General features: G+C 39.8%; 2 protein-coding genes and 1 long non-coding RNA gene across 3 annotated transcripts; 1 reads left to right on the plus strand and 2 right to left on the minus strand.

Moving 5' to 3' along the window:
• The first annotated feature begins 2,577 nt into the window (after positions 1-2,577).
• On the plus strand, positions 2,578-7,050 carry LOC124189869 (nuclear RNA export factor 1-like). Its single transcript, XM_046582351.1, has 14 exons — positions 2,578-2,724; positions 2,807-2,920; positions 3,018-3,192; positions 3,274-3,364; positions 3,433-3,516; positions 3,580-3,684; positions 3,751-3,892; positions 3,950-4,253; positions 5,754-5,790; positions 5,850-6,097; positions 6,167-6,335; positions 6,395-6,578; positions 6,646-6,802; positions 6,868-7,050. Exons 2-14 carry the CDS (start codon positions 2,830-2,832, stop codon positions 6,965-6,967), a joined length of 1,887 nt encoding a protein of 628 aa, XP_046438307.1. The 5' UTR covers positions 2,578-2,724; positions 2,807-2,829; the 3' UTR covers positions 6,968-7,050.
• A 2,226-nt stretch (positions 7,051-9,276) lies between these two features.
• On the minus strand, positions 9,277-21,300 carry LOC124189812. Its single transcript, XM_046582285.1, has 3 exons — positions 18,613-21,300; positions 12,471-12,631; positions 9,277-12,195 (listed from the first exon to the last, which is right to left on the minus strand). The coding sequence occupies exons 1-3, from the start codon at positions 20,018-20,020 to the stop codon at positions 12,136-12,138; spliced, it is 1,629 nt and encodes a 542-aa protein (XP_046438241.1). The 5' UTR covers positions 20,021-21,300; the 3' UTR covers positions 9,277-12,135.
• Positions 21,301-61,399: 40,099 nt separating this feature from the next.
• Positions 61,400-63,780, minus strand: LOC124191577. Its single transcript, XR_006873483.1, has 4 exons — positions 63,372-63,780; positions 62,649-63,308; positions 61,664-62,572; positions 61,400-61,583 (listed from the first exon to the last, which is right to left on the minus strand). It is a non-coding gene; the product is annotated as an uncharacterized LOC124191577 (long non-coding RNA).
• Positions 63,781-113,167: the final 49,387 nt, after the last annotated feature.

The raw sequence follows: 113,167 nt of genomic DNA on the forward strand, positions 1-113,167 counted from the left end.
CCCTACGTGTGAAGAACAAAGTGCATCTGGATCACCAGCGAATGTCATCAAAGTACAACTAAATAAGAGACATCCCTCTAGCATCAATCTTAAAGAATATTTTGGTGGAGATATCGAAATTGAACCTCATGCGCTGGTTCTGTCAATAGAAAAATATCTCATTGTTCGTGACTATGGACGTGTAAGAAGAGACGACTTTGATGATTGTTTAGAATGAAACTTACTTGAAGCTAGAAACATGGTAAAGCTATAACCAATCATTCTCAATCAGTCAAGTTACTAAACTTTCATTCCATACTTCATACTCAGGTTGAAATGAATCTGCAGCGAGGACAAGGAGCATTCGGAATGAATTCGGCATGAATTGAAAATTTTTGTCAACAATAAAGTTGCTGACTACAACGAAACCATTTTCGAACCAGGTACAAAAACCAGTAAGAGAGTGTTAACGTTTAAAAGACTTACTTGATTTCATATGATAATATGATTATTTCTTCTTCGGATGTTGAAGGATCACGGGCGGATGACGTTTGGAATAAAATCCATACAGTCTTCTACAGTCCAGTTATAAATGGTAAGGAAAGCGTAAGACCACCCCCAGGGACAAGCGCAAATCGTAGTGAGAACAACGACAGAATCGAGAAAAACTACAGAATAAAAAAAAACAAATGGCTGAAACGTGGATTAGTAAGTTTTGCTGAGTTTTTAGGTTACCACTAACGGTGATTAACATCTTGTCTTAACTCTACTCCTCATAGCGGGGATCGCTCCTAAAGTTTGTTTAACTGGGAACCGTTTCTCTCAATGCGACTACCGGAGTCCGTGACAATCCAAGATTATTCTGTGGAGGTTCTAAATCTTCTACGAGTAATAAATGGAATCAGCCGTTATTGGGGATCGTTGTACGATCTCGATAGTTACGATATCTCTATAGATATCTCAACTAGTGATAAGTTTGTTCACCACCAACTAACCCACAAGGTTAATCAGCACCTCAAGGTATATTCTTCATATTTTATCACTATTTGAAATTTTAAGTAACTTTTTTTTCTTGTGAATTCATGATTTTCGAATGGTTACCACCGGGAAATTACCGTCGTGGATCTTTCAATTGGCTTATTCGTGCAAATTTTTGTTCCCGATGGAGACTAGAGCACTTTTATTTCACATCGCAACATTCGACCGTAAGCGTGCTTTGCAGCAACTCAAGGTCTTCAGTCCTGATTCGGTGGGAGCTAGGATCGCTCATATTACTGATGGCTTTCTTCCAACAAATCAAATAACCGTGAATCGCGATTTGATTTTGGACGAAAAAAAAGTTGCATTTGACAGGATTATCAAAAATGATAATCCTGCAGTTCTAGAAGTCAAGTTTAAAAACGTATTGAGTAGTTATTTTCTACTGAATTACCATGATTATTTAATTTATTTGTGTTATTTTCAGGAGGGACATGGGATTGGGCCTGCCAAAGAGTTTTTTTTTCAATTTTATCGAAAGAAATTCAAAGGTTCGATCTGAAACTATGGCGAGGAGAAGAGAACTCTGGTTTGGAAGATGTCGAAGTTGCCTACGTTCGCAGTGCCAATGGCCTTTTTCCGTTGGCAATTCCATGCGACGTTCAAGTCAACCAGATCACTCCGTCAGAGTTCCAATACTTCCATCTTTTAGGCAAAGTGCTTGCCAAATCTGTCATAGATTCCAGCATGGACTACTCAATATTAAGGACGGGATTCTTTGCTATGTCGCTGTGTTAAAAGCTAGTCGGGTTGGGCATTTTCATGAAAACATTAATAAAAAACATCAATAAATTCAGTTTTTTTTTGCTGATTTCAACTATGGATATAAATCTTAGTGAAATAAACTAATCATTAAGATATTATAAATTTACTTTCAGGAGTAGGGATAAAAGGACAAAACACCGGTGCCATCTAGCAACCAAACACCCTAAGCTCTTAAGAATATACGCTATAAGGTAAAAGATAGTTAGGCAGCTATGTCAGAGGACTAGAGATAAGAGAGTGGTCTCTCTTTCTCTCGGTATGCATGCATGGGCATCTGCTTGCAAATTAACAAGAGCTTAGGAGGTTTGGTATCTAGATGGCACCGGTGTTTTGCCCTATTTCAAATTTTCCGTTAAGGAATTGGAAATATCTCTATAAAAATAAATGTTAGGTATAGGAACTTATGGTAATTCTATGGTAATTTTTAAATTCTGATTCTGATTCTCCCACAAAAAAATCTACATGGCCGACATAGGAAACGCCGAAAAGACCCGTCCTTAATGAGTAATCCATGATTCCAGACAGGTATGTAATAATAATTGGTATGATTCCACGTAAGGTCAACGCTAACTTTAGCGGCAATATGTATGCTGTACTCTGGACGTCCGCACTTTCCCTCCTCCCCCTCTCCCCTCTTCGACCCAACCGGGGGATCTCACTTTGAAACACCCCCTCAAAAAGCTGTGACGACGCCTTACGGCCAATTCCTACAAGGTGACGGTATCATCTCCTCATAGACCATGCTATTACCTATAAGAGAAACTTCAGTTCAGAAGGATTTGAAATGAATTTACATCTAGTGCTGCCTCTGGTGGCTTCCAGAGCGGACTCCGCATTTTAGCCCACTGTAAGCAGAGTAGCAGACGACGTTTAGCTTTAATACAAACTACAGTGTCTTCTCCTTTACTCCTACTTCGTGCCTTAATGAAAATTTGAAATCTAGTAGGTTTAATATTGTGAAAAATAATGATTTTCAGCTGTAAAATAGTGCAAGTAACTTTAAAATATAACTTGGACTTGGCAGGTACGTAAAAAAGTTTATTGAAAATGTCGAAAGGATTTCATCGTGGAAAGAATAACAGCTCTAGAAGAACAGATAGATTTATAGAAGATATCCAAAATGAAAGGGTCTACTTCAGTATGTATACTATCAAGTGTTAAATGTGTTATAAAAATTAAATTCTAAATTCACTAGTCATGTGTACCATGTATGTTTCTGGTTGTGAATTTTGTAGATCATGATACCCGTGAAACTTCAGACAAACAAAAATTCAGACCAAGTTTCAAAAGTGGAAGAATTGATCGCAACCGTTCCAGACCAGTGGATAGCTCCAAATTACAAAGGATTATTGAACAAGATGTAGACATGGCTGGAAGTAGTTCTTCACATGGAGACTCACACCTCAGAAAGTAATGAATTTGTCATTTTGAAATCAATTGAATAATTTCTTTATTTTTGTTTCTCATTCTTATTTAAATTGTGTTATTAAGTTTCTCACATTCTAAACCTGGAGAAAGAAAAAAGAATCATGCAAAGCCACAGCAGAATTCTAAAGGAGGCTCTTCTTGGAGTAAAGTTACGGTCTGGAGCAATTTAGAATTTTGTGTTTAAAGATTTCTTATTTTAATGTAACAATTTGTTGTTCTTAGATTCCTCATGGAAAGAAATTTGAAAAAGATTTCATTCTGAAAACCTTGCTGAATGCTTGTAAAGCATCTTTCATTCCAATTTATGTGAGATAAATTATTATCAATAACTTAGATAGCTTAAATAACAAGATATGGTTTTTCATTTAGTATCATTTTGAAGGCAACAATGCAGTCTTCTTCATTGAAGACTCAACTGCAGCTGAAGTATTATCCACACTAAATAAGCAAATCACATTGAATGATGGTTTCAAGGTGTTATATCTTACTGGAACAAATGCTGTTGAAATAACTGTATGATACTAATCAAGAAAATTTTAGTTGATTATTTTCGTTAAAAGGAGCCCAGCACCTAACCTACCAATAAATGAAGAGTTAAAGGGAAAAATCAAGCAAGTGATGAGCCGCCGTTATGATCCACAGATGAAGATGCTTAATCTTTCTCAGTTTCACTTGGATGAAGGTAGAATTATCATATAATATGCAACCTTTCCTCATTCCATGAACTTTTTTTGTATAGAATTATGCACAGATTTTTACACACCTCTTAGTCGAGAAAATTTCATGCAGACAGTGGTGCAAATAATTGGGGATCATATACCAGATGTCCAAGTTATAGATTTATCCAACAACAAAATTTACAGTGTGGATCAAATGAAGCCTTTAGTTACAAAAGCAGTCTTCCTTAAGTCCTTGAATTTGGGCAACAACAAGCTTGGCCAAATTACTTCGCTGGATCGTTTACAGGGATTGAAGTTGGAAGAACTAGTTCTCAATCGGAACCCTCTTTGTGATCGCTTCAATGAACAGAGCACCTATATAAGGTAATGCTATCGAAATTGCTACACATGGCGATATTTATTTTATTTTGGTATAAAATATATCATTTTTGGAATAAGTTTTGAGAACTAGAATAAGATTTAAACTTGAAAAATCTCAATATGCAGCGATGTTGAAAGGGACATTTAGAATAATATTACGCGTAAAAGTATGATATGAATTCGACTAGTTGTCCTCTTTTGTCTTAATGTTTATTTCATATAATTCAAATTGATCAGCTCAATAACTGCCTTATTAGTGTCAACTTCATCTGACATCTTTTTACCCCAGTCTTAACTAAAAAAAAAAAAACTAAAAAATCCCATAATAATTTTCATAAGATGTGCCCCCCAATATTCAAAGTTTTACTCCCCATTCTGTGAAAAGACCGCTTTTATTTCAACTCAGTTTGTGGATCATTTAAAACTCCTGTGTTGGTGGAAATATTTTCAAAATGGAAACATCTTTACTTGGATGAGAAGTCGAATGATGTGTCATCTTAACTTCACGCATACATCATCAATTCAACATCCATCATCAATGCTGTATTCTACATTGCTTTGTTACTTCTGCCAACTGTTACGGGACTTCATTCAGCTACTTCTCGCCTGACATCAACCAATCGCCTTTTCCACAACAACAAATACGGATTCGGACATTGCTTCCTAAAATTCGTTCTCTTAAGCATGTGATTGTGCCGCAGCTGAAGCAACGGACGAAACCATGTGAAAGTCGGTGTAGATATGTTGTTCAACAAATCGTCCCACTACGGATTCATCTCACCGAGCCGTCACTGAATACGTTTGTCCACAACGTTCACCCTCAAAGACAGGGCATGTGTGAGGTCGTGGCGAAAATTCGGCTGAGTGGAGCCTCTAATCTTCATCGACGAAAAGAAAACGGAGTGCCTTATCAACTAACCGGCCAAGGTTCATTCACATTGCAGTTCATCAGAAGATCCAAATCGTCTTCGTCTCTTATCGTTCTCTACAGAAATAATTCGTGTTTTGCTATGCCCGGCTTCGAAGATGTTCCGGGTCTTCAATCCACAGATCTCTTTCCACAAATCTTCACATCACAAATCAACCAAAAACAAACCCATACAAGAAAAAAAAAATCCAGACCAAAATTTCCCATCACATTTTGTTTATTTAAATGTCCTTCGATTAAAAATATTGCAATCGTAAATTGATCCGATAACTCAACCCTTTAATTTTAGTCGAATTCAATCATGTATGAAATTATATTTTCATTCTCTAACTTTGAGTCTTTTTAAGCTGATGTAATACGATGGTCCCCTTTCGTCACATCGCTTCTATTTGAACTAAAATTTATATCTAACTGGTTCTCGTTCTCTAGTCACTTATTCCCCCCCCCCCCTTGTAATGTTGAAGGTGTTGCAAATTTCACAATTTTAGTTTTATGTTCTTGCTTATCTGTTTAATCTTTATATTTTTATGGCCACGGTCAACCTAATCGCAACGCAATCGTGGCTTATATTTCAGCGCCGTAAGGAAACGTTTTCCCAAGTTGGTCAAATTGGCAAGTTTGTTGAAATAATAACTTTTAGTATTTCAGATTAACAACTTATCGTTTTCTAGGATGGCGTGGAGTTACCGCCAGTAATCTCCTTCGACATTGGAGCAGAGGACGTTGCTTTACCACCATCTAGTGGCAGCTGGTTTGTTTCCGACGAAGCACGCCAGATAGTCCTTGTTTTCTTGGAACAGTACCTATCGGTGTATGATTCAGATGATCGCCAACCACTTTTAAATGCATACCATGACTCGGCTATTATGTCATTGACATGTTCTTATCCTCCGGGACAGACAGCGAATGCACCCTCAAGGTATTTATTAGAACTGTTATCAATTTATTTATAGTTCATTTTAACGTTCATTTTAACGTTCGTTTAAAGGTTGGACTCTTACATGAAAGACAGTCGCAATCTGAAACGAATAGATGATCCGCAACGTCGTTTTCGATTACTTCAACAAGGCAAAGTCGATATAGTTTCGTTTTTATCAAAATTACCAAAGACTTTGCATGATCCAAGCAGTCTTGTAGTGGACGTTCCTGTTACATCGGTATGATAACTTATTTTATTGATAAACTGTATTTCCAAAATATGTATGTGTTACATTAGAGTCACCTGATTGTCATGTCTGTGACGGGTGTTTTTCGGGAACGAGCGGAAAGGCATTCTCTGATACGTTGGTTTCAACGGATATTCATCATCATTCCGAGCACTGGAGGGGGTTTTTGCATCGTTAATGAGCAAATTCATATTTCGTGTGCTACTCCCGAGCAAATTAAAGCGGCTTTCAAAGGTAGGATTTCTTTGCACTAAATGATTTGTCTGGTAACATGATTATCAATTCTATCTTGTTCTAACAGAACCAGTCGCTGTTCCTGCAGGACTTTCCACTCAAGCGTCATCTGTTTCCGTTGGTGAAACTACAGCAAGTTCTACTCTTGTTGATCCAGTCGTTCAGCAGCAAATGGTGGCATCATTTTCCGAACAATCGGGAATGAATACGACTTGGTCATTAAAGTATTTATTTTTCCCGCTGTTTACATAAATCAAAATTAGAGATCATGTTTTCATATTATTTGTAGGTGTTTAGAAGAAAATGGTTGGGTTTTCGATCGTGCTGCCTTTGTTTTCACCGAGCTCAAAGCCGCCAACCAGATCCCGCCAGAAGCGTTCATCAAATAGTACGGGGATTGGGATGTCGGTGATATTGTCTTGGATATTCTTACGAATTGTTGGCATTCAATAAAAAAATGTTTGCAGTTCAATGATACAAACTTGATTTGAAATTCGTCAACTTATTTGTGCGAACCAATTTCGTAATGCGAAGATATAGAGATTATAGAGTTTAGAATACCTTCGTCGTTTCTGCACAAATCAATAATGAAATCAACTAGTTAGTTAATTAGCTATACAAAATATTGTCCATGTTATACAAAACTGAGACACGCGACACTAATCCTCATTTATGCAAAAATTTATCAAGCGTGTAATAGTTTTGTTGGTTTTGTTATTACCTTATCTTCGGTGTAGCTGTTGTAGCTAGCTAGCTATACTTGTTTTCTGTTACTAGCAGCTTTGCGTAATCTTTGATAGCCAATAGCAGTTTTTAACATTTACGCTTCCGTCCGCTTTCGTCTTCATTTATAATGGCCAAATGCCCTCATTTTGTGACCCGGGCAAATTGTTGAATCAGGTTTAACATTCAGGACTTCCATCCGAATCCATTCACGTGGAAAACTGTAATTCTGCTGTTGATTCATGTGGTAAAACTCCTTTTTTCCCGTTAGCAAAATCCGACATAATGGAAATGCATCGACATTTTATTTAATAAAATGATAAAAGCACAAAACCCCACAAAATCTGGAAATAGAATTCAGCTAAACCTGTTTACCTATATATGCTGCAGGTTGACATATTTTTTATCGTGGCAATTTTTTAACAAATATTTTTTAATCAAAATGTCTAAAAATGCATCAGCAAGAACATTATATGGCTGAGAAAAAATCAATATGATAAACAAATATACAACGTTAAGAATAGATTATGTTCATTCTGAAGTCCTCTGGGTTCTGATCTTATGAAGAAGTTGGGTGTGGGTGGCCCACAATTAACCTATATTAACTTGCACACGAGGATACTGACATTTATTATGTTTTTTTTTTTTTTCAATGCATTCGATAGATTATAATCAAGTAATAAATGATTCGTCTGACGCCAACGACTTTGCCTTTCCATTTTCCCCATTGTTTGACAAACAACATCCACGCACTTGACTAGGTAACTCATCTCTTTGAGTTTCTTTTCCTATTTATAATCGAAGTGCATCATTAATACACTGCGAACGTCATTCTTGATACTCAATAATAATGGAGCTATTTCCGTTCGTCGTTTCACTTTAACGGAGCGTTAGTTGTATCACGTGAATCACGTGTAGACCTATAACTTTATATCTGAGATTACAGTAGATGCTTTATTTCCTTCATTCAATGAAAGAAGAGCGCAGCAGCTTTCTCTCACCTGTAGCTACGGTCATTCGCTTTTATACTATGACATTCTTTGATACTATGATTCCGGTTAAACAATAAATAGGCGTAGCCCTCTATACATATCTCCACTGTTTCATACATCAGAAAATTTTTATCCAAATTTTTTTATAATCGGCATTCATTCAGTATGATAACATCAAAGATAAAATTCTTTCCAGTATGTCAATGATTCGAAAACCATCTTGTAGGAATTATTAGTAATCCCGCTTTCCCAATTTATTCCGTACGTGTATTTATAATTTCCAAAATTGGCTGTTATAGCAGTTTATTAAGCACATTCGCAGAAGTTTTTGAGGCAGGACGTCCCTTTTCCGATCTAGGTTGTACATGTCAATCTGTAACAACTTAATCAAATGCATTTCTTAATAAGATTTATTTTGTTTATTTGTTTTGGCTTTTATGTTACGGTTTTATTTTTTATTTTTTTGTTTGGTTTTGTTTTTTGCAGCTTTATTTACCGTACTTTATGTTGGATTTTCGTCTACACAGTCTACACAGTACCGTATCCGTACCGTTTAGAAAAAAAAGCCAGTATATAGTTTCTGGCTGTAATAAAAATCAATTTTAAAAAATTCCGCGCTTTTTTCGAACTTATTGAAGCATTGCTTTTGTGAAAGAGATCTTATTAGCCCCAGTAAGAATACTTTCCCGGATCTGAAGGAGTCGGTCGATACGGTTGTATGCGCACGTTTCTGAACTTCACAAATTTATATTTTATTTCGTGAAAAAATTCATTGGAGCTAGATTTAAAAGGAAAAATATGTATATCATATCCCGTTTGGGGTTATTTTGTCAGTAGATCCGAGTAGAGCAGCTCTCACACGCTTCATCTGAGACAGTTGGATAATATTCTCTAGATGCGCTTATAGCTTATTGATAGAATGGTCTGTGTAAGTAGGCCTGTATACGGTAAGCAATGTGTCTTTCAAGTTTGCGCTCTGTTCATGAGGATCTGACTGTTACTTGTATTGACCGCAATATATGATGACATCGAGAAGAATTTCGGAAAGGATGACGACATTTTGCAGAACGGTTGAAAATCCAAGGCAACAGAGATAGGACAGAAGATGTTGCGGCTAACAGATCAAGTTTAAAAGAAAAAAAAGCTACGTGTTATGTATATATTTGCAATGGTTACCCCAAACTGCTTCAACACTGATAAGAACATGCAACATGACTCAGTCCACCATTATTGTTAAGTCAAATCTTTTGGATATTTTAGTCTGAATCAATTTGAGGGGTTACATCAGTGAGAAAGTGTCGTCTGCTGAGTTCAAATTAACTTGGTTCTCAATCCGTTGCTTGTAGTCTAGTAAATACCTTCATCATATTTATCTCTATTATAATGAATTGCGTGAATCGTGGAGCAGCGAACTTCCGATTAGCAAAGTTAAAAGAAAAAAAACTGATAGCGTAAAATTGTTTTTCACTGGAGATCACAACCATATATTTATATATTTATTTATATGCATATATATATGGGAAATAAAAGAAGATAGAGGACAAAAGGGGAATTCACACTGAAAACAGAGTTCCGGAATATTTGAGTACTGCATGGAACGATTGAAATGGGTAAGTAAACTCAACCAATTCCATTTAAGAATTGGTTGGCATATTTTGTTGACTTTGAGTGATAAGGAATGAATAGAGGTGAAAAGCATAACCAATATATATTTATATATATATATTTAGAATTATATATATGTAGAACGAGTATCAGAATTGGTGGTGTTTTACATACAATATGTTTTTATCGTCTGTGTTGTAAGAAATGATCGAGTGATGACTAAATCATGTACTTCTTATACAGCTACATATAAGAAGAATCATATGTTGTTCCTCTAAAAATGCGTCCAGCAAGCTGCTCAAATTGGCGAAAGGAAAACATTCAACACTCTTCTAAGTACACAATTGCTGATTCAACAACGGTATTTAATTGAACCTTTTTGAAAATCTGTTATGGACGGCTAACGTGTGTTTCATGGTGCCACAAGTCGAGACTTGACATCTGCCTTGGGTCAAAAGCTTTGATTCTCCCAGATGAAAAGATCTGAAACCGAAGTAATATTGCCCGAGTTTTCGCCACGACAGGGAGAGATAGCCAAATTTCGAACAATATCTCTAAGTTTAAGTTTTTCATCTGTTTTCTTTCATCAGCCAAAAAAGGAAAGCGAGTTTTGATGGCTGCATGTATATAGGTTCAATCAGGGCTCATTCCTTTGCCGAGTCAGCAATTTTTCTGAAAGAAGAGACGAAGAAATCTACCATGGTTTCCGACCATATCTTTATGGAATATAAGTCGTCCATGATTTGTTGGTGTCACTTTTTCTTTATAAATCGAATTTCTATATGGTTGAAGAGGATCTACAATGAAATCAAAAAGCTGTCTCGACGCACCAGAAATATGTTGGATAATAATAATCATAATAATAAAGAAATCAAGAACGTTATTGGAAATGCTGGTGAACGGATTGTCAGCGTCTGTAAACGAAACGTTTCAACGGACTCTAATCGAAGTCGGATTATGAGAGACGAATAATGAAAACACGAGGAGCAAAAAACTGACATTATTTTGTGAATAAACTAAGACAACGAACGAAAAGAACATGAACGAAGCGGAGATTGTCAGCAAGATGTATAGATATCACGCTTTTTACTTTTTTTTTTCTTTTTTATTTGAATTTTTCATTTTCACTTCTGCCTCTTGTTCTTTCCCCCCTTTTTTTTATTTGACTAACGTGGCGTGAGAGAAATTCAATGAAGTTTATCTTCTGGAATGAAAATAGATTCTTGAAAATAAGAACAAGTATACCACGTGAAGCAATGTGCGATCTCTTGTTTTGTTGCTCTTGGTAAATTCGATATACAGAATAATAATAGAAGAGGAAAATGGTGCTAGAGAGTGACGAAAAGGGATCGGCCATTGGATCGGGTCTAAGGCGTAAAAAGCGTAAGTATTGCCCCAAAATTATTAACGATTCAGAATGTATTGGAAGAAGGACGACGTGAACAGGCGGAAAGGGCGATCCCATCGCAGCCCCGCGGCTCCCACCAGGCGTGCAGGGATCGGATAACCAAACCTAATGTTTACGGGCTCAGATCTTGCCCCAATTGCAATTAAACAACGCTTGGAATATAAACAGATGTTTCAAAAGGCCTACGTAAATGTTGTTTTTTTTTCTCTTTCTCTCTTTTTATTTTATTTCTTGAATTCTTTCCGTCAACTTGCCAATCTCTCCGGTGTCTAAAACGAAATCCACGAAGGGATCGAGATCTTCTAAGTATAACTGGTACTTGTCTGCTTTTATTGAGTTTACATAACGTGAGTTGGCCATAGTTTTGTTTTGTTTTTGTTTTTGTTCATTCCCTGAGTCAGACATGATTCAGCGTTCCTTTCCGTGCATTTTATTCACTCCTAATCCGGTCCTATCTTCATTATGCAGTGCCGTGTTTTAGATGACGTGAGACGTGTCAGTGTGTAGAGTGTGTCTATAGTTGTGTATACGTATGTCTCTCTTTTTTCTCCTTAAAGGTGTGTGTGTGTGTGTGTGTGTTAGATGTGGATTCGTAAGAGGGATATGAGAACATGAGGGAATGATAGGACAGTTTTCCTAAACACATCTTCCGATTTTGTTTTTTGTTTTTTTGTTTTGTACATATAGAATATTTAGAATATCTTTTTCGTTTAGTGAAGAGATATAGTTTTATGTGTCCAGTGGTGTGTAGAGAAAAAGTAAAAGACGAATGGTGCAGTAGTTAGCTCGGATCAAACCAGAGAAACACCGATAGACTCACTTCCACAATTTAGCGACCCCTCACCCATCGTAAGAGAGCGTCAGCCACCAGATCCAAATGTGCTTTCATCTACAACGAAACAAAGACACAACACATTAGTATTTAAGACTACCAATGCATTCAATGTATCGATATCAAATTTGAAATTTAATGGAGCTTCGCTATAAGAATCTGTTTTTACTCCCATGACATGTTTAAATTTGCATTCACATATGATTTTTTGGACTGACACCCACAAACCCATACCAATGAGATTGCATATATTAATTTGGGTTACATAATGGCTAATGACCCAACTGATCTTGTATATCAAATAAAAGAAACTGAGACTGTTTTTTGCATACCGTTTTGTAGAACATGCAAGCTTGGCCATCTTCATCCTCGCCGCCAGGGCAGTCGATGAAACCATCACAAAGAACGTGATCGTCGATGCATCGGTAGCGCCCGACGATATCCGGCGTTGGACATGCAAAGCGCTCCATTCCGTCTTCGGCAGGTGGGCACTCTACTCGGCAACCAGGCAAAAATTTAAAAAAATAAATTATGGTTTTAATTCAAATAATTAGTCATCATCAAATTCTATATGTTTTCTTTTAAAAAATAAATATCTCTATACAATTGGGTGAAAGGCCATGATTTCAATTTTCCGGTTGTATTATGAGGAAGCGCAGCAAGTGAGTGGCCCATTGTTTCATTGCGCTTGCCTTGTCTTGAATCTTGTAAGACATTCTTGTTATTCTAGGACAATTCAACAGTAGACAAACAGACTTATAGGCAGAACCATTGTTTGTCTTATGTAGGCTGTCTGGTCTATGTAAAGTAAGTCTAATTAGCTCTGATTCACCAATCTAGTATAAATACCATATTCTTTTCATTTGCGACATATTCAACCAGATGAAAAACAAATGAAGACGCAATCCGACGCAATCCTTGGAACCAGACAGCAGGGAATTCGGATCAAAGTCAAAACATTTGTTGTGTTGTTGATTTCTCTTGATGTTGGCTTGTGTAACCCGAAATATGATTGCAGTAATCATGAGATATGTTTTATTCGAGTTATCCCCCTGGGTACAGTGTTTTGTTGTGTTTCTTTTGTTGTGTTTTCTAGGACAATTTCGTTTTGAAGCAACCCTTGTGTGGGTTGCGTGGCATTCAGAATTTTTTACGGTCATCCGCCATTACGTAACTCCACGTTTCGTCCGTGATAGAGTTTTCGTTGTCAACGGAACAAACTATGTTGAAAACAAACAAACGAACACTGCAACCGAAAGTCGCAGTGGTGCCATATAAAAGGCGCTACCGGTACTTAACAAATTGCAATCTGATATGATGTAGTAATAAGTCATAAAAGGATCGACAGATCGTACTACAGGCAAATAGATAAGGTTCACCTCCTTCACTTACAAGTAAGTGGTGACCTGCTGAGATTGCAGAACAATCTACACGTGGATTTTGGAATGACTAAAAGAATCAAAGAATTATCATCCTAGTGCTGTGCTGACTATTAACGTTTCTTCGATTTGTAGCCCCATTGTTTCCCATGACTTATTCACCGTCAATGACCTAATTGCCCATGAGTGGGCCAATTGCAGGGTAAACAAATGCAAGCGAGCTTGTCGTATTTGACTCAAAAGGAGGACAGACATTTCCACTCGTGTGTATATACACACAGGCTTTATCGAAGGCAGGTAGCCATCTTGAATTTGATGATAGAGTTAATGAGTTGACTCTGCGTCTGCGTGTATATAGACTCGGGTAGAGCTGGGCTGAAGAGAGAGATCTCTTGCATTGAACTTCTAAATATAGAGAATCAGAAGAAGAGGAAGAAGCGATTCAACGTCTATAATACGGGCGATCTCTGACATTTCAAACGTGTTTCTACAGTGTGTAGCCAGAGTCAAACATCTATATAACAGACAAAAGAAAAAGAAAAAGTAAAAAAAAGAAAATAAAATAAAAGTAGAGGCGTGTGTGTGTCTAAGCCAGGCAGCGGAAGAGCGAGCTAGTGCTGTGCTGCGCGCGCGCGCTTGTTACAGGGAGCGGGAGAGAGCGGGAGAGAGCGGGAGAGAGAAAGAGAGAGAGAGAGATGACGACGCAAGATTCAACCAACAGTTTGTATTGATCTTGGTTGGCGCGGTGTCCCCCCTCTTGGGGCTTTGTAGCCCCTCTCTCTCTCTCTCTCTCTCTCTTTTTCTCTCTTGCTTCCCAGTTTTCCGTCCGCCCACGGTTATTTTTATCTTGCACACAGAGAGAAAGAGAGAGAGAGAGAGAGCTCTATATACCGTTATATACGTATACGTCTATATACCGACGACTAGGCTCTTCCATGTTCTCTTCTTTGCCCTTCCGAGCTCCGCCCGACCTTTTTCCTATGTCGCCAACGCAGCCAACGCTCCTGCTTTGACCTTGGTCTTTCTCTCCCAACAAATTTGGGAGAAGACAAACAACAAACATTACGCCGAAACAGACTCCCCGCTAATCTCCCGCAACAGCGGCTAAATGATGAACGGCCCACGCTCACGATTCATACAAGACAAGGGCACAAGGCGAAGAATCGACATTTCAAGACCAACAGCTCATCAAATAGCAATTAGGCTATTCAAAATAAATGAAATCATCAGTCGGTGGAAATTTCGATTGTTTCGATGATGAATGACGAGATGAATGATTTGCTATTTGTTGATTGACGTCGATCATCGACTCGAACCTCGTCGTCAATTCGATCCAATCCAAACCGAAAGGGAATAATATCATTCTGGAAATTCGCATTTGAATGCGGTCGGTGACGACAAGGGGGCCGGGCGGTAAGAGCTACGGGAGTACCTCGAACCAGTCAACATCCATAGACCCAAGACTTGCTGGGGTAGTGGCGGGTGGGCAATTTGATTTAAATATTGATCGCCCTACCCATGACGCACATCCCTGCCCCCTTAAGCTTTCACGCATACGACAAAAACGCTGCTGCCCTCCTTTTCCGTCGCTCCTATCGCAGCTATACGCGGCTCCGATTGCCTGCCGTTGTGCCCCCTCTACATCTTCTCTTCTCGGTACATCACAGTCTCAGCAGCTCAAAGTGATCGCCATTTCAACTCCCACCCAGTGACTTTTCTATACAACCCCCCAATTCTCGTCGAGAAAACATTTTGAACGACACGTCTTGATCTCGTCTGTTTATAGTTTTTCTTCTTGTCAACACAAATCGTGACATCGGGGACCTGCTGATAAATCTCGAGCGACATTGGCGGCTGTACGTCTAACTCGTTTGAATGAAATGCGAAAATGACGCAATCGTTTGATCTGAGACAAGTATATGTATAACGGCCACTGCGTGACGGTTATTCCATGACGCCGACTAATGTCAAACTCCTCGGCCGTTTCAATGGCATAGCAGAGGCGGAGGCCAGCGGAGACCGTTATGATATGAATAGAAAGTGTTAGAGCGCAGTGCACCTTGAGGGAGTACTACTTTGCTAGAGTTCGATTTGCTGTTGGAATATCAGAAAATGGGTCAGTCCATTGAGGACGTGTTGACAAATGGCGAAGAGGTCAACATGATTCTCCAATGGACTCAACTTGTATAGTTTCAACGCCGGCTAGCTGATGCAAGCGAAGTAAGTTGTCGAATTGACATTGGGGGCACTGAAACTTGGTCTCAATGGTTGGCAGGTTATTAGTGTAGATCTCTCTCTCTCTCTCTCTCTCTATGCGTGCCATCTTACGTTGAGACCTATATGGAAGGCGTATTCATTGGGTGGGAAGAAATAAGCCATATTGGAGTATCAGACTGTGTTCTGCTGCTATAGGCTGAAGCACTCAAAGGAGCAACATTTATATAGCCGCCGTTCGATGAGGCAGGAGCTGTGTGGCTAAACGAGACAGCCGAGTGACGAGTGTTGAAGAGAGTGAGTGAGAGAAGAGAGAGAGAGAGCTGTGAAAAAGCCAGAATGGCAATAACGAGAATGTGGAAAACAACCGGGACGGGGGGTTAACGGAAGAGAAGCGAAATGCCAATGACGTCAGCGGCAACTGGCTGCCTTCCAAGCACACACACACACACACTTTGGCTATGTGTGTGTGTGTCTGCAGTATACTCCCTTCTAACTGCGTGTGTGTGTGTTATAGCCTCTCGCGGTAGTTCTCGCTCTCTCTCTCTCTCTGCAACTTGTTACTACTCCCAACTTTGCAAAGTTCAAACAGTTGCCGCTGGAGTGAGACGAGCTTATAGCGATTGCATTTTCCATTTCCATTTGAAAAAAAAAAAAAAAAAGAAAAAAAAAAAAAAAGAAAAAAAGGAACTTGGCTCGCCGATTATCGATCATTTAACGCACTCGACATCTACGAGCGAACCCAGCAGGATCGGGGATAATAATCAGACGCAATTCACTTTCAATGTCCTCGCTCCTTCTCCTCCCTTCTCCTACATGGCTCTCTGGCAATAACGTTATTATTGGGCTCGGCGATATCGATCCCGTTTGACTGTTGAATCGCTAGTAGACGGGGGACGCCCAATGTCCAAAGTCATGTCAGCCTGTCGACGGACCAAGTGTTTCACTAAATGTGTCCGTTTTTCCGCGCTCAACACGCCAAGCTGTATACATACCTAGTTTCTAGGGAAACCACATTTCCACCCACTTTCCCAACTCTTCTCCCGCAACTGTAGAGAGAGCGAAAAAAAAAACATAACGTGTAATGTGTCATATTTTCAAACCTACTGTATGTTAGAGCTGCGTAGTCTACTACATGAATAAAAAACTAGAGTGTTAAACTTAGCCGGGAGAGTAATAGAACTGGTAACGAAGTTTTGTCCTTGTGCGCTGTGTGTGCTGTGCCGAGTGAGAGAGAGAGACGAGAGCAGAGAGAGAGAGAGAGAGAGAGAGCGATCCACGCACAGTTCATATTATGGATTGACGTCATCCGATCGAGAAAGGGAGTGGGGAACGACGGAGAGGGAGAAGGAGACATGCAGCAGGGAACTGCGAGGGAACAGCGGGGTGGGTGGGGTGGGCGGGGGCAGAAGAAAAGAAACAAATCGAAGGAGAAACAAACGAGAAACGAGAGAGAAATAAAAACGATCGCTGCTGCTGCTGCTGCTAGCTATAGAGCTAGAGCTGTAGCAGTATATAGCAGCGGGCTATGGGCTTCTCCCCTTGCTCCTGTCGTCGTCGACGTCGATGTATTTACGGCGCAACTATTGAAACAACCGCGCCGGGGATCGTTCAGCATTTTCGGCGCCCCAGCGTCATCGCGTCTTTGTAGTGTAGAGCGAAAGATGATTTCTTTTTTATCTTTTTTTTTTCTCCTCCTCCTATATATATATGCTTTGACGAGTAGTTATCAAACAGCCATTACAGGTGCAGTTCTCTGCAAACAAACACTTGCTATTGATTCGGTTGGTTTGGTATTTTCAAAAAATTTCAACCGCCCAGCAGCAGATATTATTTTTTTCAGATTTTTCCGTTTGAGTCTATGCGATGTTGCTTTGATGTGCGTTGTCGGCCGTTAACAGATGGCAATCAACAGTTAACAAATGATCGGCGATCGTGTAAACGGCGAGCCAGCTCGCCGATAGTCTATCAGTCTAATGAACTGCGCCGTGTTTTTCTCTCTAAGCTGTTTTCTACAGAGGAAAGGGAGGGGGGGGGGGACTTTGGCAATGGTTTGATCGGTCGACGTGGGCGTTACAAACGTCTGACACGTCCGCCATTCATTCAAACGCCAGTGGAAATGAATTGCGCAATCGACGCAATGGACGAAAGAAAATGCAGCCGAGTGCGTCAAATGCTGTGCGGAGGTCTATAGGGTGTGGGTGGCATGTTGGTGGGTGTGTCTTACTTGGATGTGGAAATAACACTCAAACGTTGCTGCTGCTGCTGCTCCTGGCTGTTGCACACATCAGCACGCGACGACTTAACTTTCCCCATCTATTTCCTGGAGTTGGCGTTTCATGTGACGTGTATAGGCAACAGCAACAACACGATAAGAACAAGGATAAGAAAGAACCAAGACGAAGGAGAAATTCATTCTTAGACTTGAGTCTCTTATATTCCTTTTGACTCAATTGTAGACTTGATTTCAAGTTGAAAGGGAAGCAAGGGGGGAAAGGGGGGTTGAACAAAAGTGAACAAAAGTAACATTCAAGCTCAAATCAGAAAAGGGAGAAGAACAGAGAACCCCAAGATAATCAGGTCGCTTTGCTTTTAGCGCCATTACATCTTTGTGTTGCGGGGCCAATCTGCCATCTTGATTGACTAGCAGATTCTATTGGCAGGCAATCAGCGCTCGAAAATTTCCATTGCCGTCAAAAATAACTCCCACACGAACGAGAGCATCACCCCCCATCCCCCCTCTATCTTGCCCAAAACTCTTGGCCCCCGACCCTTTGAAGTGCCGCAGCGTTTTAATGGACCCCCGCAGCATATGGAGCCGCAGGAGCGCGTCGGCTGCTTTTGTTGTTATGTCTTGTTTAGTTGTTTATTATTGGCTTACCGATAATTGGGACGTCGTACTGGCGGTTTTCTCTCGGCGAACGCAACAGGAACTGGGTGGCCAGATTGCGGTTCATCCGATTGACGTCGGGCGTCGGCGACGAACCTCCAGAAGGCCGGCCATTGTGTTCGTGCTGCTGCAGGGCCGCTCCGTCCAGGGCCGAAGCTCCCGTCGCCGCACCTGAAAACGGGCGATGCGACGATGAGGAATCTTGCGAGTGCTGCTGCTGCTGCTGCTGCTTGCGGGAGCCCTTGGCTTTATTGCCTTTGCCACCGGGCACCTGTCCGGCGTTGGCGGCCTCGCTCTTCTCTTTGCGGTTATTGGCTGCATTGCGGTTCCTGTTGTTCTCCCTGTCGGATTTCTTCATGTCGGAGGTCGAGCGCTTGGGCCAGAGCGGCAGGAGTAGCAAATTGTCTTGGCTCTCGTCAGGCTGCGTCTGGTTGCTCTGCTGGACGTACTGGAGGCGATTCAATGGGTGGTGGCCACCGCCGCCGTTGCCGCCGTTGCCGCCTAGTTTGCCGGGCGGGACGTCGGCGTCGTCGTCGAATGGCGTCAGGACCTGTTGGCTGTGCAGCGAGGACTTTGGGCCGTGGCTGCCACCATTGAGCGGCAGCAAATTCCTGGGCGAAAAAGATGGCGGCTGATGGTGTTGGTGCTGCCAGCCCGTCGTCGCTATCAGCCGATTAGGCAGCGGATGAAGCCTCAACTTGTGCTGCCACGTCGAGAGAGCGGCGATTTCCGCCGGTCCCAATCCGTGGAGGCGGGCCAGCTGTGCTTCGTGCCAGTTGAGTTGTTGGACGCCGCTCTTGCTCCCGTCTACCTGGTCGACGCTCGACGGGGCCACCAGCTCGTTGTCACGCCAAGAGACCGGCTTAGCCACGGCGACAGCCTCGCTTGTCATCACATCATTCGATCCGGCCGCAGTCATCTCTTCCGGCTCGTCGCTCGAGCTCATCGGCTCCCATTGCTGACGAAGAAGCGGCTCAATCCATGTGGCCGACGACGACGACGACGACGACGACGATGGCTGAGATGACGAGGCCTTGCTGTGAGGGACGTACGGATGATCATCGTTCTCCTCCGACTGGATCCAGCCGGCCGACTGACTCCGGCGGACGCTGCGTGGAGCCGAGCGCTCCTTTTCCGGATGTTGCTGCCACGTCTGATGTGGCTGAACATTTGCCGGCGAGAGCATCGATTTGACCCCGGCACCCGGCTGCTGGACGGCGGCACTCTCTTTGGCGACTAGAACAGATCCAACCTCACACAAACACAGGGCCAGCAAAGCCACCAGGGCCGCACTGCTTCTCGTTGTTGCGTCGCGACGCGATCGCATGGCTGCTGGGCGCAACATTGACGGGCGGCTGCTGCTGCTGCTGCTGCTGCTATTACACACGGGCGGATGCATGGCGCTCCTCTCCTCCACTGGCGGCTGGCTGCTCAACTCAACGCCAGATATCGACGCCCAGTTAATTACGGAGCGGCGAAATAAATGAATGAAATGAATGAAATCTGAAATGGATCGGCTGATCGCTGTCGAACTTTTTATGGAATGGTCCTTTTCTTTTCTGAAAATTCGATTCTTTTTGATAGAGACGCGAACTGTAGATTGGATGAAACGGGCAAGAAAAGATCGGAGGGGGGTCTAAATATACGAGATGAAACTCACTCGCTTGTTATTTAGTCCAGTCGTCGCTGTGTGCAATTAAGCTATCGACACTTGACGAATGCTGATGATGCGGAAAGAGCGAAGCAGTGAGAGCGATAGCTTGCAGCCGTGCTGATGCGTCTTGCATTCTCCTCCGGCCATTCTATACACGAGCAATGCCAAATGCAACTGTCTGTCTGTCTGTCTGTTCGATTTCCAACGATAGCCTCTCTCTCTCTCTCTCTCTCTATCTCTTTCACGCTCAGAACATAATGCTTCTTCCCGTCTCTTTACTTTGCAACAGCCGCTGATTTTCTTGCCTTTCTTGACGCCCACTCTCTCGAGTCTCGTTCCGGCCGAAACGCTGCTGATGGAGAAAATTCGCAATGGGCTTCGCTGGCACACGCAGCTGCTGAACAGTTTTCTCCTTTCGCTGTGTGTAAGGGGGGTGGACCGGAGCAGTCGGTGGCTGTGCGTGCTGCGTCTGGCGTTTGACCGAAACAACGAAAGTGCAAAGTTAGAAATACGGCGTCGTCTCGGGCGCTTCAATGATTCACTAAATCAATGGACGGACGGATGGATGGATGGATGGATGGATGGTTGTTTTGGTTAATTGGTTGGATGGATGGATAAATGAATGACGGATGGACAGACGGTTGATAGGTGCTGGGCAATAGATTATCGGGTGGTTCACACAAGCCACGCGCTATGATGAACGTTGCTGAGATCTGTTTTCGGTCGTACGAGTTTCGACCAGCCAACGAGAAGTGGAATGCGTCACAAGTGGATGGTGGCGAGCGATTCCATGGATATATCCAGTGGAGCACAGATTGGGCTGAACCAGAGTACAAGTCTTTTCGACTTTTCGAAAGAGGAAACAAACACAAATGCGAATAATTCTTCCTCTTCTTCTTGGGGCCTTTCGGGGCGACGAGTTAAAAAAAAGAAAAAGTCAAAAAGGAAGAAGGCGTCTCGTTGCGCACACCTCTCCTCTTGGGCGACAAATTGCTACTGTCGAACGTCAAATTCTGGTGACGTCTTTAGACGGAGGGAGAAAAAGGGCAGGCCCCGCGCCGAGCGCCCCAACCGCCCCCGCAACTCTGTGGGTATACGTCCGGCGCAAGCGCTTTCTTCTTCTTCTTCTACTCTGCTCCGCGGCTCCCTTTTCTTCCTCACTACACACACTTGCTGTGCTGTGTGCATGGCTTGGCTCCCCCTCACTTTCCCATTTCTCTCTCTCTCTCTCTCTCTCTCTCTCTCTCTCTTTCTCTGCGGCTCTCTCCATCAATCAATTGATCTATAGAGACTCTATTCCGCGTCTACCTTATATACTTTTCGATCTATTTTTCATCGGGTTTATTTATAGTCTGAGCTTTTGACAATTTGAATTTCCTATAAGCGAACGTCTCGCTCCGCTTTACATTTCGCATTGATTTTTACATTCTTCTTCTTCCTTTAATTTCTCTCAACAGGTCACTGGGAATCCATTTTCTTTCTTTCTTTTTTGGTTTGCTTTGCAAAGGTTATTGTTCTCAGCGCCGCGGCCAATTTCACGAAACAACTCGAACGCGGTGCATATAGCTCTAAGGTATAGTGACAAGGAGTACACGGAAATGGGGGTGGGGGGGGGGGGGGTAAAAATGAAAATAAATAACAACAGGGAAGCAAAAGAAATGGGCACATTCCAGAGCCAATTAAGAACGCAGTCGTACGAGCTCGCGAGGAAATGTTGGGATTCTTTTCAAATTCCTTGCCCAACCTTTCTCTCTTTTTTCTCTTTTTTCTCTTTTTTCGGTACAGAAGTATATAGCCTATCTATACCATACCTTCTTCGCTCATTCCCTCCTTCTCGGGGATTCCTAAACACACGCGAAATGTGGCCGACAACAGTATGCGAGCTGTTTTCGGTTACGTATAAGAGGAGAGTATAGTTCTTTGTCGCCAAAGTTCCACCGGATGACCGGAAGGTGAAAACCAATCCAATAAACAAGACTAAATTATCTATTTAGTCCCAGCACGTATAGAGACCAGAAGGATCACGTAGCCTATTGAAGCAACGATAATTTACCAATTTAGGCAAAATCGCACCACTTTTCGCACAAAGACTTTAATAAGGTATACGTATATACTCCTCCCGTGTCTGCCCCCTTATGTAATCACTGCGATCATTTCGTTCTGATATATCTAAGTAGATTTGTCCAACAAGAACCAAAAATTTAAGAGTGTGACTTCAGCAATCAAAAAGTATGTCTGACTGTTATGTACTGTATTTATATTACCACCCCGAAAGCAAATATATGAATAGGCTTACATGACCTACTAACCTTGAGCGCCAGACTGCACCCACCGCTCCAGGAGTATAGGTCTAGTCCGGTTATGATTCTCGGCAACTAGAGACATCTGAGAACTAATGTAATAAGCTAGGCGATGAAAAGGAAGAACGGAAGGATATAGATTGTTTCGTTTCTATTTTTTGGTTATTTTCATATTCAAAAGATGATTTCTCTTTTATTGGCGGACTGTTAAACTGAGATCGGTTTGATCAAAGGACCTGCTGCTGTTAGGACATTTTTAGATAGTCTATACTAGTTTTCTTTTGTCGTTGGACATCGAGTCAGGTTATAAATAGCCATATAGCACGACTGCATGCAGACTGTATCGACCAGTTCCCTGCTGCTGTTGATGCTTATTCTATATGACATATTTCGGTGCAGGTAAGACACTCGATAAATCTAAGAGAAAATCCACTTAAACTTAAACAACTTATATCTAAAAGTAGAAAAAAAAAATCATAAAATGCCGCAAAAAGTTACTAAAAGGACTCAAATCCGATCAGTTACCAGACCGGCGTAAATTTTCGATTGGAAAAAATGATGACTTACAAGGCATAGAGCAATATACGGATTTGATTCAATAAATGAGCTGAAAAACTATTCGAAAGCGAACCATGTGTCTATATGTATACGTCTCGTAATACCTTCACTGCCGTTTGAAAGTGACATTTGCGGACATTTGTTCTTGAATTTTTTGCATTTTTTGAACCTTTTGTTGATGTTTGAAAAGTGTTCACGTGTTGGTGTACACATGCATATCAACACGTATGGGTGCGGTGTTTTTTTTTGTATTTTTACAGTAGAAAAGAGTACATGGCGGGGTTCAACAACTGTACATCTCTTGCATATACAGTATCTGACGATTTTGTAGGCGGTTTTCGTGAAGTTTCCGCACAACAGCAAGCAGCAGACGGCAGCAGATGTTCAATTTTATGAATGCATCATTTCATGCATTAAATCTACCATCTGCATTAGCAGTTGCAACCACCAGCCTCTGGTGGAAGTCGGAACCTGGAGCGCAAACGTGTCAACTACAGTGGAGATTTGACGTCACAGAATTGCACACTAGCTGATGTGTATATAGACGTCATAGGTGCAGTCAGCAGGGCCTCCTATAAATGGTCGGAATATATTAACACTAAGGTATAAAAACGATGGCTGAAGCTGATTTCATTCATGCATTTGATCGTAATTGACTGTTCAGATATAAAATATAATACACTGTATACAGGCTGCAAGTGGTGAGGAGGACTTCCAGGTCTCAGGTCTGCCAATTGCCAAGGATGACCTTTAATTTCACTTTTGGTTGGAAATAAGAGCACATCAATGTGTGTGTTCAGTTAGATATTGAAGGTTTTAAAAGTTGTCTCTAAGGCACGGTATCTCTCTACATCCACTTAGATAAAATAAGTAGTTATTATTTATTTATCATTTCATTCCAGCCAAAAAGTAATGGAAAAGTTTTTTTTTATTTCAAATATCATCACTAAATATTTTATATAGACCGCAGGAATCCTAATAGATGTTCGTCTTCTATCCTGCACTCCCCCACGCAGGATCCTTATATCATTTCCCTCAATTTTATTGCGACACAAGAAGAACAACATTAAGAAATTGAGACGATTCTAATATCGGAATATTGGGAAGTTTCAAGTTTGTGTATACGTTGAGTGCTGAGTTTGTCTATTGCCTGGCGCAGGAAAACAAATCCAGAGGCCTACTAGACTCAACTCAACTAAAAAAAAAACAACAACAATAAAACAAACAAAAACCAACAACAACAAAAAACCGTCTCTTTAAAATAATAAATTTTTAGCGCAAACTAAAACATTTGCGCAAAAAGTGTATTACTTTTGCAAGATCTATGGAACATTATTGATTGTGAAACTATGTGGGCTTGGCTTTTATACTGTTACGTGTTTAATAGGCTATACTTATGTGCACGTTATTACTATAACACTACAGCTAAACAGCTAACTTGTCCTGCGTTGCTAATAGGTCCCGCATAAGGTAGCACCGGTAGCACTGCAATAAAAATATTTTTTTTTTTATTAAATAAATTTCAGTAAATTTTATTTTAATAGATTAAATAATGAATTTTGTAAAAAAAATATCCTATCGTGCTAATATCTCAAATTGTCTTGAAGAGATAACGTGCCTCTGACGTGCCCAGACAACGAAATTTAAATAAAGACAACGATATTTAAATACAACAACTATAGCACCTTCATCGAAAGTAAATTTCTTTAATATATTCCAAATTAATTAAGCGAAATTTAAATTTTAGCATTTTTTCAAACCTTTCCTGGAAAAGTTTATGTCGATAACTCAAAGCATCTAGGAAGATTTCGTGATAATAAACTTATACTTTATAAAACTAGCTACCATCTAGCTCGCGTTTCTGGGTACAGGCATGGTATTTCTTCAATTAAAGTCTAAACTAATTATACGGTAAATAATTGTTTAATATTATCTGCTTCAAATCTATAACTCCCAAGACAAATATGCGATGCACAACCTTTCATATAACGACATCTCCATGCATTTCCAAATACTCAATGAGGGTTCGGTTCGCGAACACAAAATATTGCAAGGACTGTATATTTTGTTCCTTACGTTTTTACAAATTTCGTTTAAATGGCCTTGTGGGTGTAAGGACCTGACACGACGACTAAGTAGCAAGGACACTAAATTGAATCCTGTATAAACTGGGCCACTTGAACAAAAAAAAATAATTTAACAATATGCGTTGCGTTTTCACTTCAAGGATTTGATAACAAGTACTTTTTGCGTAGGCCTATGTTACTGTTATTCAACAGCAACTATTTAACATTGATGTACATAAGTAAATTAGACCTAAATCAGGAAAATTTTTCGAGCAGATTATTAAAATTCATTCCAAAAGCAACGCGCCAAATTTTGGAACAGAGTTTAAGCCGCATTTTTTTATTGAGTTTGGGATGAGGAACGATGAATGGATATTTGACCTGATGATTTCTCTGCTGTGGTGTCGGAAACGGTTTCAACTGGTGGCGTATAATGATTGAAACAAAGTTGTAATAACAGGGGGGGGGAGGAGGGCAAGGGCAATATATCAACACCCACGCACACAGTCCATCTAGAATTCTAGACCTACTTTATTCTTAGTGCGACTTTGCTCGCCAACACCCTCTGGCCGCGATGCAAGTAAACGCATCACGACCACGCCCACGCTAAAATTTCGTTTCGTTGCGTGGGCGTATCTGAGCGTCTTGATCATAGGATCATGGAAAACTTTCTCTCAGAAAGAAAATCATTCAATGTACAGGTTCAAGTTTTCTGTGATGGGTCATGCGTGGTGTGTTGAAATCCACATCATTGATCGGTATCTTGCCGACTCTTATTGCAAAACCTGTGTAGTATCAAACAATCGCCCACTTACAAGTTTATTATCGTGGGCCAGAAGCTAACAATAACAATCGTTTGAACGTTTCAAGGGACAAATATTAAAAGATTCTTCTCGCTGATTCGCTGTAATGGTAAAAGTAGCACATTCAATTGTTAGAAATAAGGGCGACATGGTGTATAGGTGTATGTATAGTTGAGTTCTTAAGTAGGTGTAAGTTACTTCTATCAATATGTTTCAAATTCTTTGCTCTATAGTGCTATATAAATGTCTTTTCTTGAAAACTCGAAAACTTTGACTAATGTTGCAAACGCTCACTCTGTATCCAACTATGTATATATAAAAACGCTTTGAATTTTCCGTATTACATGTGCTGGTCTTGAATCGACCCAAAAAAATGCGTCCGCCTACGCATTACCCGGTGTGGGAAAAACACAAAGTTTCGATACGTTCAATAAACACACAGGAAAAGGAGAAACAGAACATTTGAAAGATGGCTTTTATAATTAGTTATTTACATTATTAATTATAGCCCATTTTTCTCCTTTGTAAGTTCTCATTGAAACCCCGGTATCGCACTGAAAGAATGAAGTGATATAGTTGCATAATCAGTGAAATATAGTTGGAATAATAGCATCCGCTATACTCATGGCTAAATAAATTTGTAGTTAATTCTCGTTAATAAAAATATCGCGTGAATGCAAACGATTGCATGGTAAAAACACATCATTTTGTCAATCGTATGAATTCAATCGTCAGCTTAATTGATACGCTTAGACTTTTATATTGATTTGATTTGCATCTAGTCCTATATACTACCTGCCTGCTCTGTTTACGTATATCGGTACAAAACTATATACATCGCCATTAGTTCATTACATCTAATGTGGAATAAACAATTGTTTCGTGACAGACAGAGTGCAATTATGCGTATAATTTCAAACATAATCAATTATGAACTAAGGAGAAAAAATAACCGATATCGATGCCGGGTTCTGTAATGTGCGCTAGAGATCGATAATCTCGGCTGCCCTTCCACATCGATCGTCTGTAGAAACGAGTCTACATCATGTTATATACAGCAACTTGAGAACAATGAGCCGCATCAAAGGGCACAAAGCCAATGATTCCGTGGTGAAGAATCCAAGAATAAGAAGATAGCAGAGGATAGGTCCGTGGGTATACTCGGAAGTCGGAGAAAAAGTGAATGTAACACAAATATCACAGCTACTTTGGATGTGCTATAGCAGAAAAGCAGAGGTAGGCAGATGACTAATGAATATATGCCTCCACTGGCTGAACATTCATACCGGTACGTGCAACTTAAATGTTTGAAGTTTTGACGTCGGAAAGGACGTATATTATATATTATAAGATACTTTTATACAGTCTATAGAGCAAGGCTTTTTTTTTTCAACTAGCCGCGCACACAGTCTCCATCGCCAGTTCACGAGAAAACTCAATTTGACCTATTGAACTATCTCTTTGAACAGCTTTGAGACCAGAAATCAATTGATTATCAACATAGCTACTATATGTCAACTTCTTTTGATTTGAAAGCCATGTAAATTATGTAAATAGAGTTGTGAATTTCGGATCTATTGACATAATTCATTCTTTAAAAAAATACTTGTAAAATGTTCCGAAAACATATAGCCTACTCGCAGTATATTTATTTATGATCAATATAGCCTATATGTAAAGACCCCAGCAGCAGTGAGCCCCCTCCTCCATATTCGTTTCCTGAATTTAATAAAATAAAGCAAAAAAAAAAAAAAAATTAGGGTTGAACAGAATCAGTATAAAATTATATACCCACTACTACACGAGTAGGCAAAGTGCATTCTTCAGGACACTTTTATAGCTACTAACAAAGCAAGCATGTAATTTTTTTTAATTATTCAAACTGTGAACATGGATCTATTTATACATGTATACGCAGCATGGCTGTGCACCTTCGAGGCGCGAGAAGAAAGGGGGAGAATGGGACGAATGGGAGGAAGGAGGGCGTACGAAAAAAAGGGGAACCACGTTTCCTCTTCTCCCCCATTCGTCCCATTCTCCCTCTTCTCCCCGTTCTCGCGCTACAAAGGTACACAGCCATGCTGCGTTGCCAGATAAAACGGAAAAAGAAAACAGATCCCGAAGAACCCCATAGACGCTCGGCTTGGGTCTGATAATCTTGAGCATGGTTGCTTTTTTCAGTAGGGAGATGTTTACGGCAACGAGCGTGAATGAAACTGGCTGATCTCGTATTCTTTTAATGAGTCTCAACATTTCTTTATGAACCACTCAGCGTCTAAAACATAAACCGAGAGTCATAACAGAAAACACTTAATAAGAGTTGCCTTTGTCTTATCTTCAAAAATAGACAATTTTAAGATTTTATTATTGCTTAACCTTTATCATTGTGACAAATCCTCAATCCAGACTCATTTCCTTTGTCATTTTTGTTTTTTGTCACTTTTTTTCTCTGCACCTTAAAATGTCATTTTATTCAGACACTATTGTCATTACTCGCGTTCGTTATATAATCGGGTCGTTCAATAAGTGGACCACCACTGTACTGTTAAAAGGGAATTTCATGGCCCCAATGTTTTACCTAAATGGATGTATTTGTTACAAAGTATAAAACATGGTCATGGTTTATAGGGCTGTTTGAAATCTTTTTAAACATTTGTTTAGATCGCGCAACGCAGCAATCGACGATAAATTCTGTCTGCTTTAAGAGCCAGCCTGGCCGCCTCGGTTTTTCTGACTTCATTTGACCTTGGACTGGTCCAACTTCGTCCGATAAATAATTTTTGTTTCTACCATCAAAGCAAAGTCAATGGTTTTGCTTTCCAGCAAATTACTTTAACATTCATTTTCCCGCTTTCCAATGTATGGTCTAGGGTTTTCCCAGTATTGCGCTATCCGTGATGGCCGCATTAAACATTATACTACCCACTGCTTCGTGCAATGGCTCCGTCCCTGAGACGCGGGATGGCCTTACAAAGAGTAAGACGCGAACACACAAACTTTGGTCAAATACTAAACAAGAGAAATAGCAAGAATTATGACACTACTTAGTAGGCGGGTGTTGTGGCGGACGGAGGATATACTGGCTGGCTGGAATGCACTGCACACTGCTCTCTCTGGGTGTTGCTGCCGTTGGCCAGTCCTTACATGCTGCTCGCGGGATCTTTTCTCTTCTGGACCGGATTCAGAAGAAGAAAGTATTGATATTGTACGCTCAACACATGTCGGCTTAATAGCAAAATGTTTATTAATAATACCTTTCTTGATGAGAAGAGAGAAAAACACGTAAAGAACAAGTAGTTCGGAGATACAGTAAAGTAGATCGAACACAGACAAGTAAGGTAGCAACGTTGAAGAGAGTTTGTTTCTAGGGAGAGAGTAATATGCTTTGTGTCCGTTAGGTGGCGGAGCATGGAGTATCTTAACATCCCCCCTCAAACGAAAGGTAGGTTGAAGGAATTACTCGTTAGAAAAAGAGTCCTGGATCCCAATGCGTGAGCGAAGAAACATTAATTGAGGAGTCGGTAAAGATTTTGTAAAAATATTCGCGAGCTGGTGTGGTGACATAAACCGATCTCACCTTCCTCCTGTTTCTCGCGGATGAAATTACTCGTTAGAAAAAGAGTCCTGGATCCCAATGCGTGAGCGAAGAAACATTAATTGAGGAGTCGGTAAAGATTTTGTAAAAATATTCGCGAGCTGGTGTGGTGACATAAACCGATCTCACCTTCCTCCTGTTTCTCGCGGATCATGAAATGATCATGAAATGATCATGAAACGAATCTGGATGTGTTTAGTGCGGCTGTGGTGAATAGGATTGTGAACCAGGCGAATAGAGCTCTGATTATCACATATTGAACGAACATGGTTGTTAAGGAAGGAATCAATTTGAATTAAAAGCCGGCGGAGCCATATTGCTTCCTTCGTAGCATCGGTGGCCGCGACATATTCGGCTTCAGTGGTGGAGGTGACTGTGCAGGTTTGACGATGACTTCCCCACGCCACCGCGCCACCTAAATGAAGAAATAGAAAACCAGAGGTTGATCTGCGAGAATCAAGGCATTCTGCGTAGTCTGCATCGGTAAAACCAACGAGCTGGGCCCACCCTTTGCTGGAAAAAAGAATTCCGTGATTGAAAGTGCCTGGCAGATACGAGAAAATCCGCTTAACAGCTGACCAGTGAGCCTTGCCACGATTTTGGGAAAAACGGGCAGCCTGGCCTACAGCGTAGGCTATCAGGACGAGTACACATCATTAAGTAGATCAAGGAACCGATGGCTTCTTTGTAGGGTACCCCAGCCATCAAGGAAATGCCTTCAGGGGTGGTTGGTGACATCGAGGTTGTCAGATGAGATTGAGGACCAGCACGGGTCTTCACAGGAAAACAGGTGGACATCTTGAAGCGGCGAAGAATACCAGCAATGTATTGTGGCTGGGACAAGAGTAGTTGACGTTTTTCCCGATTGCGATCGATTTGGAGACCAAGAAAACAGTCTGCCTGATGAGAAGTCATCTTGAATTGCGTGGATAAATACGCCATAATCGATTCAGTGAGTGTTGATGAATTGGTGCATAGGAGGCTGTCATCAACCCATATCCCTAGTATGATGAACTCGTTGTCGCTAGATCGTGTGTAAACACATGGATCAGCTGTTGTGCTGGTGAGTCCATACTTGGTGATGAATGCGTTGAACTCGATGTTCCAGAGACGAGAGGATTGTTTTAGACCATACAATCCTTTGTGGAGCCTGCAGACCCGTTTCTCTTTCTCAGGTGTAGTAAAGCCTTCGGGTTGGCGGAAATAAAGTTCTTCGGTCACGTCGCCATACAAGAAAGCTGTTTTACATCGAATTGTGTCACTGAAAGATCGCGATTGGCGGCCATAGATAGGATGACGCGAAGTGAGTCAAGTTTAATGACAAGAGAATATATTTCGTCGTATTCGATCCCGGGTCTCTGAGAGAACCCTTTTGCTACGAAACGAGCCTTGTACCTTTCGATGGATCCGTCGAGAGATCGTTTGATTACATAAGTCCATCGGCTGCCAATGGCTACCCTGCCAGGGGGTAGCTCTTCTAAGGACAAGGTGTGGTTGTCAATTAGTGATTGCATTTCTTCTGACATAGCTTTCTTCCATGACTCAGCGTTGATGTCTGAAATGGCGCGGGAATAAGACTCTGGTTCTTTTTGATCATCGAATAGGATAGTGGAGTGAAGACTGGCAGCTTCCGCCCAGCAATGCTTCGGTTGGGGAATGGAGTGTTCCATGTCCGGATTGTCAGAGGAGGATGCCAGGCTCAACTCGTCAAAACTTACATCACGACTAATCTTTATTCTCCTTGTGGCTGGGTCCCATAGACGATACGCTTTAGTCGTGTCATAATAGCCAATGAACATGCAACGAGTGCTCTTGACGTCCAGCTTCTTTCTGTCACAATTGGGAATATGGATGTTAGCAGTACATCCGAAAATCCTCAGAGGACCTAGATGTGGCTTTTTCTTAAACCATAGTTCGTATGGAGTGACGTGACTGTCCGTTGATGGAGTCCGATTGAGAGTGTAGGTAGCGCAGTTGTAAGATTCGGCCCATAAATTCAGTGGAACGTTCTGCATGTAGGTACAGCTTCTTTCGGCCTCGCCAATTGTTCGGTGGTCGCGCTCAGATACACTATTGAGTTGAGGTGTATGTGCTGGACTGGTTTCGTCTCGAATGTTCTTGCTTGTCAGCCAATTTTCAAATTCGGAGTTAGTAAATTCCCCACCTCCATCTGATCTGAGTGTCCGTACGAGAACCTTGATTTCATTCCGAATTTTGCAGACGAATAACTTGAATTTTTCAAATACCTCTGATTTCAATTTAAGAAAGTATATTGCTCTGTAACCGCTGTAATCGTCTTTGAAAGCGACGTAGTACTTGGATCCTGGTGGCGTTTCCTCTTGCATTGGACCACATACGTCTGCATGAATGAGTTCCCCTAGTTCAGTGGCTTTGGTTCGAGCGGACGTGAGCGGAAGTCTGTGCGCCTTTCCAAGAGAGCATCCTAAGCATAGGGTTGTAGGTGGCTGTGAGTCTTCAAAATCCATGCCGTTGACAATTCCGGCTTTCATCATTCTGATGACGAGAAACTTGTGTGAGACAAGCGTGGATGCCATGTAGATAACGAAACCTTTTTTACGAATGCTTTTAAAGCAGTCGACTGAGGTTCCTGTGATGATATCGCTGTGGCGCTGATGTTCAACTTGTAAAGAGTTTTTCCTTCTCCATTTCCACTCAGGATTGTAGTACCATTCGATTTAAAGAGGACTGTTTGTTTGAGAAACTCCAAGTTTAAACCTCGATCAGTTGCTGAGGCGATAGAAAGGAGGTTTGTTCCTAAGTCGGGTACATAAAGAACGTTGTTTAAAACTTCGGTCTGTGTTGTCCCATCAACTATTGTGACGACGTGAATGTCTCCTTGGCTGAGGGCATAAAGTGTGACACCACCGATGCCGCTGAGTGCCCGTGACAGTTCTGGAATGCTTGTAAAATTATGCATGAGGGATTTGTTGTGGTACATATGATGAGTTGCTCCCGAGTCCGCGTACCACCTGTTCCGATCAAGTGAGGTAGTGTCGTCTGCCGCCATGGCAAAATCGTCCTGTTTGGGTCGAGACAGAGTAGCTCTGCTTTTGTTGATTTTTAGCATCAAGGCGTCATCTGAAGTCTTTTTTCTACATGTTGATGGACCGTGATTAAAGTTGTGGCAGTAAGAGCATTGTTCTTCTATGATGCCTGCTTCAGCATTGATTCTGTGTGAGCAAGTGCTTTGATCGTGGTTTGATTTCCCACAAAAGTTGCATGCAGTACGGATACGCTTGTCACTACGTTCGTTTCCACGATCTAGAGTTCTTCTTTCTGGTTTTGAAACATTAGGGCGTTTTGCTGCTCCAACTAGAGCTTCTGCTTGTCTTGGTTGATTGAGGACTTCAGTCGAGTTCAATTCACGATGTTGCTCGTTCATAAACTTCGTGATTAGATGCGGCATAGTTTTTTCAGTTTCTGCTAAATTGTCCCAAATAGTCATGAAGTGTCTGTAGCTTGAGGGTAAAGTCGATACTATCTTCGTCATGATCTGGGATTGACTCATGGATTGATTCAAGTCATCCAGTTGTTGAGCCATCCCCTCAATAGCAGTAATATGTTGCATGATGGTATGACCTTTAAAATACTGTAGCTTGAAGGACGTGGGTGCTAGCTGAGGCATTCTGCATGTGCTGTGCAGCTAGTTTTGTCCATATTGCGAATGCAGATCTGCAGTTTACGATGCCTGCTGCTCTTTGGGGCTGATTGTGGTCATCAAGATCAGTCTCGCATTAGTGTCTTTCTTTTTCCAAAGATTAATGGCTTTTTGATTGGTAACATTCCCTTGAGCAACTGTGGCTACGGGCAGCAAATCTCTACCCAGTAGATAGCAAATTATGTTTTCTTTAAGTAAACAGTCTAATAAAACTCTGTGATTTTAAATTAGTGTTACCTCGACAATGTCAAGTAGTTCATGCTGTTCGAGTACAAGCCAGCATTTTATATTTCCAAAGTTGGAAGTTTGTTCCATTGAATTGCTCGATGTGACTTAGTTCAGACTTTGACATGATTGAGCCAGATTTAAACGTTCTGGGCCCATAACCTATTGATATTGTACACTCAACACATGTCGGCTTAATAGCAAAGTGTTTTTTAATAATACCTTTCTTGATGAGAAGAGAGAAAAACACGTAAAGAACAAAGTAGTTCGGATATATAGTGAAGTAGATCGAACACAGACAAGTAAGGTAGCAACGTTGAATAGAGAGTATGCTTTGTGTCCGTTAGGTGGCGGAGCATGGAGAATCTTAACAGAAAGTGTGGCACGTTATGGCATTTTTCGAGTATATATAGCTGTTTGCACTACAGTGGGAGGCTAGATTTGAGGGGGAAAGCGGAAAGCAGAAGTAGGAAGCTTCGGGAAGACTTATAACGGTTGGGCTCACTACATTTGCGGTAGTTCGACATCGCGTCTTTTTCTTCTTGTCCGTGAGGCGACATGAATTTTGACAGGCTCGTGGCTCCTTGTCTGTCATATGGTAGTGTGACGGGATAGCAATTACTTAGATTAAATTAAAACAGTACTTTGTCGATGTACGGTGGCGAAGAAAGAAACATAATTTTGTTGTCTCCATGTCTGGATATAATTAGGCCAACGAAATGATCTGCTATCCATGCTGTCCATCTCAGAAAAAGTTATTGTTCCAAACAGAGACTGCACAGCAGCGGCAATCAACTTAAATTTAAGTATTTAAGGAAGATAATAACACTAAAAAATTTCAGTGTCCTCTTTTTCCCACTTAAACCTTATTATCTCTACTTAACGCACTATTTCCCCACTTAAAACCAACAATTTGTGTTACTTAATCATTTTAAGTGAGAAAATGACTGATTAAGTAAGAAAAACATTAAGTGGTTTGAAAAATTTTAAGACTTTAATTAAGGAAACTTCAGTTTAAGTGAGATACAGCCATTAAGTAGTTGATTTTTAAAGTGTTTAAGTGATTGCATGGGACCTATGATGAAATTCATTTGAAATAATATATTGTCGCATCAGCGCTTAATGAGAATATGGTAGTAATAAAGAACAATGTAAATAAAACCATCAATTTCAAATGACTGCAAACGAACTTAAAAAACGAGTGCTGTTTCCGCTGCAAAAATTTGAGCAAAAGTTTGTTTTGGTCTAAGGATATAGGAAAACCTATCTTCTTCGAAATAACTTGGTTTCCATAAACTCCATTTTCATAATATATCCTCTTCCAATATCCATAATAATGAATATTAAAATATTGGGTAAATGAAGGGATTTTTTGGTCCCGTCAAACTATTGTGGCGGTGAATTTTGTCTGTTTTTTTCGGTGCCGATTTCTCAAATATTCAGGAGAAATCAAAGAAATTCCCGCTTCCTTAGCTACAATACCTACAAAATTATACTTTTGTCACACTACAATCCACAAAATCTTGTGACATATCCCCGTTTTTCCATACGCGTTAGAGATTGGTCACCCATCCCTAGTCCGTTTCCGTGATAATTAGTTGCTTGTTGCTCTCGATCGCTTTGGTTGTGGAACGTCCCATGACAATTCACTTGTTCAATAGTATTTGACACACTTTCTAAGATCCATTTTTCGAGCTGATTCAATTCTTGTCTCTTAACGCCACGCGTCCCCTGATGACTACTAGGCGATGTGTAACCCGGGCGAATTCTTACTTTTTTAGAAGCAGTACAATTTCAGTTGGTGCTACGGCATCCAGTGCTTTTTCTCGTTTTGACGCGATATCCTCCACTCGTTTTGGGACTTCTTGAATAAATTGTTTGGTTTTATATTTGGACCTCATTTAACGATACATTCTTTGAACGGTAGCTGGCAATAGTCCTAAAAAAAGATGTCTATTCTTACCCTTTTCGGACATTCTGTGGCCAATACGGGGATACAAAAAGAGGAAGTCGTGAAAGTAGTTAATAAAAGACTCTTCCCTTCCCTGGACTCTTGAGCGGAGCCTCGTCTCCAGATGCACCTAATAATTTACTGGTTTAAATGCGCGGAGGAGTTATTGGCGCAAGGCATCAAATGTTTCTGGCAGTTGTAGTCGCGTTATCAAGCAACAATACACCATATTTCAGCTACCCCCTCAAAATACACCCCAATATGCCTTAAACGTTGGTCTGGACCCTAATGCCGCTTTTTGTTCAATTCTAAAAAAATATTGACTACATTTTAGTGGCTGATCAACAGAAAATTTGTGGATATCGTAGTACGGCTGCTGTGTATCTATGTAGCGAGGTTGAACACAATTTTGTGCTGACGCTGGGGTTGTCTCTAATGTGTTAAAAGCTTCTAAACAAGGTTTGCCCTTCTCCCTTGGTCACGACATACCCCTTTAGTCTCGCGATTTGCCATACTTTTAAAATAGTTAAGATCTCTAAAAGAGATCTAATAAGGTCTTAAAAGAGATAACACAAGGTATAATTCATAAGCATGGTTGGAATTACCGCGTTCAACCAAATACCGCAATATTACCGTGGTGCTACGGAATTACCTCTGGGATCTACCACGATTCTCTTTTTTAGTACTGCACCGCAGTAACGCGGTAGAAATCACCTGGTGATGGTGACTTGTCGAACAATTTTTAGAAAGTCCTGACACTAATCCTGATTTGCTGAACACTTCAAAAATTACTAAGCAATCTAGACGCTTAAATTATCCCGAACAATTCTTTACTTTCTACAAAAGTAGGATTAACCCAGGAAATTCCCTTTAACACTGTATGGTTGGTGAATGTCAATCAAAACCAAAAAATCTCTCTACTATTGACGATTCGTGAGGCAATCTCAAGAAACACTTAAAGTAAGCAAGATAGTATTACTTATTGTGAGTCTGTGACTGTGACACTGGAAATAATTATACTTATACTTTCACGATGTTTTAGAAATGCCAAGCCAGTTATATAGAATAGTTTTTTCGGCACTCCAAATAAAGAGATTGATCCCACATCTATTGAAAAATCATTCAGTGGAACTGCAACACCACATAAATATATCCTACTCAACTGAAACAGGGTTGAATTCTATTCGTTGCTTGAAGTACGCATATTTAAAGTACTTATTTTCATTCTCTACTTAAATATTGGGATTCTAACTCATACTTGTAGTTTTTTTTGACGTTGAAGTACACTTAAATATAAGCGAAATTTGTCTGTTTTTCAAGCCAACAATCTTTTGGAAATGAATTACGATTTAACAAGTAGCGATGACGACAAAATTTGGCGCGATGAAAAGCACACTAAGTAAAAAGAAGAATGGTACCTATTTATTCGGATATGTTTAGAATAGATAAAGTATATAGTATGAAGCGTTTTTTAATGACCAACAATTTATTAAAACATTTTATTTTGACAGGGAGTCACTACAATTTATAGAAGGTAAAGTAGTTTTCATGGAAATAATTGTGATTGGCGTATAGATTAACGTATAGAATGCATCAAAATTACGCGACCACGAACATACACTTAAACGTTTTTCAGGCGGATAAGAAAGTCTCAGTTGGATACCCACCCTAACTGTTTTGATGAATAAGGTGGAGTCTCTTAGAAGAAAGACTGGCACTTTCCATTACAAAGCATTGATTTCATGGACTTTCTCCGCATTAAACGTTTAACCTGTGTTTGGCTGCAACGGTGCATCCGAAATATAAACTAAGCTGGAGGTAAATTCGTACTATATAGATAAGATAAGATAAGATATGATATTTTTGGTATTTTTCCTGTCTCTTCTACCTGGCTTCAAAAATCTTTAAAAACGTATCTCTACCTAAAGGGTGGGGCAAAAAATCACTAATAGATACCAGATAAGACACACGATACTCACTTTTTTCGTCGTGGTCATTAAAAAAAACACGTGTGCGTCAACAATGCATTTGAAGAAGAACGGTTTTTGTTTGCGTAAAGAGGATGGTTTTGCGCCATAAAGTGGAGAACATTTTGCCGAGTAATTTGCCGAATACAATCATGTTCTTGGAGATTGGGACATTAAGCGATCAATGGTGATTTACTTTGGTAATTTTACGAAGCTTACGTTAGCTAGCTACAGTATCATTTCAAATTTTAGGTGGTCATGGTGAAACAGATGGATGAAGCAGCATGGTGGCTAATACATTTGGCAACAATAGGATTCCCGGCTGGGATGACGATGAGCAGTTTGCCCATTGAAGATTCCGTTCCAAATCTTCCCATGCAATCATCAATCAGTGAAAATCCACAAGTTCTTGAAGATATGGTCTAAATAGAAGTTTCTATTTCCGCGAATGATGATAAAGAAAACGAAGATGATCCACTCTTGCTGTTACTTAAAGAAATGGGTGTTAAAAATGCAATGATGGAGACTGCTGTGCAAGATGTCGCCTGAGCAGAATCTTTAAATTCTGTCCAAGAACCATTGCGTTTGGAAAAATAGGAAAAAAATGAATATTTTAACTGTTGGGAAACCGTTCACTTTTGCGTTTTTCTTGATGTGAAAAAGACGAATAAAATTTGGAAAGTTTAATGGCAAATGTGGTAATGTGGTAAATACTTTAAGATATTAACATACACTTGTTCAAAAGAGGGCTACTTAGCGCTACTTATACGATGCGTAACGGAAAGCGCAACTTATAAGTTGAGGAACGCTTCTCACGAAGTAACCGATAGTAACCTTCGCAACCGCCGATTATTGTTAGATGGGCAGCTTGTTCAACGGTTTTTGACAAAAAAAAAATTATGTTTGGGACTGGGGTTGAACCTTTGACTTTAAAAGCAAACACGCTGTGCATTAACCACTACACCGCTACATATGACTATAATTTTACTAACTCTACTTTGGTTTTCCATTAACTACAGAAATGCAGATGCACCTTAGCCCTCTCGTCTTTGTAAAACATGTACAGCATATAGATTTCTAAAATGCCAACTTAGAATGCTTTCCCGCGTATTTTCCCAGACAAAACTACTTTACTGTTTTTCTTCGACCGTTTCCCAGCGCATACACTTGTTTCATGTATGAAAAAGATAGTAGTTATGCACTATACTATCCAAACAGAAATCAATTCAAACAAATTTTATTACTTATTCATGTGTACATTTAAACATGTTTAAAAACAAATGAAAAGTAACTTATGTTTTTTTATTGTATGCCTTAATGCATGAGACACCACTCTTGATTTTCATCTCCAAGATTTGGTTTACCCTGAGGTCTTCGCGGGAACACTTGGATTTTAGCAGTAACACTGGTTATTGGCCACTTTTCAATAAATTCGGACAGATTTGAACCAAGATAAATACCGTAGTCAGAGGAGAGGTAGGGTTTCACAAATGCAGGTTGTAAACCAAGAAATTTTCGACCAACGATTACTGAGCGTGAATAATTTATATCATCATGCAAGAAATCTGTACATACTATAATGTCACCATTAGACATTGCACACACATTGTCTGGTTTTCGGTTAATTAATTCAAATAAAAAAAAACTAAATTTTTGGGACATTTTCCGCCTTTGTGATGATACTGAATGGGGGTACATGCATTTTACCTTCTTTTAGCTTCCAACAGAAGCCGAACTTTTTTGTAAATTATTACGCCCGAAGCAGTTGTTGGAAGCTGATATTTCATTTTTTCTACTAGCCTGTTACGAATCTGTTCTATTGGCAAATTTCCGCTTCTTAATGCCCTACGAAAATAAATTAGAAAACTTTCGTATTGAAATGCGCTTATTTTCTCCACGCCGCATTTGTACTTGGGTTATGTGAGTAATTTGGTGGCTCACAAAACGACAAGGGATATCCCTTTCTGATAGTCCTATGGCATACATATTTAACAAGCGATCCACGATTCAAGTAGACCGAAATCCCGGAGCGGCTTTCCAGATCTAAATCCGGAAAAGGCATTAAAAATATAAAAAAATATAGGAATGTTTGTCTTTGCACGCCGGATTTACCTGCGTTTGCAGAATGACAAAATTCCCACCCGTTCAGGAGTTATTTAGCTCTAAAGTTTGGGTTTTTTGAATTTTGTCAGAAAGTGGGGGGGCTTTAACATCCATTTTCGGAAAAGCGGGGGAGCTAGGGAAAAAACAAATTTTTTAAAAAGGTTTATTGCATACTCAACCATCGAAATCCAAAAGGAATTTTCTTTCCGGATTTTATTGGTTGAGATATGACTGATTTAGTGAAAGGATAATTTAGCTGGTTTCCCTCCCTGGCTTGCAGCCATTTTTTCGTACGGTCCGCTGCGCTCCTGGTGGAAGCCAGCAGAAGGTCTTATATATCGGCCTTCACATTAGACCCATTGCATTTATACAGGCCTTCATATATAGTGAACCCAGATTTCTTATTGGCCGATGTATAAGACCTTCTGCTGGCTTCCACCAGGAGCGCAGCGGACCGTACGAAAAAATGGCTGCAAGCCAGGGAGGGAAACCAGTTAAATTATCCTTTCACTAAATCAGTCATATCTCAACCAATAAAATCCGGAAAGAGAATTCCTTTTGGATTTCGGTGGTTGAGTATGCAATAAACCTTTTTAAAAAATTTGTTTTTTCCCTAGCTCCCCCGCTTTTCCGAAAATGGATGTCAAAGCCCCCCCACTTTCTGACAAAATTCAAAAAACCCAAACTTTAGAGCTAAATAACTCCTAAACGGGTGGGAATTTTGTAAATCTGCAAACGCAGGTAAATCCGGCGTGCGAAGACAAACATTCCTATATTTTTTTTTATATTTTTAAGGCCTTTTCCGGATTTAGATCTGGAAAGCCGCTCCGGGATTTCGGTCTACTTGAATCGTGGATCGCTTGTTAAAATCTGTTGAGCCTTAATAATATCCGATTGAGGAACTGGTTGAGACTCAAAAGATCCCAAGAGTAACATTGAAAATTGAAGCATCATGACGTGGTCAAGGTCAGAACCAGGTAGAATCCCTTCAAATACTGCGAAAAGGTGGTAGTACAGAAATTGCCTCTTAACATGCATTTTATAGTTGCAACAACCACTCAAGTTCTCCACGTACCTGTCAGAATCTTTTACCTTCCAAGATTTGTAAACAGAGTTTCGAGTATTAACCTCAGCTAATTCCGTCTTGTTTAATTTCCCTTCACTTGGCACGGAAGCAAACCCAACTAATCTACGACGAAAGGCTCCTTCTTTCATTGTATGCATGGGGTCTATGACCCCATATAAATCCTGTTACCATGGGGATATTAAGGCGAACGAAAGGACTAATAAGATTGGGATCAAGATTGTCATCATCAGAAAAATAATTCACTTGATAGCTTAGGAAATCAACGTTATTTCGCAGGGAAGCATTAACACTTCGCATTACGATTACTTTACTATCGCCGAATTTTTCACCCTTTTGGATACAACGATCGCAAGCCCAGTATCCCGAGTGCCCTTTAGACTGCTTCAGATAAGAGCGCATTGGGGAGTCGGAAATAACGCAACGAAGGGGGGCAGAGAAGATGTTGGAAACGAACGACGTCCCCAACGGCCGATGACGAGATCCGGTCGAACCACCAGGATTCCGGCCCATTTACGGGAATACGATCTTTGGGGCCCCCGATAGGTGGCCCCTTGTCACCCGCCTGATTGTGCTATTTCGTAAGGCACTTTACCCCCTGGTGTTAATGTAATATTCTGGAGGGGGTCGGGCCTGTACTGTGTTAATTCATCTATCTAACGAGTCAGTCGAATACAATCAACGTTTCACAAATCTCTATACTAGTGTCATCATCTTCACCTTTACAACTTAAATTCGGTAAGGTAAATTAGACACGATTCCTTCCGAACAAAAGAATCGTTTGCTTTGCAAACTAGATTCTTCAGTTTCAGGAGAAAGACGAATAAATTCGTCGATTGTTGGGTTTAGAAAACTAACAATATCATTGGGCTTGCCCTTGCCACAATAAAATCCAATAATAAAGGGAGCTGGCTCTTCAAGTTCTCTTGTACCTTCATTAGATTTCGAGTTCGGTCGAATGGAATGAATTCTCCCAAGTATAGGAGTAAGGGAAGCAGCATCTTTGGCCCGAAATGGTTTTGATTCATCAATAAAGACATCTACTTCATAGTGAGGCAAATCACGTTCCAGAACTGGGCTACGATTTTCACTTAATAATAGTTTTTGGGCTAAGTTTGCTGTAAAAAGTGGGTCAAATGCTTCAATCTGGCAATAATAAAAAATTAATTGTATTATTAGGAGCAATAATATTTTAGGCGATACAATAAAACGTACTCTTTTCACGATCGCCTTGGGCAGTAGATGTGGTTCATCAACATATACGTTGAAAAATTGAAACAAATCAGCGTCGAGGTATACGATTCCAGGAGATGTTTCGCTAAGAGCGCTTTCTAAACCGAAATGTAAATATTTTCCATCGCCGACCGGACTTGCTGGAGGCAGTTTTGTGGATGGTTGTTGTTGGTCAAGTGATGGCCAATCAAATCCATAAATTTTCATTAATTCTTTGCCTGTATTTGGTAATGTGGAATAGTTTGCTTCTGGTTCATATAGTTTCAATAGCATCAAGATATATGTCATGTCGCTATGATTTTGATTTGTATAAACTGCAAAATGTTGCAATGAGGCAAGCAGAGGCAGATTTCGTTTTTGATACGACTCAGTATCATTGATTGGACTTAAATCGTTTTCCCCAGTTTCAGAGTCAGTTTCAGAGTCTTGTACATCGTCGTCAATGGTTTGCTCGCAAACCTTTTGAATATAATTGAATGTGAGAATTTAATACGGGTTCAAAATAATATGCAAGTTGCATCTTACTGAGTCTGTCCAATCTAGTATTGGTGTGTTCTGGTGGGATTCTACTTCATTTTCATCTTCAGGAAGAGTCAACTGCAACAGATTGATGGTGAGATGCTAAATAAGTGACTAGATAACGTGTACTGATTGACTCACCAATTCTGCAGCACTCTGGGTGACATTCCTGTCAGAAATTGCTTTATAGAGACCATATTTTTCACTAAATCCTTGCAATTTTTAATTATATTCCAATTTTTTGTAGGAACTTTTTTTGATACCCAGAGAGCCATGAATTCATTGGCCTTCCGTTTGATTTTAGATTGGTATCTTGGCCCTAAATCTTTTAAAGGCCGTTTTCTGTGTCGGCATGAATATCCACCAGCAATTAAAATATTTTCAATTTCCGAATCAGTATACATCCTGACTAATAAATAAATAACATTATTTTGGAGTATTAAAGGTATTTCAGAAATAATTTATTGCTTGAGTCTTTTACCTAAATTTTTGCAATTGAAAAAGAAAAACAAGTTGTTTTGTTTACGAAAAATACTTTACCAATCGATTACGTATCGACTACTTGTAACAAAACAATTTGATAATTACATTATTTGCTCTTGGAAGATATTTAGGGATGAACGACAAAAATGTGCACGCATTGCTGCTAGCTATTGCCCATATTGCATATTCACACCAGCACACGCCGATTCTCTTCATCATCACAAGTCACATCTTCCTGTCTTTTAAAAATATTGTAACACCTCGTGCATGGAAAATGGCATAAAATTATTCTCAGTCCCAAGTACTTTCAATTTAATTTTTTTGGCTATGCTTTTAATTTTGCCGAATATTTTATTCTTGTAGTATGGATTAGATGTTAATTTTCGTGAACATCCTGAATGGCAAGGAAGATACGATGGAGCATTAATAGGCCAACAAGTATCAATGTTGGATACCAATCTTACATATCATGTTATAATTGTTTCTTATCAACCGGATCGTGATGGCTCATTGGGACCTTGGGTGCTGATTGTTCCAATTGATTGGCTTGATTTAACGTCTAAACATGTTCTTTATCCTCATCCAACTTTTCATCTCCATGGTACCTTCCCCCAGGAATGGAGTGAAATGTCTTTTTGTAGGAGACGCTTTCCCACAACAAAATTCGTTGAATACATGATTGCTGATTTCGTGACGGAAACCGCTGGTGAGTAGTAAATAATATAATTTACTGAAGACTTACAAGTTAACAACTACTCATGGCTTGGTTTTTAGTGACGTTTGAAGAAGCTAAAAGAGAAGCGAAGATTGAACTTGAAAAGATTACACAGCAAGCAGAGCAGCTAGAAAGTTTTCAAGATTCAAATCAATATGATATGAATGAAAAACACTCCAGGCAAGGTACTCTGGAATCTAGAACAATATTTTTTATGTCAATGCTAATTTTTAATTCCATTAGCATACTATCAACCCAGTGTTGTTGCAAGTTTCGAGGTTCGAAAAAGCACTTATCTTGAAAGAACGGGACAAGACATCGAGAAAAAATTTTCAATTGCAATACATGAGAAAACCACTGGAATCGGCAACGTCGCTATGGAAATCAGCAGGGATCGTCAAGTAAATTAGTGTTTGGTATTCAATGTTTTGTTTTTCGCATTTAATTTCACACTTAATGTTCCCCTTTTAAAGGTTTTCAGCCATCGATTGCGTCGGGATCTTCCCGACAAAGTACAGGCAGATGGGCAGAAACTCCACACTCTTCTACTTCATATGTGATGCCGGCAGGTGTACGACAACTAGAAAATACTGCGCCCCCATCAAGAGATTCATTGCGTGCTTCGTCTATTGCAATTGTCTCGGTTACAGATTCTCTGAGTCGTTGTCTACCATTTTCTAATACCTTAGCCAACACAGTGTGTGAAGTTCCAACTCAGCAGCCATCATCATCTGCCACTGCCAGAATGTTACCTCGAGTTACCTCGAGTGTTAGCAAGTGCCCAGTCTAGTAAAATTATTATTTTTTTTTCTTTACTATTTTTAAATAAATATATAGCTTGTTCTATATGACCAACTAACGGCAATAAAAGTATACAGGCTCCTGGCTCAAAAAGAAACGTAGTAGAAAAAGCAAGTGAATCAGCTGATTTGTCCGGTAAGCTGAAACCAAAGCTGTGTGTCAATTTTTTCTGATGTTTTAATTTATGTCTACAGAAAACCAGTATAGAAGAAAAGTAATCAAATTCTTCGAAGAAGTTGTTGCTGTTATAAACAAAAGTAATCGCGCCCATCAGACTAACGATTTCTCTATAGAAACCACTATTCTCGAGCATTTTCATCATTTTGAAAAAGTGTTGACATCAAATGTCAAACTTCCCCTTCAGCACTACAGCAAAATAGAAGATCTGAATTCGGCATTGGCAAACAACGATCTGTCCATTGCCATGGTGAGTTTTGCGAGTTTTTGAGAATTGTTGGAATGTATTTTTAAAATTCAGAGCTAACATTGTATTATTTGCTTTTTAATATTGCGCCTTTTACTCCAAGATCCTAAAAACAATGTCATCGCGAGACCAAATTTCCAAAATGTTGATGAGTAAACTGTTTACCAACACTCTTTGCACAAAAATTCAATGGAAAAGAGGGAGCCGTTCACATATGACGTCACGGACTTTTTGACGATTTTACACCCCCCTCCCCCCTTCGTCACAATTCATCACAGTAGGTATACCCCCCCCCCCTCTAATATGACGTCACAAAGTCAGATACCCCCCCTCCCTTTTTAAAAATTGTTTGAGCCACTAAAAATTCTTTATTTTCTGTATTTTCTGTATTTTCTGTAGTTTTTAATACAGAACACAATGTTGTTCATTATTTTCTTAATTGGTCAAGCAAACGAGGTGCTGACAATCACTTTGCTCTTACGATCCGGAAAAACTAAAAGAAATTTAGGAAGTTGCCAACATATCCCACTTGTGACGTCCCACTGTGAATACCCCCCCTACCCCCCCTCGTCACAATTCGTCATACAAGGTGCACCCCCCTCCCCCCTCGGCTTGTGACGTCATATGTGAACGGCCCCAAGGGGGAACGACAAGCGTCCGAGATTTGGTCATCTCACGAATCTCGTTGCAGTTATGGGTGTTAAGTGATTGACTTAAGAACACATGAAATCATCTGACATCGGAATACCTTTTTTTTACAGTTATCATCAACATTGTCCGAGAAATCAATAAAGTCCCTAAAGTGGATTTTAAGGATTTAATAGTTACTATCCAAACCGCTCGTCAAATGTTGTCGTTCAAATTGAAGAACAAGACTACAAGTCAACTAAAACTCCTAGAAGATGATGTAGTTGGTAATAGCAAAACCGATCGGAAAACTCAACTCGCTGTAGACAGCAGAATGGCGGAGTTATACAATGCAATCCTGCATTTTGAACTCAACTGATGGTTGCGATGAAACAATATGCATATGGCACAGCTTTTATATCTCAATGTTATTGTTTTTTGCTAAACTTAAATAAGATTTTCATTCATAGGTTTTCGATGTGCTAATATTTGTTGATAAACCTACACCTACCTATTCGTCTTATGTAACCAGAGAAGAGGATGCAGCGTTTTATGTTTAGCGTTATATTATTTATTATTTTGACGTTTTAATAGGCTACTGTGCAGGTGAAAAGAAATAAAATTCCAATATGATTTCTTAACAATTGTATTTGTCTATTTGATGTGATGTTATACGTACAGTCATGCGTGAAAGTTTCTTGAACAGGCAAATGGCTCTCTATGTTTTCAGTTTAATTTGACGGAAGGGATACTACGGTGCCTACCGTACCCCCAGTATTTTACGCCTTTTTCTCTTTTTCCTTCCATTCTTCTCTTCCTTTATCTAAGAAAGAAAAAGAGAAAAAGGCGCAAAATACTGGGGGTACGGTAGGCACCGTAGTATCCCTTCCGTCAAATTAAACTGAAAACATAGAGAGCCATTTGCCTGTTCAAGAAACTTTCACGCATGACTGTATATGTATATATTCAGCTCTACGTGTAGCCATGAGTGAAGCATCCGTTATAGACGGAATAAGTCTTCGCAGATAAACGAATCAAAATAAGGATTTTGTTATGGGAAACTTCATAAATTCTTTGTAAATGACGGGTTCTGAAAACGGATTATAAATGAAACATCTAACAATCTTTAAACTATAAAAAGGTACAAACCAGTGCAGAAAGGATGAACTTTTTCCAAGTTTTAAAAATTCGTTTCTAACACTAAATTCATTTCAAAAATGCATTTTGGTCGTAATTTTCACAAGAAAAATTCTACTCGGGCGATGAAAACATGGAATCTCATTAAGAATGGATTAGAAGACATGATGCCCTTCTACGTTGAATACTCTGACTGGCTAGACAATTAACTACGTCAAATATTCGAAATTCTGTTCTGACTGTGTGCCTCATAAGCTACTATTAGTAATAAAAGACGGCGTTAAATTATTGTTTCAGGCTAGATATTGAAACATATTTTGAGGGGAAAAAGAAAACGATTAAGCATTTTGAAGCCATTGTCGGTTTTGAAAGCTTCAAATTTGAGAAAAAGGAAATGAAAATATTAGCATCTGCTCTGCGGATACGAGTGACAAGGTAAAATTACCCTTAATGCGGAGTTGTTGCATTGCCCCAAATCTGTATAATGTTAGTGTTAAGAGGAAAGAAAAGGCAAAATAGGCTTGCAAAAATCCTTTGTTTTTTCCCACTCTTGATATTTCCAATCACGATGATTTGGGGCTATGCGAAAACTCTGAAGTTGTAAATTGTTTTGTATAGCATGCGCGAGTGGGTGTGGGGGTAAAAAACTACTAAAGAAACACAATTTACAAAAATTACAAAAATATAATTTCAACATCGAGCTGCATTGATATTTTGCGTAAAGAATAATTACAGCGATATTACAAAATTTCCCGCCACATATTTTCCCGCCACATATTCGCAGGTCACATATTTATGGAAACGGGAATACCTTACGGACACGGGATTGGGAGTTTTACTGCATAACAAAAACCAGGCACACTCTGTTCTATGAAGCCAAATCTTCTAAACTGAAATTCTACTCGCTATCATTTGTCATTTTTATTCGACTGTCACGTCAACCACGAAGGACCGATCAGTCGCATCACTTATGTTCGCTGGAACTCTCCGTTCATCGACGTTTCCCGTCTGTTTAGTTGTTGTGTCTTGTTTTTCTAGATTGCAGGGAAAAATCTATCGCGAAACGCGATATATAAATTCATCTTTGTGCATGATGTCTAAAAAGCAAAGTTTGAAAACGCATTGCTTAGACAAGTGTTTCTTCATTCTGCACTTTCATTGTCTTTTTTCCATACCTTTTCTTATTATTTATTACTTCTTCTTAGTGAACCTAATTGCTGAGACTTGCGTCTATTTTCTAACAAACATCTTTTCGAACTGGTTGGCTGGCATCCGTCAATTCTTTCTCTCTCGACTTGTCCCTTTATTTTATACAAGATTGCTTACACCGACTCCCTTTTAATCAAGCCTCTTCTCGATCTTCTTGGCAAAACGAAAACAATAACGATGCATACTGATAGGAGAGTAGAAATCAGATAGCTTGTTGTGAAGTGGATTGCCAGTAACGCCCCAACGTTTTCTAGCGTGAATTATATAAACTTCCAACGACATGGCAGCATAGGGATTTCGCACAGTGTGAGCCTCGTCCAAAATGATTCTTTCGAATTTGATCTCTAGCAAACCCGACAAGCTCACAAAAAGAGCCCCAGGAAACTCGTTGCCAATTCTATCTATTACTCGTTCAATTGTTTAAATATAGTATAAGGATAAAAGATTTAGCTTTTTTATAAACGTTAATGGTAGTTTATTTGATAAGTCGTGAAACTACGTCGTACTTATGTCAGTTTAACAAGAATCGGTTCGATCAGGCATAGTCATGACAGCTTTTGTGACGGCGGCGATGAATTTCTTGTTCACACTGACCAACGTTTCATAGAAACCAAAAGAAAAAGTCACGAAAGGTAAAAAATCGTTTAATTGGTAATAATTAAATAGTTTAATGGGAACCGGTATCTGCCAAAAATGTTTTTTTTACGGTTGCTTATGCACTACCTTGAGTCTTACTTTAACATTTATTTTCTCCCCAGTTCTACAATTTGACATTGGAGTGGTGAAACGAACACACAACATAAAACAATACCTTTCAATAAAATCGCTACTTGACAGAATTTCTTGAGAATCGATGAACATTCAACAAAACGAGCACAAACCTTAAATATAGTGGGGATACTAACCTTTGACCAATGTAAATCCAACTTCGAATATTAAAGGACAACAATGGTAGTTCCTTTAGATCTTTTAATCGCGGCTGTGCTGTTAAAGGATTCTCTCAGTGGGGAGAAAACGAGCTAGTTTCTTGTTACAAAGGGACAACGAAATAAGGGTTTCCCAATGGTTTTGTCCATGCCTATTTTTAATCGGTCGTTAAGACTTCAATGATTTTTAATAACATTATTTGGGGCTATAGTTTTGGACATAAGGTACGGCATCATGAGAAAGAGGAGCCATGATCTAATTCAAATGTTGACATAAAATTCTAAAATTTTTGCGATAATATCTGAAACCCCATTCGTTTTCAACATGTCATTTTAAGAAAAAAACAATAAAAAAAAACAGGTTGATGTGACAATTTTCTTGGATCTGGCCAGACTCGATACAACGTCACTGAAATAGTTTTTGGCTAATAATGCTAAAATTCCGCAATAAAATCTATAAATGCTGTACATCAATCGATTCGCCTTCAAATTCTACGACGATTGATGTACCGACATTGCGAGATAACGAAATATTTTTTTTTCCAAATTTGTTGTACCAATTCGCGTCTGCTGTCTCAAATTCGCATTTTTCTTCCATTTCCTGGTATTGAAATATTTCGATAAATTTTCAAAATATTGACAAAACCTTATTTACTATTGTAGAACTTTTCACCCTCTATCTTTTGGTACAATTATTAAAGGGATTCACCCACTTTTACTCTAAATATTCTTTATGCCGCAATGTTGTTTAACAGCCAACACGGAGCCGAAATTTTTTGGCCGTAAGCCAATTCTTAAAATTCAATTAATGATATCTCGTTTAATTATAAATATTATATTACGTTCTTTTGCTTAATTGCGTATCCCCCCTAAATTTTAAATTCAATAAATTATATTTTGCAATAAACCTCAAATTTTTTTGTATTTTAATTAAAAGAAAAAAGTGGTGTTAACTTGGGTGATCTCGAAAAAAAAGGATGAAATATTTAACATCTACCTGCGAAAAATCCATTTAATTGCAGTCTCTTGATGTGACAAAAACGTGAAAACAAAACAAAGCGAAAAACAAAAGCATGAGGAAGGTTGGCAAAATTTTCTTATACATTGGTTTGGGACAATTTACCAACGATCGATGATAGTTTTTGAAAAATTTTTGCTTAGCAGTTATTTTTTTTAAATGCTGCATTTCAACAAATCTAAAAGTGGGAACAAACTTTTGCTTCCGCTTTACCTGTTCAATTGAAATCTTTCTCAGCAATTGAAGTTGAATCATGGAGGGAGAGGACATAGCCATTGGAAGCATTAGAGGAGGAAAATCATTTTTATGGGTATTTTCTATTCTTTCGCACAGGAGTTTTGATCTTCAGTTCTTCATATAGCTTGTGAATTGCGATGGATATTTTACTGAATTTTTTCAGATCGGAAATTGCAGATGCCATAACTTCGGCTGAAAATGACATCAGAGAAGGATCGACAGTAGATCTTAATTGTCAAAGGTCGTGCGTATAATTTATGTTGATTATGTATTGGGATTGTTGAAGCTTTTTCTGTTACCTTATTTTCTTTGAAGAATCCTAAGATATAAGAAACAAAAAAATCAAAATTTAACTCTGATAATAAATTTGTTCACATTTGACATATCCTTTCACTTAAAGCAAACCCATATATGTTTTAAATACTCAACGACATTATTTGTTTTATCCCAAGGCTCAGTCTTGCAGAATATTATTAAACTTCATAACATTTGAATTGTGTTGTAATATTCGTACATCACGCGCGTTTTCATCACCGATGACGCGATAGCGATAGTTTTTTTAAACTGCAGACTGCTTAAAAGTAGCATCAAGTGACAGCTGAAAATGGATGAGCACTAATGGTGTATTCGCCCATCCAAGTTTGTTTAAATACCACAGCTCAGCTGGAAAACCAGGATATTGTTGATATAGTTTTTCTGCTTTTGAAAAAAAATATGCAATAAAAATATTTAAGAATTTTTTTTTGAAATTTTGCAACGTTGGAAAAAGTATCGGCGACTATCGGCGATTATCGCATCGATACTTTTTTGAAACTTCATCGTTCGTTAGTCGGCAGTAAAAAAACACCAGTATCGTTATCGCAATCGGAAATAATTTTTTTTTCGATATTAACAACCCTGTGTACGAATAAAAATATTCGCAATGACAAAAAGTACCGGATTACTGTTTTAACGGTTGCCACCTGTTTCGGCACTTTTTTTCGGCACTTCGATTTCGTCGTTTTCGGCACTGTTTTTGTCGTTTTCGGCACTGTGTTTGTCTTTTTCGGCACCGCCGCCAGATTTAGTTCCAGGCGTCATGTTTTTGGGAGGGTTGCCAGGCGTGTGTGTGTTTTTCCGTTTCGGCACTATTGTATTTGTTGTATTTATTATTAGATTTATTTATTGGATTTTAATAAAATTTTGTCAAAATTTTAACACCACATTTTGAAACTCTTTTCCTTTTCCAATTCTGCGTATAGTCTGGTACCACGGGTACGGCACGCTAAAAATTTAAAATTTTTCTGGATTCGAACTCTGGACCCTGGAGTGCTGATGCTTTAAACCACTCAACTAACTAGACAATTCAATCTGATAAAGTTGGTTAGACTAGCCCAAGACTAGCGATGACTCGGGATGTTAGTTTTCGGATTCTGTTCCAGTTTTAGTTTCCGTTTCGGCATCGTCGCAAAATTTGTATTCCACCAGGTGTCGTGTAAACACAAATAAACACACACCGTGCCAACCTTACACACACCACATTTTAAAAAAAATAAGAAAGCAGAACGGCACACCCTAGAAGGCTCTACCCCCCAAAAAGCTATTATCTAAAACCAGTCAGAGCGCCCCTAGTGGCCTGACGGTACAATAGCGCGGATAGAAAATTGACATGAATAAATCGAGTGATTTAATCACATGATTATTGTCCAAAAAACTTCCATACGGGTGGAACAGAATTGGTGCCGAAACGGTGTTTTTGGTGCCGAAACAAACAATAGTTTTCATGTTCGAGGACGTATGGCGGACGTATGGTTTGCATGGGGTTCCGAAACGGTTGAAGTTGGTGCCGAAACGATCGAAATTGGTGCCGAAACGGTCAAATTTGGTGCCGAAATGGACAATATTTTTTCATAATCGAGGAAGTGTGGTTTGCATGGGGTGCCGAAAACGACGAAATCGAAGTGCCGAAAAAAAGTGCCGAAACTGGTGGACACCGTTTTAACCCGAGTCAAACCTTTCAGTTGATTTGAAAACACTATGATTACTGTTTTAACTACCGTTTCATAACCAGATTAATAAAAAAAACTAATTTGCTAAAAAATGATGAGCTTTTTCCATCACATAATTTCTTTAACACATCTTATGATGATAACAAAAAATAATTAAAAATATATGTCTGATTCTAAAAAAATATCTCTTTATGTGGAATTGCACTGATGATAAGGAAAAACAAAATATTGCAAATATTTATACTCTTTACATGTGACAGATCTCAACTGATGTACATCACTTAATTACTACCGTTAAAGTAATATTTATGATCTATGATTTTGATGAGCCCCCGAACTAAAAAAAAAACACATAAAATGTCAAGCCTTATGTATATTTTGTTTCGATGTCATTCACCAGCCGTCGTTCGCCGCTTTCGGTCGTTAGTCAAGATATCATTTACTTATGAGTCGTGAAGCTAAGACATTTTCCAACGATGATTTGATAAAAGTCAGCAAGTCACTGCGTAAGGTGGTTCACTTCCGATTTCTTAAACATCAAATGGTCTAGCTTTAACTGATCAGGCCACTTTTAATTAGCATACCCAAATAAATGTCAATAACATCTATTCTAAATGTCGTGAAAATCCCGTTGGATCGCCGTAGCATAGCAGAAATAGTGTTTCTTAACACTGGAACACAATTGGGCACAAGCGCAGACTCTGAAAACACTGTCGCTGTCGTCACTACAGACTAGACAACAGTGCCCACCACCAAGGTACTATCATAAAATTATCTACCGAAAGTTAATTAGGAAAATAAAAATATAAAAGTTACAATGGGGTTAGGATATATTGTAAGGACCCATAAGGCCCGACTACGCCATTTGAAATTTATTGATATTTTTGCTATTAAGCCTTTTGAGCACCTTCGGGATTAAGAAAATTTTACGTAATCAGAAAAAGTTAGTTGTTTTTCTCTCAAAAGAATGTTTCGTTCGTTCCTTTGACATAGCCATTGTGATTGCGAAAATATTAACCCAGCAACGAAGAACCCAGAAACGTTATTTCCCATACTATAGATTTTTGGAAAGCTACAACGGTTTAGCAAAGCTGAAATTTGTGCAACTAGTGCGACTAACAGTGGGCCCCGTAGCGGGGGATGGCGCTTGGCAGTACTGCTGCTGCAAATTTTGCTTGACACAGATGAAGATTGGTGGATGTGGACCTTTTTGATTAGTATGCCAGAAAACATGACTAGCAGACCAAGCAAAAAGGTTGGTCCATTATCGCCTTGGTCTATACGCCAACCAAACTTGTAACAAAGTACCACCGAGCTTCACTGCAGTGCGCATTAGTTGAGAATTCGAACAATTTTTGGATCGGTTTGACAACTTTGACTTGCGGAATCTTTTATAAAAGCTCTTTAGACCTTACTCCAACTAAAAGTAGGCGTCAAACAAAGTTTTTTTAGCCTTTATTACCGTATGCACGTGGTTCCCTACTGCGGTTTAGTTATAACGGTTCTGTAGAGCAAAAATTCATGCTTTTCGACTAATGCACAAGGATTTTTTTCCATTTCTTTACTGTTCTAAAGTTTCACACACCGTATTTTTCCCGTGTAACTAGGCAGGTATAATTTTTGAACACAATTTTCACTTGTATATTAAGTGTAAAAATTTACGTATCCTTTGATTTTTTCTGTCGAAAATTTATCCTCCCATAATCTGGTAACACTGCTCCACCTAATTTTTTTTGTACTGGCGCTTTTCACCCCCTTTGCGTCATGGGTTTAACGAGGCATAGGACAAAAACCTACGACGGGGAAGGACATCTCTCGCTCTCACTCTAAATTTCCCCAGTTCTTTCTCAATCTAAATTCTAACTGTATTCTGTCTTTTTAATAAATCACAAAACAAAAAAAGAGTCATTAATCCCGACATGTTAAGATTTTTAACGTTTCTCCAACCTCAACCCACCAATTAGTTTATTTCACCCCATTCGTCCCCTCCTTCGGTCGGTAAGGGGGTAGATGGGGACATTTGGTGAAAATCAACTTATTCTATGAAGTTGTGTTTCACCGCTTTTCACGTTTCACGTGAAATCTGGCTTCAAATGAATCTTACGGTAAACCCGTAGTTGCATATTGTCACGTGGGTTTGAGCTAGGTCACGCCGCAGTGGTCGGACACAAAGATTAGGTTTCCCGAGCTGGCCTCAAAGGTACTCTCAGGACCGGAAAAAGTGACTTCACTGTCGTCACTACCTTTACACTACACTTGACGACAGTGCCCGCCACCACACTACTAAAGACACAAAAGGCAATAGATCCACGAGAGTTGGGAGAGAACTGACTAAACTTAAAGGAGGTCTGGTTTACTATATAGATCTTTCCCGGACAAAGGTGACATCATACTGAGGATGAACTTAATATACACATACACATACACATACACATACACATACACATACGATAACCATACGGTGACACTTCACAATAAATAGCGCACACATATGATAACCATACGTTGGTATTTCACAACAAAGCTACAAGTCAAGTTTTGCTAACGTAAACGTGACATTTCCCCCCTCGCGGAAGAAGAGATCTTCCCGATCATTTGTAGGTGAGAAAGATGGGTGGTTTTAAAAGAGCTCTGGGACGAAACACATGTCTACGTGATTTCCCGACGTGATTGGGGTATGCTTGACTCTGTCGCGTTCTTTTTGACTTGCTTTGAGAGAAAACGGCGTCACCCTTGCTCTGATGGATGGAACGGACGTCGCTCTATTGGTCGGCCGTTCCCGTCGTCCCATCGTTTGACTGAACGCGTCGGAAAACGCTCCGCTGAGCGGCACAGTCATCGCCAATCTTGGCGGCACTGTCATGGTCCGAACGAACGGAGTGTTCATCGCTCCGCTAAGTGGGACAGTCTTCGTTCTGTTGAACGGAAAGATCGTCACTCTGCTGAGTGGCACAGTCATCGCCCTGCTGAACGGAATGACCAAATATTTGCTGATTCGTTCCATAAACTGTTTGACAGGAGAGTCCGGATTTCACTTTTGTCTGATGTTCACTCCGGCCCACTTGTTTACTGGCAGGTTGAAGAGGATCGGGCGCACTAGTCGACACTTTTGCTTGTTTATGGTATTTCTTTAAGTTGGCGATGTGCACGCTTTTTTACAATTTTTTTTTACCGCCGGATCGGGTTTACCACGTTATTGAGGTCATTCCATCGTTTCAAGATTTTGTAAATTCCAGAATACGGGTGAAGAAGTTTTAAGGGCGTCCCTTCTTTCGTACCGGTCGAAATACCCACACTAGATCACCAGGGGTATAAAAGACTGTGCATCACAGACGATCGTACCCTTCTTCTTGTTTTGCCTGCACCACGATTAATTGTCTCTTTACTTTTTCACGAATTTCAGCTAGGCGAGTGGCTAAAGGCCGCGGGTTTTTTCCATCAGCGAAGTCGGGGTTGTTGCTGAGAGCGACGTCGACGGGCAGGGTAGCTTCCCGCCCGTATAGCGAGTAAAAAGGCGTTACGCCGGTCGATTCCTCCATAAAATCATAAAATCCACAATCTCATCCCAGTCATCGTGGCAGGAACTGAAATTTATTGAGAGCATTTCAGCAAAGGTGTGGTTGAAGCGTTCCACCAGACCATGTCTGTTAAGGATTCGGCCAACGTCGCAAAGTTCGGAATAAATCTACGATAGTATGAACAGAGCCCAATGAAGCTTTGAACGTCTTTTACGGACATGGGCACTGGAAAATTTCGAACGGCCATCAGTTTAGATGGGTCGAGTGATAAGCCTTCCCCGCTGACTACGTAGCAGAGTAGAAACGACTATGTCGTCCAAGTATAGAAGATAGGTGACCCATTTTAATCCGGACAGTAGAATGTCCATCATACGCTGGAATGTCACGGGTGCGTTGGTAAGCCCGAACGGCATCACCCTAAACTGATAAAGCCCGTCCGTGGTTATGAAAACGGTTTTCTCTGTATCCTCTTTTCGCACGCCTACGTGCCAATATCCCACCTCTAGATCCATGATTGTAAAATATCGACATCCCTCTAAACGACTAAGAGCATCGTCAATTCTTGGAAGCGGATAAACGTCGCGCGTTGTGATTTCCGATAATCGACGAAAAATCGACAAGTACCGTCTTTTTTCTTGACTAAAACGACGGGCGCGGCCCAAGCGCTGAAGAAGGTTTCGATCACTTTCCGTTTTTTCATGTCCTGGGCTTGATGAATTGGTGGGTGTTCGCCAGTATCCTTGTTGTCCAACGTTGGTCGCAAAACAGTCAACATATTTGGTCAGTAACTGTATCCCCGCCCACCGTTCGCTCCTGGAGAGTTCGCTATTTACTTTTTTCTTTATTTTCTTCCTCTTTTTCTCATTCTCTTTCATTTTTTTCTTCAATTTTCTTCTTCATATCGTTCTTTAATTAGTTCTTTACTTTCTTTTTTTTTCGGCTAGAGACCCTACGGGAACTTGTGGCATTTGTGCGATTTCTGGCACCTGATTAGCTGAAATAGCCAAATCCTGATGTGCTGGAATTGCTACATCAGGTTATATCCGGTTGGTTCTTCCTTTTTTATATTCCACTAGCCAAACTTTTAAAGCTGCAAATCCAATGTTGAACTTTTAGTAATTATTTTTTTCCGAATGTGGCGTGAGTTTATCTTTCCCGTTGAGTTTAGTATTAATCTTCCGCATGGCATCTAATAGATTAAATGTGAACACGACAGAATTACTCGACAAAAAATAAAACAACCGATCTTGAGATCACTTCCGATCGTTGCTTTCGAAGCCGTCTTCCGGCTGCAACTCCAGTCTGCATGTGTTTTCCAACAACATCAATATTTCCCTTTATTGGTTTTCGGAGAGTAGCCTTGACATCATTAAAAAGACTTTCTCCAGGAATTGGAAAGGCTTCATTGAAAAAAAAAAACATATTTCATTTAAAGGAAATGGTGAATTGTGCATAGTCTCTAATGTAATTACCTTTAGCGTTAATGGATAGGAAACCTTCTTGCTGGCCTTCGTGGCTTCAATCCTACTCTTTACATCCTTCGCGTCGTACGTTTGAGTCTCGGAAGACTCAGATACAAGTGAAGAAGTCTTTGATCCGTTCCGTCCGTTGGACTCTTGCAAGTTGAATGTTACTCTTGTTACGTGTGATCTCTCTCAAACGGCAGTTTCCCTCTTTCAACTGCTTTACTTTTTTTAAACAGGATGCAAAATTTTAACTTTCCTTTTGATTGGGTTTGAACAAAAATTAAAAACAAATGTACGTATAACATGGTGGGCTATTCGTTCCCTCATCCATCAAAGAATCACCTCCTGAGGAAGCCTACAAATTTAAAAAGTATACAACAATTTACTTTATAGGTAACAATAGTCAGAATTTGTTCCTAAATGTATTACCTTTCTTTTTGCAATAATTTGTGGAACACTGAAGTTGAATTCAACGTGAGTAGTATAAAAACTATTAGTTTTATTAAAACTAGACTAATCGTATGCATCTAGTACGATTCTACTCTGTATAAACGTTTTTTTTGTTATCTTTTTCAATATATTTTTTATCTGTCCATTTAGCAGTCAGAATTGGATGCTTTTGTAACGGCAGTCAAGTCTATGAAGAAGCTCATTGCAGGTCCTGGACTTCGGTTGCTTTCGACTTGGACAAATTTGGAAAGGGTCTCCTTCTATTTCTGGGGGGTATATATCGGGGTATCTCCGTATATCTGGGGGCACGTCTCCGTTCAAGATCTTCAATCGGCCGACACGTGACAATATTTTTTCTATCGCCCTTTATTTGCACCTTAATGAAAACGGCAGCCCGTGTTTTAGAAAAACGAACTCCGCGTGCCAGGAAGTTCCGGATCTAACATTATAATCTTACAGCACACCTCATGCTTCCGTTCATAAAGGTGATAATGGCATTGTTCATCATCAAACATCCAAACACTGGCCGAAACCAGGGGTCGTCGTAAAAATTGTGGTGTTTCGCTATTACAGTAGCGGTTCACGTAGTGGGAGGCTTGCGAAGTGGGAAATCTCACAAAGTGGGACGGGGCTGAGCCTGCACCAAAAAGTCCCCTCAGGTCGTATATTCTTTGAACTAGCGCGGGTGGTTTTAACTTCAAACCCTTTTTTGCCGGCTTTTCGGAACTCAGGTCACACTTGTTAACTGCCCGATGGTTTGAATAAACAAATACCATAAGCAGTTTATCGGTACAATTACATACAAAATGTTTTGTCTGACAGTAGCCAATGCAAGAAAAATGTCGTGTACGAAATAGAAAAAAATGTCAGTTTTATGTAATCAATTGTCGTGGTTACATCTCTGGCTGAAAAATGCCCAAAATAACAAGAAAAAAGAAAATTTGAAGGATGATTTACTGAAAAAAAAGAAAGAATCACCAAAGAATTCCTTTAAGTGAACAGTTAAATGTGATTGAAAAGCTTGAAAATGGTATCTGCCAGGTGGAAATCTTTCGTTATCTTGGTTTTAGTAAATCAACAGTAAGTTGCATTTTTAAAAACAGTGACAAATTGAAGACTATTAAAGCTGCAAAGACATTGACATTGAAATCAAAAGTTTACAATTCAAGAGCCAAGTATCCTGAAATAGACGAATTAGTGTTTTGTGAGTATTATTCATCCTTCTCAACGGTGTAAGCCTTTGCCACTGAGCAGAGGAATTATTCAAGCCAGGGCAAGGAAAATTGCCGAAAAACTTGGTGTAATTGATTTCACAGCATCTGACGGATGGTTTTGCGAATGGCGATGGCGCAAAGAAAAAGGAAAAAGTGTTCGTTTGCATGAAGAAGCTGGAGACGTAAATTTAATAGAAGCTGAGAAGAAAATGGATGAAATCAGCAACACTGAAAGAAAAGGGGTATAGTCAAGAAAACACATTTAATATGGATGAGTCTGGACTATTTTACCGATGTATGCCGAACCGCACTTGTGTCGTTGATGGTGGTGATGTACAAAAACTAGGAAACAGAACATAGGCTATGAAAGCAAAGGATAGAGTGACTGCCATATTTTGCTGCAACTCAACTGGAACGTGCAAAATTCCGACTCTCATAATCGGCACGTCTAAACAACCACACTGCTTCCGAAATGGGCGTTACCCACTGCCATATATTGATCAGAAAAAGCATGGATGGACAAGGAACGATATAAAAACTGGTGGTTTAATGTTTTTCTTCCGTGCATCCACGAGTTTACGACAGAAAAAGTGGCATTGTTAATGGATTCTTTTTCCGGACACGACAAAACCATCACACATCCTGTAGGTCAAGTGGAATGTTTTATTCTTTCACCAAACACAACGTCTATTTATCAGCCTCTAGATCAGGGAATAATTGCTGTGATAAAGACGCGCTACAAGACTCGTATGCTGACTCAGATGGTGAACGCGGCGGAAAATTTTGACGAACTTCAATTTGAAGCTGAAAAGTTACCAAACTGGCGGAAAGGGATAAGCTACGGGCTTCCTGTTCATGTATTAGACGCAGCTAATTTTACTGAAATTCTGCTGGGATGAATTGCCAGCTGAGACTATATCTGCCTGCGATCGATGTCGATCAAGATGTCTCGCGCTTTCTGACACGGAACCTGCTCAGTCGATCGAAAGTTTGGCTGAAGTCAACCGCCAAATTCATTCAGAAGCAATCGTCGAAATAAGTAGTCAATTAGCTCGTAAGTTCTTTTCCTATTTAACACCATTAATTGACTAATTAATTTTTTTTTCGAACTCCAACCATCGATAGCCAACCAAGCCCAGCTGTTTTACATCGATTCCATTCTTTTCTCAACAATCAATGAAAAAAAATTAATGGTCAGAAGAATAGATCTCCCTTGCTTTTTCTATAACGGCCGCTAGATGGCGTGGCGAATGAATCTAGCATTCAAGTGGTCTAATGTGTCCAAGAGAAGAAAAAGACATGTTGTGATTTGGCAACGTCATAACTCCCCTATTCAAACTTGGCCAACTGTGCGAGAAGAATAAACGACAAAAATGTTTGATCGTGCATTATTATACTTTAGAGATAATATTTTCTTTACTAACACCTTTGCTTGCCAGAGATTCAAATCCAACATGAAATCATGTTGTTTGATTGTGTATATGTGTATGTATTTCATGACTAGAAATGCATTAACAAAATCGAGAAATGTTTTTATTTACTTGAATACAAAGAAAGAGATCGGTCATTTGCGATTGTAACTTCATGTTGTGAAAATCAAATTAAAGTTCATGAAACAAAATAAATTTGAAATCCGTCACTATTCTGTTGCGTAAACTGTATTATGAACTTCTTCTTCTTCCTCATCCTCTCCAGCGGCCGCCATTTGATTCCCCCTTCTGCTCTATGGATGGTTTTTTGCAATTGTTTATGTAATTGAGTTATTTCTTTGAACAGGTCCTTGTTATTTTTAACTTTTTAAGAGTAAGCTTTGATATATCTTTGATAAGTCCCACTGGACCCAATAACTTATTCCCCATCGTTGTTGGCTTGCTCTGAATTCGTAAGGTTATTTTCCCACAAATACAATAAAAGTCAGTATCTATTTATATACTTAATGATCGGCATCATCATTAATTGAACAATTGCACAAACAACAAAGCAATTGAAAACTAAATTACCCCATAGGCTAGGTTATTTCACCTAGTCTTTAAACTAGAGGGAGGGAGGCAATCAGTCATTAATTGAACGATACGACATAGACACGAAACAATTTACCTTCAACGTTCACACAGAAAACAAGGGAAAAGCAGGTAGAGACGAGAATGAAGGCTGCTTGACAGACGTTTCACCTCAGACCTAAGTCTAGCCAATATTCTAAACACAATATTGTTGTAAAAATAACATCGACTACAAAGTAAATCACGCATTCAATAGAAATACCTAATAGACGCAATCACCAACACACTACACAATCAAAGGTGATGGACAAATAAGTGTGAAACTGACTATATGACGTGAGCAAGACGCCATTACATCACCTAAATCGCGGAATGACTGGAGGGGAAAAGAGCAAGCAAGATGAAAAAATACAAACGAAATGCGAGGTCGTTTCTCTCGTGGCGATAACTTAGGCTGGCGCTGCACCAGAAAACGTTAAGGGTTGAACGCGGTAGTAAAAAAAAATTTACCGCTCTGTGGTAGCTGTAACCGCAAGATTTTTATTTTCTACCGCAGCTGCGGTGGTCGTTTGCGGAAGCGCGAATAGCTAAGAAAAAAAATCATATCACAAGCATTTAGGTTGCATTTAGGTTGCCTTATCCTCTTGTATTTCGGTTTGAAAGAAATAGTTTATGAATCACTCTTTTACTTTTAATAATAACATGCGTTGAAAGTTTTTGTCTGACAAACAACCCCTAAGTGGAGTAAAAATCCTTCCTGCAACGCTGAACAAGCGCTCGACGGAGGATGACGAAGGGAATGCAGCATTGTAGTTGAAAAATATGGCTTTAATGTTGGGTATTTGTTCAGGCTGCTTATCTTTGTAGACTGGTCGGCAAGAAACAATAATTCTCCTCGTTGGACCTCCGCCGGTACTGTGGTTGCCAAGATTGATTTTCTTCTTTCTCCTTCTCCTTGCTGTAGTCCAAATCATCACTTTGAATACCATCGGCCACTGAAGAAGACTGATTCCTGGTAAAACGAAAATGAAAGCAATGTCCAGTTAACAAACACAGCACTACATCATGGAGCTAGTGTAACTGTATAGATACCTAATGTCCAATTCAACTTGGTCTTTCTTGAAGGATCAAAAGACGTCTATACGACGTTGGACTTTAGCATCACGCTCCTCTCCTTCTGGCATCCATTTTGCCTTGAAGAGATAATGTACCATGGAGGCGATGTGCAACTCTTCGTCAACCAAACTTTCAGCAAATCTTCGCTTTACTGATTCTATCATTGTGTTTAGGAGAGGTTTCCAGTGCTTGATGGCACCTTTCTCCTTCAGGTTTTCCATCTTGCTGAGAAGGATGGTAAGCGTAGGAAGTAAATAACCAATAGAGATGTTGACGTCTGCTTGAAGAACGTTCAATGCTTCTGATATGGGCTCCATCACTTTGACGTATTCACGAATGAATTCCTCTTCGGCGAGGCACGCAATCCCGAATTGTTCAAAAAATGCTTTAAGTTCGGTCCTTTTCTTTGTGATGAAGATGGCTCATGGCATTGAAATATGAATTCCACCGAGTTTCATTATGAATAATAAAGAGCATCCCAAGGCTTTCTATGATCTTGTCAGAAACCTTAGAGCTTCAATTTTGCTTGTTCCAGATTTCAGATTGCCATTAGGTTCTTGAGAGCCGGTTCTAGAACCTTATAGATGTCGCACTTGCGAATCAGGTTTAATGTGTGGCATGCACACCGACGATGAGGTGGTAGAATGTAAATGTTGGTTGCGTCTTTGCAACTATTGAGGATTGCCGTTAAAGAAATTGGATAAATACAGCATCAGTCTTTTCTTGAATTTGGGATTCACTCTCTTTCTTTGTTGCAGATTCTCCTTGATCCTCCATTTCTTTATCATGGTCCCGATCAGATAACGACTCGGTGTCATCATTAGTCCCTTAAAAATCAGAAGGCTCGTCCTCTAGAAGAGTGCCGATGTTGTCTTCTCCGACCAGCTTGAAACGGATAAAATGAGATAATGATTATAAATTCAGTAGCAAAATTGTAAGAAACTGGTTGATAGTCTAGTACCATCCTGTTTGACCTGACATGTTCTGGCTGCAGTGTCGTCCTAGAGTTGGACGCGGTCACAACGTCGAATGAAGCTGCCCTTGGAGATGCATTTTTACTTGAAGTTGATCGCCCGATGGTGGAGTGGAGAGACGAGGCTCCATAGAGACGAAAAGCTTTGTATGTATGTATGTATGTATGTATGTATGCATGTAAAATTTATTTATATAGCGCACTTATCATGCAAGCATGCTACAAATGACGCTGACAAAATTGCTTCTGTTGTCCGTCACCTTTGCCGTCAATTTGTGAAGGATGTCGTACTTATATTACACACCTTCTAGAAGATTGGCAATCACTTAAAAATCGCACTTTCCTATGACACGCCTAACGGCAAGGCATACGGAACACCTTTTCAGGTCGGGAGCGATCCAGTGGCCAGTGATGCCGATGAACGCCCGTCGTCTAGAAGTCTATCCATCGGCAGTTGTACAAATCCACAATGCGCCCAGACACTGGTTCATAAGAGCAGCTCTCTTCCTAATATACATACAGGCGATCTACTTTCGGTAGAACGCACGGTTCCTGACTTTAAGACGAGGTTGCAATTTACGAGTGTAAGTCCGAAAGGCTTCCGTATCCGTGTGATGAGACTGGTAGAAATGCATCAAAAAGGTATTCCTGTAAAAGGATGGTATAGATGAAGTTCACCAACTATCTTTCGCTTGTGTTAGTAACAATTACCGGAATGAATTCATCCAGGTCTTTCTGTGTGACAGGTTTTCGGTAACCTTGAAAAGACAAGACCTGCTTCACGAAGGCTGGCTTACGACCTGTCTCGTTCTTTTTATTCGAGTGGTACCTAAGGAATTGGACGCCCATCTACTTAGTAGCATCAATTTCTTTACAAAGTGTGTTAAACTCTTTATCCGTCTAAAGACAAAAAAATGCATCAAAACAACCATCTCCATCAAGTTGTCATACCAAGTACGTCATACTTTGATGTGAGCCCGCAAGTTTCCTCTAGAGTTGTTTATCGCCGATAGAGTGTTACCCATTCTGGGACAATCCTCCACTTGACAAACGTACAGGAAGCTTCCATTTTTTTGCTGAGGGCTCAATAAACTTGAAGAATGTTGGTGGGCAGGAAAGCCTTTTGATGTCCTCAGATTTTACAAAACATATAATGGGTAATCTACAGCAACATGACTAGATTGATTCTATATATACCTTTCAAGAATTGGACACTATTAGTAGCATCTTCAGGATTCCTTGTGTCACTTGCTCGATCTCAGCTAGGACTAGAAGAAGACGGATTTATGCTGTCATCACAAGAAGTGTCCAACTCAATATGTGTGCCCATCACTTCAGTACCTAAAATGAGAAAGATAAATAATAGGAGTTGAAAGATTAGGTTTAGAAGTATTAAATGAACTGTTTGCCCATGCTGAACAGAGTGAATGCTGGTAGAAGCTGGTACTGAAGCTTTGTTCGCAGTGGCAGGTTCTGCGACAGCAACATCATGAGTTTGTGCTGCATCAGGTGGATTACCTTGTTGTGAATGAACAATTATTTCAAATGCAGTTACATAATTAAGAGTAAAGTCAGTACGTGCAACTACTGAACTACCTGATTGATGTAACAAAACAATATTTACATTCCTGACAGGTTCACTGCGTTTCCCTCGTTTGTTTTGCTGGGATCGTTTCCCTCGATTAAAATAGAGTCTGGATACTTGCATTAAACCCATTCATAATAACACTGACAAGTTTTGTTTACCCCATGAAAATAAATGACAATATCTGATAAGTCAAACGTGTTTCAGTAACTTGATTGAGAATCACAAGCTTTATAGCTGAACATCAAGCGTTAGGGGATGATTAAATGACGTGCTGCCATCTCTTGTTGATTGAAATATAGTTCATTTTCTGGCTGATAGATGGTGTTTTACTACTGCTGCCGTGCGGTAGACATGACATGCGGTAGTGCGGTAGTTGTGAAAGTTTTGAGCATACCGAGGTAAATGATTGCGGTACGACCGTTTACCGCGCGGTAGTACCGCGGTTGGTTTTAACCGCGGTTATCCAACAAACATTATGCTTTGCTACATACATTGCTTTTATGTTTAGCAGGTTTTCAGGATATTTGGTAAACCAAGGTCCATAGTTTGAGTGGGTAAAAGTGAAAAAAATCAAAATGGGGCAATAAACAAACAAATTGTCGTTGATCGCTTGCCCTTATTCTTCTCGTTCAAATTTGCGGTAACCAACCAGTTGAATATATATAAGCCAAATTTGTTTCAGTAAATCAATGATCTCCCCCTGATTGTCTACTATCTAGAAAAACGAGGGTCGTTGGAAAACTGTCCTCTTTTCTGTTTATTGATAATCTTCTTCTTTCAATATGTTAAAATCGGCATTCACTTCAATTTTGATGAAGGAGTAAAGAAAATTCTAAAATGGGATCAGAGGTTATTGTGGAATTAAATCTGCACCATATTGGAATGGTTTTTTTGAGCGGTAGGTAACACGTCAAAGAGAAGTAATAAAATCTAACTTTTTCAGACTCATCGAACATTGAGCAGTTTTGGATCATATACAGCTCTCATCGATTCTTTCGTCTTCCTTGGAAATGATACTATATGGTTGCTTGATAAAAAATCGTAACTACTACTACTACTTACTAGACTATCCTGATAAACAATATTAACAGTTTTATGGATCATATTCCGCCCAGAAAGAGTGACGACATATCGATCATCCTCGTATGCCTTCGTATAACTCATGTTTGCAAATTTGGTAATTGGGTCATTATTCCGACAGGAACAAAATCTAAGTGCATCTGCTACAGGATACGTAAGCTCTGTTTTATGCCACTCAATTATGTAGTAACTCCCACAATGTCCAATTCTATTAAAGATTCCTTAATCAATAATCCCAGTTAAATATGTTTTGATGGCATGCTCTACCCGTTCGTTACAAGATCATATCAGTAATCAATAATAAAATTCGGCGCTTTTCTTCTCCGACGCAGGTTGGTTTTTCCGTTGTCTTCCACCAATAAGACCGTCATAGAAGGTTTCTAATATTTCTTGAATAGCAAACTATCCTGAAAATATATCCCTCACTTTAACGTTTTGGGGCATAGGAATCCGTGGACATTTCAATATTGCGTTTCCAAGTAGATAGCCGGTTTCCCTGATCTTCAAATAAATGTTAGATAGCATAATTTGCTTTAGCTTTGTCGCTCGGTTCGGTACGAAAAGAGTTGTGATATTGCACTTCTTTTGAAACAATGCCGATGGTTTGTTTCTTTCTGAGAAGAATCGCATCCTCTACAGCAAAGACATATATGTCAAGACTCCGTCTTGAAAACTAAATGTAGCACAAAGCTTAAGTGTTTCATTGCTATAATTTTTCTTCTTCGAAAGAACCGAATCGAGTCCTGACGAAACTTGAGTATGCTTTTTTACCTGATCTCAGAGTACGATCAACAACATCTTTATAACAAAAAATAAATGTAAAGAATCAATAGTGTTACTAAATACACACCACGAGGATTCTTTCCGGGGTAAGGAAGAGGGGGTACTCGTAAAATGAAACTTGTAAGCATCGGTTACTGTGCCACAACTGACTAAAACTGCATCTGTCTGGCAGAAAAAAACCAACCCCAAAAAGTTTTATATCCAAACTTAAGAAAATAAGTATGTAAAACGCTTATAAAGAAAGTAAAGTAATTAAAAATTTAAACAATAACTACTAGTGTTACTGGCATTTGTATCAAGTTTTGTCGGAGATCAAAATTTTAGGACAACTACATGGCTAGATATAATTAGTTTACGGAGGGACTATCCGCCATAAGGTCCCTTGTAAACACCTTTTGGTGATTTTATAAAATTTGAGGCATAGTCCCCTCACAGTATATTTAATTACAAAAAAAGATCGTTAAAGCTAGAACATTCAAAATTGGAACCCTGATCAATAAAAAGACGGGGAACATTTATTAGCTGTCAAAAAAATTATTTCTATTTCTTATTACAATTATAATACATTTTCAAATTTTTACATTTTGTTTTATATTTTTTTTATAGTAAAAATAATTATTTCTGAGGAGGGTTTTTACAAGAAATATAAAATTATAGTAAAAACAAAGCTCATGAAAAAATTTTGTGTTGCGATTTGTTCCCGGTCAAACATTATCTTGTTTCCACTAAGAGTTGAAACCAAAATGACAGCGGCAGCTGTGGGCCAACGAGTGAAAGAATATGATAGCTGTATTAGACTATTCAACTGGTGCCTGAAGAAGGATATAAATAATTACATTTACATTCAAGCAACATATATAAATAAGATGTTACCTAGGGTCCACGGTTAGGAGTGGGCAATGACCACAGACGTATATACAAACGTGACTCAATAGAAATGACGCATCAATTCACTCAGTTCTACACTCTAGAATACAGTACATTAGTATACATTATTCCATAAATGATTTCAATTAAATACCTGAATGCAGGGTAGGTCTCAAATACACACACACAATCAAAGACATAAAACAGCGGGCCAAATTAAAAGCTGTCAGAACGATACTGGGAAAAATGGCGATAAGGCAAAATGGCCTTTTACGACTAAAAAATGACCCAAGATTTGACAAAGACGACTGGGATTCAGATCAGCTGATAATTACGCCCTGTAATTATTTGACTTGACATCTACCATTAAGAAAATACAACATAAAATCGGATCAACAGCAGACGAATAAGTTACGCATCGATTTTCACTGGAACATTCTCCCCCGAGGTCAGCGGGACGCTGGCCGAGCTCGGTTCCAATAAAACAAGTTGATGGATGGACCGTAGATAGTCGCCGCTGTCCATCCTCACTTTAACTACTCTGACGAGGCCGTTGGATCCAGGAAAGACTTCGATCACGCGTCCCGTCTTTCATTGGCTGGGCTGCAGATGGCTTTCTGACACCTTTACGGCGTCTCCGATCAAAAATTCCTTTCTTCCGCCGTCCATTTTCGTCAAGGAATCAACGTAGGCAGATAAAATTTAGTCCACAAATCCCAAAACGAGATTAGTTATCTTCTTTACATATCGCAAATGGTCCCAAGGAAGAGCATTTTTTACGATTACGGCTGGAAAATCTGAAGTTGGCGGCAAATTTAAGAAATCTCTTGGGGTGATGGACCGAAATCTTCCGGGTAGTTACTCGCGAGCGTCAAGGGACGACTATTCAGTTGGCCCGACACCTCTTTCAATAGAGTTCTCAACATCTCGTCCGTCGGGTATTTTAAGCCGGCCTTTTCTGTGTCCAATGCTCTGTAGAGCGCTCTTTTTATTGGTATTACCAACGAATCATGAGATCCGCCGAAATGTGGAGCCCTTGGCGGCTGGAATTTCCAAACAATCGACTTCGCTTGAACGAATTCTTGAAATTTGCCGTCCATTTGTAGCTCACGAACGGCTACCATTTTTTTTGCGCTGACGAAGTTCGTTCCATTATCACTGAAGATTTCGGATGGTTTTGCATACTCCCTGACAAAGCGACGAAAACAATAAAGTAAATCCGTTCTGAAGTGATGCGCCTCGTTATGAAGCACTATGGCGATCGCCCCTGCAATAACATGTGTTCCTGGCAGGATCGGAGGATACTGGACGTCATAGGGTAAACGGGCTCGACAGATGCGGCCTCCAAGTCGGAGAATTCCGTCGCTATCCAAGAACGGGCTTATTGTTGAAGTCTCGATGTTCGACTAAGCGGTCGATTCCGACGGAGCTGCTGAATGTCTTCATTAAATTTCTCTTCTTGACACCGACGCACCAACTCCTTGTAATGGCCTTCCAGCTTAAGACAATGAGAAAGATTGGATTAGTCAATTATAACCTTTGACCAATCATAATCTGACGGAATTTTTGTCGCATGTTGAGTATGTGCTGCTAGTCGCTCTTCGAAAATAGCCATCCAGGGAAAATCCTTTGACCAGAAGTCAATTGGTTGTTTCAGAAAATTTGGACCTTCTAACCAGCCAGACGGAATCGGTTCTTCATCGATGAGAAGTGACCGCGTTGCGACATCAGCAATATTTTGTGTTCCAGGTTCAAATATTTGTTCGCTCGGGTCGGTGAGAGATTAGATTTCCATAACTCTATGGCTGACAAATGGAATGTAGTGAGCGGCAACGGCGCGTAGCCAATTCCGGGTGGTACTTGAATTCGTCCAGAATAAACGGGTGAGATCCGGGAGGTTTAGCGCCTCTTCCACGTACCTGGAAAGTCTTGCACCGAGCAGAACAGCATTAAGTTCCAATTCAGGAATAGAAATTGTTTTACGAGGAGCCAATTTCGTTTTCGACATCACCAATTGGCAATTAGAGGATCCATCTTCGTAGGAAGTATTCAAATACATTGAGCTGCAACGGCCTCTTCGGATGCATAACAAAACGATAGACGTTGACTGCTCTTAATATTCCTTTTGTTCGGTTGAAGATTCCTTGGCATCGGGATGCTGTTTAATTGTTTCAGCATGATGAACAAACGTTGTCATCATGACTTATCTTCTCCGGTCACGACGTCTTTCCATTTCCAGCCTTTGATGCCTTATTCGCGAAGTTTAATATTCGCTTTTACAATCAGAGAAGCTGCACGGCCTAATGGATCATAAACGCCAGCCATTTTGCTTATTAATCCAGCACCGCGTCCATTCCACCTCATCCGCACCGGTCACTCGGAAGGTCAGATCGTCGGTAGGCTCGTAAAAGATTACTAGCAACTTCTCGGCTTCATCAGAAGCTAAACTGCATGTTGCCTCGGTGGTAGAATTTCCAATTGGTTGAAGATCTGCAACAAGTTTTGGTGAATTTTAGATCCAGTTGGTCAGATGAAAGTCTCTTTCCGCCAAGCCGTCTCGAATATTCTTCGTGTTTTCAATGGCTGATTCTTCACTGTCTTCGGCTTTCAATAAATCGTCCATAAACATGTTATTTTCGACCGCTTTCATACAATCTTTCCTCTCCGTTTTTGCATCGGCAGCTGCTCGCTTCACTGTCTTAAGAGCTATGAACGGAGAACAATTTAATACAAAGGGCAGTCGGTCCATCTGATACGTAAAATTGGTTTCGCCGAATCGACATGGATTCAATATTTTCTGATCCAGGTCCTGCCATAAGAAACAGTGAAATCGGGCATCACTTGGCTTCAGTCTGCTGTCTGGCTTCTGTACATGGCTGTGATGTCTGCTGAAAAGGCAATTTCACCCTGTCGGAATCTAATAAGAACTTTAGCTAAATCACTTTGATGTTTCGGACCGGGCCGCATTCTATCGTTCAAACTCTTCCGTTTCTAGCGAGAAGCTCCACCAAACACGAGTCGCAGTTTTCTCTCTTTCTTCCCGTAGACTCTCTTGTAGACACAGTTATGGGGAAGATACAACTGATTGTTGGAGTAGAGATCGTCATCTTCAACTAGCGACGCATATCGTTCATTGATATATTTCTTGATAGCTTTCCGGTAATCTTCTTCCAGCTTAGGGTTCTTCTTGAAGCGTTCTCGTAAATCTTGAAGACGGTGTACAGCGAGCTTTCGATTATTTTCAAATGCTGTCTCTCCTTCAATCCAGTTCAGTGGAGCCTCGTAACCAACTTCCAATTTTCGTAGGCCTTCATTTACGATTTTCTTGGCCTTCTGCTCCGACTCCGACAAACCTTCACCTCGAAACTCCGTTCCAAAGTTTTCGGTTTTGCCAAAGGGTCTGAAATTGGCATCCAGTGATTCTTGCACAGACGGACCTTCTTCTCTTGAAGTTGCAGTAAGATGATAAAAGCGGGAAGTCATTGGACCGATGTTTCCTCCATTCAAGCCGCGAACAATCCATCCCAATCGAGTTCGAGAGGCAAACGGTTCATCATCTCCACCTACTCGCGATTCTAAAACTGCAATCAAATAAGAATGAGCAAGGCCCAGTAACACATCGATCTTTCCTCCACTCTTCATAACAGGCACTTCGGCAAGATGGGGCCACCGTTGTTTCAAATCATCCCAATTAACAATCGGATTAGGGCGAGCGACTTGTGGTATCGTCAGTCCTGCGATAATTGTTTCTTCACTATCCGGTAGTCGAAATCGCACGTCAGAACGTTGAGAATGGTAACGTTCGGCACCTGTCACACCAACAAGATCCAGCTTCTGCTTCTTTCTTGTTATCTTCAGACGACGGAGGACATCTTCTCGGAACAACGTAGTGTCGCTGCCTTCATCGATCATCACCGACACCGGAATCACTGTACCATCAGTAGCGTAGGCTTTGGTCCGAATTACTCCCAGCGCCGTCTTCATTTGATCTGCTCGGGCTGAAAGAGAAGTGTGATGACTGTCGCCTTTTACCCTCTGAACATTTTCTGCGTCATGGAGTATGCCGTGATGTTCATAAGGGCAATCCTTCACCCCGCATCCTTTTTTTAACGTACAATCTTTGGCTGAATGCAGAATCGGATCTTCTCTTTAGTCGGCATCGCCTTTAAGTTTGGGCAAGATAACACCCGATGCTCTTCATTGCAACAATAGCAGTGACTCTTGTAGGGCTTTTCTGACCGATCTGGTTCGAAGCTGGCGTGATGAGCACGTGCGGCGGTCGGGCGATGGCGCGAGTTGCAAAACTTACTTCTAGAAGCTTGCTCTGCCACGATATTGTACGCGTTTTGATAAGCTGAAGCTCTTTCACATAGCCACTTACCAAACTTGTTGAGGCTTTTACTCTCCAATCCCGTTCCTCTTCCGGAATTACACTCGAGTCGATCCGACGGATGAAGCTTTCGGCATAAACGTTCGATGATGTGTCAGAGTGTCGGAGCTTGTAGTTTCTCCAATCCACGTCAAATCGAAGAAATGAGTCCTCGCCTTTTCCGTGAACCGACGAAATGCTGTTGGATCACGTCCGAGATCCACCCGATCGAGCTCACTGAAATGGGCCACTCGCATAACATCGCGGCGTCCAGCCGCTTCCTTGAGACAGGATATCGCTGATTTATAAGCGGGTCCTCCTAGGCCTTGAACAATATCCAGTTACTCACCGCTTAAACGACTCTTCAAAATTGCTAACTTCTCGCCAGCTGATATCCTTTGATCATGCACCATTGAACGATACAGATTGATCCATCAAAACCAGTCTAAAGCTTTACCAGAAAATACCGGGAGTTCACTTTTCAATGATTGGGCCTTGTGAGAATATAACCAGGTCGGATCTTCTAAACCGGAGCAATATCAGTCAATCCAATAATCAGGCTTGCCTTTCTCTTCGATTTCCTGGGATCTTGGTTCAATAAGGGACTTTCGACGCCAATCGTTGATAGCAGCTTTCTTGAGTCCCCAATAATGATTTCCATCACTAATGACTCTACTTGCAGATTTTCTTTTCTCAATAGCGCCTGTTAAATTCACCACCTATTTGTTTGCTTCTTCTGCTTTCTTCTTTGCGTCTTCCGACTCTTTCGCATCGATCAGCGCTTGGCGCTTGAGGCTAGGGAACAGCCTCCTTTTCTGTAACACCCATTTGCTTGAGCACCTTTTCTCCTTTTTGGTCCAGATGAAGTTCTAATTTCACTGCCTACGCTCTCACTACCACTTCAAATGGGAATGGGTCGTCGCCACTGCGTGTCGCAACTGCAAAGAATTTGAATCCATGGAATATTTTTTGAGCCTCTTATCATTCCCGTGGAATTTTACAAGCTTTCATTTGTTCGTGAATTTGTACGATAAAATGTGACAGTTACCGTGAATTCAAATAATTTGGCGGTGTAATATTCCCCCGGCTGAATGGACCCAGATGGAGCCATAGAGTGAAATTTTTGACACGCCTATCAAGAAAGGCGCGGTGATATGGGGGTTGGTACCCACCAGTTTATTACAAGCTACAGAATATCATTGAGCAAAATTGCTCAATTTTTGGGCCTAACTGGTGAATGGGAACCATGCAATTATGTCTTTCATTGAAATCCAGATAAAGGTAATGGGCCGCAAGAATAAGAAAATCTAATATTACTGTGGTTTGTGTCGCTTGTGGTTCGTTTGTTTTACAATAATTGATTTGAATCTCCCGTTTCTCTTTATTAAATATTTTGGTATGATCGCTTGCCTTTGTAATTTCATTGTTGACTTTCTCAAAATTTGTATGAAGAAATTCAACCTTCTTAGTGAAACCTAAATCCAATCAAATATTTTCAACAGAATTTTGAATTTGGAGAGTTATTAATTTTTGTCGACAGTTTTTGTTTGGTTAGTTTTTCTTCAAATACGTAGTCCGGCATAATGTTGTTAGATGATCGATCAGGATTAATGGTCGTTTATTTATTGAAAGGCCTCTTTTATTAAATTCTAGCTAATACGATACATATGGTATGTTGGCATGTATGGCGTGGCGTACCACGTTTACATTTGGTAATTCACCATGACGTTTGACAATTTAAGAAAGAGGTTTATCACTTTTACGAATAAGATTTTTGAGCCACTGGAGGAAATTTTCAAATGGAAAACAACTGAATGAGTGAAGAGGACCAAAACTTCTGACAACGTAAACAAGGTGGAGAAGAAAATGGATATTTATCGTGACAAAAATTCTACCATATAGCTTTGGGAATTCCTGTAAGCAGTGTTTAAGTAGGCAATAAGAATGATTCAAACTGTTTCTCTATACAAGATGGAAGGTTCAGAATACAGTTACTATCGCGTTATGTAAACAGAGAAAGTGAACAGTGGGGCTGGTAGCTCGTCCTTCAAATCAAGTAAAGTAAACAGTCACACACACACAATTGAATTTATTTTCGCATGCTACTTAAACATATTACGTACATTCGATCTAGAACAACGATCTTTAATCATGTTGAATTGGACAACTTGAACTCAACTAGATCCACGTAAATGAAAATCAGCAACCTCCTGGTTAACAAACGATGCATGAGTTTGCAGGTGGGCTCCGTGTATAGGAATAAAAACACTACCATGTTTCTTTCTAGGTTTCATATGGTACATCCTTTAACAGTGCACTTTTATGGACTTAGTGAAGCATGCATTTTGTAAAACCACATAAATAGAACCAATTAATATGATAGTTTCCAAACTTTTATAGTGACAGGTTTGGCTTAGCGATGTGGCCTGCTGTTCCAGTTCATGCTAATTTTTCCGTATTTTCTACTGTCGAAGCAGCTTCTTTAATTGTTATTCTCCAGCAGACGGCATTTTCACGTTGATGCCCCCTTACGCCATGATAACATTTATTTCCGTAATGAAGGATAAACAACACCCGTCCAAGTTTTCCGGGTTGCTCATCCCTTGACATACAGTACCCACCACAGGTATTGGATCACCCCGGTCCAAAAAAGACGTTTTAACCCGCGTGAGATAGGCCTAACGGTGTCTTGCGCGAGATTTTTCTTTAAATACTAAGATTGGTCGTACGAGGTTTATTTTTTTTAGCAGAAAGATAAAAAGTGTTCTTCATCTTTCTGATTTTTAATTTTAAAAATGTGTTAAGGTTATGTATTTAAATTCACCGTTCATAAATATTGGATCACCCTAAAAATATGCCACATGGCCTGTCCCTTCCCGCGGCATGGCCTTAGGGTATGGCGGGGACGAATCCTTTGTCTACCGTATCCTAAGGCCATGCCGCGGGTAGGGATAGGCCATTCGATAAATTTTTGGACATGACACATGATGATGACACCGTTAGGCCTATCTCGCGCGGTTTAAAACGCCTTTTTTGGACCGGGGTGATCCAATACCTGTGGTGGGTACTGTACACAGATGAGGAATGTTTTCTTCTTCACTGATAGATTTTTTCTCTATTGATGAGACCTAACAGACACATGTATCACACTAGCACACAGATCTGTTACAGATTTCTGTTACGGGTCCGGTTTTCTTACCTAAAAACAGATCCGTATCAGGTCTCATACAGTTTTCGTTTGAATAAACTGATTCACAATGATTTTGATCTCTATATAACATGTAAAGATCTCAGAACGATACATAAATTGTTAAAGCATCGAATATGGACAGATTTTTTTTGAATTTTTTTCTTCTTCAACATTAAAAATGGTAATCTTGCATACTTTTTGTAGAATAGGATTTTCTTACTTGTTTCGTATTAATGTTGAACTCTATATCACATAGAACAGGTCTCCAAAACGTTTTAAAAATGTTTTGCTAAATTCTACCAATTTGAGAAGTATTTTCTTCTTCAACAGAATACAACCTAAAAAGATATATCAATATTAATCTTTTAGTTGTGATTCGAGGACATTATTGGTATGTTTTCTTAACCCTATAGAAACTGATCATGCTAGATTTCAATCAGGCAAATAACATATAAAAAACATGCTAATTTATTGCTGTCGTAGATTTGTTTACCCTTTAAAATTTGTGATAGTTAAGAAAAGAAAGTGAAATTTCAAAAAAAAAAATTACCGTTATACCAATAGGGAGAATTGGTTCACTAAAAAACGGAGTGCATAATGGTTAAGTATTAGTGAAGTAGTCAAGTATTAGTCAGGCTGTTCAAAAAAATTTAAAGAAATAAAGCTGTGATAAGAATATTTTGCACTGAAAAAAATGAATTATTATTTATTTAAAGATATAAAAAATCTTTAATCAAATATGAAGAAGTGTTTTTGGAAACTCCAAAATTTTAAATCTGACCAAGGGATAGGAGGGACAATGAAATTTCCCCGTGCTTCGAATTCATGCATGGGCGTGGTATGGTTGCGAAGGGGACAATCAATAGTCCACCTCATTTGATTTCGATTTCTGATCTAGAATAGCACCTATCTCACCAGTTTTAAAATCAGTTACAAAACGTCCTATCTTATGTTCAGCTTGGACTGTATTTTATTGTATTATCATTCGGCGATGCGTGTAAAGCATGGAAATTGAACTATTATATGGTCCCAAGTACGTATACAAGTTGAATATGGTGTTATCGAAAAACTGTTCAACTTTAGGACAGGATAACAAACCAATCATAGAAAAAAAAATACAGAAAGACAGAAATCAACCAACTGCAAAGGAAAAGCTACAAAAACAAAGGAAACGGATACAGGGCAGAATACAAACACAAACTCAAAAGTTCAAAGAATGAAGACGAATTTTTGAGATTAATTCAAGAGCTGGCTGTGAATGAACTAACCATCATACCTATCGATTTAGTAATTTCTGTACTATAAGGGATAATAATGTATAATTTTAAAGAATTATTGTCTAATTATTTTTTGAAAGCATGCAAGGAAATCATTAAGAGGCCCAGACTTCAGGAAGTAGATGTGAAGAAAAAAATTGGCATACCTTGGATATCAAATGATTAATCTAATTAAGCAAGTTCATCTCCTTGCAAAATTTTAGTGTTATTAGAATTTTATTCTTTCGTTGAATTTCCAGTACTTATCTGGGTTGACCAATAAATTTCCCCTGTTTCATTTTTACCACCGGTTCTTTTAGATAATCTTCAATTTAACTGACATCTTTCAAACCACACCTCTGAATTGCGGTCATGGCTGTAATATGGTTCACAACATGGTACGAAGAGAAGTTTTGGTTCTCTTTGGAGCTTAATAAGATTCGTTCTCTCTCCATTTTGACGTCTTTTACCACTTTCGACCCATTCTCTTCACATAGAAAAATAAAAATATGAAATTCAAATTAGTATAACAAACAAAAGAATATTAAATTCTCCACAATTTTTGCAATAATGCGATGCAATTATTGCAAACGGGCTTGTCATAATTTTCAATCGCGTTTAAGGATCGTTTATGCGTGGATCTAGTAATGATCCTATGTGGTGAGGGTGGGGAATTCAAATGTACAACTTAAATAACAGAGAAGATGTAAACTAATTTGACACTTACTAATAATTTTAATCATACACCACAAAACTTAATCACTTTTCTACTATTTTAGAGTCTCAAACACAGTTCTGCAAGAAGTAATGCTGTGAGAATCGGGATTTACTTTTGAATCCAAACTGCATTGATTCAACGGGACAAAATTAAATGGGATAAATCAAGCAGTTTTTTGTACTTTCTGAAAAGCTTTGTAGTTTTTTTAACGGCCCCAGTATTGTATAACGAGTTTACGAAATCAATTTTCACTGAATAAATGATAGAGATACGTAAGCATTTTTCCTTTTGGTGAAAAAAATTGAAAAAAAGACATCCATAGCTTTTAAACCATCGTGGATGACCGACTTGGATGGCAGGTATTAGTAATAGGGAACGCAACCAAACAAATATGAAGCATCAAGACCGAAGCTAATTCGACTTAAAATACGAATATTTCTCCTTCCTCGGAATTATGAATTTACTCTGACTCTACCGAACGCTCAATCTCCGGAATTAAAAAAAAGTTATTGAATCTGAACTTGCCTCAATTTCAATTGCATCTTCTTGAAATTGATCCGTGCTGATACACGAGTACTGGAGTTGGTTCTTTAATTCTGCTACCATGTTTCGAGCATTGTAATAAATGGCGCAATGAGAAACCTTAAATTGAAATTGAGAAAGAAAATGAAAAAGAAATTGAACAATTCATTTGAACTAAAATCATCATTTTGTATTTCTACCTTTTTGTTTGCATTGCACTCAATAACTGACTCGTACTCCACAGGTATTACTACAGTGGTCTGATCTTTGGCAATTTTTTTAGAGGGTCAGGAAACGAGTGAAGATGTACTCTCGAGTAACCAAAGAACAAGATTATGGGGGTTGTGGGGTGTAGTGGACTAGATCGTTTTGAACCCCAGCTGAACCCTTCATAATACTGTAATCTGTGCGCCTTTGAGGCTGCCGCATTACACAGGATTCTTGATTGCTTTCAACGATATGACGTTAAATATACTCGGGTGTGTTTAATCACATCTGCTTCCTAAAAATTGGAAACTAAACAACGTCATTTGATCTCATCTTTGTGATATAGAAAATGCGCTATATCTACAGTCCCCTCCATAAGTATGGGATCACCCCGCGCCGTTCCATAAGGCGGCGTGTATTTTTCATATGGGTTTTTCGGGTGGCAAAAATCGAAAAAATGACATAAATTCACCAAACTTGGGATTTATGTCATTTTACGTTTTTTCTATTGTCTGAATTTTTTTCAGATTTTTTCCCTTATTTTTTATGCCTAGAAAAGTGGCGCACAAAGTATCGGATCACTCCGACGGCGGCCGTGTTGTCTTATGGCGCAAATGGGCTTTTCATATTGCTTTTTATATAATTAATTTTCTAGAAGGAATTTTTATTTTCAAACCGTGTATACTATACCCTTTCATAAATTTACTCTCAGTTTTTCATGATGATATGAATTATTTCCGAATTTTCCCAGATTTATTCGTTTCCCGAGTTTCTGAAATAAGAGACTGCAGAAGACTTCATTTACGGTTTACAACCTCTATCAGCTGGCGTAGGCCGGAAAATTAGTGTCGTTTCTATACACCACTGGCGCTCTGCTTCCTTTTTTACTTAAGGGGCGTATAGAAACGACACTAATTTTCCGGCCTACGGCTGGCGATAGAGGTTGCAAACCCTAAATGAACTCTTCTGTAGTCTCTTATTTTAGCAACTGGGGAAATTAATAAATCTGGGAAAATTCGGAAATGGTTCCGATCATAATGGAAATCTTACAGTTAATTTATAAAAGGGAAATGTAAAAAGGGTTTGAATATAAAAATTCCTTCTTAAAAATTAAATATATAAAAAGCAATATGAAAAGCCCATTTGCGCCATAAGACAACACGGCCGCCGTCGGAGTGATCCGATACTTTGTGCGCCACTTTTCTAGGCATAAAAAATAGGGGAAAAAATCTGAAAAAAATTCAGACAATAGAAAAAACGTAAAATGACATAAATCCCAAGTTTGGTGAATTTATGTCATTTTTTCGAATTTTGCCACCCGAAAAACCCATATGAAAAATACACGCCGCCTTATGGAACGGCGCGGGGTGATCCCATACTTATGGAGGGGACTGTATATATATTCGCTAAGTCTTATAAATGCAATACAAGATTGAACGAATCCAGTCATGTGTAATGAACGACCACAAATCCATTATAATAGTTCACATGTTCGTTGATAAAAGTAGTTTTTTTTCACCTCGAAAAAAATTGGTATTAAATAATGTATCACTTACTCTTACTAAAGTTTTTATTTAGGAACTGCAGCGGAGATGATCTTGAGAAGTCCTTGTCATTTTAGGATTGTGAGACAAGTTGTCGTTATAAATAATTTCAATAAGCAAGTCTTCTAGTTTTTTTTTTTTTGTAACCGACATTTTTCTCCAGTTACTGACATAACCATTCGGAGACGACTGCATGGGCATCTAAATTTCGTTAAAATTCTTCAACGTGATTTCTCTTCGTATGTCCCATAAAATTTGAAAAGGAATGCTTGTTTTTGGAGTGATACCATATCAGTCATTTCACTTGCACTGCTCAACGAAAAACTGGCTTCCACCGACAATACAGCCATGGCGACGAAAACATTCAAGTCGTATGGATCACCCCCAAGATTTGATCTCGACGAATACAAGGATTCGTTCGACTTTGGCACCAATAATGGAAAATTTTTCTTGCGTTTTCAACCATCGACTCTGTACTCGAAGACGGTTAGTGTCCAGCCTACAAAACTAACATTTTACTTTCTTGTCTCTCAAAGGAAACTCTACAAGCCGTAATGTCCATTGGGCTAACTGATGCACAGATGGGGAACACGAGGTCGTGATCCAGAAATTGCGCGAACGCTGTAATGCAGGACGAAATCGACATGTCTGGCGCCAACAATTTTTCTCTAAACAAGCTACGAGCGAACGAGGCCGCCGACAATTGGTTTGTGATCTCCGCGATCTAGCTCGCAAGTGCGAATTCGCCACCGACTGCTGCGCAAATTGTCAACCTATCACATTCCTTGAGTTTACGACGATGAAATCCGGCATAAACTTTTCGAGAAAGGTGCAACCCTTACGCTCAACCAAGCAATCGACATCCTACTTGTAGCAGAGGCTGCTTCTCAACAAGCAACTAATTTGAAGACTGGCAAAGCGGCAGCAATTAAAGCGCTGGCCAAATCGTCATACAAGAAAGGTAAAACGCAAAAACGCAAAAATCCATCAGTCGGCGATGGACAGACCGTCCGGTAAGCAGCCAAAAGATGACAACGAATTAAAAGGATTCTGGAACTGTGGCAGTGAAACCCACCACTCACGTCTACTATGCCCAGCAAACGGAATGGAATGCGGCAAATGCACAAAAATTGGTCATTTTGCAAGAGTGTGCAGTTCCAAGAAGAGCACAAAACCGCCTCAAACCGGATGCATCACACTCGACCCTAACTTTTCAGCACGTGTTGCAGGCATAGAAGAATCTGATCTCGTTAAAGCAGAAATTCAACCCAATGGCAGTAAGAAAGAAATAATCATCCAAATTTAGCCAGACACAAGGGAACAAATCGCCGCCATTCCGGCCGATATGTACCACAACGAGATTTAAGACACTTCTTTTGCCCAGGGGCACCAACGCCATTACAGCTACTGGAAGACCCATTATCAGCATCGGAAAGATCAAAGCAACAATCCGTTGGCCAACGGGTAAAAAGACTAAATCAATCAAAACCACTTTTCACGTATTCCAGGATCTGAAACAACCGGCGCTATCGAAGAAGACTCAAAAGGCAGCTTGGAATTATCCTCACGAGAGCATCAACACTATCAAAAAGGAGAAGCCACGAGACGATCCTAGCTCCAAGTTTTTTCCACGTCTTATGGCTACAGTCGGATTCAACCCGACGAAAGAGAGGAAGAAGGAGGACCTAAACCAGTTAACGGCCGTCCCTCCCCACATCTTTGACGGAATCTGTCGACCCATGGTGGGCCCGGGATGTCATTTGGAGCTCAAGAAAGTCAAGATTTTAGCCGCCATTCGCGGATCTCGTCTCGTGTCAGTCTCTCTAGTAACAAGACTAAAACAAGAGCTGGACCTCCGTGAAAAGCAGGAGATAATCCGAAAAGTAACGGAACCAACAGCTTGGGTCCATCCGATGGTGCTGGCCTTCAAAAAGATGGCGGCATCAGAGTTTGTGTGGATTTCACAATCTTAAATCACAACGCCATCCGGCCGAGATTTGACCCTGCCACACCTTTTCAAGCAGTGCGAACGATTCCATCAGGTATGAATTTTTTCAATTGTCGACGTTCTGAAAGGTTATCACCAAGTTCAACTTGACGAAGAATCGGCAGCCTTGACAACGTTTTTAACTCCGTTTGGCCGATATCAATATTGGCGCCTTCCGTTCGGCATCACGCACGCAGGAGACGACTACAGCCGTCGCGGTTCCGAAAGGATCCTGAGCCAGACGATGGGAAATCTCCCATAGCTGAGTCTGTCAATTTTAAGGGTTCGCTCGAGTTTACTCTGATTTACTGTAATCCATCGGAGAGCGTAGAGAACGAACTTCTCAAAGAACCGTTCAGCCGTTCAGGCCACGGCTCAGGCCCAAACACCGTAGGCTGACACAACAAACCAGGTAGTAACGAACCAACTTCTCGCAACGGCCCCAACCAAGAGGAGGGGGTGAAATTACTCAGGCAGTGATTCGGAACCAGAGCTGCAATTAGAAACAGATGAGGAGGAAACCAGCCCGACCTTTCAGCCGATCAAGCTAGAGGCTATGTGTTCTTTTTTTCTTTCCGTGCGCTTCTTCTTTCCACGCCCCTCCATTGTTAGAAACATGGATTTTCAATTTTTTTTGTCGCTGTTCCTCGCCGATTTTTTAAAAACAAATACTGTGCGTTTTCAATCATGATTATATTAGACTGTAAAAATTTCAGATTTTTTGGATCAACGGTTGGGTGTGAATTCTCGTTGCAATTTTCCGGTTTTTTGTGGAAGCGTAGTGCGGAATTTGCTCTAAAACGCTAATAAAACGGCGGCGGATTTAGCAATTGAAATCGGACACCCCCCCCCCCCCAAAAAAAAGAGAAAAAAAGGCTATTTTTTGGTTTTAGTCCGAGTTGGATTAGTCATTAGCAAGTCTACGCAATTTTGAATTTAAAAAAAAACTTTAATTGCTAATATCTCCCCGGCAACGGAAAACCCAAATCCCTTTCCAATCACTAAAAAAGACCCCAACCTCCACCCCGCCCACTCACCCCCGGACAGAAACGAAATATTTTCAATCTCGAGGTTCATGCACCTTCTACACAGCGAACTTTTCTCCCCAGATAACCACGATTTCGAATACACCGTTAACCAAAACGATGACCAATCTAATTTGTCTCTAATGGAATGCGCAGAGCTTAACTAAATCTAGACTTGAAGAGTTCCACGTCCGTCTCAATTCACTAAATCCCGACCTCGTTCTTGTTAGTGAAACTTATTATTGAAGCCACCACTTCAATGTCAAATTTAAATTCTACCACGTCCTTGAGAGAGACCGCCAACTCCACCGCGGAGATGGCGTAGCTCTCTTAATTAAGAAATCCCTCCAATTATCAGATAAGCCACCCCATCAACCTCAACGCCACAGAAGCTATCGGCGCCACCATTTTACATCACTCCCATTTACCTGGGCAACCGAATCAACCCATTCTTTGGTAAACTCTCCACTATCGACCTCATTATCACATCATCCCTATTTGCTCTCAACTCCAAAATTTTTCTTGGCCCCTACTGTGGCAGTGACCACCTCCCAGTCATCACCACCCTCAACGTCGACCCCATCCATCTGAAATCAAGACCCCCAACCTGGATATTCAACAAAACTAGATGGCATCAGTGGAACAAAGACCTCGAAGACTAACTCTCTACAAAATCTTTCCCAGAAATGTCGGGCACAAAATCAATGTTCGACACTTTCACAGACAAAATCCAGTCTATCAACAAAAATCTTTTCCGATTGCTGTAAGATTATTATTAAAATTATCGTCTGCTTTTCGTGACAAGGTTGAACAATTTGTATTATTGAGAAATTTTAAAAAGTTTTAAACGGTTTAATTAATAATTAATAGTTGTCGAAAAATTGTTTTATTCGATATGTAATTGGCTTCGTGTAATTAGCTTTAAATTAAGTGTTCATATGGAATATTTGTGAAAAAAGTCACTTATGCGGAACATTTCAAAAGTTTAAAAGATTTAAAAAGTCGAGATTTTCGGGATCTTTAACATGCTTATTTGTCTTCAATACTTTTAAAAGAGTAGAAATTTCTTCTTAAAGCTGTTCTAGACATGAATGTGCCTTAAAAAAACTAATAACCTTCTTTGGGGCGAAAAAATTAGTGGATTAAATGTTCAATATTTGAGCTTTTCTTCAAATATTTGAACATTCAATATTATCAAATATTTGAGCTTTTCTTTAAATATTTGAACATTCAATCCACTTATTTTTCAACCCTAATGTTCGTACTTATTCAAATTTCTCTCATTTTACTTGCTCCAAATCCCCCAAAGAACCCAACCGCCCCTGGTGGAATGATGATGATCGTCCGAGGTAACAACAGGTCCGAGGTAACCCATCTCCCTCTCCATAACTACACCCAACGTGGACAAGCTCACCTCGCTAAATGATATCACTGACAATTTCCTAAATCTGTTCAGCTACGACTACGATCGACTACGATCGACTAATCTACTACGACGACGATCTTCTAGAACCTCACATTCACTCTCAAATCTCAAATAACTCCCCAAACAACCTGAACTGTAATTTAACCCTGAATGAGCTGGAACAAGCAACAAGGAAAAACAAAAGAAAAGCGAGCCTCGACCTTATCCACACAAAAAATGATCAATAATCTTTCCCCCAAACCACAAGAAAAATGTCCTTTTACTTGTCAAAACCCCTTTACAGCAACGCTTACGTTCCTGACTTGTGAAAAAAAAAACATAGTTATCCCCCTCCCCAAGCCCGGAAAACCGTCTGATGATGCCAATTCCTACACGCCCATCAGCCTTACATCCTGTTTCAGCAAAATATTCGAAATGATCAATCCAACAGAGGTGGATATAACCCCGGTGAAGACCCACTACTTTTCCTAAATGGCCAAAGAATCCCTAACGAAAAAAAATCTAATTCTTCGGGGTCGCAAGGGACACCAAACTCCTGTGGAAAGCCCACATCGCTGTAGTAATCAATAACTGTGTCAAGATAAAAAAACGCCTTCTCCTTCATCTCAAAATCATTATACGCACCCTTTCTCAAACCCCTTCCCTTCTATCTAAAAGCCTTGTAAAAAGCAGGATTGACTACGGTACCCCCATTTTGGATCAGCTAGCAAATCTAACCTCCACAAAATTGACGTTGAAGCCAGATCAATCCTTAGGCTCATCCTAGGTTTGTGACCTTCCACCCCTACCGAAGTAATCTATGCCAAAACTGGGACTAACCTCTATCCGATAGGAGAGATTGGCTATCCTCAAAATATCTTGTCAACTTAAATGCCAACACCAAAAATACGAACTACCGTCCTATTAGGTATCTTTTCTATTCAACCAAAATCTGGCCAATTATATTCTCCCCCTGCCTCCTATCAGCGTACCTCAGAATAAAACTAGATGGAATTTCCCTGTTTTCCTCTACCCCAGGAATTAAAGGCCAATTATCTTCTCCGCCTGCACCCTGGTCCCCTACCTTACATATCACCAAATGGTCCCCCCTAATTAAAAACGAAGCCAAAGACAACTTCATAGCAGTCACGTCTAGTTTTAACTCTTTTCTAGCCAATATCGTCCCACCCGACGTAATTGCATACACAGATGGTTCCGTCTCAAGAATATTCCCGTCCTCTTCGTGTAGCCTACAATCTTCATCCTTCCATCCTCCTGGCAAAATCATGGCAAATTGGCAACACAAAATTGGAACTAGCATCTTTACAGCTGAACTAAATGGCATCCACCGACCCTAGCCGAAATCTATGCCCTCGATTCATCCCCCCCCCCCACAAATTCACATCTTCACTTATTCCAGCGCAGCCATCAAAGCCCTATGGTCCACCAACCCACCAAGCAATCAATGCATAACAGACATCAGAAATCGACTAAAATGCCTCACTTAAAACGGATAGAGAACAACACTCTACTGGATTCCCAGTCATCCAGCATCGCCAAAACAACCCCGACAAGGGTAAAATCACGTAAATTTTTAAAAGTGATTGGCAAAAAAACCTCCTCACTAAGTTCTCGACCTGCAAAAATCCCTGGATCCTGGTGAAGACTAAAACCAGAAATCATTCCGTGGAACCTCTCAGGCGATCGCGCATATCCCCAGCTGGCACATCGTTGGCTGGATCGCGACCATAACGCTATTTGGCCAACATTTCGCTACCATCCTTTTCGCTGCTGAGTGTCATTACCTGGTCACTACGTTTTCACTGCCTCATTTTCCCAAGAAGGTACCAAAGAAAGATATAAGGTTGTTGGCTGCTGATTTTACCTGGTCACTACCTGGTAATAACAAAAATTAATTAAAAATTAACCAGATTGAATTGGGGATAGAAATAAAAATTAGGTAATAAAGAAATGAATAAATTATTCACTGTTAGGAAGAAAAAAAGGGGGGGGGGGAATCGAAAAAAAATAAAAAAAAGGGGAAGTCATAGATAAGAAAACAATTTTTTTACCGAGGAGAAGTTAGTTTTCCCATAAGACGGTGTAGGCGACACAGACCAAGTTGGACACAAATCAGATTTTCGCATTTGTGGAGAATGCACAACGCAGGATGTCCAACTGCTCCATTACCAGTTCGCTTCCATTTTTTCCCCGGTTTAATCGAACTAGCAACTTCGGACGTCAGCCAACTCTATAGAAAATTAGGTTCAATCTATATAAAAATTTTTATTTCCCCAACTTAATTCTACAATTAAAAAATACCCTTAAAACATTTACCTATACCTCATTAACAATCTCGACTCCGGGTGATCTGTTTTCCTGAACAACGCACCCCTTTTGTGAAATAGAAGTCCTCCTACCTTAGAGCTATTATACTAGCGATTGATTTTTCAAATATAGATTTATAATTCTTTTAATTTCGGACATGGCACGAAGTTCAACTGTACTATTTTATTGGGGAAGACGAACCACTCTCATATTTAGCATACCAAAAACTGTACAGAATCTTTAAAAAAAATACTGAATTGTTACCTAAAATGAAAAAATACGATTCACTTAATTAATGATACAATTGATTGAATTTAAGTATTTAGAAAAGTTTATAGAGGGTGAGAGAAGCAAATAACCAAAAAAGAGAGGAGAAAGATAGATCACGAATTTTTTAGTCACATTTTTGCGATCGCAGAAAATATGTCTTTCAGGCTAAGTTTCCAAAGAATAAAAAACCAAATTACAGTAACACTTTACACTAGTACATTCCAAAAACCGTCATTTTATGCCAAAGTGGAACATGATTCAGATGTGAACTAGAGCGTTCACTCGAATTTTCCAAGTAAAGGGGGGGGTATATGAAGGCTTGTAGACAATGCCTCATCTTGGGAAACTTGTTGCGTCGACATCAGTTGTTGCTTCTGACAAACTTAAACAACTCTGTGAATCAAGGGTAATACATACTTTTATCTCTACCCTTGTGGAGGTATGTGAACCATGGATGTAAATATTGATTAAAACAGCAATGTTCCACTCTAAGAAGAGCCAGCAATAGACGGAGAAACCAAATCTATTATGTGTCCTAGATCATAAACAAGGTAGGCCTGTATACATGTGTGTTTTACATAGATAAAAGATAATTCACCCTTTAAAATCATACCTAATTTCAGGTCTGTTACAGATGTCTTTTTAGTATGTTTCCCATTGTTTGAGTAACAGAGCTGAAACAGAGTCTGTTACAGATATATGTGTCACCTGGGGTATGGTGCAATGTGATGCCCAATTATTGTGCCATCTCTACTTTCCTTTCCGCCATTCGAATTGGATGAAGACCAATCTTCAGTCTTGCCTTCGTACAATGGGTAAATCGTTTTGACAATTTTTTTATGGCACTTAACATCACCTATGACACAATAAGACGCAAGGCCATGATTCATCACTACGGAGGAAACGCGTGTTTGAAATCTACGAAACACTAGATTCAACTATTCGTGTGAAGTATCACCTACCACAGCGACCAAGGTTGCGGTGAATGAAACGGTTTATGCAGCAACACGGTGGGCAGTGGCCTAGAGTGGCACGGAATCTCCAATCAATCAAACTTTACTCACTCAACAGAGCTCGTCAAGCCGATTCCAATGGTATAAGGGAAAGTTTGTGAAAATGAACGCTTGCCCCAGTAATTCGACGGAATCATGTCATTAGTACCTCATCTTTTAAGAACCTTCGTCACAAGTACCTTCATTTGGAAATACATGTCACAGTTACCACAGCTTATATGTACCTTCACCTTAACTACTCATTTTTATTCCGTCATTAGAACCTTTTATTTTATTTTATTATTACAGATACCTCCGAATTCACAACAAATACTTTCGTCATTAATACTTTTTTTAAATATCAAAAGCAAAAAAAAACGCAGTTTACTTTAAACTTTCCAATTTATTTTATACTCTTTATGGAACGCCATTTGTACTAGTTCATAGTGAACTTGTTTATTTATAAATAGAAAATTTTTGTTAATAAAGTTAACCGATTTTTTCATGTAATATACTGAACTTGTTATTGAATAAACCAAGTTTTTTTTAAGATAATATAGAAATTTTTTTAATATAATACCCCAAATTTTTTAATATAACATATTGGATTTTTGATATAATACACAAAATTTTTAAATATAATACACCACATTTTTTAATATAAGGTACCAAATTTTTGAATTTTTTTTTTGTATTTGGCGTACTCAGATTTGAGTGTTGCCATGGCTCAAATTGCACACAATACATAATACATGACAGGATACAAGATAATGGTTTCAAATTGAAACTACTTATGACGGAAGGTAAGTTGATTATTAAGTACTTCTGGCGAAAGGTATTTCTGGCGAAAGGTATTTCTGGCGAAAGGTATTTCTGACGAAATGTACTTATAACAATTTATTTTTCTAAGGTACTTGTGACTAAGGTTCTTCTGCATTCTGAATTCTTCTGCACGAGCTTCTTTCTGAATTAGGTACTAGTGACATGTACTTGATTTGAGTACATGTCACTAGTACCTATTTTTTTACCTGGAGCTTTAGCTATTGTTTTGATATGTGTCAATATCTTTCTCACATCGGATGCCAAAGCATTTTGGTTATCAGAATAAATTTTGGCTCAGAGTCTCAGTTTTCAGAACCAAATTGTTCATCACAGCATTTTGACGCGGTTGCGAAATGATTGCACCCTCTGCTAGCATGCTTGCATCTCAACAAATTATTCTCGCTATCCATGTTCGACGATTGAATATACATTTTGGTCATCCATCGTACGCAGAATATCCGTCTTAATGTCACGTCAAGTTTTACGTCGACATCTAAAATCTATAGGATATCCACTCTGTGCGTAATTTGGAAATCCAAAACACGTCAAATGGACGCTAGGTTTCAAAAGTACTCGTTTGACTGTTCATGGAATCGAACCTTGAACCTTTCGCATCTTTACATCCTCCCTACTAATGAGACCAACCACTACTTAAAACAATTTTTAAATTTTATAATCTATACCTTATTAATTAGAAATTGCCAAATAACATAAATTAACAGCTACTTACATCCACATCAAATATGGAATAGCATTAAAAAAGAAAAAATTTAAACTACATAAATTTTTTTTTTTGTACATTTAAATTTTACTATTTAATATTTTTGCTTAGCTTAAATCATAAATTCAATGAATTTTCTTATTTTCACATTCACCATGTGAAATTAAGTTTAATTAAGGCTAGTTTTTTTTAGTTCTATTAAGTTAATAGAGTTAATAGTATTAACTGATAGAAAATTCTAGCTATTAATCCGGTTTGTGTCCATTGGGCGTCCATTTGTTGTTCTTAAGATGAACTTAAACAAAATTAGACATATATTTGCATCCAATTGACGTCCTAACTAGGTCCTTACGATTATCGTCCGCTGTGGTTATCATACATCATCGAAGAAAGGCGTGAAAAGTACGTAGCATCGCCGTATTGTTTGGACGAAAAAAGGACGCGACAAATAATGGATATTGTAACGACTGTTTTGGCTGATTGTTTAGCCCTCTGGTGGTAGTAGCATTCACTACTAAAACTAACCTAACCTTGATCGGCCTTCTTTTATATTGACCTTGTCTCTTCCTGTTTCAACCTTGTTTTGGCCTTTGGAGTTCAGTTCAGTTGTGTTTATCTGTAGCTTCGGTCCTTTTTATTAGTGCTTGCCTTTTTCCTTTGCTCTTGGTGTAGTTAGTACTGTTGGTGAAACAATAAACACTTAGATAGTCACCAACAGTAACAGTCTATTTCTTCGTGCTGGCTCTTGTGAAAATGGAGTCAGCAGAGACATTGATGTTTTTTATGTGACTCCACCACAAGTGTAAGCTTAAACACTCTGTGCGTAACAATATACATGCATCGAAAAGATTTTGGACCAGCCGTGCTAGCAGGGCCTGTATTAGAACTTAGAAGATAAGAATAGTTAAAAGGTATCTGGTGTGAATGCGAATCGGTTTTCTATCATGAAATCCATTTTCCAACAGTTTCCATGTTTGTTTCCACACTTAACACAACTTGAACTTAAAACGACATTCGCCATTCCCTTGTCAGGACAAGCCATTTGTTTTCCATTGCCAATATACGTTTTTGTTTTTAAAGTGGAACACACCCTGATTTCAAAATTATATTACTTATTATTAAACCGATAGTTTTAATGTGATTAGTGTGAACTGATAAATTTGTGAGAAAACTCACGGAAATAACCTGCATTGATGCTAATTGTGATGTAACACATACCATTCGTTATTTTAATTTAATATCTCAATGGTAGGAGAGACCAGGGATATGTGGGACAAATTCTTTAAACAAATTTCAAGTTGCTTTATGTAGTACAAAATTAGATGGATTTTCCCTTTTTTGGTAAAAAATTTATGGCAAATTTTCTCCCCTCTTCATATCTTTTTCAGAATTCATTTATTCAAACCCTGTAATCAACTAGAATTTTTGAATGACTAGATCTCTTTTGATCGTTTAGTAAAAAGGGCCCAGGTTACTTGGGACGCTTATTTTTTTGGCTATAATTAAGTAATACATAAAAAAAACTGGGATAGCAATATATTTAAAAAAAATTTCATATCCGTTGGCTATGCACAATTTGTGTAAAATTACAAGAAAAATTCAAAAATTTGTGTGAAACAAAAATGCTGTTCCACAAGACCATTTTTGTGGGGGAGGACGTACAATTGTCGTAGGCTCTTTTACTTTTAGACTCCGCACTTTTGGGGTGGCCTGAGCATTTCCAAAAATAGGGGAGATTGAGGCGTTCTGGCGTTCGGGTCAATTGGCTCAATTGATTTCTTGATGGATTAGAATTGCAAAATATTGAAAACATCCGGAGATGTAGATGTTAGTAACTGAAAACAAAATTTCATTGTATTAAGACGAATGGTTGAGGGATGAACAATAAAATAAATTTTTTCGTCTCAAAATTGGGTCGTCCAACCTTGACTTTTGAATCAATTATTGGCTTTCCCGATTACTTTAGAATTATGAAAAATATGTAAAATATTCTACGTTATCTCCTCTTCAAGCCTGTTCGAACGATAACAATTTTTTTTTAATTTTTTTAATAGAAAAAATAGGAAAATTGAATCACAATGGTCATATTCCAAGGATTGTTTCATATGACATTCAGAAATGGGATCATTTCACAGAGGTTACTTGTAAAAGATGTTATTGTGAATTTTGCCTTAAAGATTTCACGAGCTTTGATAATATGAACTTACACTTCAAAAAATTTCACAAATCACCATTTCGACGCTGTCTATCGAATTACTGCGATTTGGAGACATTTATCACAGACCCGAAGTTTCAAGAAATGTGGCATAACTTCGAACAAAATGCAATGGGACTCGAACAATTCCAACATCTGTTAGATTCTGAAAAAAGGCAAGCCAAGAAAGAGCAAGTCAAAAAGAGAAAGCCAGACTACCCAAAGTCGACAAGAAATCCAACAACAATCGACACATGTCAAGATTAAATAACGCCACAAACGTCGATTCCCCTAAGCACCAGAAATATTTCCATCTTGGAATAATACTTGAGAGATTCGAAGACATGGATGCAACAAACTCGTTTGGCAAAATAAAACCGAACCAACAACGGGTTCTAACCAATTCTGAATGTCTTGAAGAATTGTCTTCACGTCAGGTGGCCAGGCCAAATCTCGTAGTTGATTCAAATGGCGATATTCAAGACAAGTGGTATTCTCCAAAACCACTAATTCCTTACAAATTCAAAAATTTTGTTTAACAGAAATTTTTTGTTTCATCTTATCCAGCCAAGTGGAGTATAAGTTATTTATTGTTACAACTAAGATTGCATGGATAATTAAGTCTTTTATTAATCTATCTATCTATTATAGTGTGTGCAGGACATACCATTTAAAATGGGGGGAGTAGGCAGCTGAGCACACTCGCAAATGTATCTAGAAGAACCCAAAAATGACGATATCATTATTCATGACTTGGGTGGGTGGGCCGGAACCCCCCTGGCTGTTTAAATGTTTTGTTAAGTTCATATTGTTACGGGTGAAATTCGGATTATTCGAATGACGCGTAAATTCAGGCGAAGACGAGATGACTTCCGCTTTCTTCAGGTCTACGCAGAAGCCATTAGTAGAAGTAAATGTTAGCAGGGGGGGGTATATAAGAGGTCAGGACCTATGAACGAACATTCTCATTCTCATTCTTATTCTGTAGTTGTATCTTGGAGGTATTGGAGGTCTTAAGCTATCTTGTTTCTCTGTTCGAGTATTATTTGTGTGTGTTTTGTCTTTCTGTGTTCGTCTTGTCTTTTTGTGTCGAAGTTACATTGAGTCGGAGGCTAATAAAGAGTGCCGAGCGAAAAGAGAGTCGCAACAGTGGTGTCAGAAGTGGGATGGTGTCAAAGAAAAGCTAACAAGCTACACCACAAGAACTCATCACTCATGCGAGGTAGATGCCAACATTGTCTCCCTGGCCAGCCAGCACTTTGTAATTATTGTGGACGCGCGTCTTATAGACCAGCAGACATCGGTATAGCAAATCGCAGTCGTCAAGCAAATCAGCCAATTGTTGCAGTATAAAATCCGCCAGTCAACGTAGCCGAACGAATTGTCGCAGTAGAAAATCCGCCGGTCAACATGGCCGACCTTACGCAAATCCTGGCACAGCTGACAGCGATGCAGCGCATCATGATTGACCAACAACAAGAAAACCCGGAGCAGATCGCAGGACTCCATAGAGAAAATCAACGGCAAGTGGCCGCCCTAACAGTGGCACTGGACGGACATGGAGGGGGAAACGGACCGTTACCCAAATTTGGTGGATCAGCAAATGAAGACGTGTTCGAGTGGATAGAAGCGGTGGAGAGAATCGCAACGGCAGCTAGATGGACACCGGAAAAACAACGACGGATGGCAGCAGCCGCTTTACATGGAGTAGCAGCGAAGATTTGGATGCCGATGCCAGCTGCTCAAGCAGTACCACCAGAAGAAAACTGGGCTGATTGGTCGGCAGCTTTTATAGAGGCATTTCGTAAGCGGTACACGATGGACGATTGGAAAACAGCGGTGGCAGCACTTGTTCAACAGCCAGAAGAGTCGTCAGCGCATTACGCTCACGACAAAGCAAAGTTTCATCGTCTTTGTCCGAACCCAACGAGCGAACGAGCGTTCGTTGGACATTTAATCAGTGGCATTAAACACACACAGCTCTATTGGCACCTCCATAATGCTAATTTAGCAACAATAGCCGAGTTCGTCACAGAGTACGGAAGGTTAAAAGTAGTCGGCAGTACAGCACCGTCAGTAATCGACCAGCTTCAAGGAGAGTTGGCTCGCCTAAGGACGGAAATGGAGGCGGTAAAAAGAGACCAAGTTAATAACATTTCGCGATTTCAACAAGAGTTTCACGAACAACCGTTCCTGCATCAAGAGCCTCGATCGACAGGGCAACAGGCGTCTTTCGGTACACGCTAAAATTCATCATCTAGCCTACCGCCAGCGGGGAAAAGGCGCAGTGTTACATGGGACGACCAGCAACAACGAGGGTGACAAATGCAAGATGAGTGCTATTAATGCTATCAGTAGGGTCACATAGCTCGCGACTGTCCAAACGAACGTTTATGCTCGTAATTTAGAGAGCCAGGACATGTCAACAGTGAGTGCCCAAGACTGAGAAGAGGGCAAGACGGAAACCGAACCAACCCATCCGCTCAGCCAAGCAGCAGATCTACAAGTCCGCATCAGGGAAAAGGGAGAGCCGGTCAATCGGGGCAAGACCGGCAGTAGTAGGCGTGTGCAAAGACCCCTATAGTGAAGCTTTTCCGTCAGCCAGTATCATCGTTAGCATTCAAGGAGTAGAAGACGGAAAAGAAGCGATCGTCGACGGAGGAGCTACAATCAATACCATCGTACAAGCAGTAATTCCAACTCACCCCATTGTTTCGACAGAAACAGTATTTATGGTAGCCACTGGAGCCTACATTCACCCTGTTGTAGAAATCACACTCAACGTGACTTGGGAAGGAGTGGAAAGAGCAGTAAAGTTCATCGTATTGGAATCAGCAGCCTTACCCATTATTCTGGGAACAAGGTGGACAGCAGATGTGGGTGCAGTGACACACTATGATGAAAAAGAACGTAAAATGAAGTGTATCAGAGGTGCAAAAGCAGTACAGCAGCTAGCAGAGTCACTAGCTGAAATAGAGCAAAAAGAAGAAACAATAGGCGCAACAAGCAAGAAAATATTTACGGAGAAAGCAACGGAAGAAGAGGCGCCATTTAGCATCAATCCAACAGTAGAGACGACGGAAACAGTGGAGACGACAACTACAATGTCGTTAATCGTAGCAAGAATGACATATGCAGTAGTAGCCATCAGCAGCTCGAAGCAATCAAGCCCAAGAGCATCACCGTGTGAAATAGTCTACGGACAAACTACGGAGCCGCCACACGGACGTTTAATTCCTTGGCCAACCGCCGAAGAAGCCCTGGAAGACCAGAAAGCGAGACCCGAACGTATCGACATACTGCGGACGTCAACACGTAAAAAACTGCTTCTAAAACAAAGTAAAGTGAAGGCCCGAGTGGACAAGCACCAACGCAAACCAAAGAAGTATTCACCAGTAGACTTAATCATATTGGCACGAAACATTCGCAAGAAAGGACGCATTAAAACGCTGCCACCCAAGTACATCGGACCCGTCCAAATTGTAGCCAAGCAGTCGCTATTGAGCTATCTTGTAGAAGACGTCAAGGCAAAAAGAAAGAAGAAGAAGAGTACGGCGACGGTTTCCAGTACCCGTCAAACCAGTGGATCGATGGCGTCCACCGTGAAATGGATGGACGTAAACAGAAACAATTCTGGTCGACAACAAAGCTACCGTCCCCATCATTATCCGAAGATTATGTCATATACCTTAGTCATACTTTGTATTTGTTGTTTCTTACTTTTTCAAGCAAAAGTCCGAGTCGAATGGCTGAAATGTTACGGGATAAATTTGGATTATTCGAATGACGCGTAAATTCAGGCGAAGACGAGATGACTTCCGCTTTTCCGCGTAGACCTTGGTCACAAGGTCTACCCATTAAGTATTTGTGGTTCCCAATGTTTTCAATTCTGAAGAGGCTGAAGAAGAAGGAGGTGAGGGATATGTTGCTTTTCTACTTTTCAATGGAAATAAAAATATATTAATTTCAATAACTAATCCATTCACTGAAAAAATATTGTTCGTTATCGGGTCAATCAGTATAATAAAAAGTGATAATTTCAAAAAAATCAAAAAAATTTAATGTTTGTAATTTGTGCAACCCTCATAATAATAATGTCCTACTACGACAAATCAACTGCTGGCGTCGCCATAGTGTACATTATTCGTAGTAGTGACGGCTCTATTTTAATCGTTGGATTCGTTTTTGGACAAGAAAATTCATTTTTAACAGCGGGTTCCCGACTCCACGCCAAATCACACGAGACGAGACGACAACCAGGCCAAATCAGGCCAGCTTTGGGGCTTTTGATTATGCGAAAATCGCGAGTAAGCATCGTAAGGCGCGGGAATATAGACCATTTTTTGCGAAATTTAGCGAAAAAGCGAATGGCGCAATCGGCGTCTTCCTAGCTGTTATATTTTTTTTATATTACTAATAAACTAACAGGGGAAGCCGAAATTCACGAAATTTTTTGGTTTTTCTATGATGGTTTTCTGAGGAACAAGATTTGGGGGCAAAGAAGAAAGCGAAAGGTGGGAAGAACGAAAAAGGACTTATTAGAAATTAGCCACTGGCCATGTCTTCCCTCTCCCTCCCCGCTCCCCCAAGACAAAACTCACAAAGCAGATGCAACGTTGCCAACCGAAATTTCTTTTTCACGTTTGACATTGATTGCCCAAGAAAGGCCTTTAGCCAAAAGCTCGACTTAGCACTAGGCCAACTAAGGACCGGCCTCACACGGGCTAAAATTTACTAGTGTTGAGACATAAATTTGTCCCATCCTCCATTCATGAGCAGACGACAAAATGTGTGCGCCACCCAGCGGTGGAAAAAGGAGGGACAAATTAAATTAAGGTTTAGCAAATCCCACATTTCGACATTTGTCATTATTTCTAGAGCACTTTTTTAATAATTTGATTCCGATCAAATTCAATAAATACCTGGAATTTTTTACGGTTTTGGGGTCGTTTTAAGTTTAAAAAAGGGGCAAACTATTAGAATTTCTGGAGATTCTGGGATTCTGACGGGATGTTAGACACGAGATCGTTCGAAAATTATGAGAGTTGCGATTTTTTGACCAACCACTGACACATTGGTACTCTTGTGAAAATGAATTAAATAAGTTGGTTGTTTGCAAATTGTAGCCTACAATCTATGAAATGACTTCATTTCAATACTTTTGTAGAGTCCTTCAATTGCTAGTATTGTATTCAACTTAGGTACAATGCATATGGTCTACAAATAAGAAGAGTCTAAGAGGTTGGTCTTACGGTTCCGGAGCTGGAGCTGGAGCTTGAAGGAGAGCTGAGAGAACTCTGACTTCAAGTACCAAAACCACGAGTATTTATACTCGAATAGGGGAAGGGAAACATACGTGAACATCCCAATTAAATCTGGGCGTGGATGGTTCCGGTCTCTCGTTTAAAGGAGGGCAGACAAGAAGGAGTTGGAACTTGTTCTTGTCTTTCCAGTTTTCTTGTCAGTTTACATGTATGAGCTGTGTATGCTCATACATGTAAACTATCACCATATAGACGTGTGTCCTTCCCTCTCACTGGAAAGAATTCGTCCACGAATGTCAATCAAAAACGTTATCAAATAACACCAACAAAAGAAACGGAAAACACACAAAAATGGAACTGAATATATGCAACTAGTTCTACAACAAGTTTATACGATGAATAATTTATATCCACGGGACAGACAAGCCGACTTGTACCTAGAAAAACTATTTCTTCCTGCCCAAGAGTTGTTAGAAATCCGGCGACTACACTGGATTCTGGAGGATTATTTCCGCGATCTGTGTTAGTTTGCATAGTTGATTCTATTTGTAGTATTGGTTAGTTGTTCGAAACCCTTTATGTTGGTCATCCCTTTTCCTGGTGCAAGAAATAAACAGTTTTTTTTTTCAATTGTTATTGAAGTGTTTTGTGTTTTGTGTTTTTTTTTTTTTTTTTTTTTTTTTTTTTTTAAGGCTAAACTTTTCATTATTTGGATTTAGAAGATAGATCCAAAGGGCTAACTTGGGGTGGGGCTACTGGTATTAGATGGGGCATTTTAGTTGGGATTGGTGTTCTAGATGTGGTAGGTTTTTTAGCTGTTGTTGGCATTTTAAATGTAGTTGCCGTGGCTGTTCCTTGTAGGCTATTCATCAACTTTTCTTTGTAGTCTTGGTATGCTTTCGTGATATTAGACCTTTCCCATAGAAATATCTCGTAGAGGTCACGTCTGTACCAGGCGCGGTTACAGAATACTATTTTCCTTGTATAAGCGGCGTTTAACAATGTTACATGTAGTTGAAATTCCCTCGGGCTGGTTATAACATATACAATTTTAGGCGCTCGTGCTTGCAAATCTGGTTTGTTATATTTGTTCGGTATAGGTGCCTCTATAGGCATTGCTTCAGAAAGTAAAACTTCTCTAGGAAAACCGGCGGCTTCCAGGTACATGAACGAATTGGTTCTTTTGTCTGAGGGGTCGTAGAGAGGAAATCCTTCTATTTCTCGTCGTAATGGTTGTTGAGCAGTTTGTGTGTGCTCGGCCCTCAGGAGCGTTCTCATCAACGCACTGGAGTCTTTTATGAGTGTCAAGCATAGTTGTTTCGATGCGGAGGCGGCAGTTTCTGATGTTGACTTTCTCTTTTCTGCCATGCTATCTCCATCTGTAATCCTCATTCCGTATCGTAGAAAAAGATTTTTAATGTCACAGTTGGTTATGTACTCGAACGCGAAGACTCCTGTTTTGTCTTCCTTATTGTCGCGTGCTCCGTGATGTAAGAAGATTTCGACGATTTCTACTCTGGATCCCATGACGGCTATGTGTAAAGCCGTCCGTTGTTCATGCTTAGATATCATGTGGATATCTATTTTGTAGCCTGGGTCACACGCCAGTTTTGCTATTTTGACGTTATTGTATCTCGCCGCATAATGAAACACACTTTCGTTATTAATTGATGGTAGATGTTCTTTCACTTGCCGCCATAGCGATACAAGTACATCCTGGTTGTTGTAGGCAACTGCGGTTAATAAAGGGGTCTCACCAAGCTCGTTATATGCCAATAAATCAGCACCGTACGATGCTGCAATGTTAAACAACAGTGTGTCATTTTTCTCCACTGCATGGTGTAATATGGTGCGATTATTCTCTCTGATGTTCACATCAGCACCATAGAAAAGTAGTAGGTCGGTTATGTCATATCGATTTTGTAAAACACTTCCATGGAGTAGTGTTTTACCATCAGCAAAAATGATGTTTAAAAAATTTTGTGCGCCCCTGGGTCTTGGGAACGCTATTTTTCCTCGCAAGAATTCACGGAGATACTCCCGTGGGGCATTCAATAATGAATATGCGATAGTATTCGTCTGTAATTCCCTGATCGCAACAATTTCTTCCCGTATTTGTTGGGATCGTCCCGAAGTGTTAGCAGCGAAAGTTTTTAACTTACAATTCATGCACGAGGTCTTGTTTCTTATAGTTGGAAATTGTTCGGTTGATGGTGATTCCAGCGTATGTTCTTTTGTTGCACTGTCATCTATCGTTTCCTCCAGATCTATGGTAATTGGTGAATCCACTGCTTCGTCGATTGATAGTTCGGGTGGGCTACTAGGTGAGTCGATAGCTAATGGATCGGGTGTTACAATGATGAGTTCCTCTGTTGTATCACTTCTCGAATCATCGTCGACATCACATTGGGTTGGTTCAGTTGATTCTTTTGGATCCATGCTGAATCGCAGTGAAAGAAGTATATTATTGTTCACGTAGTAGTTGTAGCTTTGTATGTCGTTGTAGGGCAACTGAGGGATAATGGTGGCTAGGTGGGGTTGCTTTATAGAATTATGTTAGCCAAGTCTTTGCTAAGCAATCGTTTGTTTCTACTCAAATCCAGGTGGAATAAATGGGTTGACCTCGTTTAATAGTAGATTGAAGTATATATTGTTATTCATGTGTAAGTTATTCATGTTAATTTTGTTTTTGGTTTATGTGTTCTACTCGACCTTGTCATTTCTCCCACATCGTTTTTTTTTATATTTAATATCCCCTCAAGGTTAGTGTTGGTTATCTATAGATCCTTGAATTTTTGTGTTTGTAAATCTTTTCTTCCCGACCATAATTGGTCTGTCTTTGTGTTACCGATCGTACTAGCACTCACAGTATTATGGAAATAAACTATTATACTCTAGTCTGTGTTTTTTTTTTTTTTTTTTTTTTCCTATCTGTTTTGGGTTATCTTATTAAAAATTTTTTGGAATGGCGCCCGAGTCTTGCTCCATGTTGCAAGTGCACAGATCTTCCCATACCATGCCATATCCAGCTACATAGCTGCAGGTGGTGTGAGAACCAGTGCAACTTGGTTTACTGTCACTCTTGGCGGGGCTTGAATGATGATTGAATTTAGGTATAAATTGGCAAAGTCGATTAGCAAGTGAAGGATACATTTTTCCTGTCGGGTTATCTTTTGTTTGAAATTGGGGGTCTGATTCTGAAGTCTCTTGGTGTAAATTCGGGGCACTCGGTCGAATGTTATGCCTAGCATCTTCTAGTGGTAGTGGGGCATATTCTCGAATAAACGAAGGTTCGTTGATTGTTGTCGGGCTGTAAACTGGTTCTGGATTTGGATGCAACATCTCCTGCATTTCTGTCTCTTTTTGTTCCTGTGTGTTAAGATTCTCTTTTCTCTGTCTTCTTGTTCTTGTATGTCGGATATGTGTCATTATTTTACACGCCAAAAGAAGTCTTATGCAGATGATAAACAAAATAAATCCAATGGTACAAAGTCCCATTATTTTCAGCGTATCCATCCAAGAGAACATGGAAGCGATTGTGTTGTCCTGTTCTTCTGTTACTATAATATTTGATAACGCTGTGGATTCAGTCTCATGGAGGCGTCCAACTAAATCATTTAAAATGTTCAGTTGTTCCATCTCTATTACGTTGTGCGCAGGATGAGCTTTTAAAGCGTAATCAAAGTCATTCAGCTTAAGTTCTTCAAATTCAGCAATGAGTTCTAAGTGTGTAGTATGAATGGTTGGCTTTTGTTTAATCCATTCTCCACTGCTTCCATTATGTTCCCATGCGTACGGGTTTCCGTTCAAATTTACATAATGCGTCTTCCAAAAACAATCAGAGTATGGATGGATGGACCACCCGTCCATACCTACAGTAAAGTTATTCTCGGCATATGTAAAGAAAGGTTGGAAACCGCACGAGGTTTCTATAGCAGTGAGTGAAACAGTTTTTACCGCACACTGTTGTAGGATCATAGTTTGTCCAATCCCTTGTATTCGGCTACAAATGGGTAAACCTAATGTTGAAGCAGCCAATATGCCGTTTGTTTGTGATAGTATTATTGCCTGATTACGTTTCATGCTCGAAACCTGACAATACATATCACGTATTTCTTTTGCCAATCTATTTTCGTGTTCTATCTCAACACTAATTTTATATTGTTCGTGCATTTTACCGATTTGAAACTGGACGAAACTATTGAATTCTTGAATATTTTTTGGTAAGGCTGTGTCAGGGCCGTCAGACTGCGTAGTTATATCTCCGTTATTCACGGATTTGGCGGTTGTAACAGGTATTTCTGCTTGAGGCGTAGTAGTCTTATTTGCCTGGTTTTCTTTCGAAGTGTTCAACAGTCTTGCAGACGTGTCTGACGTGCTGACTGGTGTTTTAGTGACATTCTTCATTTCAGTTGTTGTATTTGTGGTAACTGTTGAATTTTTAAACTCCGTAGGCTTGACCGTAGGTTTAGTTGTAGTTGTGTTAGCTATAAGTGGTCGTGTTGTATTTGTAACTGGGATTCCTATGGTTTTATTCATAACAGGTTGAATCGGAGTTGGTGCTGTGCGTGTAGTAATATTTGTTTGTGTGGTGTTAACTGCTAGTTGATGAGATAATATATTAGGCCTAATGATTGTTGTGGCATTCGTTGTTTTGACTGAAGCGGGTTTACTAGTTGTAGTTGTAGTCGTTGTAACTGGTTTCTTTGTAGTTGTCGGCAAGGGTGAAGGTAAAAGTAATACATCTTGTCTTTTTGGTTGAGTTGCTGTATGTGTTTTCGGCTTTTCTGGGGATATGTGTGTCTGGTTCTTGTCACTGGCTCCTCTATTCATGACATGTGGGATATCTGATGCAGGCTTGTCATTCAACGTTTGCTCTGTATGCCATGCTATTATAGCGGCAGCCGACAAAGCTTTCGTTTGATGCGGGTTCTTGTATTCGAAAGAGAAATGCTGACGTCTTATTCTTTCGTGACAATGTCCAAGTCCTAACTTTCCATTTTTCACTGTCAGGCATTTTCTGTTGGTGCCGGGAGTTTCTAAACCGGTTCTGTCTGATGCCATGAATTGGCCTGTATGGTCAAATGTTCCCCAGATCGAGCTCGTATTTGCGCATTTTTCTAAAACTAACATTGTACTATTTGCTTTTATGCAGTTATTAGTATTAAAAGGTCTAATAGTGAAATCTGGCGAATATTCTAAAGCTTGTCCAGTGGTCGCTGCGTTACTACAGTTTGCTACGGATGTTTGTGACTGAACTAACGGGTCGTTACTAGTTATAAGATTTTTTAGACTTGTTTGACAACGTATCCAATTGGGGTCGCATGCTTCCAGTGTTAATGGACGTCCTATTCCATGATAAGTAATACATTTTATATTTTTATCTTCCCCATTTTTCAAAAGTCCCCAACTAATCAAGTCCCATACTATATTTCCGTATCCTTGGTTGACTTTAAGTAGTCCGCCAAAAATTGGTGAATTTATTGTAGTGGTGACTTCATGTCGTTGTTCGAGGCGAAAAGCTTCCATTTCTTCCAAACTGGTTTCAGGGAAATTTTCAATGATATCCGGGTTTACGTTTATCTGCTCAAATACCCATTGTTGTGCTGTAAGAATATCATGTCCTTGGCTGCAAGTAGTTAATATCAAGGACATTTCCTGTTTGTTTAGTAGCTCGATTGCTGTTAGGCACAAATGGTTTTCTTCGCATATGATTTGAATAGTTTGTTGATCATAAATCCAATGTGATACTTTATATGTACATTCAGCGAAGAATATATATGAGTTATTCGCTGCTATCATGCAAAATGGTTCCTGTTTGATTCGGATTGTGCGATCTACTATATACTCGAAGGTTCGTCCTTGGGGCAATGGTTTTTCTGGGTCAATGTGACTATATAGCTGCACTTCACGTTTTGGGTCAGATGTATTGTAATACATGAACACCTGTACTTCTTTGTTGATCTCGGACTTTGTAGAATCAGCGATCAATCTGGGGATCCCTAGTTGGATGGTTCCCCAAGCGTAAGAGATGCTAATCTTTTCCCTGGAACTGTATCTTCGTCTTCGTGATTTAACAAGAATTTAATTTCTTCGTTAATTGATCTTTCTGCTCGGTGATCACGCCATTCGTTATCTTTTGGGAGGCTTCTGCATAGGGGAGTGTTTGCATGAGTAGCCATGGTATGGTTTTCGCATGGTGCAAATACATTTTTGTAGATTCGATAAATTCGTTCGCTTGTAGCTGTTGGGAATAGTAAAAACGTTTTGGGAATTCCTTCGACTGTGAAGAGGGGTTGACGCAACTCTCTTACTGCTGGGATGTTGTAGAAAGTGATCTCAATCTGGCGAAAATTATCCACTAGGCGACTGCGGTTGGTATGTTCATCCCAGTGGGTCAATTCCAGATATGCTTGTCCGTGCAGGAGGGAGGTTGTTCCACTATCGGTCATTGTTAAATCACCCCATACAATTGTATTGTGATTGTATGTTATCTGGTGGTCTGTTTGGGTTGCATTAAGCATTCCAAACGGACTTTCAATCGGGCCTTCCGTGGTGTCTTGTCTGAGTGTGATTTCTTCCACTAGGCAGTTTAGGGCGTGGTATTCTCTGGTTGCGTACCATTTTCCTTCTCCTACTGGTGAGGCTGTAAAACTTAAGGTTGTTGCGCCAGCTTGCATTGCGTTTTCTCCACATTTCTTGTTGTTTACCATTTCCCAGCATTCCAAAGGGCTTACGAGATGAGTCTCCTGCGAATAAGTAGTATCGAAGGATCCGACCCAAAAGGATCCAACAATTTTCTTTGATTTGGTCCATTGTTTGCAAGACCATCCTTTCCAGGTGAGGGTTGGTTTCTGCTTGGTGATGAGTGTGTAGTTCGTGTTGAAGCGGTTTTTGTGAGAAACGCTGGTCTTGTCTGGTTGGCAATAGTAGGGTTTATTGATGTCAAGAATTCCTCGAGTCTTGGCTTTGTTGCAGTCGCAAACAGGCATGTATAAATTCGTAGCGGTGTGTATAATTATTGCTATACAGATGAGCACTGGTATATGGTTGGCCATCTGCGTGAAAAGAAATTCAACTATTTACAAAATCCTTTATGATGGGTTAATATCTTCGTCGTAGGTTGTATCGGGTTTGCCGTAAGGGTGATTTGTCTTGGGATTCGTTGTGGTTATAGGGAGAGTCATCGTAAGTTGAGACCTCTCTCTGTCTTTGGTTATAAAAATAAGGACGGCTGGGGTGGGCTACAGGTATATGGTAGATTAGTCGTCCGTGCCCGTCCCGTGTTACTGGGAAGTCCGGTACTTCTCTTTGGGTAACTCTTTCTGTGAAAATGGGTCTATATTCAGGGGGTGGTATTGAAGATTGTTGTGGTCTCCGCTGGGTTTGTGATTTTGTTGAACGCGTATTCGGGTAGTTATTATTTCTTCGTTGTATCAGGTGAGCATAATTAATTTCGGGTGTTTCCGATCTCCGTGATGAGGCCTGATGTATGTTATTTTGGTGGGGTGGTGTCCTTCGACTTGGAACGCTGGTAGGAATAATTTTTGGTGCTGGGTCTGTCTTCCTAGGTCGTCCTCGTCCTCGCTTTACGGGTTGGTTGAATGTCTCTGCGTGTGGTGGTATTCCAAATGTAATGGGTTCCGTTTTATTCGGTTCGGTCATTCTTTCTCTCTGGGTATTTGGTGGAATTTCAGGCGCTCTTGCAGTGTATGGTTTTAATCTATTGACATGAACTATAGCACGTCGCTGTTTACTTTTGGGAATACTTTCTATTTCATAATTAACGTTAGAGAAACTTCTGGTGATTACAAAAGGTCCATTCCAACGATTAATGAACTTTCCGGCTGTAGGTGGTGCTTTTACTAATACCGTTTGTCCGACGGAATATACGCAGGTTTTTGTTCCTTTGTCATAATATTCTTTTTGTTTCGTCTGTGCTTTAAACAAATGGTCGCGAGCTAATTTCTTGGCGTTTTCCCATTTTTCTGCGTATACGATGCGGTCGTCGTGTCTAGTGTCATATCTACTGTTGATCTTTATATCGTTTGGTAGGAGAGGTGCTCTACCAAAGAATAAGTAGAAGGGGCATTCCTTTAAGGTGGATTGGATTGCTGTGTTATACGCGAACGTAACGAAGGGTAGATATTTGTCCCATTCTTCTGGCTCGTCGTGTACGTAACACGCAAGCATATCACAGAGTGTCCTATTGAATCGCTCAACTAGGCCATCTGTTTGTGGGTGGTACGCAGTTGTTCTCATTTGTTTTATTTTGAAAAGTACACAGATTTCGTTTACTAATGATGATAAGAAATTCGTTCCTCTGTCTGTGAGTACGTGTTGTGGGGCTCCATATTTTGTTATAATTTTGTTTACGAGGCATCTGGCTATAGTTTGTGCTGTCTGATTCTTCATTGGAATAGTGAAAACGAATCTACTCGGCGTAGTCTGATATTACTAATATATAGCGGTAACCTTTGTTACTTTCCTGAATAGGTCCTACTACATCCATTGCAATCCTTTCCCAAACTGATTCTACTGGTGGAAGGGGTTTTAATGGTGCTTTGGTTGTCCCAAATGATTTTCGACGTGCACAAAGTAAACAACTATTTACATGTAATACGACGTGTTGTTTCATCTGAGGCCATTTATATTGTCTTTTGATCCTGGCTAAAGTCTTTGCAATACCTAGATGTCCTGCAAGCATGTGATCGTGGTTTGCTTCTATAATTTCTTTTACTCTAACTAATGGCACTATCAATCGGTTATGTAAGTCAATTATTTCTCCTTTATCATTATATTTATATCGCTTAGTTTTTATGTTATCTTCTGCAATTTCACTAGTTTCTTTTTTCACTTGGTCCCCGTATCTATTTCTGGCTTCAAGTGTATTGCGGTCCCTGACCCCATGGGTAGCTTCGCTCGTATTACGGTCCCCAGCCATTTGGCTAGCTTCGTTTCTAACTTGGTCCCTATGATTAGCTAGTTTTGTCCCTAAGTTTTACTTGGCCCCTAACTTTTTTGTTAGCTTCAAGTCGGGTTTGGTCCCCAGCTTCTTCGCCGGCTTCAACACATATTTTATCTATTAATGATTGACAATATTTATCGGCACGCTGTAGTTTTGCCCATTCACTGATTTCGGTTTTCTTAACATTATCTGGAAGGGGAGGGTCTTGGTTTTGTTGTGCGTCTCGTCGTTCGTTAATTTCTCCCCATCTCTGTGGTTTTGGTATGGGCGGTCTGTGAAGAGATACGTATCGCACTATTTTTTCCGCTGCTTTTTCAGGATTGGGTTCGAAAAGTATTGCCGCAATTGTGGACGGCGGGGGTACCGCAGGGTCAAATGGAACAAATGGAATACGGCTTAGGCAATCAGCATTTTGGTGTGATTTGCCTGGTCGATATCCAATTGTCATATCGTACTCCTGGATCTTAAGTGCCCATCTCTGGAGTCTTCCATTTTTGTGCTTGCTTTCCCGAATAACCATTCCAATGGTCGATGGTCGGTGAATACAACTTTACTCCATACAAATAAGTTTTGAAAACTTCTATCGCATGAACGATGGCAAAATATTCTTTTTCAATCGTTGCCCATTGTGCTTCTCGCTCATTCAAATGTTTGGATGTATATGCTATAACGACTTCCTGATCTTGTTGTTTTGGATACCAAACTGGTTTTTTGGACTTGTCGGTTTCTTCTGGTGGGGGAGGAGTCTGCATTTGGGCCAATACTGCTCCTATGCCGTATCCTGACGCATCCGTATAGATGATAAATTCGCGCGTGAAATCCGGGTAGCTTAGGATAGGTTTAGAAGTCAGACATTGAATAATACAGTTAAAGGCGTCCCTTTCTTCTTCCCCCCATTTCCATTGTGCTGTTTTCTTTGTAAGTGCCGTTAGCGGGTGTGCCTTTTCTGCAAAAGATCGTATAAATTTTCGGTAATAGCTAGCCAGGCCTAAAAAGGATCCTAATTCTTTTTGGTTAGTCGGTTGTGGATATGTTGTAATAGCTTCAATTTTCTTATAAATTGGTGTTATGCCTCTTCTTGAAATGATGTATCCTAAATATTCGATTACTTGTTTAAAAAATTCGCATTTGATGCGTTTTAGTCGTATTCCTGCCGCTCCTAATATGCAGAATACTTTTGCTAAATGTCCAAGGTGTTCTTCAAATGTTTTACTATACACAATAATGTCATCCAGATATACTACAACATATTTGTATAATACTTCTCTAAAAATGTCATTCATTGCTCTCTGGAACGTACTTGGTGCGTTTGTTAATCCGAACGGCATTCGATTAAATTCAAATAGTCCTAATTCGCAAATAAAAGCCGTTTTGTGTTTGTCTGCCTCATTGATCTCTATTTGCCAATATCCACTAATTAAGTCTAGAGTGGAGAAATAACGAGCTCCGTATAAAGCATCAATGGTGTCGTCTATGCGTGGTAGTGGGAATTTATCTTTGATCGTGATTTTATTGAGCCATCGGTAGTCGATGCAGAGGCGTAGGCTACCGTCTTTTTTCAAAGTCATTACAATAGCTGCTGCGTACGGGCTTGAGCTAATCCGTATGATGTTATTATCTAGCATGCTACGTAGTTGTGTCCAAACTTGTGGACGTAGTGCTTCGGGTGTACGTCGCTGTCGCATGCTTACAGGGGCATTGTTTCCTGTATTGATGTAATGTTTTACACCGATTGCCAGTCCCAATTCTGAATCTTTATCCGAAAAGAGTTGCCCATGTTTCGTAAGTAAGTCAAGTACGACCGCTGTTTGTTGCTTGTCTAGGTGTCTGAGGTCAAATTCAATTTTTTCTACCGGTTTTGGCGACAGTGTGTTGTTAATATGGAATTGTTGGAAAGGTTTTAGGTTAAGGTAGTCTTTTCCCGTTAGTGGGGCATCGTCAATGCTAGGTAAATTATTTTCTACATCAGCTTTGTTTATTCCAAAAATTGGTTTTCTAACTGGTACGGGGTATGGGATTTCGAAGTATCGCAATTTTGAAACTTCTGCTCTACGATTTGTTAATGCTCTATCAATGGAATTCCGTATTTTACTAATCGCGACAGTTACTGGTCTTGGTTTCGGTATTGGGTTTGTGGACGAAACTGCATTTTCGTTTTGTGCGTTAATTGGACCTAATACAGCTCTGTTTCCTTCTATGTCAGGTTTGTGAATCATGATCTTCGTATTTTCTGGCTGTGATGTTATTAAATCTTTTTGATAGGAAATATATTTTTTAGTACCCGCAAGTGCTCTATCAAGCGAATCTTGGGCATTGCAAAGTTCAAAAGGTCGTCTAATGAACGATAATTCCGGTAAATTGTTGGTTACTTCACAATGTGGTGTTAGTGGTATTTCATGCTGGCTTTCGCCAATAGTCAAGCTATATATGGGACAGACAGTTCTTAGCATTTGCTGGTTTTGCGCATGGTCGTAATGGATTTCCCTATTTTTAGCGTTTACTTTTACGTTGTGGTGAGAAAGAAAATCTATTCCAAGGATGCAATCTTCCTGCAAAGCTTCTATTACGTAGAAGTAATGAAGAAAAGTATGATCTTTATTGATTGTAATCGGGAACTGAAATTTTCCGAAAGTTCGCAAAGCCTGTCCTGACACTGTTTTAAAGATGGGTGAATTATCATTATTAAGCGATTTTCTTATGTTTTTATCTCGTAGTTTAAATAAAAGTTCAGAAGAAAGAAGACTGGCGGCAGCGCCGGTGTCTATCAATCCTTTGGCATTAATATCAAAGATTAAAACTGGGATTCTAAGAAGGGGTGGTATAATATGTTGGGCGGGCGGGGTCAAGTTATGGAGAGTTAGGAGTGAGTTAATTGCTACGTTTTCCCAATTGTTTAATTCTGACGGTATTGGCGGTTGATGCGGGCCATGTCGGTCCAACATTCTCGCGCGATGTGTTCTCGTTTGTTGCACTTATGACAAACTATATCTCTCTGACCTAGTCGTTGGTTGTTACCGGGGTCTACCCTTTCGCTATATGCGTTATTATTCTGCACTGTAGGCCACTCTCTTGGTGCGTTATTATATTCGTTTCGTTGTCCACTGTATCCTTGTCGGGGGCGGAATGGCCTATTTGTAAATCTGGGATTATAGTTATTATATTGCCGCTGTTCCCTAAATCTGTTGTTATTATAGCGGGGTTCCCTGTATCTATTATTATTATATCTTGGATCTCTAAACCTTGAATAAGATCGTCCGTTATCACGCGAATCACTGCGCTCCCTGTTACTCGATGGGCTCTGATCCCTGCTACGGGAGTAGCTTGTGTCCCTGCTTCGGCTGTAACTGGAGTCTCGGTTTCCTTGTGGTCGGGGAGATCCTTCTGTCCTGGGTCTGTCGAAGTGGACTCGTGCGTCCTCCTGTCTTGGACGGCGGTCCAAGGAAGTTGTTCTCCTGGAATCAAAACGATCCACTGCGCTGATAGTCGCGATATTTTCCTGTGAGGAGTGTCGTCTTTTAGTAATGGCTCCTAAATCAGCCAATTGTTGCTTGATTAGGTCGATTTCAGTTTTTTGTTGGGTTAACGCATCGTCTTGTTGCTTCTCATGGTCTGTAATACCTGCAATTACCGCTGAAATTTCCTTGTCTTCGTTATTCTCTTTATTTTGTAAAATTTGTTCGGAAATGAACAATTGTTTGCACAATTGATCAAAATCGTTAAAGTCCTCTAGCATGCGCAAATATAACTCGGCTTTTATTTTTGGTAATAGTCCTTGCAATAGGGTCTTAATTTTAATATCGTCCCTCATCTTTTTTACGACACTATGTAGCGCATCTTCTACTTCGGTTTTGTTGTTAGCGTCTAATTTTTCCATCTTTCCTTCTATGCTGTCGTAGAGACTAGTGAGCCTTGACACAAATGCTCTACAATTTTCTTCTGGTTTTTGTTTTAGTTTATTAAATTTCTTTCTAAGGGCCGCTATGTCGAAAGAATCTTGGAACCGTTCAATGATTTCATATCTCCAATCGTCGTAATTTAAATCGTCCCCCTGCTCTTCTGCGTAATTGTCATGCCATTCGAGGGCTTCCCCCTTAAGGCGATCTGAAAAGAAACGGATCTTTTGGTCGTCATCCCAATCATTATTCCGCGCTACGTGTTCTGCAGCCTTAAGCCATTCAGTAATGAGTTTGTCCGTACTTTTGCCTTTGAATGTTGGTATGGATTTCTTATCTTCCCGAGAAAATAATTCGCCTAAAACTTTTACTATTGGTTTTGTTACGTTGTCCATGATGGTCGCATCAGGAGCGGTAAGTAAAGTTTTGCTTAATCGTGATGTAAAAGTGGTTTTGATGTACTTGCGTCGTCGTCACCGTTGTGACCTGCTCCGGTTCCTACTCCCATGTTTGAGATACTGACTCTACGGTTTTTCTTTAGTATTGTGTTGTGTTTTTGTAGTTGAAAAATGGTTGTTGCTTGACTATTATTTTGTGCAATGAGGTTATCTATTATTTCCTGGAGATTTGTTATTGTATCTGTTTTTTCTGTTTCAAGTTCTGTATGTAGAGATTTATCAAGAGAATCTCTTCCCGTAAAGTTTTGGAGTTCGTCTAAGAATTTGGTTGTTTCAAAAGTTTTATTTGCGATGTCCTGAAAGTTCCTTTCGTATTGGTCTTCTGCTTCGTAATAAGCTTTTTCTCTTTCTTTTAGGTCCTGAATCCGAAATTCGAGGTTGACTATTGTATTTTCTAAAGTTTCCTGTTTATCACGTAGATCTTTTATTTCTGTTTCGTATTTTCTGTTTTGAAATGTAGCGGCAACGTAATTATTATGGAGTTTCTCTTTGGTCTCAGTTGTTTGGGTGATAACCTGTTTAGCTGATTGGACTTCAAGTTTCAATTTAGCGAGTTCACTGTCGAGTGTCTCGTTATGTTTCTGGGAGGCGGTCAAACGAGTTTCTAGTTCTGTTTTTTCGGTCTCAAGGGTACTGTTTGCTTCTATACTATTTGTTTCTACTGCGGAAACGTGTTTCTGATTGAGGTCTAAAGCTTTTTTAAGTTGTTCACTGTTTTCTATCGCAGCTCTGAGCTGTTGTTCAAGTTGTGTTTTCTGAGCTTCGAGGTCGTTTGTTAATTTTTCACAGTCTGCGTTATGGGTCGCGGTATCCTGTATGTATTTTTGTAATGTTTCTACGTGCCTCTGAGAGTCGTCTAAAAGTTTTAAATTTGTAGAATTATCTTTTCTTACTTGATCTAATTTATTAAGTTCGTCTCTGTTTTCTTTAAGTTTTTCCTCAGCGGCTTTCCACTTTTTATCTGCCTTTTCTTTTTCCTTGATTAGTTCAGTATTAACTTTCCGAAGTCCTGCCTGTTGTAAAAGTGCTTCCCGTTGTAATACTGTAGTTAATTCGGTGGTGAATTCGCGCTGTTTACCGTGAACGATTTGCAATTGTTGTACTAAGGGGTCTACGCTATTTTCGTCTCCTGTGAGAAACTTAATATAATTTTTCAGAGATTTTGTGGTTTCCCTTATGGTTTCTGGGGTAACGGTGGATTCAAGTTTATCCTTAACAAGAAGATAGACGTATAGGTTTATAGTGTTATTCGTTGCTTTATGCTCTTTCTTTCGTTCTTCTTCTAGTTGTGACGCTAGTTTACGTACGGAGGATGTTTGGTGGGGTTTAGTTATTTCAGCCAAGTAAGAAGATTCGATTTCTACTGATGCCTTCCAATTCGTTAAAAAGGTATTACGGGCAGCAATTATTTCGGGGCTTGATAGGAGTGTAGTTTGTGAAGGTGAAGGGTTGGCGGTCTCTAATGTTGGGTATGTGGAAGGTGGGTTGTCGTCGGATAGAACAGGATAGAGGGTGGTAAAGAAGGAGTTGAGAGTAGTCTCAGTAGTACTCAGAGTATCAGGCATCCGCTTACCTCCAATAGGGTGGTGCGTTTCGACTTTTCCAAATATACTTTCTATTATCGTAACACCGGTATACGTCAGTACCGAGAAGAACACAGATAGCAAGAAGTCTCCACTTTTTAAAGTCTACCAACAATGACTGACTTAATCTAATTTCTAACTAAAGCGTTCAGTCTCGTTGGGACCTCCAATTGTAGAGTCCTTCAATTGCTAGTATTGTATTCAACTTAGGTACAATGCATATGGTCTACAAATAAGAAGAGTCTAAGAGGTTGGTCTTACGGTTCCGGAGCTGGAGCTGGAGCTTGAAGGAGAGCTGAGAGAACTCTGACTTCAAGTACCAAAACCACGAGTATTTATACTCGAATAGGGGAAGGGAAACATACGTGAACATCCCAATTAAATCTGGGCGTGGATGGTTCCGGTCACTCGTTTAAAGGAGGGCAGACAAGAAGGAGTTAGAACTTGTTCTTGTCTTTCCAGTTTTCTTGTCAGTTTACATGTATGAGCTGTGTATGCTCATTACACTTTTTATAAATATAAATGAAAACATATATTTAAATTACAATAAAGAAAGAATGAAGAAAAACAAGATTCCTTCAGTAATGTCCTTCGAGCATTTTTTTTTTTAATTGAAGAGACAGAAAATCAAGGTTCAATACGAGGTTAATGTAATTATTGTAATGATGTAATTAATGTAATTATGCTGGCATCCCATTAATTAATTAATTATTTATCATGTAAAGCAGACGGTTCTCGAACAAAGGATGGGGCCTACGTTTTATGTCAAGCGTAATAAAAATTTAAGTTCTGCTATCGGCCGCAGTGGTGCGCATCCTTTCCTATTATATCGTGGTATAAGGATGTAAAAAGTTTTAGACCTATAAGTTTTTTAAATATTTTTGGTAAAATCTTTGAAAAAATCATTCGCGACCGATTAACCTGGTTAGCTGAAAAGCAATTAAGAGTGGTTTTGTAATAACAAGCGCGGTTTTTGTGAAGGGAAATCAACAGAAACGGCAATGCATACGTTGGCTAATATAGTAGAAGAAAATTTTAAACATAAGGTGTTTACATCAGTAGCATTTTTAGATGTGAGCGGTGTGTTTGACTGTACATGGAAGCCAGCTATTTTAGCCGCACTAGCTGAATATAATTGCCCGAAATATCTTATGGGAGTTATTAAAAGTCTTTTTGAAAATAGAGAAGCGAATATTGACGTCAATGATTTCATATTCAAGTATATAGTTTCCATTGGTTGTCCACAAGGAGGAATTATATCTCCATTTCTTTGGAAAATTTTAGCAGAGCAACTTATTTATTCTAACTTTCCTTTCAAATTTAAGATAATTGGATATGCAGATGATATTGCGCTGGTCGCAATGCATAAAAAATGATAACAGATGCAGTACAAATTAAAATCAACAATATAAATATTTTCCCTTCACGTTCCACAAAATTTGTCGGTTTTGAAGTTGATACAAAGCTTAACTGGAGAACTCATGTTGAAAAAAAATGTCTTGCAACTCAAAGAGTAATTCACAATCTGAAATACTGTCTGAGACGGAGGTGGGAATTGAATACTAACACCTTACTAACATTGTTCAAATCAATTATTGTCCCAAAGTTACTTCATGGTCTGGAGTCACTGCCTCAAAAAGAAATGGTGTATCAACAAGCTCAGGATCACGCAGTACCAAATGTTGAAATTTATCACCCGATCACACAAGAAAGCACACAGAGAATCCCTCCAGTTGAAGTCAGCATCAATTTCCGTTTGTCCACAAAGCAACCATGGGAGATCCCGCCCCTCACATACAGCAACGCTACAGCAGCAGCAATACGAATGCTAGCGGCAAAACCAAACAGCGTAGTACTTTTTGTATCAACTGCACCACACGAAAAGGGAATCCTGGCCCGGAGTGTGTTTTGTTCACCAACATGCGTTCATCTCATCAACCCAAGCTGAAACCGGAGCAATACTCCTCTCGATCCGGAATGTGGCAACAAACAGTTCGCATTTCGGCAACTGCAATATAGTCAGCTGTTCCAAACCAGCTCTGAATAGAAAATTGACGTTCAAAAAAATTTCTCCAACAGCATCCGAGAGTAGAGAAATGTTCCTTGCAAATGGTGATTTGTTCTCATTTCACTGGCTGTCGAGCAATGACTTCCTGGAACTGATCGACTTAAATAGCGTTAAGTCCACCCCTTCCAGTCGAGGGATTAAGAATACAGAAGTTTCGCTGTCTACTCTCAGAACCAAAATCAGCAACAAGATTCAAAAGCTGTGGAAAAAGGAATGGTCCGAAAACACTAATAAAGGTGCAATCACAAGGAGTTTCTTCCCCTACCCAGCCAATGCATATCTGCTGAAGGGTGTTTACATCAGCCACCAAATCACTCAGTTATTGACAGGTCAATTGAACCGCCATTTCTTCAATATTAAGAAAATTCAGTCACCAGTGTGTGACTGTGGCACCGAAGAAGAATC

This window comes from Daphnia pulex, chromosome 3, assembly GCF_021134715.1.
Source record: "Daphnia pulex isolate KAP4 chromosome 3, ASM2113471v1".
Classification (NCBI taxonomy): domain Eukaryota; kingdom Metazoa; phylum Arthropoda; class Branchiopoda; order Diplostraca; family Daphniidae; genus Daphnia; species Daphnia pulex.

Coding starts and splice junctions, on each gene's coding strand:
- LOC124189869 (XM_046582351.1), top strand. CDS start 2,830: ATGTCGAAAGGATTTCATCGTGGAAAGAATAACAGCTCTAGAAGAACA. Junction 2,921..3,017: donor AAATGAAAGGGTCTACTTCA/GTATGTATACTA, acceptor TGAATTTTGTAG/ATCATGATACCCGTGAAACT. Junction 6,336..6,394: donor TGGACGTTCCTGTTACATCG/GTATGATAACTT, acceptor GTGTTACATTAG/AGTCACCTGATTGTCATGTC.
- LOC124189812 (XM_046582285.1), bottom strand. CDS start 20,020: ATGCATCCGCCCGTGTGTAATAGCAGCAGCAGCAGCAGCAGCAGCCGC. Junction 12,632..18,612: donor GTACGACGTCCCAATTATCG/GTAAGCCAATAA, acceptor GTTGCCGAGTAG/AGTGCCCACCTGCCGAAGAC. Junction 12,196..12,470: donor CTTGCATGTTCTACAAAACG/GTATGCAAAAAA, acceptor GTTTCGTTGTAG/ATGAAAGCACATTTGGATCT.